General features: G+C 43.8%; 2 protein-coding genes across 3 annotated transcripts; both read right to left on the minus strand.

Annotated features, from left to right (window-relative positions):
* Positions 1 to 24,690: 24,690 nt before the first annotated feature.
* LOC121542043 (serine-rich and transmembrane domain-containing protein 1) lies at positions 24,691 to 58,190 on the minus strand. Its single transcript, XM_041851475.2, has 2 exons — positions 57,871 to 58,190; positions 24,691 to 27,957 (listed from the first exon to the last, which is right to left on the minus strand). The coding sequence occupies exon 2, from the start codon at positions 27,932 to 27,934 to the stop codon at positions 27,569 to 27,571; it is 366 nt and encodes a 121-aa protein (XP_041707409.1). The 5' UTR covers positions 27,935 to 27,957; positions 57,871 to 58,190; the 3' UTR covers positions 24,691 to 27,568.
* Positions 58,191 to 64,455: 6,265 nt separating this feature from the next.
* LOC121542044 (sterile alpha motif domain-containing protein 9-like) lies at positions 64,456 to 94,466 on the minus strand. 2 transcript variants are annotated; one of them, XM_041851476.2, is made up of 9 exons: positions 94,402 to 94,466; positions 88,352 to 91,738; positions 85,965 to 86,002; positions 70,077 to 70,144; positions 68,577 to 68,791; positions 66,613 to 66,854; positions 66,348 to 66,467; positions 66,022 to 66,163; positions 64,456 to 65,855 (listed from the first exon to the last, which is right to left on the minus strand). In XM_041851476.2, the coding sequence occupies exons 2-9, from the start codon at positions 91,272 to 91,274 to the stop codon at positions 65,557 to 65,559; spliced, it is 4,047 nt and encodes a 1,348-aa protein (XP_041707410.2). In that variant the 5' UTR covers positions 91,275 to 91,738; positions 94,402 to 94,466; the 3' UTR covers positions 64,456 to 65,556. The 2 variants fall into 2 exon arrangements, with proteins under 2 accessions (XP_041707410.2, XP_045064163.1); XM_045208228.1 differs by lacking the exons at positions 88,352 to 91,738; positions 94,402 to 94,466 and having other exon boundaries at positions 85,965 to 86,326.
* Positions 94,467 to 144,179: the final 49,713 nt, after the last annotated feature.

Genomic DNA, 144,179 nt, shown 5'->3' on the forward strand with positions numbered 1-144,179 from the left:
TGTCATGTCCTAGGTCTCTCTTTATATTGTCTTTGTTTTTTTTACCTTTAATAACTCTACCTACTTGTACACATTACCTCAATTACCTCGACTAACCGGTGCCCCCGCACATTGACTCTGTACCGGTACTCCCTGTATATAGCCTCGCTACTGTTATTATTATGATTATTATAAAAAATGTATTTACTTATCCATTTTTTACTGAACACTTATTTTTCAAAAAATTGCATTGTTGGTTAAGGGCTTGTAAGTAATCATTTCACTGTAAGGTCTACTACACCTGTTGTATTCTGTGCGCATGTGACAAATACAAATTGATTTGATTTGAACATTTTGTCAAATTTGTCAATTTTAATGCTGCATAATCAAGTTATATTTTGTCTCTAAGATTAAATCAGACAGTAGAGTGTCAGAAAGCTACAGTATATAATCCAAACTGATCCTAGACCGGACCCTTGCCCCCTACAGAAGCATTATTATTTATTTATTTATTAATTAATTTTTTATTTCACCTTTATTTAATCAGTTGAGAACAAGTTCTCATTTACAACTGCAACCTGGCCAAGATAAAGCAAAGCAGTGCGAAAAAAACAACACAGAGTTACATATGGGGTAAAACAAAATATAAAGTCAAAAATACCACAGAAAATATATATACAGTGTGTGCGAATAGGCCATAGTGCAAAATAATTACAATTAGTATTAACACTGGAATGATAGATGTGCAAGAGATGATGTGCAAATAGAGATACTGGGGTGCAAATGAGCTAAATAAATAACAATATGGGGTGGAGGTAGTTGAGTGGGCTAATTTCAGAAGGGCTGTGTACAGGTGCAGTGATCGGTAAGGTGCTCTGACAACTGATGCTTAAAGTTAGTGAGGGAGATAAGAGTCTCCAGCTTCAGAGATTTTTGCAGTTCGTTCCAGTCATTGGCAGCAGAGAACTGGAAGGAATGGCGGCCAAAGGAGGTGTTGGCTTTGGGGATGACCAGTGAGATATACCTGCTGGAGCGCATACTACGGGTGGGTGTTGGTATAGAGGTCCTGAATGGCAGGAAGCTTGGCCCCAGTGATGTACTGGGCCGTACGCACTACCCTCTGAAGTGCCTTGCGGTCAGAGGCTGAGCAGTTGCAATACCAGGAGGAGATGCAACCAGTCAGGATGCTATCGATGGTACAGCTGTAGAACTTTTTGAGGATCTGAGGACCCATGACAAATCTTTTCAGCCTCCTGAGGGGAATAGGCAATGTCGTGTCCTCTTCACGACTGTCTTGGTGTGTTTGGACCATGATAGGTCCTAAGCGATGTGGACACCAAGGAACTTGAAGCTCTCGACCCGCTCCACTACAGCCCTGTCGATGTGAATGGGGGCGTGCTTGGCCCTCCTTTTCCTGTAGTCCACGAGCAGCTCCTTTGTCTTGCTGACGTTGAGAGAGAGGTTGTTCTCCTGGCACCACACTGCCAGGTCACTGACCTCCTCCTTATAGGCTGTCGCATCGTCATCAGTGATCAGGCCAACCACCGTTGTGTCATTGGCAAATGTAATGGTATTGGAGTCGTGCGTGGCCACACAGTCGTGGGTGAACAGGGAGTACAGGAAGGGACTAAGCATGCACCTGTGAGGGGCCCCCGTGTTGAGGGTCAGCGTGGACAATTTGTTGTTGCCTACCCTTAACACCTGGGGGGCGGCCCGTCAGGATGTCCAGGACCCAGTTGCAGAGGGAGGTGTTTAGTCCCAGGGTCCTTAGCTTAGTGATGCGCTTGGAGGGCACTATGGTGTTGAACTCTGAGCTGTCATCATTGAACAGCATTCTCACATAGGTGCTCCTTTTGTCCAGGTGGGAAAGGGCAGTGTGGGTGCAATAGAGATTGCGTAATCTGTGGATCTGTTTGGGCAGAATGCACAGGCTAAGTCCAGACCTCCAGGCCTCTGGGCCTACTCTGCCCTGCCCTGCCCTGCCCTGCCTGCCCTCCCCCTTCGCCTGTCACTTCAGCTCTGTGCACCCTGGCCCTTCAGAGACCCAGCCCGACATACTTACTATTCCATCCCATTCCTCTCTCTGGAAATGAACCATGACCAAACACACACACACACACACACACACACACACACACACACACACACACACACAAGGGTGAATTTCAAAGTAATATACTTTATTTAGCCAACAGTGGATCATGGATTTATTTGTGCCTCAATCAGAGACCGGGCCCGGCTGGCGTTACGAGGCAGACTATGCGTAGCACTGTCATGAGCCCTCTCACTCCGCCGGGTTACCCCCTTAATGTGTTTCCACTATCTTCCACTCTGCTCATCTCTCTCTCTCTACTCAGCCTAACGAGCTCCACCTGTCCCTGCTCTGCTCGGCTCTAATTACTCTGCCAGCTGCGCTGCATTACCCACTAACCTCTCCCAGTATTTAAAGTCCCGTCTCTCAGCTCTCCTTTGTCAGATCGTCTGCAAAGCTCACACCCGGAACCTGTGTGCTCGCGCTTCTGGCTCACCCTTGTTTTGTGACCCCGGACCTGCCTGATTCTTGGATACTCTTCTGCCCCAGGAAAACCAGACCTGCTTTCTGCCATTACGACTCCTGACTACTCTCCGACCCCGGTAACTCTGACCAGCCTTCTGCCTTGCTACAACGTATTTGGATTTCCCTTGAACTGTACTTCTGCCTTGTTTCATCCGCCCCGTTGTGTCTGTGTTTCCTCCCCCCCCAGGACTTCTGGACCACCAACCACCGGCGTCATCGGACGCACCGCTGCCACTGGGGGGGGGCACAGACCCAGCACATTGGACGGGATAACCCCTGGAGCCTTCACTCACTCCCTACTTCCCTTCTCCCTTAAGTTTTAATAAACTTTCTGGTGTGACGCAATTGTGGTCCTCTTGTCGTCTGTCTGAACCGTGACAGTACGATCTGACCATCATGGACTCAGCGCACACTTCCCCCGACATGGAAACCGAAGAACCTGAGCAACCCACCGCCATGCTACGCCTGGAACACACTGAGAGAGAGCTAGGCCGCATGAGCGGCGACATCACCTCTCTGCTTCAGGTCGGCCACCAACAGCATCAGCAGTTCCAGCAGCACCAGCAGCAGTCCCAGCAGCAGCAACAACAACTCGCCAGGATCATTCAACTCCTCACCAACCTTACCCCAGCCAGTCTGCCCACCAGCCCTGCCTCCGAGTCACCTGCCCCGGTCATTTCAGCCGCTGCCCCGGAACCCAAGATTGGAAACCCCGAGCGGTTCAACGGCGATTCTACCCAGGTCCGGCCATTCCTGACTAGCTGCCGACTTCAGTTCTCCTTGCAGCCAAGGACCTTCGCCACGGAGGGGGCTAGGGTCGGGTATGCCATCACTCACCTGACGGGCCGAGCTCGACTCTGGGGAACAGCAGAGTTCGAACGTCAAACCCCCGCATGTGCAACCTTCGACCTGTTTGCTGAGGAGATGCTGAAGGTGTTTGACCTGGATTCACCAACCGCAGAGGCGTCTCGTGAACTGTTCAGTATTCGACAAGGCAGACGTACAGTCGCAGACCATTCCATCGACTTCCGAACCCTGGCAAGACGAAGTTCTTGGAACACACCATCGTTGGTGGACGCGTTCTTCCATAGCTTGGCTGACTATATCAAGGACGAGTTGGTCTCCCATGAACTGCCTTCCACTCTTGATGAAGCCATCGCACTGACTGTCCGGATCGACAGAAGGATACAGACCCGTCGTCGTGAGAGGGGGCGCCAAGGTCCACCAACTACCGGCATTCGGAGAGATCCGACTGGGCTCCTGTCAGCTACTGCCACTCACCCAAGTCAGCTTGATCAGTCTGAGCCTATGGAGATTGGGCGAGCCTCTCTCACTCCTGCAGAGCGCCAGCGCCGCTTCACCTCAAACCTCTGCCTCTATTGTGGAGGTGATGGACATCGTGTGGTAACCTGCCCTTTAAAAGCCGAAGCTCACCGGGCATAGGGGGAGTCCGGTTGAGCTCAATGACCATCCAGTCCTCCGACCGCAAACCCTTGCTGCAAGTTCACCTCCGCCTCTCTGACTCTACTCACACCCTGGCTGCTCTGGTGGATTCTGGCGCCGAAGCCAACATAATGGACATCAAGCTGGCACGCCAACTGGGACTGGAGAACCTCCGTTTGACACCTCCTATTCCTGCCCGGGCACTGGACGGACACTTACTCGGATCGGTCACTCATGTCACGGCCCCGGTCTTGATGGGTCTGTCCGGAAACCATCAAGAAACTATCCAGTTTCACCTGCTCCCCTCTCCAGGCCAACCCCTCATCCTGGGTTACCCATGGCTCCGCCCCGGCACAACCCTCAGCTCGACTGGGTGACCGGGGTGATCAGGGAGTGGGGAGAGGACTGCCACCGAACCTGCCTGCTTGCTGCCGCACTACCCCTCGGCCAGTACCTACTAACTCCGCCCCTGACCTCTCCCATGTCCCAGAATGCTACCATGGTCTCAGAGAAGTGTTTAACAAAGCAAGAGCCACATCTCTGCCCCCTCACCGACCGTACGACTGTGCCATCGACCTCCTCCCTGGAACAGCCCCTCCAAGGGGCCGTCTTTATTCGTTGTCTGCTCCTGAAAGAAGGTCCATGGAGGACTACATCAATGACTCTCTGTCCACAGGATTGATCCGTTCATCTTCATCTCCGGCTGGTGCTGGCTTCTTCTTTGTGGGGAAGAGGGACGGATCTCTTCGCCCCTGCATCGACTACAGGGGACTCAACGACATCACAGTGAAAAACCGTTACCCTCTCCCTCTGCTCACCTCTGCTTTTGAGTTGCTCCAGGGAGCCACTGTTTTTACCAAGTTGGATCTCAGAAACGCTTACCACCTAGTGCGGATCCGGGAGGGAGATGAATGGAAGACCGCATTCAATACACCAACAGGCCACTACGAGTATCTGGTTATGCCTTTTGGCCTCACCAATGCTCCTGCTGTGTTCCAGGCTCTAGTGAATGATGTACTGCGGGACATGTTAAACAAGTTTGTCTTCGTTTACCTGGATGACATCTTAATCTACTCCAGAAACCTGTCTGAACACACCCGCCATGTCCAGCAAGTCCTTCATCGTCTTCTGGAGAATTCCCTCTACGCCAAGGCAGAGAAGTGTGAGTTTCACGTCAAGACAGTGGCCTTCCTGGGGTACATAGTGGCAGAGGGAAGTATCCAAATGGATCCTGCCAAAGTATCAGCAGTCACGTCATGGCCAGTTCCGGAGAACAGAAAGAAGCTGCAACAGTTTCTGGGGTTTGCTAACTTCTATAGAAAGTTTATCCGGAACTACAGTACCGTTGCTGCCCCTCTCACTGCTCTAACCAGCACCAAGCAACCCTTCACCTGGACCCCAGCAGCCGACAAGGCCTTCAGTACCCTCAAGGTAAGGTTCACCTCCGCTCCCATCCTCCAGATGCCTGACGTGGACCGGCAATTCATTGTGGAGGTGGACGCCTCGGATGTGGGAGTTGGTGCTGTGATTTCTCAGTGGGCTGCGGAGGATAGGAAGCTCCATCCCTGTGCCTTTTTCTCACGTCGGTTGTCCCCCTCTGAGTGCAATTACGACATAGGGAACCGAGAGCTGCTGGCTGTGAAGCTTGCCTTGGAGGAGTGGCGTCACTGGCTGGAGGGGTCCACCATTCCATTTCTCGTTTGGACCGATCATAAGAACTTGGAGTACATCCGCACGGCCAAACGGTTGAACTCCAGGCAGTCCCGCTGGGCCCTGTTCTTCACCAGGTTTAATTTCACTCTGTCATACCGGCCTGGATCACGCAACACCAAGCCAGACGCCCTCTCCCGTCAATTCCAGAAGGATGACAACCCCTCCAAGGATCCTGTGTCGATTCTGCCAAGTCCCTGCATCGTAGCAGCTCTGACCTGGGCTGTTGAGGAACAGGTGCTGGAAGCTCTCCGTAACCAGCCCGGTCCCAGCACTTGCCCAGCTGACCGCCTTTTTGTCCCCGAAAACCTAAGGTCCCAGGTCGTTCAGTGGGGACATGACTCCCGCCTAGCTTGTCACCCTGGCTCCACCCGCACTTACAACCTGCTCGCCCAGAGGTTCTGGTGGCCCGCTCTGAGAAAGGATGTACGGGAATTCGTCCAAGCCTGCCCCATCTGCAACCAACACAAGTCGTCCTGCCAGCCCCCAGCCGGATTGCTGCAGCCCCTGCCTGTGCCCAGACGTCCCTGGTCTCACATCGCCCTTGACTTTGTCACGGGGCTGCCCCCTTCAAGGGGCAAGACCGTCATTCTCACCATAGTTGACCGATTCAGCAAGATGGCACACTTCATTCCCCTCCCCAAGCTCCCAACCGCCAAGGAGACCGCCCAGGTGGTCCTGGAACACGTCTTCCGGATCCACGGACTGCCAAAGGATGTAGTTTCTGACCGTGGTCCACAATTCTCCTCCGCTTTTTGGAAGGAGTTCTGTCACCTGCTGGGAGCCACAGTCAGTCTGACTTCCGGATTCCATCCCCAATCCAATGGGCAGTCAGAGCGGGCAAATCAGGAGCTCGAGAAGGCACTGCGATGCATGACTTCACGCAACCCCCACTCCTGGTCGCAGCAATTGACATGGGTGGAGTACGCACACAATTCTCTGACCTGCTCTGCCATCGGTATGTCCCCTTTCCAATGTGTTTATGGATACCAGCCTCCTCTATTTGCCAGTCAGGAAGGGGAGGTTACTTGCCCATCTGCACTTGCGTTTGCCCGTCGATGTCGCCGCACCTGGTCACAGGCCCGAGCCACACTTCTCAGATCCGTTGCCAGCTACACTACCGGGGCCAACCGTCGGAGAATCCCTGCTCCCACCTACCATGTTGGTCAAAGGGTGTGGTTGTCGTCAAGGAACCTGCCACTCAGGGTGGAGTCGCAGAAGTTGGCACCTCGGTTCATTGGCCCATTCCCTATCATAAGAGTGATTAGCCCAACTGCTGTCCGGCTCCAACTGCCTAATTCCATGAGGGTGCACCCCACTTTCCATGTGTCTAAGATTAAGCCCATTCATGAGAGTCCGCTGGTCCCTGCTGCGCCTTGTCCTCCTCCTCCACGGCTCGTCGATGGTGGTCTGGTTTACACCGTCCGCCGCCTGCTTCGGTCCAGACGGAGGGGTAGGGGTCTCCAGTACCTCATTGACTGGGAGGGCTATGGACCTGAGGAAAGGACCTGGGTGCCAGCTAGTCGGATTGTGGATAGGACTCTCATCACCGCCTTCCACCAACGGCATCCTGATCAACCTGCAATCCGTAGGGGCCGCCCCAGAGGGATCCCTAACCGTCCTGCCCGCTCGGCTTCCTGTCCTGTGCCTGATCCTGTCTCGGGACCTGTCCCATCTCCCGACCACGGCCCTCCGGCTTCCTCCGAGGATGAGGGCGTTCGCTCGGACCGTTCGGAGGAGTTCTAGCCCTCCTCCGGCTCCCCTCCTCCCGCCCGGCGTGGTGTTGCTCTTGGGACTTCTGGGGCCGTCCCTTGGGGGGGTTCTGTCATGAGCCCTCTCACTCCGCTCGGGTTACCACCTTAATGTGTTTCCACTATCTTCCACTCTGCTCATCTCTCTCTCTCTACTCAGCCTAACGAGCTCCACCTGTCCCTGCTCTGCTCGGCTCTAATTACTCTGCCAGCTGCGCTGCATTACCCACTAACCTCTCCCAGTATTTAAAGTCCCGTCTCTCAGCTCTCCCTTTGTCAGATCGTCTGCAAAGCTCACACCCCGAACCTGTGTGCTCGCGCTTCTGGCTCACCCTTGTTTTGTGACCCCGGACCTGCCTGATTCTTGGATACTCTTCTGCCCCAGGAAAACCAGACCTGCTTTCTGCCATTACGACTCCTGACTACTCTCCGACCCCGGTAACTCTGACCAGCCTTCTGCCTTGCTACAACGTATTTGGATTTCCCTTGAACTGTACTTCTGCCTTGTTTCATCCGCCCCGTTGTGTCTGTGTTTCCTCCCCCAGGACTTCTGGACCACCAACCACCGGCGTCATCGGACGCACCGCTGCCACTGGGGGGGGGCACAGACCCAGCACATTGGACGGGATAACCCCTGGAGCCTTCACTCACTCCCTACTTCCCTTCTCCCTTAAGTTTTAATAAACTTTCTGGTGTGACGCAATTGTGGTCCTCTTGTCGTCTGTCTGAACCGTGACAAGCACGGTGACACATGTGGTCCATTGTAGCAATGCTTCGTCGAAGTGTGCCGAACGTCACTTTACTACCAATGCCAAACTCAGCAAATATCTGGCCCACATAGTCCCCCAGATTATCGTACGTTTTGCCGCAGGACGTGAAAAAGAATTGCTCCGTGTCTGCGCTGAAGCCGCTCAGATGAGGCCTGAGCTGATGGAACTGCTTAAGCCAAGTGTCCTCCTGAATCCGACATTACAATTCTACACTCACAACACTATAGTTTGTTTTATGGCTTGCAACACACAGCTGATCACCCCCACTTGCCTGGGTTACTTCCATAAATTCCCTTTCACTGAACATGGTGACTGGGGATCGCCTCGTCCCGTTATATATATTGCTAACCAGCTGGTTATGAGAACCACAAACCTACGCCTGTCAGAGCAGGTGGCTCGGACTTCCAGTATTTTGGGAACCGAAGGAATAGCCAGCGAACTCAGCTCGACGAACCGGCCTAACTCCTCAGCGCTGAGCACCTTGTCTGTACAGCGCTTGCGATATTGTGCTATGTGCGTTGCCAGGGTCTGCCGCGACTCCCGATCCATCTTTGCCAAGCAGAGTAACACCTTCCTAATTCCATCGGCTTTGGCCCGCAGAGTCTTCGGTCGGAACTGCAGAAGCTACTGCAGAAAACGTGTAATATCGATTTTTAACGTGGATGGTGCCGAACCCTGGGCTTCACACTGGCTATACCACTCAGACACAAGCCGACCGCTCATTCTCGCCCCTCGGCAAAGTCCCAGTGCTCTCCCGGGGCTCCAGCTGCATTCCACCACCATCGTTCCACTGCATTGGCTGCTCTGGTTCGGGCTGCTGTCTGTCAGTTGAAAGCCGGCTCGCAAGCATAGCGTGCCTCCATTTGATAGTACCAGACTTAAGTTGGTGGGCGACTTTGAAATGTCAGTCTAACCGCCCGATGTTCTGCTTGGGACAAAGCCCACAGTCACGTTTTGGTCTGCTGTCCATAGTTTCTCTCTCCTGCCTGCCTGTTTGCTCCACCGAGCAACGAAGCAACCCTAACATTTAAACTAACTACCTTACCTTAACCTTAAGCCTAATCTTAAACCTTATCCTTATCCTAACCCTAAACTTAACCCTTACCCTAACCCTTATTCTAAACCTAATCCTAACCGTAACCTTAGCAAGAAGTTGCTTATCAACAGATAGTTTGTTGATAGTATGACCATCTGCAGAGCATCTACAGATGGAAAATCCGGACTATCCAAATAAAGTCTGACCGGTAATTTAATTTTGGAAAACTATGGTAACTCCCGGGGAAGGACTGCCCACTCCATGATCTCACCATCACGGTTGACAACTCCATTGTGTCCTCCTCCCAGAGTGCAAAGAACCTTGGCGTGACCCTGGACAACACCCTGTCGTTCTCCACTAACATCAAAGCGGTGCCCGATCCTGCAGGTTCATGCTCTACAACATTCGCAGAGTACGACCCTACCTTACACAGAAAGCGGCACAGGTCCTAATCCAGGCACTTGTCATCTCCCGTCTGGATTACTGCAACTCACTGTTGGCTGGGCTCCCTGTCTGTGCCATTAAACCCCTACAACTTATCCAGAATGCCGCAGCCCGCCTGGTGTTCAACCTTCCCAAGTTCTCTCATGTCACCCCGCACCTCCACACACTCCACTGGCTTCCAGTTGAGGCTCGCATCTACTACAAGACCATGGTGCTTGCCTACGTAGCTGTGAGGGGAACGGCACCTCCTTACCTTCAGGCTCTGATCAGACCCTACACCCAAACGAGTGCACTAAGTTCATCCACCTCTGGCCTGCTAGCCCCCCTACCTCTACGGAAGCACAGTTCCCGCTCAGCCCAGTCAAAGCTATTCGCTGCTCTGGCACCCCAATGGTGGAACAAGCTCCCCCACGACGCCAGGACAGCGGAGTCACTGACCACCTTCCGGAGACACTTGAAACCCTACCTCTTTAAGGAATACCTGGTAATACTAATATCCCCCCCCCCATAAAAAAAGTGGTTGTCCCACTGGCTATCATAAGTTGAATGCACCAATTTGTAAGTCGCTCTGGATAAGAGCGTCTGCTAAATGACGTAAATGTAAATGTAACTTTGGTAATTTATACTTTACATTTTTTTTATGTATTCATCTTTTTTTCATATTCTTGATATCTGTGTTCATGTCTATAATAGATAGATCATGTGGTTCAGGAGAAAATAGCCTCACTAATGAAAATAACATCTATTCAACAATGTAATAATGACATAATTTCGAATTAACTCTGCAACTCTTCCAACTATTTACGTTTTTCACAACTGCCACCAGTCCTGCCCCAAAACATTTACAACAAAGATATATTGACAATATAAATAAATAATAAGAAATGTAGGCCTAATGTCAGTAGCTGAGTGTAGATGCGGTGAGGAAATCAAGCGCAGGAAACACGGGCGTTCGTCAACAGACTTTAGTTAACAAAATGCAGCACCAAACAGGCGAACAGCCAACCCAACCGGGAGGCAAAATACAAATTACGCACAACACACACAGTGCGTAAAATGAAGATAGCGCACACAGTGCGGACTCTCGGAAAACAACAAACACGAGAGTAATACAAAAGAGCAACAGCTTGACAATAAACAATACCACATAACACCTGTCCCCACACACGAAAACTAAATAGGCAACCAAATCAAACACTAACAAGGGACAGGTGTACAAACAGACAAAACCAAACAAACATGAAACATCGAACGGTGGCAGCTAGTACTCCGGGGACGACGACCGCCGAAGCCTGCCCGAACAAGGAGGAGGAGCAGCCTCGGCCGAAACCGTGACACCTAAAGGATATTCCATGCTGAAACCCAACGGTATTCACTAAGTTGATGGGTTATATTTAGGATTATATTATTCATATTAAAAACATATTGTTTTATTATTTTATATGTTTTTAATTGTTTTGAAAACTCCCCAAAATCCAAAATTCTGGTAGTTTACTGGTAAATTTAGAAAAGTTACCGGTAATATTCCCTCCAGGGGTTGGAACCGGGAATTATTTTCCTTTCCAAATAGAACCCCTATTTATTTTGTTCTGTTCCAGTGTTCCGACTAGCATGATAAAGTTCTGAACCGGTTCAAACCCCCAAAAAAGTAACGGGTCATATAGTTACTTTTTCAAAAATAAGTTCCACATGAAATCAACATAGTTTTTACATTTATCTCGTTAATGTACTCCACCAATCAGTAGATCAGCTTGCTATGGAACAGGTAAGCTAGTTGTTTACATGTTTGATGGACAGATAAGTGCAGGTGCCAGATGCGACTGAAATTCTACAACAACCTTACTGTGGGCTAACGGTCAGTGTGGTGGTCCCAACATTTAGAATAAGTGAGGCATCACCACCTAATGCTGAACCTGACATTGGGGCAACTCAAAACGCATAGCCCACGCTATAGTATAGCGACAGTTAGCTACAGTATAGCTACAGTTAGTTACAGTATAGCGACAGTTAGCTACAGTATAGCTAGACCTATCCTACAGTATAGCTACAGTTAGCTACAGTATAGCGACAGTTAGCTACAGTATAGCTACAGTTAGTTACAGTATAGCGACAGTTAGCTAAAGTATAGCTAGACCTATCCTACCTGCATTTGAATTCGTCACCCTTACAATGATGACATTGCAGTTCTAAGGCTTTTTGATTGTGTTATCAAGAAACTCATGTTTCACATTTGTATTATTCTACATAATTGACATTAGCAGGTGTCACTGGCAGGATCTGAACCCTGGTCTCTCACAGGAGAAACCATTAATCCTCCTCTTGGGAATTTGACCTCTTTAGCCCAACTAAATTCCACTACATAGGCTCCATTACACAAGAACGAGATGGGGAGATAGAGGAGACGGTCATAGAATGGAAAGTGGCCCAGCCAGGGTTCGAACCTCCAGGGGCAATGTATGGTCCGGCACTACACAACACAAGTTGAACAATAACCATAAGTATTTGGCTCCTCTCTGTCTCTCTCTCTCTCTCTCTCTCTCTCTCTCTCTCTCTCTCTCTCTCTCTCTCTCTCTCTCTCTCTCTCTCTCTCTCTCTCTCTCTCTCTCTCTCTCTCTCTCTCTCTCTCTCTCTCTCTCTCTCTCTCTCTCTCTCTCTCTCTGGATGGATGGAATTTATTACTGTATTACTCACTTTAAAGGGCTTTATGTACAGTGAGCGTGTCTTTAACCTCGATTCACTGTTGAAAGCAGATTAGCCGTAGAGAGCGTAGAAATTGGCCCGTTGCCTGGATACAAATACCATTGTAAATACAACCTATATTTATCTGTTCATTTATGTTCCCTTCCGTACTTCAACTATTTGCATATTGTTACAACAGTTGATCGAGGTTAAAGACACACACACACACACCTACCTTCATAAAGCAGATTTACTGGTATTCCTGGAGGTTTCCAAGAAAACATACATTTAATTAAATGATGATCATTATGCCAGATCACAGACTAACCTGTTTTAATCACCAGGCATAACTGATTTTGGAATTATTCCATGGAAGTAGCCCGTGTGATGAATGATTTATGTTTTCCACTTCTACAGATCAGTGCATTCGGAAAATATTCAGACTCTTTGACATTTTCCACATTTTGTTACGTTACAGCCTTATTCTAAAATTGATTAAATCATGTTTTCCCCTCATCAATCTACACACAATACACCATAATGAAAAAGCAAAAACAGGTTATTAGAAACATTTACAAATGTATTAAAAATAGAAAAATGAAATATGATATTTACATAAGTATTCAGACCCTTTACTCAGTACTTTGTTGAAGCGCCTTTGGCAGCGATTATAGCCTTGTGTCTTCTTGGGTATGACACTACAAGCTTGGCACACCTGTATCTCAAGCTCTGTCAGGTTGGATGGGGAGAATTGCTGCACAGCTATTTCCCAGTCTCTCCAGAGAGGTTCGATCGGGTTCAAGTCCGGGCTCTGGCTGGGCCACTCAAGGACATTCAGAGACTTGTCCCAAAGCCACTCCTGCGTTGTCTTGGCTGTGTGCTTAGGGTCGTTGTCCTGCTGGAAGGTGAACCTTTGACCCAGTCTGAGGTCCTGAGCGCTCTGGAGCAGGTTTTCATCAAGGATCTCTCTGCACTTTGCTCCGTTCATCTTTCCCTCGATCCTGACTAGTCTCCCAGTCCCTGCTGCTGAAAAACATCCCCACAGCATGATGCTGCCACCACCATGCTTCACCGTAGGGATGGTGCCAGGTTTCCTCCAGATGTGACACTTGGCATTCAGGCCAAAGAGTTTAATCTTGGTTTCATCAGACCAGATAATCTTGTTTCTCATGGTGAGAGTCCTTTAGATGCCTTTTGGGAAACTCTAAGCGGGCTGTCATGTGCCTTTTACTGAAGAGTGGCTTCCATCTGGCCACTGTACCATAAAGGCCTGATTGGTGGAGTGCTGCAGAGATGGTTGTCCTTCTGGAAGTTTCTCCCATCTCCACAGAGGAACTCTGGAGCTCTGTCAGAGTGACCATCGGGTTCTTGGTCACATCCCTGACCAAGGCCCTTCTCCCCCGATTGCTGAGTTTGGCCGGGCGGCCAGCTCTTGGAAGAGTCTTGGTAGTTCCACATTTCTTCCATTTAAGAATGATGGAGGCCACTGTGTTCTTGGGGACCTTCAATGTTGCAGAAATTGTTTGGTACCCTTCCCCAGATCTGTGCCTCGACACAATCCTGTCTCGGAGCTCTACGGACAATTCCTTTGACCTCATGGCTTGGTTTTTTCTCTGATATGCACTGTCAACTGTGGGACCTTATATACACAGGTGTGTGCCTTTCCAAATCATGTCCAATCAATTTAATTGACCACAGGTGGACTCCAATCAAGTTGTAGAAACATGTCAAGAATGATCAATGGAAACAGGATGCACCTGACCTCAATTTCTTGTCTCATAGCAAAGGGACTGAATACTTATGTAAATAAGGTATTTCTGTTGTTTGCTGTTTATAATTTTGCAAAAAATGCCAAAAAAAAAAACTGTTTTTGCTTTGTCATTATGGGGTATTGTGTGTAGATTGCTGATGATTTTTTTTATTGAATCCATTTTAGAATAAGGCTGTAATGTAACAAAATGTGGAAAAAGTCAAGGGGGCTGAATACTTTCCGAATGCACTCCCAACTCCTCTCTAACTCCCAGTAACAACGCCCAGTCAGACCGTCTCTACACAGCACCTGTTCATGGTCCTCAAATCTCTCTGGGTGATCAGGATAGGACTGCTCCTCTCTACCCCATGTCACCTTTCTTTTCTCCTCAGACTGAGTCAACTTTCTGTTTGCTGTGTTTGGGTCCAGCGTGAGCTCACAGGTTCTGATGTGGAAGACCAAGACTCAATGAATTACACATTATCATAATTCACATTAGAATGTTCAGTATTGCTGACACACATGAACAAACAAACGAAACATAGAAATACACACAAACATAGAAATACACACAAAGCATAGAAATACACACAAAAACATAGAAATACACACAAACATAGAAATACACACAAACAGAAATACACACCAAAACATAGAAATACACACAAACACATAGAAATACACACAAACACGTAGAAATACACACACACACTCAGGTGCACACACGCTAGTCATGCAATCCAAATGCCCATCTAAATCCTAATCGCTCTCTCTCTATTGTCTTACATTTTTTCAGTCCTGGTTTTAGCCAGCACTCTCCACCATGGTCCACACTGTAGGATAAAGCACTCTCCACCATGGTCCACACTGTAGGATAAAGCACTCTCCACCATGGTCCACACTGTAGGATAAAGCACTCTCCACCATGGTCCACACTGTAGGATAAAGCACTCTCCACCATGGTCCACACTGTAGGATAAAGCACTCTCCACCATGGTCCACACTGTAGGATAAAGCACTCTCCACCATGGTCCACACTGTAGGTTCCCCTTGCTGCCCCCGTAGGCAAGCATCAGTGTCTTGAACTGGATGCAAGCTTCTACTGGCAGCCAGCGGAGAGTGCAAAAGAGCAAGGTGACCCTCTGCTGGAGAAAAGGGGGAATGGAAGCTATAATAAATCATCAAAACAGACAGTCCAAAAATAAATCATAAGGAATAAGGTTTTGAAATGTTTTTCCTATATCTAGGAGATACATGAAAGCTAAGGAAACATTTTAGTTTTTTGGACACATACTTAACCCCTTTCATTGTTGGCACAAAACTACCTCCATACTTTCATTAATTTCTTTAAACAGGTACCGGAGAGTCTCATCTTTCCATAGAGTGGACATATTAGTTTGTAGCCCAAACCGTTGGGACTCTACAGACGTTTTCGATATTTTCAGGATGTCTCCTGGTCTGACAAAACACCGCTGTAGCTCGGCCACCTTCCACCACAGATGCTGAAGGACGACACAGGCGGAGGCGCTATATTGAGACGCAGCCCATGCAAAAAAACTAATATCTATAGCTTAAACCGACGGATTTTGATGGGGATTTTTTTTATTATGTTACATAGATTGGACTCTTGTTACATCAATAGACTCTTAATGATTAAAAAGCGCTTATTAAACAGATCCCATTGTTTTTATTGTGAAGATTCCCTCTGAACTGTACATGTTTTGTTTGTGTGGCTGACATGATAGTCCACAATAACATATCCAGCAATCACCTGGTTAGCAAAATAGTTGTTCTACCTTTATTTTACAAGGTTGTCTGATTGACATCAACACACCTCTTTTTCAAGGGAGACCTGGATTGTTCATGTTTGAGTCGGGGCTATTGTAAAGGTTACTGGAGAGTTCCATGAACACTCAAATAAAGTATGACTGAAAACTGACCTCAGTGTCTCCAGTTGACAGTGTGGATCCTCCAGTCCAGCAGAGAGCAGCTTCACTCCTGAATCCTGCAGGTTGTTGTCACTCAGGTCCAGCTCTCTTGGGTGTGAAGAGTTTGAGCTAAGAGCCGAGGTCAAAGCGTCACAGCATTTCTCTGATAAACTGCAGTGATTCAGTCTAAGAAATATATAATAATGTCAAAACATTATATTATAACATATGTGACCCGTTTCAAGAAGCCAGGCGTATGTCGCACGTCACTACTTCACAGGAGAGTTTTTTTTTAAAATCAAAATGCGTTTTTTTTGGCAGAAATGCCTTCTGGAACATGTGAACGTTCATGTAATAACAAACTTGTATGCCATCTGTAAATAAAATTACAAGCCTAGTTGGTTTAACCACGGAAGGAGAAAGGAACCTTCCCGCTAGCCATGATTGGCTGAGATAATGGATGGGCTGGAAATGCCGAGAGATGAGTTTGGATTGGTCTGCCATGTAGCACGCTTCTGTGTATAACGTGAGCTGCTCAGTATGTGTAGATAATCCTTTCTACCACAGCTTTTTTGAACGATATAACGTTAGTGTTGCTACTGCTCTCAGCAACATTGCTGCTCTGAATTTAGAAGGCGCCATAGACTACTTTCTGCAGACGGTCAGTGTGAACCCGAGTGACTTTACACAACACGGGCCAAACAAGCTGTAGCTAAAAACAACACTGAGTTAAAGGGGTAGCGGTCTGCCGTGAAGCATTCATTCACGTGTGCGGGTAAGAGTCTAGCTACATTTTCAGATATTATACGTTTCTAATTTTGTCAGAAAGTAGTTTTCATTGCAAGTTAAAGCGTACTGTTAGGTAGCTAGCCAACGTTAGCTTGCTGGCTCGCTAGCTAATGTTACGTGTCTGATATGTGTAGTAATATTACTCCATTTGCATTGCTAGTTATAGCCTAATGTTAGATAGCTAGCTAACATTGAACCTAGTTAGTTAGCTTAATCTACCTGCAGAGTCATGCATGGTAGCTAACTATGAGAATCCGTTTGTATTGCTAGTAGTATGGGTTGGGATTATGGTTCATTGTTTAGCTAGCTACATGTCTAAACAAAAGACTCCACTTGATGATGACATGACCCATCAAATTAGCCAGGTGTGTCTGGGGGTGATTACAGCCATCTATTGTATTTCATGAACATGTGTACATGTCTAGACAATAGTGACCCATCCACTTAGCTAGATGTGGCTGGGGGGTGGTTAGAGCGTTTATTTCACATGACCCATCAATTTAGACAAGTGTGTCTGGGTAAGAATCATCTGATAATTATAACATATTTTTATCTCGACACTTTCTATTTTTTATATTGCTACTATGCAAATATGCAAGTAACCATTTCACTGTACCGTTTACATCTTATGTATCCTGTGCATGTGACAAATAAACTTTGATTTTATTTGATATAGTGTGTGTTTACCAGAGACATTAAAGTGAAGAACAACATGACCTGCACCAGAGTCAGATTAGGATATAGGCCAAGGACTAGATAGTGTATTTTTGCTACTACTTTTTGATAGTTTCACCACTTTTAGTCTTGAAATCTTTGGTTGTTTACTACACCACCTTAGTCACTCTGTTTAGCACATGGTCTCACATGTGAATCCTTAAAGGGATAGCTGCATGACAACTACAGAGGGATTATTAAAGATACTCTTTGAAGAGGTAGGGTTTCAGATGTTTTCGGAAGATGGCTAGGGACTCTGGTGTCCTAGCGTCAGGGGGAAACTGGTTCCACCATTGGGGTGTGAGGACAGAGACGAGTTTGGACTGGGCTGAGTAGTGGTGGGAGGGCCAAGAGACCAGCGGTGGCAGAACGGAGTACTCGGGTTGGGGAGTAGGGTCTGAGCATAGCCTGAAGGTAGGGAGGGACAGTTCCTCTTGCTGCTCTGTAGGAAAGTACCATGGTCTTGCAGTGTATGCGAGCTTCAACTAGAAGCCAGTAAATGTATGGAGGCGCGAGGTGACATGGGAGAACTTGGGACGGTTGAACACCAGGCAGACTGCAGCATTCTGGATAAATTGCAGGGGTTTGATGGCACAAGCGGAGAGCCCAGACAACAGAGAGTTGCAGTAGTCCAGACGGGAGATGACAAGTGCCTGGATTAGGACATGTGCCTCTTCCTGTGTGAGGTAGGGTCTTACTCTACAGATTTTGTAGAGCATGAACCTGCAGGAGCGTGTCACTGCTTTGATGTTTGCAGAGAATGACAGGGTGATGTCCAGGGTCACACCAAGGTTCTTTGCACCCTGGGAATTGGACACCGTGGAGTTGTCAACTGTGATGGAAAGGTATTCGAGCGGGCAGGCCTTCCCCGAGAGGAAGAGCAGCTCTGTCTTGTCGAGGTTGAGCTTGAGGTGGTGGGCTGATGTCCAAGCTGAGATTTCTGCCAGGCACGCAGAGATGCTTGTTGCCACCTGGGTGTCAGAATGGGGGAAAGAGAAAAGTAGTTGAGTGCCATCCGCATAGCAATGATAGGAGAGACCATGTGAGGATATGACGGAACCAAATGACTTGGTGTATCGAAAGAAGAGGAGAGGGCCTAGAACCGAGCTCTGGGGTACACCAGTAGTGAGAGTATGTGGTGCAGACATAGATCCTCTTCACATCACCTGGTATGAGCGGCCTGCCAGGTAGGATGCAATCCAAGAATGTGCAGACCCTGAGACACCCAGCCTTGAGAGGGTGGAGAGGAGGAACTGATGGTTCATTGTGTCGAAGGCAGTGCATAGATCTAGCAGGATGAGAACTGAGGAGACAGTCAGCTTTGGCAGTGCGGAGAGCCTCCGTGACACAGAGGAGAGCAGTCTTGGTTGAGTGACCCGTCTTGAAGCCTGACTGGTTAGGGTCAAGAAGAAAGAGATATCGAGAGAGTTGGTCAGAGACTGCATGCTCAAGTGTTATAGAAAGAAAAGAAAGAAGGGATACTGCTCAGTGGTTTTTTACAACAGAGGGGTCAAGTGTTTGTTTCTTGAGGAGGGCAGCGTCTTGGGCCATTTTGAAGTCAAAGGAGACACAGCCAGTGGTCATTGATGAAGGAAGTGAGGAATGGGAGAAGGTCTTCAGAGATGGTCTGGAGGAGGGGACCTTGATTTCATCTGGAGAAAGAGGGGAGAAAGAGGTCAAGGCGTAGGGTCGTTCTGTATGAGTGGGACCAGTGAACGCAATACGCTGAGTGAATGATGAGCGGATGTTGTCAACTTTCTTTTCAAAGTCATCCACAGAGAGGGAGGAGGGAAGGGGTGGAGAATTAAGGAGGGAGGAGAAGGTGGAAAAGCATTTCCTAGGGATAGAGGCAGAAGCTTCAAATTTAGAGTGATGGAAAGTGGCTTTAGCAGCAGATACAGAGGCAGAGAAGGTAGAGAGGAGGACGTGAAAGGATGATAGGTCCTCCGGAAGTTGAGTTTTTCTCCATTTTCACATAGCTGCCCACAGCCCTGTTCTGTAAGCTCGCAATGAGTCACTCAGCCACGGAGCAGGAGGGGAGGGCCGAGGTAGCCGGGAGGAAAGGGAACAGTGCAAGTCATAGGATGCGGAAAGGTAGGAGAGTAGGGTCGAAGAGGCAGAATCAGAAGACAGGATGGAGAAGGATTTAGCAGAAGGGAGAGACGATAGGATAGAAGAAGAAAGAGTAGTGGGAGACAGAGAGAGAAGATTGCAATGGTGCATGACCATCTGGGTAGGGGCTGACTGGCTAAGGTTGGAGGAGAGGGAGACAGAAAATAAAACAATGTAGTGATCAGAGACCTGGAGGGGAGTTGCAGTGAAATTAGTAAGCGAACAGCCTCTAGTAAAGATGAGGTCAAGCGTATTGCCTGCCTTGTGAGTGGGACGGGACTGGCAAAGGCTGAGGTCAAAAGAGGCAAGGAGTGGAAAGAGAGAGTTGAAATTAATCGAAGGCAGACGTCGGGAGGTTGAAGTCGCCAAGTACAAAGAGCGGTGAGCCATCGTCAGGAAATGAGCTTATCAAGGTGCCAAGATCATTTAAGAACTTTTCTAAGGGCACCTGGTGGGCGATAGATGACAACAATGTTAAGCTTGTGGACAAGTTTCAAGTTTTAATGTCACATGCACAAGTACAGTGAAATGCCTTTCTTGCTAACTCAAAACCCAACAATGCAATAATCAATAACAATGTATTACTAGAAAAAGACACGAGTAATAAGAATATGAAATATGAAATACACAATAAAGTAAGTAAGTAAGCAACTATATACAGGACATATTTACAAAGTCAGTTCCAATACCATATTTACAATGTGCAGGGATCCTTGAGTGATGGAGGTAGAAATGTATAAGGGTAAGGTGACTAGACAACAGGATATAAGATAAACAGAGTAGCAGCAGCTTGTATGTGAGTGGGTGTGTGTAGAGTCAGTATAAATGTATGTGCATATTATGTGTCAGTGAGCAGATGGCGTCTGTGAGTGTGCAGGGCCCTGTGAGTGTGCAGGGCCCTGTGAGTGTGCATAGAGACAGTGCAAAAATAAAAAAATAAAAGGTCAATAAAGATACAAGGTTAACTCAGATAGTCCATATAGCTATTTTGTTATCTCTTTATCAGTCTTATTACCATGGGGATAGAAGCTGATCAAGAGCCTGTTCGTGTCATACTTGATGCACCGGTACCGCCTGCTGTGCGGAAGCAGAGAGAATAGTCTATGGCTTGGGTGGTTGGAGTCTTTAGTGATTTTCCGGGCCTTCCTTCCACACTGCCTGATATACTGTAGATGTCCTGAGTGGCAGGGACCTCGGCCCCAGTGATGTACTGGGCTGTCCGCACCACCCTCTGTAGGGCCATGCGATCGAGGGCGGTGCTATTGCCATACCAGGCAGTGACGCAGCCAGTCAAGATGCTCTCAATGGTACAGCTGTCTAACTTTTTGAGAATTTGAGATACCATGCCAACATTTTTCAACCTCCTGAGGGGGAAGAGGCGCTGTCGCGCCTTCATCACGGCTGTACGCGTTTGGACCATTTTAAGTCTTTAGTGATTTGGACACCGAGGAATTTGAAGCTCCCCTGACTCATCGTTCGCCGGTGATCAGGCCTACCACCGTCGTGTCATCAGCAAACTTGATGATGGTGTTGGAGTCGTGCGTGGCCACGCAGTCGTGGCTGAACAGGGAGTACAGGAGGGGACTAAGCACACACCCCTGTGGGGCCATTGTGTTGAGGGTCAACGTGGCAGAGGTGTTGTTGCCTACCCTCACCACCTGGGGTCGGCCCGTCAGGAAGTCCAGGATCCAGTTGCAGAGGGAAGTGTTCAGACCCAGAGTCCTAAGCTTGGTGATGAGCTTGGAGGGGACAATGGTGTTGAACACTGAGCTGTAGGAAATGAACAGCATTCTCACATAGATATTCCTCTTATCTAGGTGAGTGAGGGCAGTGAGATTGCGTCATCTATGGATCTGTTGGGGTGGTTTGCAAATTGGAGTGGGTCTAGGGTGTCTGGGATGGTGGAGTTAATGTGTGCCATAACCAGCCTCTCAAAGCACTTAATAATTACAGAAGTGAGTGCTACAGGGCGGTAGTCATTGTGGCATGAAGCCTTAGAGTTCTTGGGGACAGGAATGATGGTGGTCATCTTAAAACGTGGGGAATACAGACTGGGACAAGGAGAGGTTGAAAATTACTGTGAATATGCCTGCCAGCTGTTCTGCGCATGCTCTGAGAACGTGCCCTGGAATACCGTCCGGCCCCACGGCCTTGTGGGTGTTGATCTGTTTAAAGATCTTTCTCACGTCGGCCTCGGAGAGCGAGATCACCCAATCTTCTGGTCGGTGATGGACCTCACACCCGGCACGATGTTGTTGTTGTCAAAGCGTGCATAAATTGCATTGAGTTCGTCTGGTAGAGCGTCATCGTTGGGCAGATCACGGTTGGGTCTTCCTTTGTAATCCATAATGGACTGTAGCCCCTGCCACAATATGATTCCATTGTATTCCTATATTGTCCTTTTGCTCGTTTGATGACTCTGCGGAGGTCATAGCTGGACTAAATGTCACTTGGCTTTTCATAGACGGGCATTTAGAGGTTGAAATAGCAGGTGTGGTAGAGAGAGAGAGAGAGTTGAAAACAGCAGAAGACATCACTGCACTCCATGTAGGGCTACCTGATCAATGCCTGAAAGGCTGAGATTGACATGAAGTCTTGCTCCTCAAGCGGGTGCTTTATGCAACGTAACACTCTAGCTTTGAGAGAGAACAAGGATCTTTCAGGTCACATCAACTGGAAGGGCATCGAGAGTGACTTCTCAGACGAAAAGGTCCCAGTCATCTGGACTTGGGTTACAAACGTAACTTGGGTTACCGGCCGTTGTTTACTTTGCGTTGTTGTAGGTATTTGTGTGGATTTTGAGAAAAAAATAAGAACGTAAAATAGCAGTACTCAATGTAATAGTATTAGCAATACTGGATGGATTACATTGATGTTGCACTCTTCACCAGGTCTCAAGTTCTTTGGATTGCTAACTAATTAATGTATTCTCTCAGGAAAGCACGTTCAAGTACTAATATAATTCACAAATTATTTATACCCGTTAATATGTATGTAGTGGAGGAAGAAATACGAAAAGTTTGCATGTACTGATGTCTTGTGTAATAATAAACTGCTCATGCCCAATTTATTGATGCAATAAGGAGTGTTGTTTATTTTATTATCAGTTGTAAAATGAATGTTGTGCAATGCATGTAATTGATATGAGTGAAATGCACTTTTAACTGTTGGCTAAGAGGCAGAAGGACAGTAGTGAGAATGTGTTTAATTGTATATTGCCATGTAGCTTTAATCAACTGCTGGAATAAATAAAAAAGGTGATAGGGGGCAACCTTGTTTAATAGGGCTGTAACGGTACACGTATTCGTGGTTCGCGTCCTCGGTTCAGTCCGCACTGTGAACCTAAAACAATACAAATAAAAACACTAGGCCTACAGGCTATGTCTACGTTGCATTGTATGCCTCTTGAGTAAATCTGAGTTGAAAAAACATTTCATGCTATTCTGTTAAAACAACTAGGGCCTATTCGCACGTTGTAATCAAAATTCTAATACTTAATTGATCAGAGCCTGAAGATAAGGAGGTGCCGTTCCCCTCACAGCGCCGTAGGCAAGCACCATGGTCTTGTAGTAGATGCGAGCCTCAACTGGAAGCCAGTGGAGTGTGCGGAGAGGAGCGGGGTGACATGAGAGAACTTGGGAAGGTTGAACACCAGACGGGCTGCAGCGTTCTGGATAAGTTGTAGGGGTTTAATGGCACAGGCAGGGAGCCCAGCCAACAGCGAGTTGCAGTAATCCAGACGGGAGATGACAAGTGCCTGGATTAGGACCTGTGCCGCTTCCTGTGTAAGGTAGGGTAGTACTCTGCGAATGTTGTAGAGCATGAACCTGCAGGATCGGGTCACCGCTTTGATGTTAGCGGAGAACGACAGGGTGTTGTCCAGGGTCACGCCAAGGTTCTTTGCACTCTGGGAGGAGGACACAATGGAGTTGTCAACCGTGATGGCGAGATCATGGAGCGGGCAGTCCTTCCCCGGGAGGAAGAGCAGCTCCGTCTTGCCGAGGTTCAGCTTGAGGTGGTGATCCGACATCCACACTGATATGTCTGCCAGACATGCAGAGATGCGATTCGCATAGATCAAGGTATAATGTAAGGCCTAATGTTCTCCTGTACCTTTTAGATCAAGGTATAATGTGGAGGTCTAATGTTCCCCTGTACCTTTAGATCAAGGTATTATATAAGGTATAATGTTCCCCTGTACCTTTAGATAAAGGTATAATATAAGGCCTAATGTTCCCCTGTACCTTTAGATCAAGGTATAATATAAGGCCTAATGTTCCCCTGTACCTTTAGATCAAGGTATAATATAAGGTCTAATGTTCCCCTGAACCTTTAGATATAGCCAGTGGACCTTTTAGAACATTTCCATAGACAAGATACTGTATTTTATCACTGTATTATTTTCATATCTGATATCAACTGAATTAGACTATTCACATTAGTAAAGTTTATAAAGCAGCAACTTTCCCTCAATATTGCCACAGCACTGTCCAGAATAAATGGTGGGATGGTGGTGCGATGGTCACACAAAACTGTGTCCAGCTCTAAATAAATTGGGCATTGGTTTCTCCCATTCCCACTTCTGCTATTACAGTCTTTGACCTTTCTGTATGATGTTTTCAAATATTTGATTTTGAGGTGACATTGGACTTTCTCTCATTTGGGACGATATCTCTTCATAAGTATCTTTATTTCTATATGCGTGATCTAATTTCGATTGGACTGTGGCATCCAACGACAGTGCCAGTAGACAGTTGGTTTCTAATGAAGACCATGATCATAATTCTGGAGGAATTGTAGAGGTATCGTTATCCATAATGAATACCTCAACTGGCCGGTGTGATTTTGTTTGAGAGGGCGGGAACACTGTGACGCTGGCAAACTGTATAGGCTTTCGTTGTCAGGATTCGTTTACACTTATAATAATATAATATGCCATTTAGCAGACGTTTTAATCCAAAGCGATTTACAGTCATGTGTGCATACATTTTTACATATGGGTGGTACCGGGGATCGAACCCACTACCCTGGCATTACAAGCACCATGCTCTACCAATTGAGCTACAGAGGACCACTTCAAGGCTATCTTCAACTACCTCCGGAGGTGTTAAGGAAGTTTAATCCCAATCAGAGCACAATCAGATTACAATGTGTTTTTTGATTGTCTACACCTGTCCATAAATGTGGGCACAATCAGAATGTGGACAACATCAGGACAATAGACGCATGTTAGAACCAGGTATAAACTGGGCTAGAGAATAGTTGATATCAGAGAGTTGATGATGAGAGAGTGGCAGACGAATGAGGACATTGATGAGAAGAAATGGGTAAGCTACACAAAGGAGAACATCAAAACATCAAAGACCTTTATAGAGGATGGCTGCCAGAAAAGACAGAGAGAGAGCTGACGTCTTCTTTGACTGATTCAAAACCCAAAGCTGAGCTGAAATGGTGGACTGACCAAAGAAACATCAGGGTCTTTTCAAGTACTCACTACGTGCAAGGTAACACTCTAACTGTCAGAGAGAATAAGAAAGTTTCAGGTCGAATCAACTGGAAGGGCATCGAGAGGAGCTCTCTGAAAGTATGGCCACTAATCCCTGGTAGAGAATACTCTGGCTTTATGGCATAAGGCCCCTGATCCCTGGGAGAGAATACTCTGGCTTTATGGCATAAGGCCCCTGATCCCTGGTAGAGAATACTCTGGCTTTATGGTGTAAGGCCCCTGATCCCTGGTAGAGAATACTCTGGCTTTATGGCATAAGGCCCCTGATCCCTGGTAGAGAATACTCTGGCTTTATGGCATAAGGCCCCTGATCCCTGGTAGAGAATACTCTGGCTTTATGGCATAAGGCCCCTGATCCCTGGGAGAGAATACTCTGGCTTTATGGCATAAGGCCACTAATCCCTGGGAGAGAATACTCTGGCTTTATGGCATAAGGCCCCTGATCCCTGGTAGAGAATACTCTGGCTTTATGGCATAAGGCCACTGATCCCTGGTAGAGAATACTCTGGCTTTATGGCATAAGGCCCCTGATCCCTGGGAGAGAATACTCTGGCTTTATGGCATAAGGCCACTGATCCCTGGGAGAGAATACTCTGGCTTTATGGCATAAGGCCCCTGATCCCTGGGAGAGAATACTCTGGCTTTATGGCATAAGGCCACAGATCCCTGGTAGAGAATACTCTGGCTTTATGGTGTAAGGCCACAGATCCTTGGGAGAGAATACTCTGGCTTTATGGCATAAGGCCCCTGATCCCTGGTAGAGAATACTCTGGCTTTATGGCATAAGGCCACAGATCCCTGGTAGAGAATACTCTGGCTTTATGGCATAAGGCCCCTGATCCCTGGGAGAGAATACTCTGGCTTTATGGCATAAGGCCCCTGATCCCTGGGAGAGAATACTCTGGCTTTATGGCATAAGGCCCCTGATCCCTGGGAGAGAATACTCTGGCTTTATGGCATAATGCCCCTGATCCCTGGGAGAGAATACTCTGGCTTTATGGCATAAGGCCACTGATCCCTGGTAGAGAATACTCTGGCTTTATGGCATAAGGCCCCTGATCCCTGGGAGAGAATACTCTGGCTTTATGGCATAAGGCCCCTGATCCCTGGGAGAGAATACTCTGGCTTTTGGCCTTTTTTACCTTTATTTCTGTTCTTATATTATGTTATTTTCCTTGTGTGGAACTTTGTCTGTAACAATGTCAGGAAATGAGACCAACAAGTTGTGGGGTCATACCTTCAAACAAAGAGTGATATGTACAGTATTACAAATGTTAATATTTTTTACTGTTGAACCTTCTCGATATCCAACCCATCACAATTCAATACTTTTAAAATAATCAAATATGAGTATGTACTTCACAGTTAAACCAGGTTAGTACAGGTTGCCCTGGAAACAGTAGAGAGATTTTGTTATTACAGAAAGAACTATGCTTTACAGTTAAACCAGGTTAGTACAGGTTGCCCTGGAAACAGTAGAGATATTTTGTTATTACAGAAAGAACTATATTTCACAGTTAAACCAGGTTAGTACAGGTTGCCCTGGAAACATAAGAGATATTTTGATATTACAGAAATAACTTTACTTCGCACTAAAACCAGGTTAGTACAGGTTGCCTTGGAAACAGTAAAGATTTTTGATATTACAGAAAGAAAACAGCAGTGGGGTCAAATCTGAAATGGCACCCTATTCCCTATAGAGAACACTACTGTTGGCCAGGACCAATTATATAGGGGGTATGGTGCCATTTTGTACATAGCCAGAGAAAGATTAACTTTGAATGAATGCAATCCTGGATTAGTTATGTTATCTGCGATAAACATATCAGTCACATATTGTTAATCCATGTGGAATTAGCAACAGAAGAGGTTGTTTCCTATTTCAAATAAAAAGAGAACGACTGACATCAATCAGATTGATATCGACCCTAGATAAGATTAGACCCCGGCCAGCTTGCCTGAGGACTTCTAAGATTCCAAAGTTTTATTCCATGGAGGCGAGGATCGAAACAGACCAGGGGTGTTTAATTAGCGAACACCGTAGCGAAACGTTTTGCAACAGAAAACGGGTCCCTCCCCCGTTTCTGCCCTTGCTTCCATTTGGGTCCTAGTAAATACACCCCCAGGTTAAAAAACAGAGTTCTCTCTCCCTCTTCCTGGTTCTGTTCTTCTCACAGTGAACTACGTTTCCCATGAGCCAAAAGGAGAGGTCACAGAGGGTTCAGAGTTCAGTTGAAAGCCTTAACACATCAGAGTAAAGTCCCATATGGTCCAACAGAAAAGCTTGTCTCATGTGGTACTCCGTGTTTCTTTGTCCTTTTACAGGAGTGTGTGTGTGTGTGTGTGTGTGTGTTTCATCTGTATCTGTGTATCCGTGTGTGTGTGTGTGTGTGTTGTCTCTCAGATGGACAGTGAGGACACGGTGGATCTCTGTGAAGATATACTACAGATCTCCATGTTGGTGAATGAGCTGCCCCCCTCACTGCTGCAGTCAGGTACAGAGGAGGAGGATGTAATGATGTTCTTCAGCCTGTGGAGGGCGATGATGATCATCGTCAGCAGGAACACCAGCAGGCTCAGGAAGATCCACACGTACACGTAAACATTCTCCTGTCTCCCCGGCGACGAGCCTGACAACGACGACCCTGTCCCTGCCGCTGCGGCTGCAGTGGAAACGGAGGTGGGGGAGAACCTCAGGAAGGTTCCGTTGTCAGGGGAGATTCCGGTTATGTTGAGCTCCTCCAATGGGAAGTCCATCCCGGACATCCTGACGATCGGAATGGACTGATCTGAGAGGAGAAAACAGTTAATTTTTATTTTTATTATTATTATTATTTATTTTTTTAGGGGGTAGATCAGCTTTAATATTGCAGATAGATTGTAACTTCCATCAATGTAATTTTCTGCATCACTTCCAATCTCCCATATGTTATTTTTTTCTCACAAATTTTTATATATATATATATATATATATATATATATATATATATATATGTACACATATACATACATACACATACATATACACATACATTTAAATACATATACAGTGAGGGAAAAAAGTATTTGATCCCCTGCTGATTTTGTACGTTTGCCCACTGACAAAGAAATGATCAGTCTATAATTTTAATGGTAGGTTTATTTGAACAGTGAGAGACAGAATAACAACAACAAAATCCAGAAAAACGCATGTCAAAAATGTTATAAATTGTTTTGCATTTTAATGAGAGAAATAAGTATTTGACCCCCTCTCAATCAGAAAGATTTCTGGCTCCCAGGTGTCTGATGGTGATGGTGCATCGCAGTGCTAACTGTGCCACTAGAGATCCTGGTTCGAATCCAGGCTCTGTCGCAGCCGGCCGCGACCGGGAGACTCGTGGGCGGCGCACAATTGGCCCAGCGTCGTCCAGGGTAGGGGAGGGAATGGCCAGCAGGGATGTAGCTCAGTTGATAGAGCATGGCGTTTACAACGGCAGGGGTGTGGGTTCGTTTCCCACGGGGGGCCAGTAAAAAAAAAAAGATATATATATATGTATTCACTAACTGTAAGTCGCTCTGGATAAGAGCGTCTGCTAAATGACTAAAATTTAAATGTAAAATGTGTCTTTTATACAGGTAACGAGCTGAGATTAGGAGCACACTTTTAAAGGGAGTGCTCCTAATCTCATTTTGTTACCTGTATAAAAGACACCTGTCCACAGAAGCAATCAATCAATCAGATTCCAAACTCTACACCATGGCCAAGACCAAAGAGCTCTCCAAGGATGTCAGGGACAAGATTGTAGACCTACACAAGGCTGGAACGGGCTACAAGACCATCGCCAAGCAGCTTGGTAAGAAGGTGACAACAGTTGGTGCGATTATTCGCAAATGGAGGAAACACAAAATAACTGTCAATCTCCCTCGGCCTGGGGCTCCATGCAAGATCTCACCTCGTGGAGTTGCAATGATCATGAGAACGATGAGGAATCAGCCCATAAACTACATGGGAGGATCTTGTCAATGATCTCAAGGCAGCTGGGACCATAGTCACCAAGAAAACAATTGGTAACACACTACGCCGTGAAGGACTGAAATCCTGCAGCGCCCGCAAGGTCCCCCTGCTCAAGAAAGCACATATACAGTGGGGGAAAAAAGTATTTAGTCAGCCACCAATTGTGCAAGTTCTCCCACTTAAAAAGATGAGAGAAGCCTGTAATTTTCATCATATGTACACGTCAACTATGACAGACAAATTGAGATTTTTTTTCCAGAAAATCACATTGTAGGATTTTTTATGAATTTATTTGCAAATTATGGTGGAAAATAATTATTTGGTCACCTACAAACAAGCAAGATTTCTGGCTCTCACAGACCTGTAACTTCTTCTTTAAGAGGCTCCTCTGTCCTCCACTCGTTACCTGTATTAATGGCACCTATTTGAACTTGTTATCAGTATAAAAGACACCTGTCCACAACCTCAAACAGTCACACTCCAAACTCCACTATGGCCAAGACCAAAGAGCTGTCAAAGGACACCAGAAACAAAATTGTAGACCTGCACCAGGCTGGGAAGACTGAATCTGCAATAGGTAAGCAGCTTGGTTTTAAGAAATCAACTGTGGGAGCAATTATTAGGAAATGGAAGACATACAAGACCACTGATAATCTCCCCTCGATCTGGGGCTCCACACAAGATCTCACCCCGTGGGGTCAAAATGATCACAAGAACGGTGAGCAAAAATCCCAGAACCACACAGGGGGACCTAGTGAATGACCTGCAGAGAGCTGGGACCAAAGTAACAAAGCCTACCATCAGTAACACACTACGCCGCCAGGGACTCAAATCCTGCAGTGCCAGACGTGTCCCCCTGCTTAAGCCAGTACATGTCCAGGCCCGTCTGAAGTTTGCTAGAGTGCATTTGGATGATCCAGAAGAGGATTGGGAGAATGTCATATGGTCAGATGAAACCAAAATATAACTTTTTGGTAAAAACTCAACTCGTCGTGTTTGGAGGACAAAGAATGTTGAGTTGCATCCAAATAACTCCATACCTACTGTGAAGCATGGGGGTGGAAACATCATGCTTTGGGGCTGTCTTTCTGCAAAGGGACCAGGACAACTGATCCGTGTAAAGGAAAGAATTAATGGGGCCATGTATCGTGAGATTTTGAGTGAAAACCTCCTTCCATCAGCAAGGCCATTTAAGATGAAACGTGGCTGGGTCTTTCAGCATGACAATGATCCCAAACACACCGCCCGGGCAACGAAGGAGTGGCTTCGTAAGAAGCATTTCAAGGTCCTGGAGTGGCCTAGCCAGTCTCCAGATCTCAACCCCATAGAAAATCTTTGGAGGGAGTTGAAAGTCCGTGTTGCCCAGCGACAGCCCCAAAACATCATTGCTCTAGAGGAGATCTGCATGGAGGAATGGGCCAAAATACCAGCAACAGTGTGTGAAAACCTTGTGAAGACTTACAGAAAACGTTTGACCTGTGTCATTGCCAACAAAGGGTATATAACAAAGTATTGAGAAACTTTTGTTATTGACCAAATACTTATTTTCCACCATAATTTGCAAATAAATTCATTAAAAATCCTACAATGTGATTTTCTGGATTTTTTTCTTCTCATTTTGTCTGTCATAGTTGACGTGTACCTATGATGTAAATTACAGGCCTCTCTCATCTTTTTAAGTGGGAGAACTTGCACAATTGGTGGCTGACTAAATACTTTTTTTCCCCACTGTACATGCCCGTCTGAAGTTTGCCAATGAACATCTGAATGATTCAGAGGAGAACTGGGTGAAAGTGTTGTGGTCAGATGAGACCAAAATGGAGCTCTTTGGCATCAACTCAACTCGCCGTGTTTGGAGGAGGAGGAATGCTGCCTAGAACACCATCCCCACCGTCAAACATGGAGGTGGAAACATTATGCTTTGGGGGTGTTTTTTTGTTAAGGGGACAGGACAACTTCACCGCATCAAAGGGACGATGGACGGGGCCATGTACCGTCAAATCTTGGGTGAGAACCTCCTTCCCTCAGCCAGGGCATTGAAAATGGGTTGTGGATGGGTATTCCAGCATGACAATGACCCAAAACACACGGCCAAGGCAACAAAGGAGTGGCACAAGAAGAAGCACATTAAGGTCCTGGAGTGGCCTAGCCAGTCTCCAGACCTTAATCCCATAGAAAATCTGTGGAGGGAGCTGAAGGTTCAAGTTGCCAAACATCAGCCTCGAAACCTTAATGACTTGGAGAAGATCTGCAAAGAGGAGTGGGACAAAATCCCTCCTGAGATGTGTGCAAACCTGGTGGCCAACTACAAGAAACGTCTGACCTCTGTGATTGCCAACAAGGGTTTTACCACCAAGTACTAAGTCATGTTTTGCAGAGGGGTCAAATACTTCTTTCCCTCATTAAAATGCAAATCAATTTATAACATTTTTAACATGAGTTTTTCTGGATTGTTTTGTTGTTATTCTGTCTCTCACTGTTCAAATAAACCTACCATTAAAATTATAGACTGATCATGTCTTTGTCAGTGGGCAAACGTACAAAATCAGCAGGGGATCAAATACTTTTTTCCCTCACTGTACATATCCTTTAAAAACATATATTTCCCTTTATTACTTTCCAACCCCACCACCCCTTCCCTAATTGGAGTAAACTAGTGAACAACAATGCTTAGGCCTCTACTCCCAGCTTATGCATACTATATACATTTTATGGACACAGTCAATTTGACAATAATTCTATTTTGTTTGTTTTTACTCCTGAACTTCCTCTACCCTCAACCTCTCCGATCATTTTCATAATGTCCATCCAGTTTGCTTCTATATGTCATATCAAAGCTTTCACATAAGCTCTCAACCTATAACCTATATACTTATTATGGACACAGTATGCTTTACATTAGTTATCTTGTTGTTATTAGGTGTTGTTAGTTGTTATTAGTCCCATCCTTCAGCTCCATTCAACACCTCCCATCTATCTCTTAACACCATCCATATTGGATTTCTATTTGCCATATATTTTTCAACTGTACTGTGATGTTTTACAGAAGTTCTGAACCCTTCGAGTCTCATTGTTTCTACAGACTGTAAATTGAAAATATTTTTTTTTGCTAAACGTATTATTATATTAATGATCGATTGACTATGACTTTTCAGATCCCCCAGTATTGCTATCTGCAGGGTTAGCTCCAGGTAAATATTACAATCCTTTAGCCATTCCTGGACCTGTGTCCAAAAACAAGCTATAAATGGACAGTACCAAAACAAATGATCTAATGATTCTGTCTCTTCGCAGCAAAATCTGAAGAGCTGGGAAGATTGTATCCCCCATACAAATAACATTCTATTGGTAGCAATAATTTTGTATAATAATTTAAATAGAAAAATTCTAAGTTTTGAATCCGGCGTCGTTTTGCGAATCAGCTCATAAACACTATGCCATGGAATCGGTATGTCAAAAATCTCTTCGCAACTATCTATATGGGACGGCTGTCAATCCTTTGGTCTTTAAATTAAACTGGTATACTTTTTTATTTATCACAATTTTCTTTAACCAATTATGTTCTTTAATGCAGGGCCGACAGACAAGTTCCTTACTTTTTCCCCCTTCCACTTTCCTCTTCCATTTTTGCGGTAATGCTGCAATTATTTGGTTGTAATTTTGGGTAGAGCAGACATTTCCATATGTTTTTGTTAGCTGCATGTGCGACATAACTCCACCAGTCCTACCTTTGATATAATTTACGAAGATTATACCTTTTTTAAACATTTTTTCTTAGAAATAATAGTTTTTTTTATCAATTAGTATATTTGAGTTTAACCACAATATTTGTTGCATTATTTGTTCTGTCGTTTCTGGAGGATTAAATTGAAATTGCCACCAACTTTCTATGGGTTGTTTTAGAAATAGTGATATCTGGGAGATGATTTCCCTTTCAAATAACTGAAAGTGAGAGGTTGTAATCTGAATAAAGGGAAAAAGGCCATTCTTGAACATTGGGTGAGACAATCTTACTAATTTGCTAGAGAACCAGTTCGGATTTAAGTATAACTTCTGTATAACTGAAGCTTTTAGTGATAGGTCTAATGCTTTAATATTTCATAATTTCTGTCCTCCGAATTCATATTCATTATATAAATTGGCCCGTTTAATTTTGTATGGCTTGCCATTCCAAATAAAATGCAATATTTTTTTTCACATATAGTTTAAAAAACTGTTCGCTAGGCGTAGGCAAGACCATAAGCAAATAGGTAAACTGGGATAATAATAAAAAGTTAATCAGGGTGATTTTTCCACTATTTACCTTTCCATGGTAGCAAGATCTTATCTATTTTTGCTAACATTCTATTAAAATGTATTGGAGTGAGATCATTTATTTCATTTGGGATATGTATTCAGAGTATACAGTGGGGAGAACAAGTATTTGATACACTGCCGATTTTGCAGGTTTTCCTACTTACAAAGCATGTAGAGGTCTGTAATTTTTATCATAGTTACACTTCAACTGTGCGAGACGGAATCTAAAACAAAAATCCAGAAAATCACACTGAATGATTTTTAAGTAATTAATTTGCATTTTATTGCATGACATAGGTATTTGATACATCAGAAAAGCAGAACTTAATATTTGGTACAGAAACCTTTGTTTGCAATTACAGAGATCATACGTTTCCTGTAGGTCTTGACCAGGTTTGCACACACTGCAGCAGGGATTTTGGCCCACTCCCCCATACAGACCTTCTCCAGATCCTTCAGGTTTCGGGGCTGTCGCTTGGCAAAACGGACTTTCAGCTCCCATCCAAAGATTTTCTATTGGGTTCAGGTCTGGAGACAGGCTAGGCCACTCCAGGACCTTGAGATGCTTCTTATGGAGCCACTCCTTAGTTGCCCTGGCTGTGTGTTTTGGGTCGTTGTCATGCTGGAAGACCCAACCACGACCCATCTTCAATGCTCTTACTGAGGGAAGGAGGTTGTTGGCCAAGATCTCGCGATCCATGGCCCCATCCATCCTCCCCTCAACACGGTGCAGTCGTCCTGTCCCCTTTGCAGAAAAGCATCCCCAAAGAATGATGTTTCCACCTCCATACTTCACGGTTGGGATGGTGTTCTTGGGGTTGTACTCATCCTTCTTCTTCCTCCAAACACGGCGAGTGGAGTTTAGACCAAAAAGCTCTATTTTTGTCTCATCAGACCACATGACCTTCTCCTATTCCTCCTCTTGATCATCCAGATGGTCATTGGCAAACTTCAGACGGGCCTGGACATGCACTCGCTTGAGCAGGGGGACCTTGCGTGCTCTGCAGGATTTTAATCCATGACGGCGTAGTGTGTTACTAATTGTTTTCTTTGAGACTGTGGTCCCAGCTCTCTTCAGATCATTGACCAGGTCCTGCCGTGTAGTTCTGGGCTGATCCCTCACCTTCCTCATGATCATTGATACCCCACGAGGTGAGATCTTGCATGGAGCCTAAAACCGAGGGTGATTGACCGTCATCTTGAACTTCTTCAATTTTCTAATAATTGCGCCAACAGTTGTTGCCTTCTCACCAAGCTGCTTGCCTATTGTCCTGTAGCCCATCCCAGCCTTGTGCAGGTCTACAATTTTATCCCTGATGTCCTTACACAGCTCTCTGGTCTTGGCCATTGTGGAGAGGTTGGAGTCTGTTTGATTGAGTGTGTCTTTTATACAGGTAACGAGTTCAAACAGGTGCAGTTAATACAGGTCATGAGTGGAGAACAGGACTGCTTCTTAAAGAAAAACTAACAGGTCTGTGAGAGCCGGAATTCTTACTGGTTGGTAGGTGATCAAATACTTATGTCATGCAATAAAATGCAAATTCATTACTTGAAAATCATACAATGTGATTTTCTGGATTTTTGTTTTAGATTCCGTCTCTCACAGTTGAAGTGTACCTATGATAAAAATTACAGACCTCTACATGCTTTGTAAGTAGGAAAACCTGCAAAATCGGCAGTGTATCAAATACTTGTTCTCCCCACTGTATCATTTAAATTTACATCATTTCGCAGACGCTCTTATCCAGAGCAACTTACAAATTGGTGCATTCAACTTATGATAGCCAGTGGGACAAGCACTTGTTTTTTTATGGGGTGGTGGAGGAATAGAGGAATATCCACATCACCATCACACCATTTTATTGGTCAACTACATGGTAATGTAAAAATTGTATTTTTTAGTGATCCAATGAGTAATATAGTACATTTATCATAATTTGGTTGTAATCCAGAGAGGTTAGAAAATGTATCTAGATCCTCTATGAGGCTGTGGAGGGATTCTAGTGTGGAGGGACACCTTTGTTTTTAAGCCCTGGATTTCTAATCCCTTGATATTATTATTTGATCTGATTTTAATAGCTAACATTTCGATGAACATAATAAATAGATATGCCGATAGTGGACAACCTTGTTTCACTCCTCTTAACAGTTTAAAACTTTCGGAGAAAAAGCCATTATTTACTATTTTACACCTAGGGTTACTATACATGATTTTAACCAATTTTTAAAGAGATTCTCCAAAATTGAAATGCTCCAGGCATATATATATATATAAACCCCATTCGTACTTTATCAAATACCTTTTCAAAGTCTGCTAGGAGAAGTAAGTTGTTACTAAGCCATATAGTGAATTCAAAGCCTAGTAACCAATGACATAAACTCATCAATTAAGTTAAATTAAGATAACATTAGGTGTGGATCCCAGATACAAGGCAGGACTCACTTGAAACAGAGATGTCAAAACCTCAATGTGACTTTCCCGGTTAAATAAAGGATCAACAAATAAATACACAATTTGTGTACAGATAATAGGATCGTTATAAAATGTGGATGTGGTTACTGAGATGGTAAACACTTCTCCAGGCATTGTGAGGCAAAATGTGCATATCTGGAGCACACCTAAAACGACAGGTACAGTATTTGACAGTGTAGTGGCCAAGATGCCCTCCCAGTGTTGTCCAGCAGAGGGGACATTAGTCTTTATAATGAACTAGAAAATGGCATTTCTTAAAAGAAAATGTGTGTGCTGCGTCAGTTGACCAAAAGTTTTTATATGGACATTGAAGAGGTTTAGAGGTTTAAATTGTTAGAGGGTAGTGTTGATAAATTGAGGCTAGTGCAGTAATAGAACTAGGCTAGTGTAGTAATAGAACTAGACTAGTGTAGTAATAGATCTAGGCTAGTGTAGTAATAGAACTAGGCTAGTGTAGTAATAGATCTAGGCTAGTGTAGTAATAGAACTAGGCTAGTGTAGTAATAGAACTAGACTAGTGTAGTAATAGAACTAGACTAGTGTAGTAATAGAACTCGGCTAGTGTAGTAATAGAACTAGGCTAGTGTAGTAATAGAATTAGTGTAGTAATAGAACTAGGCTAGTGTAGTAATAGAACTAGTGTAGTAATAGAACTAGGCTAGTGTAGTAATATAACTAGTGTAGTAATATAACTAGACTAGTGTAGTAATATAACTAGTGTAGTAATATAACTAGTATAGTAATATAACTAGTGTAGTAATAGAACTAGGCTAGTGTAGTAATAGAACTAGTGTAGTAATAGAACTAGGCTAGTGTAGTAATAGAACTAGTGTAGTAATATAACTAGACTAGTGTAGTAATATAACTAGGCTAGTGTAGTAAAATAACTAGTGTAGTAATATAACTAGGCTAGTGTAGTAATAGAACTAGTGTAGTAATAGAACTAGTGTAGTAATATAACTAGACTAGTGTAGTAATATAACTAGGCTAGTGTAGTAAAATAACTAGTGTAGTAATATATCTAGGCTAGTGTAGTAATAGAACTAGGCTAGTGTAGTAATAGAACTAGGATAGTGTAGTAATAGAACTAGGATAGTGTAGTAATAGAACTAGGCTAGTGTAGTAATATAACTAGTGTAGTAATATAACTAGTGTAGTAATATAACTAGTGTAGTAATATATCTAGGCTAGTGTAGTAATATAACTAGTGTAGTAATATAACTAGTGTAGTAATATAACTAGTGTAGTAATATAACTAGTGTAGTAATATATCTAGGCTAGTGTAGTAATAGAACTAGGCTAGTGTAGTAATAGAACTAGTGTAGTAATAGAACAAGGCTAGTGTAGTAATAGAACTAGTGTAGTAATAGAACTAGGCTAGTGTAGTAATAGAACTAGTGTAGTAACATAACTAGGCTAGTGTAGTAATATAACTAGACTAGTGTAGTAATAGAACTAGTGTAGTAATATAACTAGTGTAGTAATAGAACTAGTGTAGTAACATAACTAGGCTAGTGTAGTAATAGAACTAGGCTAGTGTAGTAACATAACTAGGCTAGTGTAGTAATAGAACTAGTGTAGTAACATAACTAGGCTAGTGTAGTAATATAACTAGACTAGTGTAGTAATAGAACTAGTGTAGTAATATAACTAGTGTAGTAATAGAACTAGTGTAGTAATAGAACTAGGCTAGTGTAGTAATAGAACTAGTGTAGTAACATAACTAGGCTAGTGTAGTAATATATCTAGGCTAGTGTAGTAATAGAACTAGGCTAGTGTAGTAATAGAACTAGGCTAGTGTAGTAATAGAACTAGGCTAGTGTAGTAATAGAACTAGGCTAGTGTAGTAATAGAACTAGGCTAGTGTAGTAATAGAACTAGGCTAGTGTAGTAACATAACTAGGCTAGTGTAGTAATAGAACTAGGCTAGTGTAGTAATAGAACTAGGCTAGTGTAGTAATAGAACTAGGCTAGTGTAGTAATAGAACTAGGCTAGTGTAGTAATAGAACTAGTGTAGTAACATAACTAGGCTAGTGTAGTAATAGAACTAGGCTAGTGTAGTAATAGAACTAGTGTAGTAATAGAACTAGGCTAGTGTAGTAATAGAACTAGTGTAGTAATAGAACTAGTGTAGTAATAGAACTAGGCTAGTGTAGTAATATAACTAGACTAGTGTAGTAATAGAACTAGGCTAGTGTAGTAACATAACTAGGCTAGTGTTGTAATAGAACTAGGTTAGTGTAGTAATAGAACTAGGATAGTGCAGTAATATAAATAGTACTCTTTAGTAATGGGTTTCTACATAACCGGGCATTGGCTTTCTCACTGTAACACTACATGTGTACTGGGTACTAGTACTGGGTTTCTACATAATGGGGCCAGACTGAAAGCCAGATTTAGTTTTTCCATAATAGGGTTGCAAAATTCCAGTAACTTCTGGTAAAATTCAATTTTTTTCTGAAATCCCGGTTGGAAGATTCCCGGATTCCATCCTGATTTCAGGAATCTTCCAACTGGAACTTCTGGAAAAACAGGGAATTTTAATTGAAGTTGCCTGAATATTGCAACCCTAATCCCAAATTAAAGAACCCTGTTTGTGAGACGAAGTAAAGCTAGAAGTTTCGAGGCAGAGAATCGAGGGCAGTTTTCTCTCTGAGCTGAGAGGAATGGAGAGAAGGATAGGGAGAACAGGTGGCAGACTTCAAAAGAAGAGTGAATTTAACATGGACAGGATGGAGGAGCGCGGGCAGCTCACCTCTCACTCTTTCAATCGCCTTGCCTCTATCCGCATTGCCTCGCTGCAGCTGCCTATTGCTATTCCTGCAGTGTGTCTGTTTGTCTCTGTTGTTCTCACTCTCTCTCTCTCTCTCTCTCTCTCTCTCTCTCTCTCTCTCTCTCTCTCTCTCTCTCTCTCTCTCTCTCTCTCTCTCTGTCTCTCTCTCTCTGTCTGTCTCTCTCTTCTCTCTCTCTCTCTCTCTCTCTCTCTCTCTCTCTCTCTCTCTCTCTCTCTCTCTCTCTCTCTCTCTCTCTCTGTGATCTCCCACTCTGTCTAGAATGGCTTGCTATAATTGGGTAGGCGTTAAGGGTTAGTAGTACACATTGTGTGGGGACGGGAGAGTGTTTTCATCATCTTTTATTGAAATGTTGTGGCTTTTCAAGTTCAATAAAATAGTCTCTCTCCATCCCCCTCTCTCTGTCTCCATCTCTCTTTCTCCATCACGCTCTCTCTGCCTCCATCCCTCTATTTCTGTCTCATCCCTCTCTCTCTGTCCCCATCCCTCTCTCTCTGCCTCCATCCCTCTATTTCTGTCTCCATCCCTCTCTCTCTGTCTCCATACCTCTCTCTCTCTGTCTCCATCCCTCTCTCTCTATCTCCATCCCTCTCTCTCTGTCTCCATCCCTCTATTTCTGTCTCCATCCCTCTCTCTCTGTCTCCATACCTCTCTCTCTCTGTCTCCATCCCTCTCTCTCTATCTCCATCCCTCTCTCTCTGTCTCCATCCCTCTCTCTCGGTCTCCATCCCTCTCTCTCTGTCCCCATCCCTCTCTCTCTGTCTCCATCCCTCTCTCTCTGTCTCCATCCCTCTCTCTCTGTCCCCATCCCTCTCTCTCTGTCCCCATCCCTCTCTCTCTGTCTCCATCCCTCTCTCTCTGTCTCCATCCCTCTCTCTCTGTCCCCATCCCTCTCTCTCTGTCTCCATCCCTCTCCCTCTGTCTCCATCCCTCTCGCTCTGTCTCATCCCTCTCTCTCTGTCTCCATCCCTCTATTTCTGTCTCCATCCCTCTCTCTCTGTCTCCATACCTCTCTCTCTGTCTCCATACCTCTCTCTCTGTCTCCATCCCTCTCTCTCTATCTCCATCCCTCTCGCTCTGTCTCATCCCTCTCTCTCTGTCCCCATCCCTCTCTCTATGTCTCCATCCCTCTCTCTCTGTCCCCATCCCTCTCTCTCGGTCTCCATCCCTCTCTCTCTGTCTCATCCCTCTCTCTCTGTCCCCATCCCTCTCTCTCGGTCTCCATCCCTCTGTCTCTGTCTCATCCCTCTCTCTCTGTCCCCATCCCTCTCTCTATGTCTCCATCCCTCTCTCTCTGTCCCCATCCCTCTCTCTCGGTCTCCATCCCTCTCTCTCTGTCTCATCCCTCTCTCTCTGTCTCCATCCCTCTCTCTCTGTCCCCATCCCTCTCTCTCTGTCTCCATCCCTCTCTCTCTGTCTCCATCCCTCTCTCTCTGTCCCCATCCCTCTGTCTCCATACCTCTCTCTCTGTCTCCATCCCTTTCACTGTCTCATCCCTCTCTCTCTGTCTCCATTCCTCTCTCATTGTCTCTCTCCATCTCTCATTGTGAGAAGTGAAATGAGCTCTGTTCCTACTAGCCCTAGGCTTGATCTTCTCTACTGAGAGATGATATGTAGGAGACATATATTCCACTCTACTGAGAAATATGATATGTAGGAGACAGATGTTGATCTACTCAACTGAGAGAGATGATATGTAGGAGACAGATGTTGGTCTACTCTACTGAGAGAGAGATGATATGTAGGAGACATATGTTCTACTCTACTAAGAGAGATGATATGTAGGAGACATATGTTCTACTCTATTGAGAGAGATGATATGTAGGATACATATGTTCTACTCTACAGAGAGAGATTATATGTAGGAGACAGATGTTGTTCTACTCTACTAAGAGAGATGATATGTAGGAGACATATGTTCTACTCAACTGAGAGAGATGATATGTAGGGGACAGATGTTGTTCTACTCTACCGAGAGAGATGATATGTAGGAGACATATGCTCTACTCTACTGAGAGAGAGATGATATGTAGGAGACATATGTTCTACTCTACTGAGAGAAATGATATGTAGGAGACAGATGTTGTTCTACTCTACTGAGAGAGATGATATGTAGGAGACATATGTTCTACTCTACTAAAGGAGATGATATGTAGGAGACAGATGTTGTTCTACTCTACTGAGAGAAAGATTATATGTAGGAGACATATGTTGTTCTACTCTACTGAGAGAGGTGATATGTAGGAGACCGATGTTCTACTCTACTGAGAGAGATGATATGTAGGAGACATATGTTTTACTCTACTGAGAGAGATGAAATGTAGGAGACATATGTTCTACTCTACTGAGAGAGATGATATGTAGGAGACAGATGTTGTTCTACTCTACTGAGAGAGATGATATGTAGGAGACATATGTTCTACTCTACTAAAGGAGATGATATGTAGGAGACAGATGTTGTTCTACTCTACTGAGAGAAAGATGATATGTAGGAGACATATGTTGTTCTACTCTACTGAGAGAGGTGATATGTAGGAGACCGATGTTCTACTCTACTGAGAGAGATGATATGTAGGAGACATATGTTCTGCTCTACTGAGAGAGATGATATGTAGGAGACATATGTTCTACTCTACTGAGAGAGATGATATGTAGGAGACATATGTTGTTCTACTCTACTAAGAGAAATGATATGTAGAAGACATATGTTCTACTCTACTGGGAGAAATGATATGTAGGAGACATATGTTCTACTCTACTGAGAGAGATGATATGTAGGAGACATATGTTCTACTCTACTGAGAGAAATGATATGTAGGAGACAGATGTTGTTCTACTCTACTGAGAGAGATGATATGTAAGAGACATATGTTCTACTCTACTAAAGGAGATGATATGTAGGAGACAGATTTTGTTCTACTCTACTGAGAGAAAGATGATATGTAGGAGACATATGTTGTTCTACTCTACTGAGAGAGGTGATATGTAGGAGACATATGTTCTACTCTAGTGAGAGAGATGATATGTAGGAGACATATGTTCTACTCTACTGAGAGAGATGATATGTAGGAGACATATGTTCTACTCTACTGAGAGAGATGATATGTAGGAGACAGATGTTGTTCTACTCTACTGAGAGAGAGATGATATGTAGGAGACAGATGTTGTTCTACTCTACTGAGAGAGATGATATGTAGGAGACATATGTTCTACTCTACTGAGAGAGATGATATGTAGGAGACATATGTTCTACTCTACTGAGAGAGATGATATGTAGGAGACATATGTTGTTCTACTCTACTAAGAGAAATTATATGTAGGAGACATATGTTCTACTCTACTGAGAGAAATGATATGTAGGAGACATATGTTCTACTCTACTGAGAGAGATGATATGTAGGAGACATATGTTCTACTCTACTGAGAGAGATGATATGTAGGAGACATATGTTCTACTCTACTGAGAGAGATGATATGTAGGAGACAGATGTTGTTCTACTCTACTGATAGAGATGATATGTAGGAGACAAATGTTGTTCTACTCTACTGAGAGAAATTATATGTAGGAGACATATGTTGTTCTACTCTACTGAGAGGAATGATATGTAGGAAACAGATGTTGTTCTACTCTATTGAGAGAGATGATATGTAAGAGACAGATGTTGTTCTACTCTACTGAGAGAGATGATATGTAGGAGACATATGTTGTTCTACTCTACTGAGAGATATGATATGTAGGAGACATATGTTCTACTCTACTGAGAGAGATGATATGTAGGAGACAGATGTTCTACTCTACTGAGAGAGATGATATGTAGGAGACATATGTTCTACTCTACTGAGAGAGATGATAAGTAGGAAACAGATGTTGTTCTACTTTATTGAGAGAGATGATATGTAGGAGACATATGTTGTTCTACTCTACTGAGAGAGATGATATGTAGGAGACATATGTTGTTCTACTCTACTGAGAGAGATGATATGTAGGAAACATATGTTTTTCTACTCTACTGAGAGAGAAATTATATGTAGGAGACAGATGTTGTTTTACTCTACTGAGAGAGATGATATGTAGGAGACATATGTTGTTCTACTCTACTGAGAGATATGATATGTAGGAGACATATGTTCTACTCTACTGAGAGAGTTGATATGTAGGAAACAGATGTTGTTCTACTCTATTGAGAGAGATGATATGTAAGAGACAGATGTTGTTCTACTCTACTGAGAGAGATGATATGTAGGATACATATGTTGTTCTACTCTACTGAGAGAGATGATATGTAGGAGATATATATTCTACTCTACTGAGAGAGATGATATGTAGGAGACATATGTTCTACTCTACTGAGAGAGATGATATGTAGGAGACAGATGTTGTTCTACTCTACTGAGAGAGATGATATGTAGGATACAGATGTTGTTCTACTCTACTGAGAGAGATGATATGTAGGAGAAAAATGTTGTTCTACTCTACTGAGAGAGATGATATGTAGGAGACATATGTTCTACTCTACTGAGAGAGATGATATGTAGGAGACATATGTTCTACTCTACTGAGAGAGATGATATGTAGGAAACAGATGTTGTTCTACTCTATTGAGAGAGATGATATGTAAGAGACAGATGTTGTTCTACTCTACTGAGAGAGATGATATGTAGGAGACATATGTTCTACTCTACTGAGTGAGATGATATGTAGGAGACATATGTTCTACTCTACTGAGAGAGATGATATGTAGGAAACAGATGTTGTTCTACTCTATTGAGAGAGATGATATGTAGGAGACATATGTTGTTCTACTCTACTGAGAGATATGATATGTAGGAGACATATGTTCTACTCTACTTAGCGAGATGATATGTAGGAGACAGATGTTCTACTCTACTGAGAGAGATAATATGTAGTAGACAGATGTTGTTCTACTCTACTGAGAGAAATGATATGTAGGAGACATATGTTCTACTCTACTGAGAGAGATGATATGTAGGAGACATATGTTCTACTCTACTGAGAGAGATGATATGTAGGAGACAGATGTTGTTCTACTCTACTGAGAGAGATGATATGTAGGAGACATATGTTCTACTCTACTGACAGAGATGATATGTAGGAGACATATGTGGTTCTACTCTACTGAGAGAAATGATATGTAGGAGACATATGTTCTACTCTACTGAGAGAGATGATATGTAGGAGATATATATTCTACTCTACTGAGAGAGATGATATGTAGGAAACAGATGTTGTTCTACTCTATTGAGAGAGATGATATGTAAGAGACAGATGTTGTTCTACTCTACTGAGAGAGATGATATGTAGGAGACATATGTTGTTCTACTCTACTGAGAGATATGATATGTAGGAGACATATGTTCTACTCTACTGAGAGAGATGATATGTAGGAGACAGATGTTCTACTCTACTGAGAGAGATGATATGTAGGAGACATATGTTCTACTCTACTGAGAGAGATGATAAGTAGGAAACAGATGTTGTTCTACTCTATTGAGAGTGATGATATGTAGGAGACATATGTTGTTCTACTCTACTGAGAGATATGATATGTAGGAGACATATGTTCTACTCTACTGAGCGAGATGATATGTAGGAGACAGATGTTCTACTCTACTGAGAGAGATGATATGTAGTAGACAGATGTTGTTCTACTCTACTGAGAGAAATGATATGTAGGAGACATATGTTGTTCTACTCTACTGAGAGAGAAATTATATGTAGGAGTCATGTTCTACTCTACTGTGATAGATGATATGTAGGAGACAGAAGTTCTACTCTACTGATAGAGATGATATGTAGGAGACAGATGTTGTTCTACTCTACTGAGAGAAATTATATGTAGGAGACAGATGTTGTTTTACTCTACTGAGAGAGATTATATGTAGGAGACATATGTTGTTCTACTCTACTGAGAGAGATGATATGTAGGAAACATATGTTTTTCTACTCTACTGAGAGAGAAATTATATGTAGGAGACAGATGTTGTTTTACTCTACTGAGAGAGATGATATGTAGGAGACATATGTTGTTCTACTCTACTGAGAGATATGATATGTAGGAGACATATGTTCTACTCTACTGAGAGAGATGATATGTAGGAAACAGATGTTGTTCTACTCTATTGAGAGAGATGATATGTAAGAGACAGATGTTGTTCTACTCTACTGAGAGAGATGATATGTAGGAGACATATGTTGTTCTACTCTACTGAGAGAGATGATATGTAGGAGATATATATTCTACTCTACTGAGAGAGATGATATGTAGGAGACATATGTTCTACTCTACTGAGAGAGATGATATGTAGGAGACAGATGTTGTTCTACTCTACTGAGAGAGATGATATGTAGGATACAGATGTTGTTCTACTCTACTGAGAGAGATGATATGTAGGAGACATATGTTGTTCTACTCTACTGAGAGAGATGATATGTAGGAGACATATGTTCTACTCTACTGAGAGAGATGATATGTAGGAGACATATGTTCTACTCTACTGAGAGAGATGATATGTAGGAAACAGATGTTGTTCTACTCTATTGAGAGAGATGATATGTAAGAGACAGATGTTGTTCTACTCTACTGAGAGAGATGATATGTAGGAGACATATGTTCTACTCTACTGAGTGAGATGATATGTAGGAGACAGATGTTCTACTCTACTGAGAGAGATGATATGTAGGAGACATATGTTCTACTCTACTGAGAGAGATGATATGTAGGAAACAGATGTTGTTCTACTCTATTGAGAGAGATGATATGTAGGAGACATATGTTGTTCTACTCTACTGAGAGATATGATATGTAGGAGACATATGTTCTACTCTACTGAGCGAGATGATATGTAGGAGACAGATGTTCTACTCTACTGAGAGAGATAATATGTAGTAGACAGATGTTGTTCTACTCTACTGAGAGAAATGATATGTAGGAGACATATGTTCTACTCTACTGAGAGAGATGATATGTAGGAGACATATGTTCTACTCTACTGAGAGAGATGATATGTAGGAGACAGATGTTGTTCTACTCTACTGAGAGAGATGATATGTAGGAGACATATGTTCTACTCTACTGACAGAGATGATATGTAGGAGAAATATGTGGTTCTACTCTACTGAGAGAAATGATATGTAGGAGACATATGTTCTACTCTACTGAGAGAGATGATATGTAGGAGATATATATTCTACTCTACTGAGAGAGATGATATGTAGGAGACATATGTTCTACTCTACTGAGAGAGATGATATGTAGGAGACAGATGTTGTTCTACTCTACTGAGAGAGATGATATGTAGGAGACATATGTTGTTCTACTCTACTGAGAGAGATGATATGTAGGAGACATATGTTCTACTCTACTGAGAGAGATGATATGTAGGAAACAGATGTTGTTCTACTCTATTGAGAGAAATGATATGTAATAGACAGATGTTGTTCTACTCTACTGAGAGAGATGATATGTAGGAGACAGATGTTGTTCTACTCTACTGAGAGATATGATATGTAGGAGACATATGTTCTACTCTACTGAGAGAGATGATATGTAGGAGACATATGTTCTACTCTACTGAGAGAGATGATATGTAGGAAACAGATGTTGTTCTACTCTATTGAGAGAGATGATATGTAAGAGACAGATGTTGTTCTACTCTACTGAGAGAGATGATATGTAGGAGACATATGTTGTTCTACTCTACTGAGAGATATGATATGTAGGAGACATACGTTCTACTCTACTGAGAGAGATGATATGTAGGAGACAGATGTTCTACTCTACTGAGAGAGATGATATGTAGGAGACATATGTTCTACTCTACTGAGAGAGATGATATGTAGGAAACAGATGTTGTTCTACTCTATTGAGAGAGATGATATGTAGGAGACATATGTTGTTCTACTCTACTGAGAGATATGATATGTAGGAGACATATGTTCTACTCTACTGTCACAAGCCGTGCTAGAACTCCGGTCTCAGATGTGGAGAGCTGGGGGTAATACCCCTTAGCCACAGAGGAGGTGTAGTAGGACCCAAATGAAACACCCAAGGCAATACTCCAGGCCAGTAGATTTAATGTAAAAACAAAGGTTCTTCGCCATTCACAAATAGTCCAACAAAAGTTCTTCTCAGAAAGAGGTATGTTAACAAAACAGGAGGCAAAACAAAATAACTCCACGAGGGGAGAAAAACAAACTAAAGATAACTTAGAAAACCTTACTTGGAAAGACACGGTGGAACAAAGCAGGAGACACATAGCCAGGACTCAATAACCAAGTGAGAAACAAGGGGAAAACACACAGCTAAAATACACAAGGGGAAACAAGGCACAGGTGACCTGGATCAAGCTAATTAGGACACACGAGGAAGAACTAAGGCAGAGGGGGAACACAGATGACCTCTAGAGGCCCGGAGACAAACAGGAGGCAGGAAGCTGACAGGACCCCCTCCTCTAGGAACGACTCCTGACGTTCCTTCCAGAACACCCCGGCCCCAGGGTGCGAAAATCTCGGATCAAACCTGGGTCCAGGATGTCCCTGGCTGGAACCCAGGAGCGCTCCTCTGGCCCGTAGCCCTCCCAGTCCACCAGATACTGCAGAGAGTTCTGGACCCTCCGGGAGTCCAGTATCCGGCGGACTGTGTAGGCTGGCTGGCCGTCAATGATCCTGGGAGGTGGCGGGGGTCTGCGTGGGGGGCAAAAGGAGAAGACAAGACAGGTTTAAGGAGTGAAACATGGAAAGTGGGGTTAACTCTAAGGGAGCGAGGCAGAACCAAACGATACGAAACAGGGTTAACCTTTCTAGCAATGCGGAAAGGGCCGATGTATCTCTGGGAAAGCTTCTTGGATTCGACCCGGAGGGGCAGGTTCTTAGTGGCCAACCAAACTCTCTGACCAGCTCGGAAACTAGGGGCCGTCCGGCGGTGTCGATTAGCCTGACTTTGGTATCTCTGGGAGGTCCGAAGGAGGATACACCTGGCCTTCTTCCAGGTCCGCCTACAGCGTTGGACAAAGCGCTGGGCCGAGGGAACACCAACTTGCGCCTCTTCCTCTGGAAATAATGGAGGGTTGTAACCGAACTGGCATTCGAAGGGGGGACAATCCGGTGGCTGAAGACTGGAGGGTGTTGTGGGCATATTCAGCCCAAATGATATAGGTGGCCCAAGACGTGGGATTACTGGCCGCCATACACCGCAGGGTGGTCTCCAGATCCTGATTAATCCGTTCCGTTTGGCCATTAGACTCTGGATGGAACCCTGACGATAGGCTGGCTGTGGCCCCAATAAGCCTGCAGAAGGCCCCCCAAAACCGGGACGAGAATTGGGGACCTCGGTCAGAGACCACGTCCAGGGGAATGCCAAATATCCGGAAGACATGGTTCATGAGGAGCTCAGCAGTCTCCTTAGCCGAGGGCATGGGCGGAATAAACCGGGCAGCCTTAGAGAACGGTCAACGATCACTAGGATGACGGTGTTGCCCTGGGATGGAGGAAGTCCCGTAACAAAGTCCAGAGAAAGGTGTGACCATGGCCTTCGAGGAATAGGTAAGGGATGGAGCAGTCCCTGGGGTCGCTGGCGCGTCGACTTTCCCTGGTTGCACACCGGGCAGGCCTCAACATAGACCTGCACGTCCCTTCTTGATGGACGGCCACCAAAACCGCCGTCGGAGGAATTCCAGTGTGCGAGCACTGCCTGGATGGCATGTCAAGGGCGACTCATGACCCCACTGCAAGACGCGGGCCCGAACAGAGAGAGGAACGTACAGGCGACCGGCAGGACCACCGCCTGGATCGGGCTCATGGACAAGGGCTTCTCGTACCCCTCTTTCTAGTTCCCACTGAAGAGGTGCGACGATCCTAGACCTCGGAATAATCGATGCCAAGGGCTTCTCTTGTACCTCGGGAGAATAGGCTCGAGACAGGGCATCCGGCTTGACGTTCTTGGTGCCAGGTCGGTAAGACAGGAGGAACTGGAATCGATTAAAGAAAAGGGACCATCGTGCTTGCCGAGGGTTCATCCGCTTAGCCTGTTGGAGATATTCCAGGTTCTTGTGGTCTGTGAGAACCTGGAACGGGTGCTGAGCCCCCTCAAGCCAATGGCGCCACTCTTCCAAGGCCAGTTTTACTGCAAGCAACTCTAGATCCCCCACGTGGTAGTTGCGCTCGGCCTCAGACAGGCGGCGAGACATGAAGGCACAAGGGTGTAATCTCCCATCCTCACCCCCTCTGTGACAGGACGGCTCCCACCCCCACCTCTGAGGCGTCCACCTCCACCACGAAAGGTCTTTCTGGGTCAGGAGTCACCAGAATCGGAGCAGACGTGAAGCGGCGCTTGAGATCCTCGAAGGCCCCTGCTGCTTCCGGACCCCAGTGAACCTTGGTCCCTCCTCCCTTGGTAAGCGTCGTCAAGGGGGCTACCACTGAGCTGAAATTCTTGATGAACTTCCGATAGAAGTTAGAAAAGCCAATGAACCGTTGAACCTCCTTGACCGTGGCAGGTGTGGGCCAGCTGCGGACCGCTTCGACCTTCTTGGGATCCATCTCTAGGTGCCCGGGAGTGACAATAAACCCGAGAAACTGAGTCTGAGAAACATGAAATTCACACTTCTCAGGTTTAACATAGAGGTGATTGTCAAGGAGCCTCTGGAGAACCCGGCTAACATGCCCCTCATGCTCCTTCAGTGACCTCGAGAAGATGAGGATATCGTCCAGGTACACGAAGACGAACAGATTAAGCATATCCCGGAGAACATCATTAATCAGGGCTTGGAATACTGCGGGGGCATTGGTGAGCCCGAACGGCATCACCCGGTATTCATAGTGCCCCATGGGCGTGTTGAACGCCGTCTTCCATTCGTCACCTTGCCGGATCCGCACGAGATGGTAAGCATTGCGGAGATCCAGTTTAGAAAAAATGGAAGCCCCTTGAAGCAGCTCAAAAGCAGTGGCCATGAGAGGAAGAGGATATCGATTCCGAACCGTGATCTTGTTGAGTCCCCGGTAATCAATACAAGGCCTAAGACCCCCGTCCTTCTTTTCAACAAAAAAGAAGCCCGCCCCAGCCGGGGAAGTAGAGGCATGGATGAGGCCGGCTGCCAAGGACTCCTTAATGTAGGTGTCCATAGCTGCGTGCTCGGGGGAGGACAAGGAAAAGATCCGACCTCTAGGAGGGCAGCACCCAGGGGAGTAGATCAATGGCACAGTCATACGTGCGATGAGGCGGTAAGGAAGTAGCCCGGGCCTTGCTGAACACAGCCTTGAACCGATGGTAAACACTGGGGACTAGGGAGACGTCAACAGACTCTTGAAACTGGGTACTAGGGGCTGAGGGACTCTGAAGCATGCAGGTGAGTTGGCAAGTGGGACCCCAGCTTAGAATGGTGCCAGTAGGCCAGTCGATCTGGGGATTATGTCTGCATAGCCAAGGGTGACCCAGGATAATAGGATATTCGGGAGAGTCAATGAGATAGAAGGTTTCCTCCCTGCTGGTGTTGAGAGATGGTAAGTCGCAGGGACTGAGTCGCCTCGGTAACCTTTCCTGGTTCCAGAGGTCTGCCATCTAAGGCTGTAACTGCCTGGGGATGAGGAAGTAGTTGGGTAGGGATCTTAAGTTCCTTAGCCAAGGTTACATCCAGGAAATCACCTGCGGCACCGGAATCGATCATAGCCTGGACCCGATGCTGGTGGCCCTCCCAGGACAGAGTGGCTGGAATAGCCAGGACAGCGTTAGTAGGAGGAGCTCTAATTCTCCCCATCACAGCCCTCCTGTAGCTGGGTGGGGACTGGCGTTTCCCGAAAGCTCGGGGCAAGTGGATCGGACGTGGCCGGCAACCCCGCAGTAGAGGCACCGACGCTCCCTCATGCGACGTTCCCTTTCATTGGGAGAAAGCCTGGAACGGCCTAACTGCATGCTCTCCGGGGAATCCTGGAACAGTTCAGGAGCCGGGGAAGCTCTGAATGACGGAGTCCAAACAGGAGAAACAGAGCTGCTCCGAGGAACTTGGGACTGAGACACCTGGCGGCGAGCCGTTCTCCGCTCTCTTAGACGATTGTCCAGGCGGATGGCCAAGGCTATGAGGGACTCGAGATCTCCAGCTGGTTCTCGGGTGGCTAACTCATCTTGAAGGGGCTCAGATAACCCTCCCTGAAAGCAGACCCTCAGCGCTTCATCATTCCATCCGCTCCTTGCTGCTATGGTCCGAAAATTAATGGCGAAATCTGCCGTGCTTCGGGAGCCCTGACGGAGAGACAGTAGGCGCTTGGAAGCCTCCCGCCCACTGACAGGATGATCGAACACCCGCTTGAACTCTTCTACAAATGCAGCGTGGGAATCACAACAGGCCTCCTGGGACTGCCACACCGCAGAGGCCCAGGCGAGCGCCTTGTCTGAAAGAAGGGTAATGATGTAGGCAATCTTGGAACGGTCTGTGGGAAAACTTGAGGATTGGAGCTCGAAGGTGAGGGAGCATTGGGTGAGGAAACCCTGGCAAGAGCTTGGATCCCCAGAAAAGGGCTTGGGAGGTGGTAGTCGGGGCTCCGCCAACCGAGAAGGCCTGTCGTCACTGGGAGGTGACCTGGGGGAAGGGAGAGGACCAAGGAGGCGTTCAAAGAGCTGGTGAAGGGAACTCATCATTTCGGCCAGGAGTTGAGAATGTCTAGCCATCAGCTCCTCTTGTCGGCTGAGAACGGCTTCATGGCGCTGGAAAGAAGCCTCATGTCGAGTGATCACCGCCAACAGGTCCTGGGAACTGAGTGTTTCTGGGTCCATGATTGACTTGGTTATTCTGTCACAAGCCGTGCTAGAACTCCGGTCTCAGATGTGGAGAGCTGGGGGTAATACCCCTTAGCCACAGAGGAGGTGTAGTAGGACCCAAATGAAACACCCAAGGCAATACTCCAGGCCAGTAGATTTAATGTAAAAACAAAGGTTCTTCGCCATTCACAAATAGTCCAACAAAAGTTCTTCTCAGAAAGAGGTATGTTAACAAAACAGGAGGCAAAACAAAATAACTCCACGAGGGGAGAAAAACAAACTAAAGATAACTTAGAAAACCTTACTTGGAAAGACACGGTGGAACAAAGCAGGAGACACATAGCCAGGACTCAATAACCAAGTGAGAAACAAGGGGAAAACACACAGCTAAAATACACAAGGGGAAACAAGGCACAGGTGACCTGGATCAAGCTAATTAGGACACACGAGGAAGAACTAAGGCAGAGGGGAACACAGATGACCTCTAGAGGCCCGGAGACAAACAGGAGGCAGGAAGCTGACATCTACTGAGCGAGATGATATGTAGGAGACAGATGTTCTACTCTACTGAGAGAGATGATATGTAGTAGACAGATGTTGTTCTACTCTACTGAGAGAAATGATATGTAGGAGACATATGTTCTACTCTACTGAGAGAGATGATATGTAGGAGACATATGTTCTACTCTACTGAGAGAGATGATATATAGGAGACAGATGTTGTTCTACTCTACTGAGAGAAATGATATGTAGGAGACATATGTTCTACTCTACTGAGAGAGATGATATGTAGGAGATATATATTCTACTCTACTGAGAGAGATGATATGTAGGAGACATATGTTATACTCTACTGAGAGAGATGATATGTAGGAGACAGATGTTGTTCTACTCTACTGAGAGAGATGATATGTAGGAGACATATGTTGTTCTACTCTACTGAGAGAGATGATATGTAGGAGACATATGTTCTACTCTACTGAGAGAGATGATATGTAGGAGACATATGTTCTACTCTACTGAGAGAGATGATATGTAGGAGACATATGTTCTACTCTACTGAGAGATATGATATGTAGGAGACATATGTTCTACTCTACTGAGAGAGATGATATGTAGGAGACAGATGTTGTTCTACTCTACTGAGAGAGATGATATGTAGGAGACAGAAGTTGTTCTACTCTACTGAGAGAGATGATATGTAGGAGACATATGTTGTTCTACTCTACTGAGAGAAATGATATGTAGGAGACAGATGTTGTACTCTACTGAGAGAGATGATATGTAGGAGACAGATGTTCTACTCTACTGAGAGAGATGATATGTAGGAGACATATGTTGTTCTACTCTACTGAGAGAGATGATATGTAGGAGACATATGTTGTTCTACTCTACTGAGAGAGATGATATGTAGGAGACATATGTTGTTCTACTCTACTGAGAGATATGATATGTAGGAGACATATGTTGTACTCTACTGAGAGAGATGATATGTAGGAGACAGATGTTCTACTCTACTGAGAGAGATGATATGTAGGAGACATATGTTCTACTCTACTGAGAGAGATGATATGTAGGAGACATATGTTGTTCTACTCTACTGAGAGAGATGATATGTAGGAGACATATGTTCTACTCTACTGAGAGAGATGATATGTAGGAGACATATGTTCTACTCTACTGAGAGAGATGATATGTAGGAGACATATGTTCTACTCTACTGAGAGATATGATATGTAGGAGACATATGTTCTACTCTACTGAGAGAGATGATATGTAGGAGACAGATGTTGTTCTACTCTACTGAGAGAGATGATATGTAGGAGACAGAAGTTGTTCTACTCTACTGAGAGAGATGATATGTAGGAGACATATATTGTTCTACTCTACTGAGAGAAATGATATGTAGGAGACAGATGTTGTACTCTACTGAGAGAGATGATATGTAGGAGACAGATGTTCTACTCTACTGAGAGAGATGATATGTAGGAGACATATGTTCTACTCTACTGAGAGAGATGATATGTAGGAGACATATGTTGTTCTACTCTACTGAGAGAGATGATATGTAGGAGACATATGTTGTTCTACTCTACTGAAAGATATGATATGTAGGAGACATATGTTGTACTCTACTGAGAGAGATGATATGTAGGAGCCAGATGTTCTACTCTACTGAGAGAGATGATATGTAGGAGACATATGTTCTACTCTACTGAGAGAGATGATATGTAGGAGACATATGTTGTTCTACTCTACTGAGAGAGATGATATGTAGGTGGCAGAGGTTGCATCACAAAAGGAACCCTATTACCTTTGTAATGTCTCACAGGGCTCTGGTCAAAAGTAGTACACTATATAGGGAATAGGGTGCCATTTGGGACTCATCCAGAGAGAGGAGCTGTCATTAAAGAACTATGCAGTCAATTCACTACCCACTCCTCTCACTTTCTCTCAATTCAATTCAATTTCAGGGGCTTTATTGGCATGGGAAACATATGTTGACATTGCCAAAGCAAGTGAAATAGATCATAAACAAAAGTGAAATCAACAATGAAAATGAACAGTAAACATTACATTACATACTCACTCAAGTTAGAAAAGAATAGAGACATTTCAAATGTCATATTATGTATATATACAGTATATACAGTGGGGAGAACAAGTATTTGATACACTGCCGATTTTGCAGGTTTTCCTACTTACAAAGCATGTTTAGGTCTGTAATTGTTATCATAGGTACACTTCAACTGTGAGAGACGGAATCTAAAACAAAAATCCAGAAAATCACATTGTATGATTTTTAAGTAATTAATTAGCATTTTATTGCATGACATAAGTATTTGATCACCTACCAACCAGTAAGAATTCCGGCTGTCACAGACCTGTTAGTTTTTCTTTAAGAAGCCCTCCTGTTCTCTACTCATTACCTGTATTAACTGCACCTGTTTAAACTCGTTACCTGTATAAAACACACCTGTCCACACACTCAATCAAACAGACTCCAACCTCTCCACAATGGCCAAGACCAGAGAGCTGTGTAAGGACATCAGGGATAAAATTGTAGACCTGCACAAGGCTGGGATGGGCTACAGGACAATAGGCAAGCAGCTTGGTGAGAAGGCAACAACTGTTGGCACAATTATTAGAAAATGGAAGAAGTTCAAGATGACGGTCAATCACCCTCAGTCTGGGGCTCCATGCAAGATCTCACCTTGTGGGACATCATTGATCATGAGGAAGGTGAGGGATCAGCCCAGAACTACACGGCAGGACCTGGTCAATGACCTGAAGAGAGCTGGGACCACAGTCTCAAAGAAAACCATTAGTAACACACTACGCCGTCATGGATTAAAATCCTGCAGCGCATGCAAGGTCCCCCTGCTCAAGCCAGCGCATATCCAGGCCCGTCTGAAGTTTGCCCATGACCACCTGGATGATCCAGAGGAGGAATGGGAGAAGGTCATGTGGTCTAATGAGACAAAAATAGAGCTTTTTGGTCTAAACTCCACTCGCCGTGTTTGGAGGAAGAAGAAGGATGAGTACAACCCCGAGAACACCATCCCAATCGTGAAGCATGGAGGTGGAAACATCATTCTTTGGGGATGCTTTTCTGCAAAGGGGACAGGACGACTGCACCGTATTGAGGGGAGGATGGATGGGGCTATGTATCGCGAGATCTTGGCCAACAACCTCCTTCCCTCAGTAAGAGCATTGAAGATGGGTCGTGGCTGGGTCTTCCAGCATGACAACGACCGGAAACACACAGCCAGGGCAACTAAGGAGTGGCTCCGTAAGAAGCATCTCAAGGTCCTGGAGTGGCCTAGCCAGTCTCCAGACCTGAACCCAATAGAAAATCTTTGGAGGGAGCTGAAAGTCCGCATTGCCCAGCGACATCCCCGAAACCTGAAGGATCTGGAGAAGTTCTGTATGGAGGAGTAGGCCAAAATCCCTTCTGCAGTGTGTGCAAACCTGGTCAAGACCTACAGGAAACGTATGATCTCTGTAATTGCAAACAAAGGTTTCTGTACCAAATATTAAGTACTGCTTTTCTGATGTATCAAATACTTATGTCATGCAATAAAATGCCAATTAATTACTTAAAAAGAATACAAAGTGATTTTCTGTTTCCTCTCTCGTTCCCTATATCAGTTTATTGGAATAGTCGAAGCTCAACCCATCAACAACTGCACCCTCTTCTCCCTCTTTCTCTCCCCCTCTTTCTCCCCTCCCTCTCCCTCCTCCCTCCCTCTCCCCCTCCCTCCCTCTCTCTCCCCCTCTCCTCCCCCTCTCTCTCCCACCCTCTCTCCCTCTCCCCCTCTCTCCCTCTTCCCCTCTCCCCCTCCCTCTCCTCCTCTCCCTCCCTCCCTCTCTCTCTCCCCTCTCTCATCCCCCCTCTCTCCCTCTCCCCCTCCCTCTCTCCCCCATCCCTCTCCCTCTCCTCCCTCTCTCTCCCCCTCTCTCTCCCCCTCTCTCTCCTCCTCTCCCTCCTACTCTCTGTTGTTCCTCTGTCTTTTGATGTATTAATTTGTTGATGTTGTTTTTGTTTTGTTATGAACCGGCTGATAAACGGTGTTTGGTATGAGCTGAAGTGGCTGATAATTGCTCTTAATTATGCTTTTTGTATCCAGGCAACGGGCTCATTACTACGCTTTCTACTCCTAATCTGATTTCAGAGGCAAGAACAGTCCACCAGGGCTAAAGACACACACACACACACACACACTTCACAGTGTGAGAGGAGGCCATTCTGTTGTTTACTCTGCTGTGGTATTAACAGGCCATGAATAATGGATCAGGTCCCATTTGGGTGTCTAAATGTCATGACATTCTGGCCTCAGCCCTGACCACGGGACTGTGTCTGTGTCTCCTTCTCTCCTAGTGTGTGTGTGTGTGTGTGTGTGTGTGTGTGTGTGTGTGTGTGTGTGTGTGTGTGTGTGTGTGTGTGTGTGTGTGTGTGTGTGTGTGTGTGTGTGTGTGTGTGTGTCCATCACGTCAGTTAGTGGTCATGTCTCATTCTTTTTATGTCCATTTCCTATTTCCTTTGAATTCCTGGGTACAATCGCTCCTTTCTCCCTCTCATCCCCCCCCATTCTCTCTGCCAGAGGGGAAACACTCATTCAAGTGTTTTTTTGTCCATTTTTTATGAATGAATCAATTCTTGACCTTGTTAACTGAACTACATTTCATTCATTTAGGATGAATTAACCTGACACAGGAAGAGTTGTGAACAGTTGCTTACTCTATTGACTCCTTGACACGTGAGCACACACACACACACACACCGCACACACACACACACACACACCGCACACACACACACACACCGCACACACACACACACACCGCACACACACACACACACCGCACACACAGACACACACACACACACACCGCACACACACACACCGCACGTCATATGGCGTCAGAAAGGTGGCATGTTGAGTTTGACCTATATGACGCATTTTCTGCCTCTCAATCTCTATGCCTCTTTGAGAGAGAGAGAGAGACAGAGAGACACACAGAGACAGAGAGAGACAGAGAGATATATAGATAGAGAGAGAGAGAGAGAGAGAGAGAGAGAGAGAGAGAGAGAGAGAGAGAGAGAGAGAGAGAGAGAGAGAGAGAGAGAGAGAGAGAGAGAGACTGTGTGTGTGTGTAATGGATTGATTGGAATGCTACAGAAGATGTGAATAAAGAAGAAAGGAAGGAGAGAGAGAGAGAAGGAGAAGAGGAGGTCATAGGGTGATTCCATACGGAGGATTTCATAAAGAGTGTTAAAGAAAGCTCTAGTAATGGGAGGGAGGGAGGGAGGGAGGGAGGGAGGGAAATTAGAGCAGAAAGAGATAGGGATCTGAGGGAGTCATTAGGATGCTACATAGAGGATAGGAATGAAAGTCAGAAAGAGAGAAAGGAGGGAAAGAGGGAGGATTGCGATCGATTGTCCAGCTTTCTCCCATCATTGTTTTGCATCAATCACTTCAGTACTTTGATCAATTGTACATTAACTGTTCAACAATACCATACACACACACACACACACACACACACACACACACACACACACACACACACACACACACACACACACACACACACACACACACACACACACACACACACACATACACACACACACACACACACTAACCTCAACCCAAACCCCTAACCCTAAAACTAAACCTAACCCTAACTCCTAACCCTAATTCTAACCCTAAACCTAACCCCTAAGCCTAAAATAACCTTTTCCTTTTTGGCACCGGCAAAATGTCCCCAATTGTCCCAATTGTCCTTGTTTTACTATCCATGTGAGGACTTCTGGTAAAACCACACAACACACACACACACACACACACACACACAGTGAGTTCCTGACCTGTTATTGCTTGAAGAAGTCCTCTCTGTCACATCCCTCAATCTGTTCCGTTTGATTGTTCAGTCAGACACTCCAGAAATCTCCCTCTCCCTCTCTGTCTTTCTCACACACTCCGAGACAGTGTATTCCTCTCCGACACGAGCACAGCTGTCAGGTTTTGAGTTCTTCTCTAAAATATAATTGTGTGTGATCTTCTCCTCAGAACACACTGCAGGAAAGAGGGAATAATCCAACAGTTTGAATGGAACCAGTGAAGTAGAAAGAAGGGAAGAGTGAAGGAGGACGGGAGCAGAGAAGAGAAGAGAGGAGAGAGAGTTCTTCACTCTGTTCTCCTCCACCGCCCTCCCTCTCTCTCTTTCATCCCTCCCTCTCTCTCTTTCATCCCTCCCTCTCTCTCTTTCATCCCTCCCTCTCTCTCTCTCTTTCATCCCTCCCTCTCTCTCTTTCATCCTTCCCTCTCTCTCTTTCATCCTTCCCTCTCTCTCTCTTTCATCCTTCCCTCTCTCTCTTTCATCCTTCCCTCTCTCTCTTTCATCCTTCCCTCTCTCTCTTTCATCCCTCCCCTCATTCTTGCACACCTCCCCCACTCTCTCACACTCTGTCATTCATCGCTCTCTAACAATTAACACACTATCACACTCTCTCTCTCTCTCTCTCTCTCTCCTTCTCTCTGTCTCTCTATTACTCTCCTGGCTCTCCCTGTGTGTTTGTGTGTGTGTGTGTGTGTGTGTGTGTGTGTGTGTGTGTGTGTGTGTGTGTGTGTGTGTGTGTGTGTGTGTGTGTGTGTGTGTGTGTGTGTGTGTGTGTGTGTGTGTGTGTGTGTGTGTGTGTGTGTGTGTGTGTGTGTGTGTGTGTGTGTGTGTGTGTGTGTGGACGTGTTTAACTATACTTGTGGGTCCCCACAAGAATAGTAAACCAAGAAAGATTTGACCAACTGGGGATATTTTATTGGTCCCCACAAGGTCAAATGCTATTTGTAGGGGGTTTAGGGTTAAGTTTAGAATTAGTGTTAGCAAAAGAAATCTGGACCTCTTCACAAAATACTTTTTACTAACCTTCTTCTTCTTCTTCTTCTTCTTCCTTTTCTTCTTCTTCTTCTTCTTCTTCTTCTTCTTCTTCTTCTTCTTCTTCTTCTTCTTCTTCTTCTTCTTCTTCTTCTTCTTCTTCTTCTTCTTCTTCTTCTTCTTCTTCTTCTTCTTCTTCTTCTTCTTCTTCTTCTTCTTCTTCTTCTTCTTCTTCTTCAGTCCGTTTTATATGGCGACGCTGTATATATGGGAAATGGAATAGCGCCAAACCAACACAGAACCAACCAGTGGCCAAAAGTATATTACATCCGGAATGAATGGAAAAATACCAGATGTATCCTGGATATATGATATCCCAACAAATCTCAACCCAGAAAGAAAGTATTTTTTTATTCATATATACTATTGTCTGTAACTACTACATGTGCCCATCTCATTGATATCAAATTATTAGAGATACACAAATAGTTTTTGTACCCACCATACGTCAGGTCATGTGAGGTGAAATTACTATATTTTGGGATGTGAGCACTCAGATTGTATGTTTGACCTGACGAAGAAACGTTGTCAATAAAGCAGTGAATTGGGAGCTTTAACAGTGTGCAGGCCTTCCTGTTTTATACTAGTCTTCTCTCTTTCTAACCCATCTTTCTCTCAACTCAACTCAATTCAAAGTGGCTTTATTGGCATGGGAAACTGCCGCTGTGTACTCTCTCTCTCTCTCTCTCTCTCTCTCTCTCTCTCTCTCTCTCTCTCTCTCTCTCTCTCTCTCTCTCTCTCTCTCTCTCTCTCTCTCTCTCTCTCTCTCTCTCTCTCTCTCTCTCTCTCTCTGCTTTATTGGCATGACGTAACAATTAACATATTGCCAAAGCTTACTTTGGATATTTACAATGTGAACATAATTAAAATAATAATAATCAATATTGTCAACAGGACAACAGTAACAACAATAACCAAGTGTCAAAATAACCATTGAACAATAACAATATAGAGAACATGTGCAGGTTGGTTGGTCTGTCAGACACTGTTCCTCATCTTATGGCAGGCAGCAATGTAGTGCGTTGCCAACCCACAGCTCTCTGCGTCCTCCCCGGACATTGGCCTAATTCTGCCCTGCATGCATTGTTTGTAGTTTTCCTCTGGACATGTAGGAGAATCTTACAGAACTCTGCATGCAGTGTTTCAATGGGGTGTTTGTCCCATTTGATAAAATCTTGTTTTGCAAGTGGACCCCACACCTAGCTGCCATATAGTGCAATTGGTTCAATGACACATTCAATTAGTTTTAGCCACATTTTTATAGGTATTTCAATTTGAATTGGTTTTTTAATGGCGTAGAATTCCCTGCGTGCTTTCTCTCTCAGTTCATTCACTGCATCATTAAGGTGTCCAGTTTAGCTTATTTTTAAGCCTAAGTAATTGTAGTGTGTGCAGTACTCTATATATTTTGTACCAATTGAGAACTTTGGTCTAATTCCCTGAGATCTGGATCTTTGGGGTTTACTGCCAGGGCCCAGGTCTGGCAGTACTGCTCTAGCAGGTCCAGGCTCTGCTGTAGGCCATGTGCTGTGGGTGACAGCAGGCACAGGTCATTTGCAAAAAGAAGGCATTTAACCTCTGAATTGTGGAGACTAGCACCAGGGGCTGAGGATTTTTCTAGAATAGTGGCCAATTCGTTGATGTAAATATTGAAGAGTGCAGGGCTCAGATTGCAACCCTGGCGAAGGCCCCACCCCTGATAAAAAAAGTATGTTATTTTCTTGCCAATTTTGATACTGCACGTTTTGCCAGTATACATTAATTTAATTATGTCATATGTTTTACCCCCTACACCACTTTCAATATCTTTGTAGAACAGTCCTGTATGCCAAATGGAATCAAATGCTTTTTGGAAGTCGATAAAGCAAGCATACATTTTTGTATTATTTTGGTGGACATGTTTATCGATCAGGGTGTGTAGGGTGTAAATATGATCGGTCGTGCGATGTTTTGGTATAAATCCAATTTGGCTTTTACTCAAGACATTGTGCTTATTAAGGAAGTTTAGAACTCTTACATTTATAATACTACAGAAAACCTTCCCCTGGTTACTGTTCACACAAATTCCTCTGTAATTGTTAGGGTCAAATTTGTCTCCGTTCTTAAAGATTGGGGTTATGAGTCCTTGATTCCAGATGTCAGGGAAATAACCTACACTCAGGATCAAATTAAACCGTTTTAATATATCCAATTTGACATTTTGCACTAGTGAATTTGAGCATCTCATTTAGGATGCCATCAGGTCCGCATGCTTTTTTAAATTTGAGTGCCTGAAGTTTCTTATAGAGCTCCTGGTCAGTAATTGGGGAGTCCAATGGATTTCGATTGTCCTTTATAGCTTTTTCTAATCCATTGAACTTCTCATGAATTTGGCATTGTTCTGCGTTTGTGTCAATTTGTTTTGATTTTTTAGGTTTTTCCAATTTTGCCAGAAGTTGTTTGTGTTTATGGATCCTCAATCAGTGTCAGCTGCTTGCTGTTGTACTGTGCTTTATTGGTTCTGAGTCTACGTTTATAGAGTTTTAAAGTCTCACAGTAATGAAGGAGTAATTCACCATTATTTGGGTCTCTCTCTCTCTCTCTCTCTCTCTCTCTCTCTCTCTCTCTCTCTCTCTCTCTCTCTCTCTCTCTCTCTCTCTCTCTCTCTCTCTCTCTCTCTCTCTCTCTCTCTCTCTCTCTCTCTCTCTCTCTCTCTCTCTCTCTCTCTCTCTCTCTCTCTCCCTCTCTCTCTCTCTCTCTCTCCTCCTCTGTGTTTCGCTATTGCTCTCTCTCTCAGTAGGGATTAGACAGTCCAGAGCAGTAGGGGGTGGAGGTAATGGTCAGAGTCTGGACCCCCTATTGTGACTCTCCTCTCCTCTCCTCTCCTCTCCTCTCCTCTCCTCTCCTCTCCTCTCCTCTCCTCTCCTCTCCTCTCCTCTCCTCTCCTCTCCTCTCCTCCATTTTTTCTTATCTCTCCTCTATTCTCCTCTCCACACTTCACTTTTATATTCCTCTCCTCTATTCTCACTCCAATCATCTACTCTTGATTCAACTAATCAAGGTCATTATGATGAGAAATGAGCTGAATTACGTGTTTGCTACAGTAAGATAGAACGAAAGCATCTTGGCTGAATCTCAACCCCTAAGTCCTTTATCGAGTGGCCACTTGCTAATGTGTTCGATAGTGATCACTCGAGTGCAGGTGTTTTGGCCAAAATGAGCATTGAGATTATCTATACTTGACATCCTAAACTGTCACTTATCAATATTCCAAAATTCTAAATCCATTCGTGAGCTTCCGCGAGCCGTCCCACGTAACAACAACATTCTGTTCTCGAGAGCAACAAATCACCTCACTCTTTTCACACAGCATGAACGAACAAGCCATCTCAGATTGTGCCTATTTCTATTTACATAGCTTGCTAATTTTTATCACTTATTTTTGTAGTTTTTATAGTTTCGTTTTAATTTATTTTTTAAATAATTTTGTTTGATCAATATGATCACACCGGAGGTAGCGTCTTGATCCTGTTCCAGGTGATCCAAGCATAACGCAGGATGATCCCTGACCTGGATCACAGAAATCTTTGCGGAGGTTTTCCCCTTCAAGCTGTTGCCCTTCTGAAGAACAGGAATGTAAGTAGCTAGTCCAGCTATACCGACAAACCGGTTAGCTAATATGTCGTTGAAATAGTAACTCATTTGTTATATAGCTGTGATATAACAGGTATTAGAAACGTTTAGGTGTTGCTGTTGCCAGAACTGCTGGCTAATAATTTGCTATCTAGGTGAGCTAGCCACCTGTGTATCAGCTGCACTAGTTGAGCTAGCCACCTGTGTATCAGCTGCACTAGTTGAGCTAGCCACCTGTGTATCAGCTGCACTAGTTGAGCTAGCCACCTGTGTATCAGCTGCACTAGTTGAGCTAGCCACCTGTGTATCAGCTCCCCTAGGTAAGCTAGCCACCTGTGTAGTATTTACCTTTCATCATATAAGTAGAAAATAGAAGGACTGTAGTGTCTCAATTTAAAATCATTTTAATAAAAGCACAACTTTGGTCTGTAATGTAGAGTGAGGAGTCTATTACATTCACTACCCAAAATATAAGTAGCCTACATTTATTATTTCTAATTCATAATTGTAATTAATTCCATTTTGTTTCTAGATTATTAATCTGTTAAAATGAGTATGTGTGCGTTAAGTCAGCTATTCTGTCAATGAAATGTTTTTTCCCCCTCTTTATTTATTTTTTCTTATTTCAGGCAGTTCGTATGTCAGCGTTCCGATCCTGAGGTTCTACGGTGACGCAGAGCGGTACTGTACCTCAGGCCGGAGTTTCGCCTCACGAGGCAGTCCATGATGGGGCTCATGAGACTGCTTTAACAGGAAAAAGACTGTGGGGACAGCACCTTGAGGTCTTGATCTTTGTATACTGGTTATAGGGTAGTAGCCAGCACCTTCAGCGTCCCGAAAACCAACCGTATGCAGAACAGTTCACAAGATTGGGCAAAAGATCAGGAACAGTCTGAAGAAGGTCATCGACTTCCCTGCTCCAGAAGATGTGGAGGACATCGGGCTGGGATTTGGAAGGTTGGCGAGGAGCGATGTGTTCAGAAAAGACAGTCGGGGCCATCGATGGTTGCCACATACGCATCAAGCCACCAGCACTGGACAAGCAGGACTACTTTAATTACAAGCAGTTCTCTCCCTCTCTCCTTTCTCTCCCTCCCTCTCCCTCCCTCTTCATAAATAGCTGTCTTTAAAAAAGTATCCGTTTTTATGTGTAATCTCTTCTACCTATTTAGATGATCCGTTCGTTGTTATTTATTTTATTACCACCAATCAGTTCCTTGTCATTTTATCACCTGGGTGTTTATCACCAATCAGTTCCTTGTCATTTTCTCACCTGAGTGTTTATCACCAATCAGTTCCTTGTCATTTTATCACCTGAGTGTTTATCACCAATCAGTTCCTTGTCATTTTCTCACCTGAGTGTTTATCACCAATCAGTTCCTTGTCATTTTATCACCTGGGTGTTTATCACCAATCAGTTCCTTGTCATTTTATCACCTGGGTGTTTATCACCAATAGTTTGTGCAATACTTGATAAGTAAGTCTTATGTTCTTGTGTGTTGATATCACTTGTTCTCATCTCTCAAAAATATAAAAATAAATCTCTCAATTTGCCCATCAGCTGCTCTGTCCCTGTTTTCCTCTTCACTGTCTCCTTATATCTCTCCTCCTCCCTCCCTTCCTTAAAATAATCAAATAGCCCATTGCTGCTCTGCCTCTTTCTTGGCCCTGCTCTACCCTGGCTGGCCCCCTGGCTGGTTCCCTGGCCGGGTCCCTGGCTGGTCCCCTGGCTGGTTCCCTCACTGGTCCCCTGGCTGGTCCCCTGGCTGGTCCCCTGGCTGGTTCCCTCACTGGTCCCCTGGCTGGTTCCCTCACTGATTTGATTGATTTATTTGTCCAGTGTCTTGCACTCAGTCATGTCCAGCCCACATGATACTAAGACAATATCTTTAATTTTTATTCACAGCATGTGAGAGAACATTCATAAACGTACTATATCAAACACTAAAAACTAGGATCTATTGTAAGAAGATAAAACAACATTTTCATGCAGGCCTCCAATTCACAATTTTTTTAAATTCAATATCAATATTAATATAATAACAATAAAACAATTTTTCCTTTAAAATGTGGTTCATTTAGGTTGGCTGGAATAGAACAATGTACAAAATGGCCGCCAGACAGAATCGCGTGTTGAGTCCATGTTGAAACTCTCATTTTTCAAGTTTCTCTAGCGTTAGCATGCACTGGCTCGCATGGAGTTGGTAAACAGCTAATGACCAACTGTTCATTTTGACAACTTCCATGTTGATTGTTTACAATTTGTACATTTTGTTAAACACTTCCAACAATGCAACAGTTCCAACTTTTTTTTTTTTTTGTATACTTTAACCATTTAGCAGGCGTTCTTACATGTTTACATGTTAGTCATTTAGCAGACGCTCTTATCAGCGACTTACAGTTAGTGAGTGCATACATTTTCATACTGGCCCCCCCAGTGGGAAAGGAACCCACAACCCTGGCGTTGCAAGCGCCATGCTCTACCAACTGAGCTTCAGGGGACTGTTCTTAAACATGATCCAAAGGAACATTGTTAACAGAGCTTTGTCTCAGTACAGTGTTGAATGTGAAGTGATATTCTGCGAGTCAGGGTGATGATATCTCTGTGTACAGATGTAGGATCTTAATTTGAGCCAGTCTCCTATAGCAGGAAAATAATCCGGCAGCAACAGGAAATGTGAAATATTATGTGGACATATTATATTAATGGACAATTAATGGACATTTTTGTATTGGTTAATGCATTTTTCATGAGGTAAAATCAAGTCTGAAATTTGGAAATTACAAACTTTAGAAGCCTTTCTAAACATCAAATACACTTCAAGAAAGTTCTGCAACAGGGTGATCAAATTAAGATCTTACATCTATAGCTGTTTGCCTAGACTCATGCCGGGGCATGGGTATACTCAATAGGGTGATCAGATTAAGATCTTACATCTGTAGCTGTTTGCCTAGACTCATGCCGGGCCATTGGTCTACTCAACAGGGTGTCTCATACTCCAACAATGTTCTATCTCAAACCCAGTTCTGAGCATAAGTATTGGTCTAATTCACACAGAAGTGTTTTCATAGTCAAACATGCATTGGGTCCTTTATGCAGCACCATGTCGATGATGTCACGTGCCTTGTCTGCCCTCTCAGCTGTCACCTTTACTGAGTCTTTTTCGTAATCATTGATCACTTTCTTATGCAGGAGCCCGTCCAGGAGACCTTTAATAGTAGGCTCTGACACTTTTTCCACAAACTTACACCGCACGGAACGCAGCTGCTCCACAGCACGGACCTCCAGCCCACCGACCAACACAGTATCTGGGAGGCAGGGAAAAGTAAGAGATACATTTTGCCAAACATGTATTTGTGATGGAAGATCCGTTCTACATTTACGCGTAGATGATCCACACTATAGATACACGTATTACAGCCACAGAGTAAGTTACGTAATAAGGTGACTGGATGGGTTTGAATAGCAACTTACCTCTTAGTGGCACTTGACGTGTCCATACCTCCTCATCCCCTCTTTTCAGAAGTCTAATCTCCACATCCTCTGTGCTTGCCTCCAGGAACACCTGGAAGGTGGGGTGGTAGTTGGGGCCGTACTCACGGCGAAACTTTTCCACCTGAAACACATGTAAAGTCAACCTCATTTCTCCACCAGCTGGCATTCAGTACACGCATCAGCACAGCTCACGTTTCAAAAATCACACACCATTTTTATTTGGCAACTTGGTGTGACAATGTCACATTCACATGATCCAGAACACGTCTGCTAAAAAAAACGTGGAAAAATATGATTTATTTTACCAATGGTTGTATCTTATTTTTCTCAGCAGAATCACAGCAGAGTTTGTATGTTTCCCCACATGTGAGCGGGCAGTTGGAGGGGATCTGAATGTATTTGCAGTCCCGCTGTTCCCTCTCCACCTGCAACAGAATAAGAGCTGATCATCAATAAGGCTCCTTCGATTATCAGAGGAGAGCCAACTGACAAATTTTACCGCCTAAAGTGATTTTCAGATTCATTTTAGCAACAAAAGTGTCCTTATACTGAATGTAAGGTTTTTTGCACCTCAGTGACGGGCACATTCACTGGAAGTAAATGTACGTTCAGAGTTGGCTTCCGGAGTTGTGGTTTGTGGAACAGCAGCACTTGCCCTTCCACCGAGGATGAAAAGTAGGAGGAGACCAGGCCCCATAAGGAGAGGTCTGTGATGTCCACCACCGCATGTGAGTAAGTCACCCTCACTGGCTGCAAAACTTCCACACTGTCACCAGTAACATGGGCCACAGATAAGGAATCAAAGCCTTTCCCTGCAATAGAGAAAACCTTCATTGGTGTACTGTGCTGATTGTGTAACAGGGTGAAGATTGCCCTGTTACTAGGTAGCCATTTTGAGTGTCACCATTGTGCGCTGGGATTTATGTGTTTCCAATGACTTCAAGGCTAATGAGGTGATTAAGCACACCTGTGCCCCTCCCTTTAAGCATTTGATGACGTGTCAAATGTTTTCAGAGGGATGGACATGAGTGATAACCCTTATCAGATATCCTTAACATGAAAAAGGTGAACCTTTTTCGCATTTATTGCAACGGTTGATAAACAGCACTACAGGAGTGGATAAGACCTCGGGAAGGATCGCTATCATCCTAGCTGCAGCTGAACCATTCTTGGGAGTGAGGGATGTAACAGGTGAAGGGCTGCATGAAGTACTGGCAGGAGCAATCGGATCCTCTCAGCTCCACAGATCTGTGTAGGGCTCCGAGTAAAGTTGATTGATTGAGGATAATGTTTTTATTTTGTATGTAGTTTTTTCGGGCGTTAGAGGACGTTAAAAGTTTGAGTTTTTCCCATTTCTGTTTTGAATTTCCCCCTTTTTGTTTTCTGAGTACATAAATACAGGTACAACTTTTCAGAATGTAGCCCTAAAACCCCACCAATGAAGAAGATGAAGCGTCTCTGGGTGCTTGAATCCAGCCAGATCAGGGAGAGGAGAGGTAGACTGCTGGACTCCAAGCTGCCACGCTGTCAAGGTGTTTTAGAGTATTGTTTGTGTAAAGCTTATTAAAGTAAAGTGGTGTTTGTTTCTGGTTGTAGCATCTTGGATCCCAACGAGGTAAAGTGCAACCCTATTTATTGAACTGTTTGTATTTTATTCTGTTTTTAAGGGGTAGGTTTAAACACAGAATTGCCTGAATCCTCAGTCAATTTGTAGCCCCACTTTGTAGCTTGTGTGGCTTCTCACTGTGTGCTGTGCTGTTTGCTGTACCTTGACTGCTACCTACTGAACTAAGTCCTAGATCCAATCAGATCAAGCGTTAACCGGGCGATAGCGGATGTTTTGGAGGTGCCAGGAGGTGGAACTGCATTGGAGCTGACAAATCGTGAGCACTTGGGTTAGAAGTTCAGAACAAAATAATTAGGATTTCTATCAGCTTAATCAAGGTGTAGATTACATCGCACATTCCAGTGTTAGAACTTGTAAACAAGGCTGCTTGGGATTTCTCTTAATGCGACTCCGTGCAGCCAATGGCAATGCTCGCTTTAGGTACTGTATAATGCCGGGAGCCACTTGTGGATTTGACAGCTGTAAAGCAGCTCCACCTCCGACACCGTTAAAACATCAGCTATGTGGAGCGGATCTGATCTAAGCGGATCTGATCTAAGCGGATCTGTTTGAACAGGGCCCTAAATTGTGTGCTACGATGTTCCTATTTAATCCGTGTGTACTTAAACCGTACAACTTAAACAACTTTAAGAATGCTGTTTGATGGACTTCTGTAGTAGTCAAGTCGTTTGTTTCAATTAGAGCTTTCATATTTACCCCTTTCTTGACGCAACTGTAACACCTTAATTACTTAGTAATTAACAATATTTTTTTGTAATTCTGTCTAGCGTGACCTGTTTCCTTACCATGTACCCAGTTGAAGTCTTTAATGACTCTGCCCTATCCCAAGAATATGTGGGTGTTACAATTGTCTATTTGGACGGATGTTGGCATTATAACTTTGATGAAGAAGTAGTGTAAAACTCACCAGAGGTGATCTCACAGTGTGGGAGGTGTAACTGACGGACAGCTCCCTGAAGACACTCAATGCTGAACAGGGGTCCGGCAGGAGTCCGGCCCGTGGAGTGCAGGAGACTGTCGTCCCATTGGACAGTCCTGTAAAGCACCTCCCCCTCCCCCTCCATCAGAAACACCAGCCCTGTCAACCTGCACTGGAACAGGCCTGCATGGGGGCACTGGAGCCTGGGGGCCACAGAACAGTAGTGGCACTCATTTAATGAACATGATAGATGGTTCCTCACCCAGAAAGTAGTCTATGGGCCAGGGGAAACTGTAATCCATTGTTCGGTTTTCTTTCTCTTTAAATTAAATTATGTCGCTTTGACTCTGGCGACATAATAAATATGAACGCTGTTCATTTGAAGGCACAGAGACACACCGTGACGAGATCCTGAGGCCCATTGTCGTGCCATTCATCCGCCAGCCATTACCTCATGTTTCAGCATGATAATAAACGGCCCCATGTGGCAAGGATCTGTACACAATTCCTGGAAACTGAAAATGTCCCAATGTCCATGGCCTGCATACTCACCAGACATGTCACCCATTGAGCATGTTTGGGATGCTCTGGTGTGACCAACAGATGCATATCTTTATTCCCAGTTGTGGAATCCATAGACTAGGGCCAAATACATTTAAATTGACTGATTTCCTTATATGAACTGTAACTCAGTAAAATATTAGAAATTGTTGCATTTTGCGTTTATATTTTTGTCCAGTGTACTTTAATACACATATAAGTGTATTTGTCCTAATACTAATACAAAAAGTGCTGTAATTTCTGACAGTCTGCACTTGAACCTCATAGTCATTGTATCATTTCAAATCCTAAGCGCTGGAGTACAGAGCCGAAACAACAACAACAAAATTCACTGTCCCAAAACTTTTGGAGCTCGCAGTTTTTTTAAATTATTTTTTTATGATACTGCCTTTATTGTTGTAGTTGTAGAATTAATTCCTTGTTATGTGTTCCCTGCTGCATTTTTTTTGTGTGAAGCAGGGCTCCCTTGCAAAAGAGACATGGTCTCAATGGGAAAAGGTTAAATAAAGTATGAAAAAAAAGTAAAAAATGTATGCACTCACGAGCGTCTGCTAAAATGACTAAAATGTAAAAATGTAAATAAAATAGCTACTACAGACATCAGCTAAGTTCAACCACCAGCTAACAATCAATGATAGTAACAAATAGCGGTGTGGATGTTTTTTTAATGGTCAAACCACCTTAATTAACATCAAACCAAATATGGAGTTGATTTGAGTTGATTTGGCCATGACATTTTGAACATTTGCGCACATGCCATATCACTCCAATTGAGTGGCTGTTTAGACAAAACTGAACCATGGATTACAGTTTCTCCTGGCTTATAGACTTCTGTCAGGGTGAGGAACCGTCTAACGTCAGGTTGTAAAATTCTAACCTTCCCCTTTAAGTATGTGAAAAATGTATTCATGGATAATAAATAGTAACCTGTAATGGGTTTTGGTCCATTGTGGATAGATTGTTTTCCATTCAGGTTCTGTCAAAAGAGTTGGGGTCTGGAATAGAAAAAGGACACATATCAGCCAACATTTTAAGGCCTAAATTCTCTCTACTAAGCAGTGATGATGTTGTCAACAACAGGCTGCACTACCTACATTACTTACCTCTGTTTGTACTCCTGAGTGGCGCAGTGGTCTAAGGCAGTGCTAACTGTGCCACTAGAGATCCTGGTTCGAATCCAGGCTCTGTCGCCCATGAGCCTCCCAGGCGCTGTGACCGGGAGGCTCATGGGCAGTGCACAATTGGCCCAGCATTGTCCAAGGGAGGGGATGTAGCTCTGTTGATAGAGCATGGTGTTTGCAACGCCAGGGTTGTGGGTACGATTCCCACGGGGGGCCAGTATATATAAAAAAAATATGTATTCACTAACTGTAAGTTGCTCTGGATAAGAGTGTCGACGTAAATGTTTAGAATAAGAGACTTTCCACACCTGTGTTTTAGACTGTCATTGTATCCATGGTTGGATACAATACAACTTTTATTAATCAAACTCTTATACAATTTATACAAAACACAACGACGCAGAGTCAGCCATTGGATAGAGAGCAGTTTGATTGTCTTTAAGACCAACTATAAGGCCATGGTGTTCATGCTGTATTATTGGTCCCTACTTGGGTCTGGTTACTCTGCAGGGCTCTCCAACCCTGTTCCTGGAGAGCTACCATCCTGTAGGTTTTCACTCCAACCCTGTTCCTGGAGAGGTACCGTCCTGTAGGTTTTCGCTCCAACCCTGTTCCTGGAGAGCTACCCTCCTGTAGGTTTTCACTCCAACCCTGTTCCTGGAGAGCTACCCTCCTGTAGGTTTTCACTCCAACCCTGTTCCTGGAGAGGTACCGTCCTGTAGGTTTTCGCTCCAACCCTGTTCCTGGAGAGCTACCGTCCTGTAGGTTTTCGGTCCAACCCTGTTCTGGAGAGCTACCCTCCTGTAGGTTTTCGCTCCAACCCCGGTTGTAACTGACCTGATTCAGCTTATCAACAAGCAAATTATTAGAATCAGGTGTGCTAGATTAGGGTTGGAGTGAAAACCTACAGGATGGTAGCTCTCCAGGAACAGGGTTGGAGCGAAAACCTACAGGATGGTAGCTCTCCAGGAACAGGGTTGGAGCGAAAACCTACAGGATGGTAACTCTCCAGAACAGGGTTGGAGAGCCCTGCTCTAAGGGCTCTATTCAATCCGTATGGTGGAAGTTATGCGTTATAGTGTGACTGAAATTTAACGGTAATTTCTGATTGAGCCAACGTATGCAGCGTGTACTGTGAATGCAGTCTCCGACAATGCGAGAACATTGACTTTAACGGATTGAATTGAGCCCTAAAGGTTTGCTAAAGGCCTTCCTCTGACAAACAAATTGTTTATAGCGTATGTGTCAATGGCTTGATCTCCCTGGAGTTTAGGCTTAGATTTTGTAAAGCACTTTGAGAAAAAAATAACTTGATAAAAAATGTATTGTTTGATTGATTGTAGAGTGCAGCACGGGTGGTCTATTCCATTTCAATTCAGTCAATTCAGGAAGTAAATGAACATTAAATGAACATTTTTCAACGCAATAGGCCTAATACTATTTACAAATGTTAGCTCCTCCCACATCCTGTTCCACTTGATATGTGCGGTTTGACTTCCGGTCAGTGTTTCGCTAAATATTGATCAAATTTGTTAAAGGTCCCGCACAGTCAAAATCATGTTTTTTAATTAAATGTGATGATATTTGGATGAAACCAGGTAAAAGTAGGATTTTATACCAAAGTATAAAAAATAACTGTTGCTTCTAGATTGATAACCTATGATCATGAAGTTACTGGCCCCATGTCAAAAACATGGATTCAGGAGGCAGGATTATAAGGGCTCTATTTGACATCACATATAGCCTCTTATTTCAATACACCAATGGTAACGTCTCATTCTCTTACCTCATTTAAACAAGTACCACCTTGTAACCAACATGGCAGAAAGCGTGTTCGCAGAGGAGGCGTGTTTTACATAGCTAGGTAGCTAGTCTACTGGTGTCGGGTGACACTGCAGGGTGTCAGCAAATATAATTACAGGTTTCTCCTATTCATTTATGGCAAAGATACTTATAGGTTTCCCCTTTCATCTGTGTCTGGTGTTAGCTAGTTGCTAGCTAGCTAGGTCTTCAGCCCACATGGAACGGAAGGGGTGGAAGCGTCGCTCGAAACTCAGAAGCAGTTATGTCAACACATCTGTCAGTACTGCTGCAAACTGCAATGGGAGATCTTGACATCATTGATAGTCATGATTTATGAACATGATCTGAAAAAAATATTAGGAACACCTGCTCTTTCCATGACATAGACTGACCAGGTGAATCCAGGTGAAAGCTATGATCCGTTATTGATGTCACTTGTTAAATCCACTTCAATCAGTGCAAATGAAGGGGAGGAGACAGGTTAAAGAAGGACTTTTAAGCCTTGAGACAATTGAGACATGGATTGTGTATGTGTGCCATTCAGGGGGTGAATGGGCAAGACGGAAGTTTGAATTGCCTTTGAACGGGGTATGATAGTACCGGTTTGAGTGTGTCAAGAACTGCAACGCTACTGGGTTTTTCACGGTCAACAGTTTCCCCATGTGTATCAAGAATGGTCCACCTCCCAAAGGATATCCAGTCAACTTGACACAACTGTGGCATTGGAGTCAACATGGACCAGCATCCCTGTGGAACGCTTTCGGCACCTTGTAGAGTCCATGCCCCGACGAATTGAGGCTGTTCTGAGGGCAAACGGGGGTGCCTGTCAATATTAGGAGGGTGTTCCTAATGTTTTGTTCACTCAGTGTGTATCATTTGAGGTGTACCGAGACCTCACCCTGTCCAGTTTCAACTGAAATTGTCCAAGATGAAGTAGCTAGCTAGCTTCATGATCTCAGTACATCACCGCTCACTGTGTCCAAGTTGTTTGACAAAGGCATTTCAAAGAGCTGTCAGTCAAGGTGAGTTCATGAATATAAGCTCCCCGCCCACTCAGTCTGTTCTTTCAGCTTCCTGATAGTTAGATTCTGAGCATTTTAATCGCATTCAAATATTATGGGTGATGTTTTGTGTGATGTTTTGGTCACTCAAAGGCGATTTTTACTTGGGAAATAGGATGACATTCACAGAATCGGATACAGCAAGGCATTGGTGAGAAAAATTAAGGAAAAATTGTAATGATTGTTTCCACATAGCATAACCGCTACAAAACTGATGCTAGCTAGCTAGCCTCTCTTTCATTGAGATAACATGGCTGGTTAAAAGAAAAAACTCTGCATTGTTGGTTAAAGGCTTGTAAGTAAGCATTTAACTGTGGTATTCGGCGCATGTGAAAAATACATTTTATTGAATTTTATTTGAAATGTTATTTTATTTGTGGTATTTTTGTATATTTTTTATACAAAATCTACAATGAAATCAAGGAGTTGCATTATAGTCAACAAGATAACAGCATAATCCCAGAAACCCTAGACCCACTCCAATTTGCATACCGCCCCAACAGATCCACAGATGATGCAATCTCTATCGCACTCCACACTGCCCTTTCCCACCTGGACAAGAGGAACACCTACGTGAGAATGCTATTCATTGACTACAGCTCAGCATTCAACACCATAGTGCCCTCTAAGCTCATCACTAAGCTAAGGATCCTGGGACTAAACACCTCCCTCTGCAACTGGATCCTGGACTTCCTGACGGGCCGCAGCCCGGGTGGTAAGGGTAGGTAACAACACATCTGCCACACTGATCCTCAACACGGGGGCCCCTCAGGGGTGCGTGCTCAGTCCCCTCCTGTACTCTCTGTTCACCCATGACTGCATGGCCAGGCACGACTCCAACACCATCATTAAGTTTGCCGACGACACAACAGTGGTAGGCCTGATCACCGACAACGATGAGACAGCCTATAGGGAGGAGGTCAGAGATCTGGCCGTGTGGTGCCAGGACAACAACCTCTCCCTCAACGTGACCAAGACAAAGGAGATGATTGTGGACTACAGGGAAAAAAAAAGAGGACTGAGCACGCCCCCATTCTCATCGACGGGGCTGTAGTGGAACAGGTTGAGAGCTTCAAGTTCCTTGGTGTCCACCTCACCAACGAACTATCATGGTCCAAACACACCAAGACAGTCGTGAAGAGGGCACGACAAAGCCTATTCCCCCTCAGGAGACTAAAAAGATTTGGCATGGGTCCTGAGATCCTCAAAAAATTCTACAGCTGCACCATCGAGAGCATCCTGACTGGTAGCATCACCGCCTGGTATGGCAACTGCTTGGCCTCCGACCGCAAGGCACTACAGAGGGTAGTGCGTACGGCCCAGTACATCACTGGGGCAAAGCTCCCTGCCATCCAGGACCTCTATACCAGGCGGTGTCAGAGGAAGGCCCTCAAAATTGTCAAAGACTCCAGCCACCCTAGTCATAGACTGTTCTCTCTGCTACCGCACGGCAAGCGGTACCGGAGTGCCAAGTCTAGGTCCAAAAGACTTCTCAACAGCTTCTACCCCCAAGCCATAAGACTCCTGAACAGCTAATCATGGCTACCCGGACTATTTGCACTGCCCCCCACCCCATCCTTTTTACGCTGCTGCTACTCTGTTAAGTATTTATGCATAGTCACTTTAACTCTACCCACATGTACATATTACCTCAACTACCTCAACTAGCCGGTGCCCCCGCACATTGACTCTGCAACGGTACCCCCCTGTATATATAGCCTCCCTACTGTCACTTTATTTTACTTCTGCTCTTTTTTTCTCAACACTTTTTTTGTTGTTGTTTTATTCTTACTTTTTTTGTTTAAAATAAATGCACTGTTGGTTAAGGGCTGTAAGTAAGCATTTCACTGTAATGTCTGCACCTGTTGTATTCGGCGCATGTGACCAATAAAATTTGATTTGATTTGATTTGAAGAAGACCTAGGGACCCACGATTCTCCCCTGGCTGTGACCGTCATGCTGCTCCATCCCTGTGACCGTGATTCTGCCTCCCACCACTCGATGCTACCAAAATAAGATGCTTCAGCTCCCATGCTGACTTCCTGACTTTGCTTCAGTAACATTCTGGCTTCCTGATTTACAGTGGCTTGCGAAAGTATTCACCCCCCTTGGCATTTTTCCAAATATGTTGCCTTACAACCTGAAATTTTAAAAAAAATGTTTGTATCATTTGATTTACACAACATGCCTACCACTTTGAAGATGCAAAATATTTTTTCTTGTGAAACAAAAAAAATAAAAAAATAAAATAAACTTGAGCGTGCATAACTATTCACCCCCTAAAGTCAATACTTTGTAGAGCCACCTTTTGCAGCAATTACAGCTGCAAGTCTCTTGGGGTATGTCTCTATAAGCTTGGCACATCTAGACACTGGGATTTTTGGCCATTGTTCAAGGCAAAACTGCTCCAGCTCCTTCAAGTTGGATGGGTTCTGCTGGTGTACAGCAATCTTTAGGTCATACCACAGATTCTCAATTGGATTGAGGTCTGGGCTTTGACTAGGCCATTCCAAGACATTTAAATGTTTCCCCTTAAACCACTTGAGTGTTGCTTTAGCAGTATGCTTAGGGTCATTGTCCTGCTGGAAGGTGAACCTCTGTCCCAGTCTCAAATCTTTGGAAGACTGAAACAGGTTTCCCTCAAGAATTTCCCTGTATTTAGCGCCATCTATCATTCCTTCAATTCTGACCAGTTTCCCAGTCCCTGTCAATGAAAACATCCCCACAGCATGATGCTGCCACCACCATGCTTTACTCTGGGGATAGTTATCCAGCAATTGGAAATGTAGTTTAAGAAAGTTCAATCAGAAAGGCTGGTCTGAATGCTTGTTTAACTTCATCCAGTAAGCATAACATAATTCACTCTGTTTCCTATTCTAGGGGCATTGTGGGAATGAATACAGATGTGTCATCGTCATCATAGAGTCTTGTTGCTTCTCCTCTGTCCTGTTAGCCGTAATGTTATTTACCTATTTACCTCATAGCCTATAAGCATGGCACAATGAAGCACATTCCTCCTGCTTCCTGTTCAACCTATGGGCTCACTCTTGCAATTATCACCTTCCTCTCTCTCAACCAATGGGCGTACATTTTGGGAGCTATTTACAAATGTACAGGGCCGTGAAAAAGTATTAGCCCCCTTTTTGATTTTCTCTAAATATTTGCAAAATGTTGATACTGAATGTTATCAGATCTTCAACCAAAACCTATTATTAGATAAAGGGAACCTGAGTTTACAAATAGCAACAAAAATGTATAATTATTTTATTTATTTAATTTGCAAAGATATGCAACACTCAATTTCCCTGTGTGAAAAAGTAATTGCCCCCTTACACTCAATAACTGGTTGTGCCACCTTTAGCTGCAATGACTGCAACCAAATGCTTCCTGTAGTTGTTGATCAGTCTCTCACATCGCTGTGGAGGTATTTTGGCCCACTCTTGCATGCAGAACTGCTTTAGCTCAGCGACATTTGTGGGTTTTCAAGCATAAACTGCTTGTTTCAAGTCCTGCCACAACATCTCAATTGCGAGTAGGTCTGGACTTTGACTAGGCCATTCCAAAACTTCAAATTTGATGCTTTTTAACCATTTTCATGTAGACTTGACTGTGTGTTTTGGATCATTGTCTTGACCCAGCTGTGCTTCAGATTCAGCTTCAGCTTCAGCTCATAGACAGATGGCCTGACATTCTACTTTAGAATTCTCTTATACAGAGCAGAATTCATGGTTCCTTCTATTAAGGCAAGTCATTCAGGTCCTGAGGCAGCAAAGCATCCCCAAAGTATCCCACTACCTCCACCATGCTTGACCGTTGGTATGAGGTTCTTACTGTGGAATGCAGTGTTTGGTTTTCACCAGACATAGTGGAACCCATCTTGTCCAAGATGGGTCCCATCAGATATAGGACAGACACTTCAAAACATACTTCCTTTTGTTTTTCCATATATGATTGTGTTATTCAATGTGTTTCTATGGGCGAATAGCAAAATCAATGTTTCATAAAATAATTTTTATCATATTTTATTTTGATACCTACAGGGGTCCTAAAATTCAAAATAAAATAGCTAAATGATCCTTATTATGACCATCTTAAAACAATTCCATATGTTAGTGTAACCGGTGTGAAATGGCTAGCTAGTTAGCAGTGCGCGCTAGTAGCGTTTCAATCAGTGCCGTTACTCGCTCTGAGACCTTGAAGTAGTTGTTTCCCCTTGCTTGCAAAGGCTGTGGCTTTTGTGGAGCGACGGGTAACGGTGCTTCAAGGGTGACTGTTGTCGATGTGTGCAGAGGGTCCCTGGTTCAAGCCCAGGTAGGGGCGAGGAGAGGGATGGAAGCAAAACTGTTAGCTTAGCTTAGTAGAAATCCAGCCCCGGGCCCTTAGACTTTACATTTCCTAAAAGTTCAAACATGGTTACATTTAATTTACATTTTGGTCATGTTCAACGAACGTTCTCCAACTGGTCTGACATTGGGAATGTTCTCAAATAGTTCCGAGAACATTAAGAAACAACATTATTCTATGGGGATTTCAGTACTTCAGCATTACGTTTTCCTCATGGTTCTATTTAAAGTCATGTTCTCAGCCTTTGGAACCAAAGTTCCAAAGGCTGGGCCTAATATTGTGTATAAGAGGTCATACAATAAGTTTTGTAGTGATTCCTATGTTGTTGATGTAAAGAAAGCCAGAGTGTCTATGTATGCGGATGACTCAACACTATACATGTCAGCTACTACAGTGACTAAAATGACTGCAGCACTTAACAAAGAGTTGCAGTTAGTTTCAGAGTGGGTGGCAAGGAATAAGTTAGTCCTAAATATTTCTAAAACTAAAAGCATTGTGTTTGGGACAAATCATTCACTAAACCCTAAATCTCAACTAAATCTTGTAATAAATAATGTGGAAATTCAACAAGGCAGGTCCTACAGGCCCTAGTTTTGTCACACCTGGACTACTGTTCAGTCGTGTGGTCAGGTGCCACAAAAAAGGACTTAGGAAAATTGCAATTTGCTCAGAACAGGGCAGCAAGGCTGGCCCTTGGATGAAAACAGAGAGCTAATATTAATAATATGCATGTCGATCTCTCCTGGCTCAAAGTGAAGGAGAGATTGACTTCATCACTACTTGTGTTTATGAGAGGTATTGACATGTTGGGTGCGCCAAGCTATCTGTTTGAGCTACTGGCGCACAGCTCGGTCACCCATGCATACCCCACAAGACATACCACCAAAGGTCTCTTCACAGTCCCCAAGTCCAGAACAGACTATGGGAGGCGCACAGTACTACATAGAGCCATGACTACATGGAACTCTATTCCACATCAAGTAACTGATGCAAGTAGTAAAATTTAGATTTAAAAAAACAGATGAAAAAACACCTTATGGAACAGCGGGGACTGTGAAGCAACACAAACATAGGCGCAGACACATGCATACACACACACACACACACACACGATAACATACACACTATACACACATGTACACATGGATTTTTGTACTGTAGATATGTGGTAGTGGTGGAGTGGTGGAGTGACGCCGTTTTTCAAACAAAGTCAACACAGCAGCCATTGCTAGCTAGCCAACACTACCAGCTGGCTGTACTGTGGTAGCTAAATACAATATCTTTGTGCTAGCTAGCCAACGTTTAATCATTGCTGCGTTATGAAAGAACTAGACACGGACACGAATTATCTGTTTAGTGTGTTAACACACTATTGGTAGTCCGTTGTAACCAAGTATTGGTGCTAAACTGTGTGTTGTTGGATGCTAGCATGCTAGTTAGCTATGGCGTCATAGTTAGCTAGCTGAATAAAGTAAGTTGAGTCTAGTCCTTGAAACATTGAACCGTTGTAGTTTACAACAATTCTAACTTCTAAAGTGGAAGTTGGGAGAGTTTTATTCGGGTGGTTCAGTGAAACAATTATAGTTTCAGAGGTGGAAGTTGGGAGAGTTATATTTTTTGGGTGAGGGAGGCCTTGCTCTCTCCTTTCCCAGATGTTTAGTTCATTTCATTCCGATCTCCTCTGCATTATTGTAGCCATCTGCTACAGCCTGTCAACTATGCCTCTGCCTATCCCTGTTCTCTCCTCTCCGCACAGGCTACACAAACGCCTCACACCGCGTGGCTGCTGCCTCTCTAACCTGGTGGTCCCTGCACGCACCACACACCTGGAGTTCCAGGTCTCAGGCAGCCTCTGGAACTGCCGTTCTGCTGCCAACAAGGCTGACTTCATCCCAGCCTATGCTACCCTCCAGTCCCTCGACTTCCTGGCGCTGACGGAAACATGGATTACCACTGAAAACACTGCTACTCCTACTGCTCTCTCCTCGTCTGACCATGTGTTCTCGCATACCCCGAGAGCATCTGGTCAGAGGGGTGGTGGCACAGGAATCCTCATCTCTCCCAAGTGGTCATTCTCAATTTTTCCCCTAACCCATCTGTCTATCTCCTCATTTGAATTCCATGCTGTCACAGTCACTAGCCCATTTAAGCTTAATATCCTTGTCATCTATCGCCCTCCAGGTTCCCTTGGAGAGTTCATCAATGAGCTTGATGCCTTGATAAGTTCCTTTCCTGAGGATGGCTCACCCTTCACAGTTCTCCCTGCCGACCTGGCATCTTTTCACTCCCTCCTCTCTACATTTTCTTCATCTGTTTCTGCTGCTAAGGCCACTTTCTACCACTCTAAATTCCAAGCATCTGCCTCTAACCCTAGGAAGCTCTTTGCCACATTCTCCTCACTGCTGAATCCCCCCTCCCTCTCTGTGGATGACTTCGTCAACCACTTTGAAAAGAAGGTTGACGACATCCGATCCTCGTTTGTTAAGTCTAATGTCACCGCTGGTCCTGCTCACACCCTATGCTTTGACCTCTTTCTCCCCCCTCTCTCCAGATAATATCTTGCGACTAGTGACTGCAGGCCGCCCAACAACCTGCCCGCTTGACCCCATCCCCTCCTCTCTTCTCCAGACCATCTCCGGTGACCTTCTCCCCTACCTCACCTCGCTGATCAACTCATCCTTGACCGCTGGCTATGTCCCTTCCGTCTTCAAGAGAGCGAGAGTTGCACCCCTTCTCAAAAAACCAACACTCGATCCCACTGATGTCAACAACTACAGACCAGTATCCCTTCTTTCTTTTCTTTCCAAAACTATTGAGCGTGCCGTCTTTAGCCAACTCTCTTGCTATCTCTCTCAGAATGACCTTCTTGATCCAAACCAGTCAGGTTTCAGGACTGGTCATTCAACTGAGACTGCTCTTCTCTGTGTCACGGAGGCTCTCCGCACTGCTAAAGCTAACTCTCTCTCCTCTGCTCTTGTCCTTCTAGACCTGTCTGCTGCCTTTGATACTGTGAACCATCAGATCCTCCTCTCCACCCTCTCCGAGCTGGGCATCTCCGGCGCGGCTCACTCCTGGATTGCGTCCTACCTGACCGGTCGCTCCTACCAGGTGGCGTGGCGAGAAGCTGTCTCCGCACCATGTGCTCTCACCACTGGTGTCCCTCAGGGCTCAGTTCTAGGCCCTCTCCTTTTCTCCCTATACACCAAGTCACTTGGCTCTGTCATATCCTCACATGGCCTCTCCTATCATTGCTACGCTGACGATACACAACTAATCTTCTCCTTTCCCCCTTCTGATAACCAGGTGGCGAATCGCATCTCTGCATGTCTGGCAGACATATCAGTATGGATGACGGATCACCACCTCAAGCTGAACCCTGGCAAGACGGAGCTGCTCTTCCTCCCGGGGAAGGACTGCCCGTTCCATGATCTCGCCATCACGGTTGACAACTCCGTTGTGTCCTCCTCCCAGAGTGCGAAGAGCCTTGGCGTGACCCTGGACAACACCCTGTCGTTCTCCGCTAACATGAAGGCGGTGACCCGATCCTGCAGGTTCATGCTCTACAACATTCGGAGAGTACGACCCTGCCTTACACAGGAAGCGGCACAGGTCCTAATCCAGGCACTTGTCATCTCCCCGTCTGGATTACTGCAACTCGCTGTTGGCTGGGCTCCCTGCCTGTGCCATTAAACCCCTACAACTCATCCAGAATGCCGCAGCCCGTCTGGTGTTCAACCTTCCCAAGTTCTCTCACGTCACCCCGCTCCTCCGCACACTCCACTGGCTTCCAGTTGAAGCTCGCATCCGTTACAAGACCATGGTGCTTGCCTATGGAGCAGTGAGGGGAACGGCACCTCCGTACCTTCAGGCTCTGATCAGTCCCTACACCCAAACGAGGGCATTGCGTTCATCCACCTCTGGCCTGCTGGCTCCCCTTCCTCTGCGGAAGCATAGTTCCCGCTCAGCCCAGTCAAAACTGTTCGCTGCTCTGGCACCCCAATGGTGGAACAAGCTCCCTCACGACGCCAGGACAGCGGAGTCACTCACCACCTTTCGGAGACATTTGAAACCCCACCTCTTTAAGGAATACCTGGGATAGGATAAAGTAATCCTTCTACCCCCCCAAAAAAAAAAAAAAAATTTGGAAAGTGGTTATCCCACTGGCTATAGGGTGAATGCACCAATTTGTAAGTCGCTCTGGATAAGAGCGTCTGCTAAATGACGTAAATGTGCCCTTGAGCAAGGCACTTAACCCTAATTGCTCCTGTAAGTCGCTCTGGATAAGAGCGTCTGCTAAATGACTAAAATGTAAATGATGTAAAAATGAGTAGGGGCCTGAGGGCACACAGTGTGTTGTGAAATCGGTGAATGTATTGTAATGTTTTGAAAATTGTATGAACTGCCTTAATTTTGCTGGACCAAGGCAGCAGCTAATGGGGATCCATAATAAAAACAAATACAAATACAAACGTTAAGAAACAACGTGCTTCTGTGGGAATTTCAGTACTTGTGGTTATTTTTAATGTCATATTTTTACTACATTCTGGGAAAGTAAAAAAAAAATGGTATGACTTGAGGGATGTTCTCAGAACGTTCAGATAATGTATGGATCTCTTTTATGTCAGTTCTTGGCAATATTCTGGGAATGTTGAAAATAATTGAATTGTACACATTAACATCAATAAGCTCTAAATTCCGTTCTCAGAACATTAAGAAAACTTTCCATAAAAACCACAAGAAAGCTTTAGTAACTGCCACGCCTACTCCCGCTCCCCCGCTCCGGTGCTCGACGTCGCCGGTTTACTAACCACTGGTCCTGGCAACCCATCATGATGCACACCTGGCAACCCTCATTACGCACACCTGCGCCTCATGAGGCACACCTGGACTTCATCACTATCCTGATTACCTCCCCTTTATCTAGCACTCCCTAGCATCACTCTTCAGGCAGTATTGGTTCAGTTTTCATGTCTAGAAGCGTCTCTTGTTTTGTAACTCGCCATGTTCATTATTATTAAACTCACCATCTGCTTCCTGCCCTGCGTCTACGTTACAGAGAATTTTCTACGGATGTTATTTAAAAACATATACATTCCGTTCTTAGCGTCAATAAAACTCTCTCTATCCCCTATGTTGTTAAGTGCGTTCAGGTGTGTCTGCCGCGCCCACTAATTGGCTACACCTGATCTTAACTTATTTATGATGGCTGTGATGTTTGTGATGTTCTAATGTAATGTACTTGTTATTGTATCTTGTTATATTTATTGTCTCAGGGTACCATTGAAAATGAGACTGATTAAATAAAAGTTAATTAAAAAAAGAATAGTGCTTGTTTCCTTTGAAATGGGGTCTGTTTTAATAGACTAAAATGAACAGCTTTGTATGCAAAACAAAACATGACATGCTAGCTCCATCCTGGTGGTGCAGTGGACTAATTTCATGGCTAGAGAACAGAAGATCATAGGTTTGAATCTCACTGCTGCCGTGTCACAATAAAAAAGAAATGTGTTCGCACGATTAATGCCTCAGGAAATACATTTCCATGTGTCATATCTGTGCTTGGAGTTCAAAAAAGTTAACCCAAAATAATCTAGCAGTGTTATTAAAAGTCTTATTGAAACATTCAGTGAAAGTTTGAAGGAAGTTACCGTAAAACTTCAATTAAACGCTGAGTCTCAAATAGCTGCCGGTCCCTTTTAATAGCCAGCCAATAAACGCCTGTTTCAAATAAACACTGGGTCTAAATGATTTAGTTTACGAGGTTACCATGAATTACCATGAATAGTTTACGAGGTTACCATGAATTACCATGAATAGTTTACGAGGTTACCATGAATTACTATGAATAGTTTACGAGGTTACCATGATTTACCATGAATAGTTTACGAGGTTACCATGAATTACCATGAATAGTTTACGAGGTTACCATGAATTACCATGAATAGTTTACGAGGTTACCATGAATTACCATGAATAGTTTACGAGGTTACCATGAATTACCATGAATAGTTTACGAGGTTACCATGAATTACCATGAATTGTTTACGAGGTTACCATGAATTACCATGAATAGTTTACGAGGTTACCATGAATTACCATGAATTGTTTACGAGGTTACCGTGAATTACCATGAATAGTTTACGAGGTTACCATGAATTACCATGAATAGTTTACGAGGTTACCATGAATTACCATGAATAGTTTACGAGGTTACCATGAATTACCATGAATTGTTTATGAGGTTTAATATTTGATTTGTTACATTAAATAATTCATGAATGACTTGAAACAATTATGGAAATCATCCATTTTTATTGCCAGGAAGAAACTTCTGAAAATTGGCGGCTAACAGCTAAGAACTGCTAGCTAATTGGCAAACACAAAAACAGTCAACAACTTCGGGAGTACAGACCCCTAGAAATCGGCTGATTTAAGAACTGCCGAAAATGCACAGTCAAAGTAGAGGCAATAGAGGCATACTAAGACAAAAGAAACATGACACAGTGTGTAAATGATAACACATTAGCGTAGAAAATGAAGAAATTTATTAAAATGCTGGAATTAAACAATTAACTGTGCAAAGGAGCAAAAGCTGTGTGCATTAAGGAAATATATGCCTGGCTTAAATATAAGCCTGTCTCTAATAAGTGCCTATTGTGTTCAGTGATTTAAGCAAATAAAGGCCTAGGCTATTAATTGAAGTTTTACAATATTCAAACACCATCAAATAACCTATAATTTCTGTTCTCAGTGTTAATAAAACCTCCCAGGATAACTTTTAAGGAACCAGAGTAAAACGTTCTCAGAACCAAGACCTCAGAAAAAAAATGGTAGACCTCCACAAGTCTGGTTCATCCTTGGGAGCAATTTCCAAACGCCTGAAGGTACCACGTTCATCTGTACAAACAATAGTACGCAAGTATAAACACCATGGGACCACGTAGCCGTCATACTGCTCAGGAAGGAGACGCGTTCTGTCTCCTAGAGATGAACATACTTTGGTACGAAAAGTGCAAATCAAATCCCAGAACAACAGCAAAGGACCTTGTGAAGATGCTGGAGGAAACAGGTACAAAAGTATCTATATCCACAGTAAAACGAGTACTATATCGACATAACATGAAAGGCCGCTCAGCAAGGAAGAAGCCACTGCTCCAAAACTGCCATAAAAAAGCCAGACTATGGTTTGCAACTGCACATGGGGACAAAGATTGTACTTTTTGGAGAAATGTCCTCTGGTCTGATGAAACAAAAATATAACTGTTTGGCCATAATGACCATCGTTATGTTTGGAGGAAAAAGGGGGTTGCTTGCAAGCCGAAGAACACCATCCCAACTGTGAAGGACGGGGGTGGCAGCATCATGCTGTGGGGGTGCTTTGCTGCAGGAGGGACTGGTGCACTTCACAAAATAGATGGCATCATGAGGAAGGAAAATTATGTGGATATATTGAAGCAACATCTCAAGACATCAGTCAGGAAGTTAAAGCTTGGTCGCAAATGGGTCTTCCAAATGGACAATGACCCCAAGCATACTTCCAAAGTTGTGGCAAAATGGCTTAAGGACGACAAAGTCAAGGTATTGGAGTGGCCACAAAAGCCCTGACCTCAATCCTATAGAAGATTTGTGGGCAGAACTGAAAAGGCGTGTGCGAGCAAGGAGGCCTACAAACCTGACTCAGTTACACCAGCTCTGTCAGGAGGAATGGTCCAAAACTCACCCAACTTATTGTGGGAAGCTTGTGGAAAGCTACCTGAAACGTTTGACTCAAGTTAAACAATTTAAAGGCAATGCTACCAAATACTAATTGAGTGTATGTAAACTTCTGACCCACTGGGAATGTGATGAACGAAATAAAAGCTGAAATAAATCATTCTCTCTACTATTATTCTGACATTTCACATTCTTAAAATAAAGTGGTGATCCTAACTGACCTAAGACAGGGAATTTTGACTAGGATTAAATGTCAGGAATTGTGAAAAACTGAGTTTAAATGTATTTGGCTAAGGTGTATGTAAACCTCCGACTTCAACTGTATTTCTCTGTTAAACAACGGAAGATGCAGTCTGATGTTAGCCAGAAGGCATTGATGCTAGCTAGCTAACCAGCTATGTTAAGTGTATGGAAGAGGCTAGCTAGCTAGCATCAGCTTTGTAGTGGTTATGCGATGTGGAAACACTCGTTTTAAAATGTTCCTCCATTTGTCTCATTGTTGTCGCTTTTCAAATACTGTTAATGTCATTTAGTAATTTTAACAAATTTGATCCATGTTTAACGACATCACCTTCCTGATGGCAATGCCTGGCGACGTATCCGAAACTGTTTTGCCGACAAGAAGAGGGCGTGAAGTGTTCATGCGTGGAATGTGTATTGAGAGTATTGGAGTTGGAATTTCAGTTTACCTCCTGAATTAACTGAATTAAAAGGGAATTGAACCCAACCCTGCAGTGCAGTCAGTATACCAAAGTTTAGATGATCTTACTTACATGAAAGTGGCTAGAAGTCTTAAAGCCCATTGGAATACCTGAAATAAGAATCAATGGTCAACATTATCTCACTTGTTTTGGATTTGGAGCCATCTGGTACTGTATCTCAGAAAACAAACCCATGGATACAGTATACACACCATTGTATATTTGAATTAAACCAAATGAATAACTGTCTAGCATAAATATAAATTGAGATATTCACTCCACATAATAAGATTAACATCCATCTGTATGTTAATTTTTTAGTAAGTCACTTATTTTTCCCCCAATGTCTAGGTAATTCAACATGAACAAGTTGGAGTCACGCATTACCAGGTAAACATTTACTTCATCAAGTTTTACAGTCATTACTAACATTTAAACGGGACCCCATCATGTGGAAAAGATCTACAGTGCCTCCCTTGGAGTTTTTCCAATATTGTTGTGTTTCAACCTGCAATTTATATGGATTTTTATTTGGATTTCATGTAATGGACATACACAAAATAGTCCAAATTGGTGTACTGAAATGAAAAAAACAACTTGTTTCTAAATATTCTAAAAAAGAAATAACGGAAAAGTGGTGCGTGCATATGTATTCAACCGCTTTGCTATGAAGCCCCTAAATAAGATCTGGTGCAACCAATTACCTTCAGAAGTCCACCTGTGTGCAATTTAAGTGTCACATGATCTCAGTATATATACACCTGTTCTGAAAGGCCCCAGAGTCTGCAACACCACTAAGCAAGGGGCACCACTAAGCAAGCGGTACCATGAAGACCAAGGATCTCTCCAAACAGGTCAGGGACAAAGTTGTGGAAAAGTACAGATCAGGGTTGGGTTATAAAAAAATATCAGAAACTTTGAACATCCCACGGAGCACCATTAAATCCATTATTAAAAAATGGAAAGAATATGGCACCACAACAAACCTGCCAAGAGAAGGCCGCCCAACAAAACTCACGGACCAGGCAAGGAGGGCATTAATCAGAGAGGCAACAAAGAGACCAAAGTTAACCCTGAAGGAGCTGCAAAGCTCCACAGCGGAGATTGGACTATCTGTCCATAGGACCACTTTAAGCCGTACACTCCACAGAGCTGGGCTTTACGGAAGAGCGGGCAGAAAAAAGCCATTGCTTAAAGAATAAAATATGCAAACACATTTGGTGTTCACCAAAAGGCATATGGAAGAAGGTACTCTGGTCAGATGAGACTAAAATTGAGCTTTTTGGCCATCAAGGAAAATGCTATGTCTGGCGCAAACCCAACACCTCTCATCACCCCGAGAACACCATCCATGGTGGTGGCAGCATCATGCTGGGGGGATGTTTAACCTCCGGAGTGGCGCAGTGGTCTAAGGCACTGCATCGCAGTGCTAGCTGTGCCACTAGAGATCCTGGTTCGAATCCAGGCTCTGCTGTAGCCGGCTGCAACCGGGAGACCAATGGGGCGGCGCACAATTGGCCCAGCGTCGTCCAGGGTAGGGGAGGGAATGGCCGGCAGGGAGGTAGCTCAGTTGGTAGAGCATGGCGTTTGCAACGCCAGGGTTGTGGGTTCGATTCCCACGGGGGGCCAGTATGAAAAAAAAAGAATAATGTATGCACTAACTGTAAATTGCTCTGGATTAGAGCGTCTGCTAAATAATATAAAATGTAGAAAAAATGTAAAAACGTTTTTCATTGGCAGGGTCTGGGAAACTGGTCAGAATTGAAGGAATGATGGATGGCGCTAAAAACAGGGAAATTCTTAAGGGAAAACTGTTTCAGTCTTCCAGAGATTTGAGACTGGGACAGAGGTTTACCTTCCAGCAGGACAATGACCCTAAGCATACTGCTAAAGCAACACTTGAGTGGTTTAAGGGGAAACATTTAAATGTCTTGGAATGGCCTAATAAAAGCCCAGACCTCAATCCAATTGAGAATCTGTGGTATGACTTAAAGATTGCTGTACACCAGCGGAACCCATCCAACTTGAAGGAGCTGGAGCAGTTTTGCCTTGAAGAATGGGCAAAAATCCCAGCTTATAGAGACATACCCCAAGAGACTTGCAGCTGTAATTGCTGCAAAAGGTGGCTCTACAAAGTATTGACTTTGGGGGGGTGAATAGTTATGCACGCTCAAGTTTTCTGTGTTTTTGTCTTATTTCTTGTTTGTTTCACAAGAAAAAATATTTTACATCTTCAAAGTGGTAGGCATGTTGTGTAAATCAAATGATAACCCCCCCAAAAAAAAAAATCCATTGTAATTCCAGGTAGTAAGGCAACAAAATAGGAAAAATGCCAAAGGGGGTGAATACTTAAAATATATATATATGTATGGATAAGAGCGTCTGCTAAATTACTAAAATGTAAAAATGTAAAATGTACTTTCGCAAGCCACTGTAATACAAGTCAAGGTATGACTTACCTCGATTGAATGTTTTTGATTCTTCCATTATGGTTCCCTCTGATCCAATGGCATCATCCATTTGTTTCTGAACATTTGCTCCAGATCCCACTGTGTATATTGTGTACTTTATGTCAAAAGCCACAGGGCCACTGATATTGAAGCCAAGGTAAAATGAGATGTAACCATCCTTCCACACACTGGCCTGTTTCTGAGGACAAATCTCAATCTCTTTGTCTGCCATACGGGCAAATGCCTTATGCACTCTGACCACTCCTTTGACACGAAGAAGGTGATCCTGAATGCAGGTGTCCCTGATCTCTGCACTGCCTCTTGTTTTATTGGCTGTCCTTGATTTCCTTTTCAGACGCTCACAGATGTTGTCTATGCTTGATTTGTGAACAAGTCTTTTTAACCCAGCACCTTTACCCAGGTAAAACAAGGGCACAAGTTCCCTAGATTGTAGGTACTTCTTGTATTTGTTGTCAAAGGCCTGCTTCATGCGCTCAACATACTTGTTAAGATCAATGTCATTGATGACATCCCCCTCTCTTGCCTCCTCGGGCCAAAACAGTAGGAGGACAAGGAGGTAAAACTCTGGGGTCCGAAGTTTTGTCTTTTCTTCCTCCATGAACTTCTGAAGAATGGTTCTAAGTTGTGGTAGAGTTGCGGGTTCTGGAGATGCCACTGGCCCATTGGTCTGGATGATGTTGGCCAGGATGTAATTACAGGCAGTGTTAACATCATCAGGGTTTTCTTTATTGATTATTTTCCACAGTTCTGTGATTTTACTCAAGTTGGACTCACTGGCATTTTGATTGAGAGAGGAGAGGCCAGGAAAGGTAGAGGCCATTTTCTCTTTGAGTGTCTTTAATGGTAGGTCCTCTTTTGTACTGGGGGCACTTGTATACTTGCAAAAACAATCAACAATGTCTTGCTGAAAGTATGTTGTCTGATCCTTCCAGTTCCTGGGCTCAGAGTAAGTGAGGTAACTCTCAAAAAAATTGTAAAATTTATTTTCAACCGCAACTCTGAGGCTGGTGATGAAAGTCTGGTACTTCATGAGCTTTATGTCCTCAAACAGTACCGAGAGATGTACAGCTGATATTTCCTGGGTAAGGATTTTCCTCCATTTTGGGTTGAGATTTGTGAGGGAATTATAAACAATGTTAGCAACCTGTAGATAACCAAAGATTCCCCTGTTGTTGAAGGTGTGATACATTTTTGTTGGACTGTCATCCTCCATGTGATTCACTGTTTCCTTTTCAGCTAACTCCTCCTCTTGTTTGAAAGAAATGATGGCTTTCTCTGCCCAAAACAAAATGTCTCTGGCCCCTGATTTTTCACCTGATTTTCCATTGACTTGTTTATACAAATGGTTCTTGTGAACTTGTCCCAGTGTATCAGCAATGAATGAGTTGGTGGGCACTCTCTCTTTAGCTTTTTCAGCCCAAATCTCAGCTCTTGTAAAATCAGACATTTTGATGTAAAAACGTGCAAGAGATTGAGGGTAGAATGGGTCATGCTTGAATGTTTCTGAAGCGGTTTTCAACACATTTACACATTCAGGAATGCCTTCATGTTTCTCAATATCTAGAATTAACCTGGAAAACATCTCCTGGCCATTTGAGGTTGTTTCTCTCTTAGTTAACATGTCTTTGAAGAACAGTAACAAGGATGGCTGAATTTGTTGTCTGGTTAAGTACTGCAGAAAGTCCAGTGTTGCTGAGCTCCTAGCTATACCAGCATCTGCCAGCAACTGAACACATTGATGTGCAAGAACTGGGTGTGCTATGCGGACTCTCTTGTCTTCTCCTCCATGTCTTGAGAATGTGACTATGAGATCACTGAAAGGTTGCATGCGTTTCTGAAATGACAGGTTCACACCATAGGGGTCTTGATGGCTGAGGAATGCCTCACACTGTGACTGTAAGAGGTAGGAGCCAGGAACATAGGAGTTCACCAGAGCTAAAAATGCAAAGAGTTTGGTGTTGCGGGATGCTTTGTTTTGCTGAAGATATTTGGTGATTTCTTTTCCCTCGTCTGAACAAAATGTTTTTCTCATGTATTCTTCATTGAAATCATGTTGCATTATGTTAAAGCTGTGAAACTTTCCCATCTCGTCTCTGTGGTGCCTCTGTATTTGTTTTTCTATGCTAACAAGGCTTGTTTTCTCTTTGTCAGAAAGACTTGATTTCAGGAGTAAATCTGCCTCAGTTCTACTCTCATCCTCCTCATCGTCTATGATATAGGCCGAGCGTATGCATTGTAGAATGATGACCACAGGGCATTTAGCACTGATTTTTTGCTCTGTTATTTCTCTGATGAGAAAGTCCTGTAAGGGGTCCCTCAGGTGTTCATTGTCCTGCAAAAGAAGCACTGTATTCTGGTTTTCTGGATCACCGGTTGCAAAAAGTTTGACCACCTGTTTGGCAATAGTCCTGGTGTCAGACAGCGGGTCTTTCTGGACTTGTTTGCCTATATCTTTCTTGTCAGAAGAAGGGTCGACCAGAACAGCACACCTGAGCTCTTTCCTCAGGTCCCAGAGTATCTGCATGGCCAGGGTGGTTCCTCCACTGCCTGGCTGGTGCGACAGCTTAATACTGTTTACACTCCAACTGCCCTGTCTCTGAACCTTGATGAGTTCCCTCAGCTTTTCATAACCATCTCTTCTGATCAATCCAATGTCATTTTCTTCTCCTGTAGGCGTGGCACTGCTATCAGAGGCCCTCTCATCAGCCAGGTAAAAGTTCATCCATTTAGGTGGGGTTCCCTTGTAAAAATCTGACTCAGTCTCCAAAGCAACTGCTGGGTCGATTTGCTCTCCTTCAAACTCATTTGCACTCAAGACATCTAGAAATGAGAGTGAGTCCATGAGTTCACTGTCCATGAGAATTCCCCCCCCTCCAGCATTGGGCAGGGTTGGTATTACTTTGCCTGCCATGACAGGTAGCTATGTTGGTACACTCTCACAGCGGACGGAAAACAGATTTGCATCTGCGTCATCTGATGATGCCTGCAAAGGCTGAGAATTCCTGTGGCAAGTAGGGGGTAACCTTTCCCCTAGACTATTACTAAGCACAGCGCAGATAAGCCTGGAATATCAACGACTCTAACTATTGTATTGCCAATATTTTATCTTAGCAAATCACATGACAGCGAGGCATGGCCAGGAATCAGAGACTGTGCTTGGAGGCTGTGTTCAGAGGGCGTTTCAGAAAGAGTTCATTGATTAGAGAGAAAGCCAATGGTTGTGGGTCAGGACTTTGTTCCTTGGTTTCTATTGGGTTTAACGAAGACCAAGTTTGAATTTAGCTTTGTTAAACAAAGACAATGTTATTTTTAAGTGCCGCTGTCGTTTGTTCCAGTTGGCCTTGGTTATTTTCACCATGTTTTGTCATGTCCAATCTACAGGGAGAATGTTCAGGAAACAAACAACATTTCAGTCAAAAGAAGATTAAGTGTGATGAATGAGAACCAGGGATTGGTAAAAATGACGAAATACAATTACAAAATACAAAAAAACATAAAGATCAAGGGACAATTTCAGCTTGATCTGAGACAGTTAAAACACTGCTGAATTACGCATTTTACAAACAAAATACCATACTGTTTTTTGTATTTTAAAGTACAAAAAGACATTTGCAAGTAGCTGGCCTGAACAGCAACAACATTCTCAGTAACGGTTACAAAAACGTTTTACTTGCTATGACTTTGATATGTTGTCGTTTATCTACCTTAGTTGAGCAAGTCACTCTGGATAAGAGTGTCTGCTAAATGACCAAAATCGAAATGTATAAGTGAAAATGAACACACCAAAAATGAACTGCAAAGCACACTGGGTATTATTTAGGGCATTGTTTCGGGGGCGGAGCTCATTAGAATAATACTCAGCATGCTTTGCAATTCTTCACTTTTTACATATACATTTATATTTGTCTTGTAGCTGAAGTTCTTATTACACCATAGTGCTATTAGAATCATGATACCAATGCAGGGTGAAAGGAGGGCCCCAAAATGTAAACCACTATAAAAAAAAAGGTAAATAAACATATTTCGCATTTTGAAAATACAAATGACAGTATTTTGAAAATACCAAATATCAAATACATTGGAGTGTAGTTCAGCCCAGTGTAATTCAAATGACAACATACTCTGAAGTAATTAAAATACGTATTTCTCTGATGAAAACAAGTATATGTTGTTTTTATCAATGGGGACAATTTCAGCTCGATCTGATACAGTTAAAACACTGCTGAATTACGCATCTTACAAACTAAATACCATACATATACTGTAAAAGCATACACTTACAAAGTTATTTCCTGGTGAATGGGATAGAAGGCATTTTGAAACCCTTTGCCCTGAATCCTCACCTATTGTATATAGCTACTGTAAGCTGTCTGTATTTGTTGGTCTGTTGCCATAGAAGCCAGGAAAGCCAGCAAATATGACCCCATGTGGGTATTCGGTGGGAAAGGTGGGCACTGGCCATCCCACATCAAGCCCAACTAGCCCAACACAGGCTAGCCCACACCAAGCCCACACCAGCCCAACACAGGTCATCCCACACCAAGACAACACAAAGCCCACACCAGCTCAACACAGGCTAGCCCACACCAAGCCCACACCAGCCCAACACAGATTATCCCACACCAAGACAACACCAAGCCCACACCAGCTCAACACAGGCTAGCCCACATCAAGTCTACACTAGCCCAGCACGGGCTAGCCTACACCAGCCCAACACAGGCTAGCTATCACCAAGCCCACATTAGCCTTACACGGGCCAGCCGAGACCAGCCCAACACAGGCTTAGCCCACACCAAACCCACATCAGCCCAACACATGCTAGCCCACAAAAAGCCCACACCAGCCGAGCACAGGCTAACCAGCACGGGCTATCACACCCCACATGAAACATTTGCAAAAACACTACAGTGAATACTGTAGTATTTACTGTAGTATTTACAGTTAACTATAGTATAAATACTGTAATAAAATAAAACTGTAGTATATACTATAGTAATTAATGTAGTGTTTTTGCAGATTGTAGTATTTATTGTAGTGTTTTTGAGGACTGTAGTATACTGTAGTATTTACTATAGTGTTTTAGCAGACATTATTGTAGTATTTACTGTAGTGCTTTTGCGGACTGTAATATAATGTAGTATTTACTAATGTGTTTTTGTTTTATTATCTTTGACATAGAATTGGAGGCGTTCTCATTTGCTCTTTTAGTATTACTGGAGAAATACTAAAAGAGCAAGTTTTCCATAACCTGTAGGTAGGTAGGACTTTGGTCTGAACAGATTGTTCAGCGCTTCTGCTCTTTTCTATGACCTGATTGGACCAAATTGGGATATGGGGAGTGGAATGGGCAGGGTATATGCTAATTAAATACTGTAGTATTTACTATAGTTTTAAAAAGTGTAGTGGTTTTGCAGACTGTAGTGTTTTTGCAGACATTACTGTAGTATTACTATAATATTCTACAGTATACTACAACATTCTATAGTAAGTACTACACATGAGGGATACTACGGTGTGTAGTGTATTATTCTACAGTACAGTCGCATCGGTTCAATGTGGGCAGCCTACATGGGGCCAATATTTTAACCCGCATTGGGGCCCACATTGTGCCCAGTGTGGACATGTTTGCTGGGACGCCTACTCCCATGGAACAGTATGCAGGAGGTGGATCCCACACTCTACACTGTTTGTTCATTTCCATCAACTCTGTTCAAAGAGGGCAGGTTCACAGTGATAAAACTCAGTGCCATTCTCAGTCATTAAAACTCACAGGGAACTGATTATTCATGTAATTGCCATTGTATGTGTGCATGTGGTCGTCAGAATGTATTCAGTATTCCATTCGCCACTAAAAAAAACTTTTATTAAAACTGGTCTAAACTCCACCAACCGTGTTAACATTCACTTCCTCTCTAAACCTTGCCAGTGCCAGTGACTTAGTTCAACCATATTTCAATGAACTTCTCTTTAACACTCTTTACTCTAGATAATCACTCTATCTGCTCTGTCCTTTCTCTATTTTAATTCTGGATACTTACTTTGCCATCTCCTCTCTCCGGAATAGAGATTATCTTCTGCTCTGTCGTCTCCAAACGGATCCTGCTGCACAGAGACATATTTACTTTAGTCTTTGCTTGAACCACTCCTACATTTAGAAAAACAGGATGCAGTAGGCGGATCCTACACTCTACATTAGAGATTCGTACCAAATGGCACCCTATTCCCTATATAGGGTACTACTTCATTGGGCTCTGGTCGAATGTTGTACACTATATAGGGAATAAGGTGTCATTTAGGACACCCACTGGGTGTGTTACTTCCTCAGGGAAGTTCACTCAAAATAGTACGTGCGAAATAGCTTTCTCCGAAACACAGAAACCTGTGATTTAGCGTCTAAGCAGATGGGTGTTAGACCTGTTGCGCCTCAATATGGGGAATGCAAACCTTTCACTGACACCATGTAATGGAACTATACATCCCCAGTCTCACAACACCATGTAATGTAACTATACATCCCCAGTCTCACAACACCATGTAACGGAGCTATACAACCCCAGTCTCACAACACCATGTAACGGAGCTATACAACCCCAGTCTCACAACACCATGTAATGGAACTATACAACCCCAGTCTCACAACACCATGTAATGGAACTATACAACCCCAGTCTCACAACACCATGTAACGGAACTATACAACCCCAGTCTCACAACACCATGTAATGGAACTATACAACCCCAGTCTCACAACACCATGTAATGGAACTATACATCCCCAGTCTCACAACACCATGTAATGTAACTATACATCCCCAGTCTCACAACACCATGTAATGGAACTATACAACCCCAGTCTCACAACACCATGTAATGTAACTATACAACCCCAGTCTCACAACACCATGTAACGGAACTATACAACCCCAGTCTCACAACACCATGTAATGGAACTATACAACCCCAGTCTCACAACACCATGTAACGGAACTATACAACCCCAGTCTCACAACACCATGTAATGGAACTATACAACCCCAGTCTCACAACACCATGTAACGGAGCTATACAACCCCAGTCTCACAACACCATGTAATGTAACTATACAACCCCAGTCTCACAACACCATGTAATGTAACTATACAACCCCAGTCTCACAACACCATGTAATGGAACTATACAACCCCAGTCTCACAACACCATGTAATGGAACTATACAACCCCAGTCTCACAACACCATGTAATGTAACTATACAACCCCAGTCTCACAACACCATGTAATGTAACTATACAACCCCAGTCTCACAACACCATGTAATGTAACTATACAACCCCAGTCTCACAACACCATGTAATGTAACTATACAACCCCAGTCTCACAACACCATGTAATGGAACTATACAACCCCAGTCTCACAACACCATGTAATGGAACTATACAACCCCAGTCTCACAACACCATGTAATGTAACTATACAACCCCAGTCTCACAACACCATGTAATGGAACTATACAACCCCAGTCTCACAACACCATGTGACGGTGTGATGTAAAACCACAGATACAATAACTGCAATTAATGTCTTTCATTCTTCTTTATTAGAAAATTACACTATAACCTCTTGCTTCTCTCCCTCTCCCGTGTGTGTGTGTGTGTGTGTGTGTGTGTGTGTGTGTGTGTGTGTGTGTGTGTGTGTGTGTGTGTGTGTGTGTGACAGAACCCAACGTTAACAGTCCTCCATAGCCAATGTGGGCATGTTTTCTGGGAACACCGCAGATTGAAGGTTTTGCTTTTCTCCGAGGCTATCGAGAGGCTATTGGGTGCAAACGATATAGCTCTGTCAAAAATATCTTACATTTATGAGTTGTAACAATTATAAATATGTTATTTTAGAGGCAATAATAAACGTACCTTCAGTCTGGTCTATCCATACACACACTGGACTTTGGAGAAACCTTGACTATTCATTCCAACACACCAACTACAGCTTCTTTTTGTGTATCAAACGGAGATACTTGTCCAGGCATGATTACAAAACAGCAGTGACTACGGGCCAACTACTACACACACCTTATTTAGCTTTGATTTCCTGTAAAGGGAAGGACACAGAGAACAGGTAAAACAGGTCATACCATCACCCTGCCCAATGTTCCTGTGTCCTGCCCATAATTGGATTTCCTCGCAATCTTGCCAGTGGGTTAGTGTTATGATTAACCAATACCTCTGTAGCTCAGCTGGTAGAGCACGGCGCTTGTAACGCCAGGGTAGTGGGCTCGATTCCCGCGACCACCCATACACAAAAATGTATGCACGCATGACTGTAAGTCGCTTTGGATAAAAGCGTCTGCTAAATGGCATATTATTATTATTAAGCACAACCGGCTGTGTTATGTAAGTGTAGTCTACATTCCCTCCTCCCTGACACCTACTCTGTCCTTCTCCGTGTAGCTCAGTTGGTAGAGCATGGTGCTTGCAACGCCAGGGTTGTGGGTTCGAATTCCCACAGGAGGCCAGTATGAAAGAACAAAAATGTATGCACTCACTAACTGTAAGTCGCTCTGGATAAGAGCGTCTGCTAAAATGACTTTAAATGTAATGCCTCTCTGCTCCAGGTATTCAACTACAGATCTAGGTTAAGGGGTTGCTTACAAATCTATGGAAGCTCATTTGAGCCCTAGGACAGAGTTTTTCAAAACCTCTCCTCAGGGGACCCCCAGACGTTTCACAATTTTGTTGTAGCCCTGATCTAGCATACCCGATTCACCTAGTTAAGGGCTTGATTACTTTTTGACAAGTTGAATAAGGGGTGCTAGTTCTGGAATAGTTCAAAACATGGAATGGCTCGGGGGGTCCATGAGGAGAAGTTTGAAAAAGCCCTAGGACATCCATTCCAAACCACCAGTAATAATAATGCGAAGGACCTAGGCCTATGTAACAAGTAATTTCAATGTTATATAATTCCAAAGTAGTTATTGTCTATGTTTCATATTAGTTCACTGTTTGCTGTTCTAAGTTTTATCCTTGTTACTTTTGAGAGGCAACTAAACTCTCGTGGCCATTGTTTATTTGTGGTTCTCACCTCTGCCTTTGTCTCAGTGTTACTGTTTGCATTGTAATATAATAATAATATGCCATTTAGCAGACGCTTTTATCCAAAGTGACTTACAGTCATGCGTGCATACATTTTTTTGGGTGTATGGGTGGTCCTGGGGATCGAACCCACTACCTTGGCGTTACAAGCGCCGTGCTCTACCAGCTGAGCTACAGAGGACCACCATTGTGTGTGTACTTCACACCTTCTATGTGAGTCACTGTACAGATAAAGTTTAGGCTTGGTGTTTTTACTTTACAGTAATGTCGTTTTGTACATTTAGTCAACTGTAATTCTGTGTGTGTCTTACAACAATATAGCCCTTTATTTTATTCACCACAGAGTGGAGGATGCAGAGGATTTGGATGATGACGTTTGAGAGCCACTCCTCCCCAGCAAGCGCCCCCGCCGGTCAAGGTCTTCACCCCCCTCTGCTATGTCAATCACCCCGTCTGATGGTTCTACATCCACTTTTCATAGAACTCTTCAAAAAGAAAATAGGGGCTTGTGACACCATTCGTCTTAACAGAATGGGTTTCCCCAAGACCAAGGGAAACGACATGACAAAGACAGTGGAGAGGGGGACCATACGTTGGATCAGGACTAACAAACTGCCTTTTCTGAAATGGAAGGACACTAGGGAAGTAACCATGCTCACCACACAGCATAAGGCATTCAATAACAGCCATGTCTCAAGGAGGGTGAAAAAGGAAGAATGTCCCCATTCCTGTTTCTGTGAAGGACTAAAATGCCAGACTTTTTTTTTACCACTTTGTGGACATTGCTACAGTAAATGCTTTCATTCTCCACAAGCAGATGGCCAAAACAAAAGGTCAAACCCCTCTCTCCCAGTTGGCCTTCTGAGAGCAGCTGGTGTTGGAAATGGCTGAATTGGGGTCCCCCCCAAGGTGAGCGCCACTATCCAACACACATGCCAAAAGACAAAAGATAGAACTGCAAGCATTGCACAAAACACAGGGGGGGGAAAAAGGGTGAAATGCCAGATCTTCTGTCCGAGATGCCAGTTCGCTTTTTGTTTCCTTGCAGAGAGGGACTGCTTCAAAGACTATCACGACATGCACAAGCTACGGTGAAAGTGAAATCTAATAATTTACACCTGGGATGTAAAACTAACACAAATGCCATTTGTAAATAGTTCAGCTTATTTCTATTTTTGCACCTTTTCTAGTGAAGAACACGTGTGTAACCAAGTTTGTGTTTGATAAGACATTTAAATATATTTTTTTATGTACATCTGTTGCTTTTTATATTGTTTTTGTAAACAGTTCATTTGTATGTGGGACCAATACATTGGATATGCCCTGGGCTAAACATTCAGGCACTTTGGAGAGGTTGAAAAAACGCTTGGATATCCCCTGTATGTCCCCCGACATCACCACAATGTTTGAGAGAGGTTGGTATGGTAGAAATTGTGTTTTTATACTGAACAAAAAGCATTTAGGGATTGCAAATATGTATTAGCACTGGAATTATCTAATTTACAGACATATGCCACTTTGGAGAGGTTTAGGGACACTTGGAAACGTCCCGTGACCACACCTGACACCACTTTCTAAAACATCTGCCCATTTCTAGTTGTTAGGTCTGTCAATCCCATTTTTTTGCTGATATTGGTCACATGTTGTGGAAGCCATCTGATGTGTTTCCAGCTCTGGGAATCAATAATTCACTTATAGCTTGTCAATGAAAGATGACTTTCAAAAAAAAAAAACGGTTATTTTGTGTGTGCTTGATCTTGTGTATATATATTTTTATTTTTTTATTTTTTAGTGATCCAATTGACATTTTAGTCATTTAGCAGACGCTCTTATCCAGAGCGACTTACAATTAGTGAGTGCATACATTTTTCATACTGGCCCCCCGTGTAATCTGAACTATGTAACTCCTATCTATCTTCTGATCATTTCCTCATAATCTCCCAAATGTCTTCTGTTGTAGAAACATTTGACTAGATAATCAACTCAAAAATATCTCTCAAGACATCAGAGCCTGTGAATTTAAGAATTTAGACTTTATTTAAAAAACAAAGCCGAGCCTTTTTCCAAAGAGACAAAGACTGTCCCTTTTTCGCCAAGAGCTCAATTTTATAGCCACATGTACAAACATTCCTAACTTTTTTTAGTTCGTACCACCCTCTCATTCGATCATTCTATTGGCTGCGTGCCTAGGCCCCTTCTCAAAAGCCCCTTCTTAAAAAACTAATGTAAATGCAAACCAGATGTCTAGAACCCCATGGCCTCAGTTTAAAAACCCCTGTAAAATAACACATCATATACTTAATGTATATATTCATTATTTAAACATATATCTGGATTATAAAATATCAAACATGTTCATTCTGTTTCACCATTATCATTTCATAACACATTATAAAACATTTATCATTCATCACCCTTTCCAGCACTGAGATTATGTGCATGTGGCCATGTGTCAGGTCATAAGGTCATAAGCATAAAGAAATGCTAACACTAGTTCCATTGTTACTTCTATCTCCACACAGCCATCACGTCATTGACACTCCCTAAACCAGCTGCAGGGAGTTTGAAAAACACATAATTATCTCTGCTCTGAATTCAACTGGCTCTCAATCCATAAACACTCCAAGGCATATAGATTTTCAATTTTACAACATATCCATGCTTATTACTAATATTATTATTTTACCTTTGACCTTTCCCTATATTTGCCTTCATGATACATAAAATAATACCACATATCCCCCCTTTGGGACATTATAATATTGTCCCATCAATACAAAGATTAATCACTCATATCACAAGTATTATAACAATCAAAATAATCAATATCCATATCTAATCAAGTAATTGCCATGTCAACATCACTAAGCATTAATATTATAAGTTATTCAGATCAGTCAGTCCACTTATAATTTATAATCATAATCAAATGAATTACCCAAAACACTTTAAAATGACAATTCTTAATTAGTCACCTTTGTTCCATCATTCAAAGTTAAAACTCTCACCTTGGCACATATTGACACTAGCCGAATGTATATTTATATTATAATAATTCTAGCATTAACTTCCTCATAACAAGAATTACAACAGATCCGTACCCTAATGCATTGTCCAAATTACTATAAATTTAGTAGTGTATAATACCTCCTTAATCAACATACTACCTCAACTAACACTCCCTCCTCTACCGGCACTCAATCTTCTGGCGTCTTCATTATTCTTCATAGTTCATCATAATTCATCTTGGATTACCCATAACAATGTCCCAATTCCAATGTCACACCTGAACCACCACACCTCCACCATCATCCTGTTTTGTCCATGTGCAACCCAGTATATTGCTTTGATTTGATGCAGAAGTGGGTCGGACAGGAACATCTTCAACGCCTTTGTTGTTTCCTCTTCAGCCAAGTAGAGGATTTTTGGTTTTTATTGAGGTTTACACCGTTCTGAGCCAATTGATCTCTGCAATGCATTACGACACCATCCGTTGTAACCTCAGGAAAGGACAGATCATAACAGTTCAGTTGAGTTAATTTCCAATCCAAAACATCCCTAGTAACATCATCTACATGACAAATCATTATGTTTCACATTCTCCCTTGAATTCTTCCCAAATTATATAACCCAATTGTTTTATTGTAACATTCCTATATTTTTCTCATACTCTATTTGACATTAAGTTTCCCTTTCCTTCTTCCTATTCTAACACTTGCTTATACTTCTCTCTTCTAATAACACTTTCCCCTGGAAATCTAACACCAAATACTACATCAATTTGTTTATCTAAGTCTTGGACTGTTCTCCTTATGTCTATGATTCACCTGTCTCTTTCTTTCATTGTCTTAAGGTCACCCTACCCCATGTGACTTCCCCATACTCTTTGTGCTGGTTTCTCACACACCAATACTATTTAACCCTAGTATTTTAATAGTGATCCCTTCCTGTATTTTTAGTTATGGTTCCTGCCTGTGCAAGAATCTACATTCTACTCCTGTCTATATCCCTTCTATGTCTTGTTCTTCTGCTCTTTATTATTATTATCAGTACTCCATTCCCCTTATTATCAGGTAACTAGTCAAGTACATAGAAATCAATGATAAGGATATCTGGTGCGTCTTGGAGATCTGGAATCTCTCAATCATCAGTTCCCTCACTCTGGTACAATGGTTAAGATGATACCCAATACTCCCCTCTATCAGTACCATCGTCGGTATAACCTGTATAACAATATGTAGGTCACTTCTGTTGTTAACCTTCCCCCGTCACTAGGGTCTCCGGATCAGCCAAAGTCCCTCTCAATCTATCGACATCGGTCTGTGAAAAGTGTCCTTCTATCAGCCTTCCCATAGGGAAGCTCAGAGTTACTGCTGCAAAGACACAAGCACAGACACACACAAAAAACAACAATACTACCCAATGGCTGAGGTTGGAACACTCCTATAGTGGAAAACATGAATCTAAGTATCTGTCTCCACCACTTTTACCATCATTAAGGTAGCCAACCACACCTGGTACAGGCCCCTCCACATAGAATCTTTCCAGCTCTTTCTTCTGTAGTCTTTTGCCATCACATAGTCTCCAGGGCACAGAAAATACTCAGATTATCCTACTCAGTTGGACATAGCTATCTTCACCCATGAAAAGAAAATCTTAAGAACATTGTTAGGTTAGGTGAGACACAGTATGCTACTCATGTCCTCTCATCCGTCAAGAGAAGCCTTGAGATTATGAAGCACACCTGCTTCCAGCTTGTTGTAGTCCACCTCTACACCATGCCTCCTATCACAAAAACAAAAATGATTTAACCTAACCCATAACACATTATTACTACTTTCACATCCTTAATACACCTTGCATATTTCCCCACAAAACCATAATAAACCATTAAAACCTCTGTAATCCCAACTTCCCCCCTTGGACACATACATCACATCGTGATTCATGTGTACAAAAAACAAAACAAAACAATATTGCCTATCAAACCTAACATAATAACTAACCTTAAAATGACAACCCTTGAGCATATCTTTACTTAACTGTATTCCATAACACTATTCAAGGAATACTTCTCCTTCAGGACTAACTCTCTCACTTCATCCTTGTCCTGTTTAGACTAATTTATATATAGGATTTTTTCCAAATTATAAACTTCTTCACAATTATCCTTATTTTATCTAACCCCTTAATTCAGCATGCCTCTAGAATTCATAGTGCGGGTGATCAGGTCACACTATAAAGCCAGGACAGATTTCAGAGGTCATTGAAATCATTCAATGAATTGTTTCATCCTATAGTATACTACTTCTAACAACCATCAAAACCTTTCATAAATGTTGTAATTCCTTATTACAGCTCTTTTCAAACTAAATCACACATATTTACTTATCCCTCAGTAAATAAAACCCACATTACATGTGTATGCCCCTTTAAGATATTTCACTTCCATGCTGTCAAAAAACAACCAAATAGAAATAAAAATCCTATACAACTAACATTTCATACTAAGTAGTTTGTTTGTGGTTATTCAAACACCATATAGTAAAACAATAAACAAACAAAAATGGCCAGGCCTTATTTATTTTTGTAGCTCCCTATGACAACCTAAAAATAAAACGACTTAATTTTACTAACTAGTTCCACCCTAGCCTACAGATTTTTTTAACCTCCCAATAAAGAAATCCCCATGTTCCTGGAAGAGAAAGTATACATGTTGTTAACATACAATCAACAATCCAAAGATAGTAATTACACACAAAACATCATAGATATATCCCCAGTCCTATCTCATCAACAATCTTTAACCCCAGCATCGATTTTAAAATTGTTTGATACGTCGTCTCCTACTTTACCCCTAACCTAATATTATAGGAGACTCTCATCAATTCTTAAAAGAAAACTCCCATTTAGAAGACACTATATAATAACCCATTTTATTAAGTTAACTCCACCTTCCACTATAAACCTATAAACCCTTTTTAGTAATTTAAACGTCGCAAACCGTTGCATTGATGTTTGTTTTTTCCCCAAATATAAACTTATTGTTTCATAATCCAAAACCCATATAAAATGTCTACTTACTCCATCAAGTCAACAGCAACAACTACCTCCCAAGGTTCAACGTACTATAAACAATTCATCGTTATCTGAAGTAATAAAACATCATCATAACTCACTGCTGTTTAAACAAACAATATAATGTCATAATAAAATGATCAATTATCAAATATCGTTCCTTATTCAACTATCGAGACATGTTCTTCATTAGTTAATCGTCTCCACAAAGCAATACTACCTAATAACATATTCTCATTCTCCTAAATATAAATCAATAAAACATCCAATTCACCAATATGCTATTTCAATTACTATGTTATCCTATCCGACATGGATTGGTAGGACATCTTCCCTATAATGTTATCAACGAAACCAGTAATTCACATCAACAACATCAATGTAAAATACTTGCTTTCTGTCCTCTACTGGATTCGAACCAGGGACCCTCTGAACACATTGACCACATTCACCATCGAAGCAGCGTTACCCGTCGATCCACCAGTGCCACACAAAGCATCTACTTCCAGTTCATAGAGCAAGTGACGTCACCCAACGAAAATCACTCTAGCTCTCACCGCTAACTAGCTAGCATCTCCTGCCGATAACAATAATAATAATAATATGCCATTCAGCAGACGCCTTTATTCAAAGCGACCCACAGTCATAATATTCAATCTCCTATGACTTCCTACAAAATACGCAATCCTTGTACACTTAACGTAACCCATAATATCCCTTTTAGCGCTCTCACGTTTCAGCAAGTTTAACCTCCACAGAGAAAAAATGGAAATTCTTCAACTTTTCCTAGCAGACGAAATAAACCACTTTCAAACAGCGTTCTGCATTTACCTCTATCATAGGGTTTAAAAACGAACTTAACAACATTAACCAACCTAAATTGCTGTAGTAAAGTCATGTTTGGTTCAGTTGCTCTATTACCATGAAAGACATTCACTTCTCCATGCGTCGTAAACTATATCCTATTTCTCCTGTAATCAACTAAAATCATAGCCACGCAATTAAACCATCACTCCGCCATTATCAGAATGAATTAACTATCCTTGCTATGTAAGCTACAAGTAACACCATACACTTGCTATAGTTTACCATCATATATTTAAATAATCAATTTATCACAATCCAATGTATCTATAGACATATCCCACTATTGTCATTTGTTTAATCTAGCAAAACCTTATCCAATGACTACCACGTACTCTCCTCTCCATACCCATTAACATTTTAGCAGATGCTCTTTTTCCTAACGACACTCAATTCGTGAGCTCATACATTTCTTTACTTATACTAGCCCCCCTTGGGAATCGAACACCCAACCCTGGCTTTGTAAGCACCGTGCTCTACCAACTGAGCTACCCAGCCACAGATGAGCGTATAGTGCCCTCCGCTCATAATATTATAATTGTAGCCTATTGCATTACTTTTGTTTAAAATATACGTTTGTTTAGTCAACAAATCTAGAACCCACTATAAATGGGTGCTTATTCACTCAGCATAATAGCCAAAGCTCCTTGCATCCCCTAGTTCACGTAATGAAAATACATTATCATTCTACAATTCACCAAATATTCGCATACACCACTGGTGACGCAAACCATAGAATAAAATAATAACAATTAGAATTTTGTCAAATAGATGTTTTCCATCCAACTATTCAAACTTTCTTTAAATAACTATTTCAGCTCGATACAGTCAAACAAGTATGACTCTCTTTTTACCGGAAACTAATTCATGCTTTTAGTAAAATCTATTCACATCCCAACAATAACCAATAATATATGTATATTAATATTATTAAAATACCTTACTTTCATTCCAGTCTACCTAAACAATTCAAATTATGGCCAAATCTCTTATCCAAATTGCCAGTCCGCTATTCAAATGTAACTGTCCTTTCTGATTTAGACTATAGACACTCCTCCTTCCCCGTTGAATAAGTGAGTCCTTCAGTCTGAAAAGACGCAGGCTACTAGATTTTCCAATCTTATCCTGACTGTTCCTTCAATCTAAACAACCCCCAACTATAGTTAAACTATACGTAGAAAACCTAGACTCTGTTCAGCGATGCAGAACCCATGCTTTATCGAAATGACAAGTTAATCCTCTTTTATTCCAATGATAATAGACAGTAGTATTAGTATCTGGAACATACCACACTTTATCAGAAAATAGTTCTGAAGGACACAGTTCTCACACGCTCAACGTAATCAACTTAGCAGTCAACAAGTCAAACCCCACATTCATTGATTTGAAAACAGATCTAACAACCTAACCAAATGAATTATATATCTGCTTCTGAAATAATAGATCGTTTATTATTATGCTTAATTCTACCACATGTCCTATGTACTCTCTCCCATTTCCACATCCGCCTACGTGTTTGAACAAGTCAACACCTATAATTTTATTATTTTACGTAGTCAATTTATCATAATACTGCATTACCTCTAAAGTTTCTAAATATATCGTCCGAAACATACCCTAACAGATGTATCAAAATACAATGCATAGACGTCATATGACCACACCAATAAACGTGACCTGTTCCTCCAACAGGATTTATTCTACCCCTCCTGGTAACGTGAATTTTCTACACTCAGTTGGTCAATGAATATCCACGCACCATTTATTCTTCTCTTTCCTAAGTGAGATTGGGCACACCCTTTCTCCATCAGACAGAAGTTTCAAACAACCTCAAATATATTTCCTTTCCTTACGGAAAGGCTATTTACTTGCAGGATTTCTCATTATTCTCACTCACACAGATGAGCAGCCCTACTCTTATTTAACACTTTCTCTATATTCTGAAGCCCTTGTAGCTATTTAACCCGTTCACCTACTCAGGATGACCTAACGTTTTTACCTGATAGACCCTACATAATATTGACATCATCACAACACAGGATGATTCACTACTTACCCGTACAGACCTCTAACAAAGAATTTATCATCAGAGCGGTATCCGTAAGTAATCTTGTCTGTTCAGGCCAATGGAATGCTAATTATAGCCCTCCAAAGCGGTATCCACAAGATTTCTATTTATACTACGCTTTCCTAAGCGACCTGTCAATTCTGCCCTAATTTTTCTGTTACACTTCCTCAACACAGAAAAAGAAGCGGTATTACCCAGGATTTCTGCCTACCTATGCAGTCCTCAAGACGATTAACATCTAAAGCGGTATCTGCAGGACTTAACATGTTATTGTCTGATCGCTCAACCAGCCGTACAACCACCCGTGTCGAAATGACCCAGACATAGCAATCAGCAAGATGAATCAACTGAATCAAATGAATCAAATCAATTGAACAGACGGTTCAGACAAACAACAGCGACATGTATTCTTAAATTCAAAAGCTCATAGTGTCTAACTTTCTGGTTCTTAAATTTGGAGAGACCTACTTGGTATTTCTTTAGATGTTGCCGAGTCCCGGATCGGACCACACAAACTTTATACTATTTTAGTAAGAACTTCTTACCTTTTTAAAAGCGGCCGCTTTTGTTTGTATGGTCTGTCCAAGCCGTTTCACAACTGCAAATACATACCGTCACTGATCCCTATCAAGTCCCTTCGTGGTCGCCAATATGTTGTAGAAACATTTGACTAGATAATCAACTCAAAAATATCTCTCAAGACATCAGAGCCTGTGAATTTAAGAATTTAGACTTTATTTAAAAAACAAAGCCGAGCCTTTTTCCAAAGAGACAAAGACTGTCCCTTTTTCGCCAAGAGCTCAATTTTATAGCCACATGTACAAACATTCCTAACTTTTTTTTAGTTCGTACCACCCTCTCATTCGATCATTCTATTGGCTGCGTGCCTAGGCCCCTTCTCAAAGCCCCTTCTTAAAAAACTAATGTAAATGCAAACCAGATGTCTAGAACCCCATGGCCTCAGTTTAAAAAACCCCTGTAAAATAACACATCATATACTTAATGTATATATTCATTATTTAAACATATATCTGGATTATAAAATATCAAACATGTTCATTCTGTTTCACCATTATCATTTCATAACACATTATAAAACATTTATCATTCATCACCCTTTCCAGCACTGAGATTATGTGCATGTGGCCATGTGTCAGGTCATAAGGTCATAAGCATAAAGAAATGCTAACACTAGTTCCATTGTTACTTCTATCTCCACACAGCCATCACGTCATTGACACTCCCTAAACCAGCTGCAGGGAGTTTGAAAAACACATAATTATCTCTGCTCTGAATTCAACTGGCTCTCAATCCATAAACACTCCAAGGCATATAGATTTTCAATTTTACAACATATCCATGCTTATTACTAATATTATTATTTTACCTTTGACCTTTCCCTATATTTGCCTTCATGATACATAAAATAATACCACACTTCTTTCCAAAAATACCAAGTTTTCGCATGTGAGAATCATGCAATTACACATGAATAGCAGTTACTTTTGGGTATGTATTTTTAGACGGAAATCAAAATTTTGCCATTACATTTAGGACTTTAATGATTCTTTCATTGGCAAGATTAGCAAATTTAGGCATGACATGCCAGCAACAAACGCTGACACTACACATCCAAGTATTATTAATATATTTTTTAATTGTTTTTTTATCCCCTTTACTCCCCAATTTTGTCATATCCAATTGGATTACAGTCTTGTCCCATCCCTGCAGCTCCCGTACGGACTCGGGAGAGGTGAAGGTCAAGAGCCGTGTGTCCTCCGCCTCAGGAGTCGCTACAGCGCGATGGGACAAGGACGGCCGGCCAAACCCTCCCCTAACCCGGACGACGCTGGGCCAAACCCTCCCCTAACCCGGACGACGCTGGGCCAAACCCTCCCCTAACCCGGACGACGCTGGGCCAAACCCTCCCCTAACCCGGACGACGCTGGGCCAAACCCTCCCCTACCCCGGACGACGCTGGGCCAAACCCTCCCCTAACCCGGACGACGCTGGGCCAAACCCTCCCCTAACCCGGACGACGCTGGGCCAAACCCTCCCCTAACCCGGACGACGCTGGGCCAAACCCTCCCCTAACCCGGACGACGCTGGGCCAAACCCTCCCCTAACCCGGACGACGCTGGGCCAAACCCTCCCCTAACCCGGACGACGCTGGGCCAATTGTGCGTCGTCTCATGGGTCTCCCGGTCGCGACACAGCCCGGTATCGAACCAGGATCTGTAGTAATGCAGCTTGCAGTGCGTTGCAGTGCTTAGACCCTGCGCCACTCGGGAGGCCCCACATCTAATTATGAAAGACAAGCATTGTCATTTTTTCTTCCGTAAAGTGAGTGTGGAAGAAGTGAAAAAAAGATTGTCTTTCCACAATGACAAGCCACCGGGGTCTGACAACTTGGATGGAAAATTACTGAGGATAATAGCGGATGACATTGCCTTTCCTATTTGCCATATTTTCAATCTAAGCCTACTAGAAAGTGTGTGCCCTCAGGCCTGGAGAGAATAAACAGCAATTCCACTACCCAAGAATAGTAAACCTCCCTTTACTGGCTCCAATAGCCGACCAATCAGCCTGTTACCAACCCTTAGTAAACCTTTGGAAAAAATAGTGTTTGACCAGATACAATGCTATTTTACAGTAAACAAATTGACAACAAACTTTCAGCACACTTATAGGGAAGGACATTCAACAAGCACAGCACTTACACAAATGACTGATGATTGGCTGAGAGAAAATGATGATAAAAAAGATTGTGGGGGCTGTTTTGTTAGAATTCAGTACAGCTTTTGACATTATCGATCATCGTCTGCTGCTGGAAAAACGTATGTGTTATGGCTTTACTCCACCTGCTATATTGTGGATAAAGAGTTACCTGTCTAACAGAACACAGAGAGTGTTATTTAATGGAAGCTTCTCCAACAAAATCCAGGTATAATCAGGAATTCCACAGGGCAATGTCTAGGCTCCTTACTTTTTTAAATCAAATCAAAATCAAATCACGTTTTATTTGTCACATGTGCCGAATACAACCTTACCGTGAAATCCTTACTTACAAGCCCTTAACCAACAATGCAGTTCAATAAATAGAGTGAAGAAAATATTTACTAAATAAACTAAAGTAAAAAATAAAATAAAAAGTAACACAATAAAATAACAATACTGAGGCCATTATACAGGGGGTAGCGGTACCGAGTCAATGTTTACTAATGATATGCCACTGGCCTTGACTAAAGTCAGTTTGGCTATGTATACAGATGACTCAACACTTCAGCTACTACAGCGAGTGAAATCACTGCAACACTTAACAAAGAGCTGCAGTTAGTTTCAGAGTGGGTGGCAAGGACTAATTCTGTCCTAAATATTTCAAAAACTAAAAGCATTGTATTTGGAACAAAATAAACTGAGCAAGTTAAGGTGACTAAACTGCTTGGAGTAACCCTGGATCGTAAACTCATGGTCAAAACATATTGATACAACAGTAGCTAAGACGGGGAGAAGTCTGTCTATAATGAAGAGCAGCTCTGCCTTTTTAACAACACTATCAACAAGGCAGGTCCGACAGGCTCTAGTTTTGTCGCACCTGGACTTCTGTTCAGTCGTGTGGTCAGGTGCCACAAAGATGGACCTCGGAAAATTACAATTGGCTCAGAACAGGGCAGAACCGCTGGCCCTTAAATGTACACAGAGAGCTAACATTAATAATATGCATGTAAATCTCTCATGGCTCAAAGTGGAGGAGAGATTGACTTCATCATTACTTGTTTTTGTAAGAATGTTGACGTGCTGAATGCACCGAGGTGTCTGTTTAAACTACTAGCACACAGCTCGGACACCCATGCATACCCCACAAGCCATGCCACCAGAGGTCTCTTCACAGTCCCCAAGTCAAGAACAGACTACGGGAGGCGCACAGTACTACATAGAGCCATGGCTACATGGAACTCTATTCCACATCAGGTAACTGATGCAAGCATTAGAATCAGATTTAAAAAAAACACATAAAAATACATCTTATGGAACAGCGGGGACTGTGAAGAGACACACACAGGCACAGACACACATACACATGTTAAGACACGCACTCTACACACACGCACACATGTATTTTGATGTGTTTTTTATTGTGTACGTGTGTGTATTGTAAATATGTGGTAGTAGAGTAGAGGCCTGAGGGAACACACTGAAGGTGTTGGGTAAGGTGTTATGAAATGTAATGTCAGGTAGTATTTTAAACAGTATGTAACTGTCTTATGTTGCTGACCCCAGGAAGAGTAGCTGCTGCTTTGGTAGGAACTAATGGGGATCCATAATAAACTCCAGGAAGAGTAGCTGCTGCCTTGGCAGGAACTAATGGGGATCCATAATAAACTCCAGGAAGAGTAGCTGCTGCCTTGGCAGGAACTAATGGGGATCCATAATAAACCCCAGGAAGAGTAGCTGCTGCCTTGGCAGGAACTAATGGGGATCCTTAATAAACCCCAGGAAGAGTAGCTGCTGCCTTGGCAGGAACTAATGGGGATCCATAATAAACCCCAGGAAGAGTAGCTGCTGCCTTTGCAGGAACTAATGGGGATCCATAATAAACCCCAGGAAGAGTAGCTGCTGCCTTGGCAGGAACTAATGGGGATCCATAATAAACCCCAGGAAGAGTAGCTGCTGCCTTGGCAGGAACTAATGGGGATCCATAATAAACCCCAGGAAGAGTAGCTGCTGCCTTTGCAGGAACTAATGGGGATCCATAATAAATTCATCATAAATACAAATACCTAGCCAACTATACACTTGTAGAAAAAATGGTTCCCAAAGGGTTCTTTTGCCATCCTCATAGGATAACCCTTTTTGGTTCTAGGTAGAACCCTTTATGGTTCCAGGTAGAACCATTTTGGGTTCCATGTAGAACCCACTGTGGAAAGGGTTGTTTTCGCTTTGTGAGGAGATTGATGAGAAAAACGTTGTTTCACTAATAGAGTCAGTCAAACAGGCCTGTGTGTGTGTGTGTGTGTGTGTGTGTGATGTTGGGCTGAAGCTACTGACCTGGAAGCTTGGCTATCTCACTCCTCCCGGGCTTTTGGGACGGAGGGTAGACAATGAGTCATTCGGATGTCTCCATGCTCTCTGGCAGCTTTCACAGCCGTGATAAGTTCTTTCGACCTCTGGCGCACAGCTCGTAGAGGAATATATTGGTTATTCTTGGCTCTCTCCAGAACTGCCATCTTGTCCTTGAACCGTAGGAAATTGACTCCTATTGCCCTGGGTCTGTCACCTGGGCTCATTAAAGGTTTTCCAGACCTGTGGGCGCGCTCCACCTCAATCTTCCTATGATCCATCTGCAGCTTTTCTGTGATCATTTTTCTCACTTTCTCCTCAGACTCCATCCAGGTCTCATGTGGACTCTGGTATGCCATCTACAACAATGTTATTCCTCCTGGATTGTCTCTCTAGACAGTTTTTCCAGTCACCTGTAATAATCATTCACAATAGTGCTGATGCCATCTCGCGTGGACTTAGTTTCTTGTCATCTTGCTGCAAGTCTCTTTCAGGACATCCACCTCTTCTGCTGTTCTTTACAAATGCTGTTTTGAATTAAAGAAAATTGTACCTTCATACTGAAGTAGGCTGTAAAGCCGAAAGGTCTGTGTACGCTATCCCTGAGGCTTCTGGGAGAGAGCCATGGTTTTACTCACCAGCCAGGCTTCTGGTAGAGAGCCATGGTTTTACTCACCAGCCAGGCTTCTGGGAGAGAGCCATGGTTTTACTCACCAGCCAGGCTTCTGGGAGAGAGCCATGGTTTTACTCACCAGCCAGGCTTCTGGGAGAGAGCCATGGTTTTATGCACCAGCCAGGCTTCTGGGGGAGAGCCATGGTTTTACTCACCAGCCAGGCTTCTGGGGGAGAGCCATGGTTTTACGCACCAGCCAGGCTTCTGGGAGAGAGCCATGGTTTTACGCACCAGCCAGGCTTCTGGGAGAGAGCCATGGTTTTACGCACCAGCCAGGCTTCTGGGAGAGAGCCATGGTTTTACGCACCAGCCAGGCTTCTGGGAGAGAGCCATGGTTTTACTCACCAGCCAGGCTTCTGGGAGAGAGCCATGGTTTTACGCACCAGCCAGGCTTCTGGGAGAGCGCCATGGTTTTACGCACCAGCCAGGCTTCTGGGAGAGAGCCATGGTTTTACGCACCAGCCAGGCTTCTGGGAGAGCGCCATGGTTTTACGCACCAGCCAGGCTTCTGGGAGAGAGCCATGGTTTTACTCACCAGCCAGGCTTCTGGGAGAGAGCCATGGTTTTACTCACCAGCCAGGCTTCTGGGAGAGAGCCATGGTTTTACTCACCAGCCAGGCTTCTGGGAGAGAGCCATGGTTTTACGCACCAGCCAGGCTTCTGGAAGAGAGCCATGGTTTTACGCACCAGCCAGGCTTCTGGGAGAGAGCCATGGTTTTACTCACCAGCCAGGCTTCTGGGAGAGAGCCATGGTTTTACTCACCAGCCACGCTTCTGGGAGAGAGCCATGGTTTTACGCACCAGCCAGGCTTCTGGGAGAGAGTCATGGTTTTACGCACCAGCCAGGCTTCTGGGAGAGAGCCATGGTTTTACGCACCAGCCAGGCTTCTGGGAGAGAGCCATGGTTTTACGCACCAGCCAGGCTTCTGGGAGAGAGCCATGGTTTTACGCACCAGCCAGGCTTCTGGGAGAGAGCCATGGTTTTACGCACCAGCCAAGCTTCTGGGAGAGAGCCAAAGGTTTTACTCACCAGCCAGGCTTCAGGGAGAGCGTCATGGTTTTACTCACCAGCCAGGCTTCTGGGAGAGAGACATGGTTTTACTCACCAGCCAGGCTTCTGGGAGAGAGCCATGGTGTCACGATCGTCATACACAGAGGACCAAGGCGCACCGTGGAATGCGAACATACTTTTAATTTGAATGATCACACGAACAAAACAACAAACGATACGAAACGTGAAGTCCTACGGTTACACAAACCAAACGGAACAAGATCCCACAAAACACTGTGGAAAACAGGCTGCCTAAGTATGGTTCCCAATCAGAGACAACAAGCAACAGCTGATTCACGTTGCCTCTGATTGAGAACCACACCGGCCAACATAGAACCAAATGAACTAGATACTCAACCTAGCACACAAAAACCCACTGAAACAACACACCCTGGCTCAACAGAACAGAGTCCCAGAGGCAGGGCGTGACAGTACCCCCCGGGTGGGCATTCCTCCTCGGAGGCGGTTCCGGCTCCGGGCATGACCCCCACTCCCTCTCTAACCCCCCAAAGCGCCACTGGTCCGGTCTGGCCCTGCTGGCCGGAGCTGGACTGAACACTGGTGGAGCGGATTGCTCTAGCTCCGGAGTGGAGCAGCTGACGGCACCGGTGGAACAGGCACGGGCTGTGCCGGACTGACGACGCGGGGAGCAGGGACGGGCCGAACCGGGCTGACGAAGCGCACCACTGGCTTGGTGCGGGGAGCAGGAACAGGCCGGACCGGGCTGACGACGCGCACCATTGGCTTGGTGCGGGGAGCAGGGACGGGCCGAACCGGGCTGACGAGCGCACCACTGCCTTGGTGCGGGGAGCAGGAACAGGCCGGACCGGGCTAACGACGCACACCACAGGCTTGGTGCGGGGAGCAGGGACGGGCTGAACCGGGCTGACAACGCGCACCACTGGCTTGGTGCGGAAAGCAGGAACGGGCCGAACCGGGCTGACGACGCGCACCACTGGCTTGGTGCGGGAAGCAGGAACGGGCCGGACTGGGCTGGCGACGCGCACCACTGGCTTGGTGCGGGAAGCAGGAACGGGCCGGACCGGGCTGGCGACGCGCACCACTGGCTTGGTGCGAGGGGCAGGAACAGGCCGGACCGGGCTGGCGACGCGCACCACAGGCTTGGTGCGAGGGGCAGGAACATGCTGGACCGGGCTGGCGACGCACACCACAGGCTCGGTGCGAGGGACAGGAACAAGCCGGACCGTACTGGGGACACACACCACTGGCCCTACGCGGGGATCAGGAACGGGCCGGACCGGACTGGCAACACACCCCAGTACCTCTCGCCGTACCTTTACATCCTCCTTCCCCCTGGTGACCAGTGACTCCCGTAACCTGGCGGCCTCCTGCTGCCCCGTCGTCCACGGCGTGAGCCCCCCCCCTAAAATTTTTCTGGGTGTCTCTCCTCCCCGTGGGCCAGGCCTCCATGGCTCTCGCCAGACTCTCGCTCCTCTGCTCCCAAGTCCAGCCTCTCTCCTCCTCCCGCGGCTTGACCCAGTCGAGGTGGATATCCGCTAGATTCACCTCTGGCGTTGGCTCCTGGACACGCTGCTTGGTCCTGTTATGGTGGGATCTTCTGTCACGATCGTCATACACAGAGGACCAAGGCGCAGCGTGGAATGCGAACATACTTTTAATTTGAATGATCACACGAACAAAACAACAAACGATACGAAACGTGAAGTCCTACGGTTACACAAACCAAACGGAACAAGATCCCACAAAACACTGTGGAAAACAGGCTGCCTAAGTATGGTTCCCAATCAGAGACAACAAGCAACAGCTGATTCACGTTGCCTCTGATTGAGAACCACACCGGCCAACATAGAACCAAATGAACTAGATACTCAACCTAGCACACAAAAACCCACTGAAATAATACACCCTGGCTCAACATAACAGAGTCCCAGAGCCAGGGCGTGACACATGGTTTTATGCACCAGCCAGGCTTCTGGGAGAGAGCCAATGGTTTTACTCACCAGCCAGGCTTCTGGGAGAGCGTCATGGTTTTACTCACCAGCCAGGCTTCTGGGAGAGAGCCATGGTTTTACTCACCAGCCAGGCTTCTGGGAGAGAGCCATGGTTTTACGCACCAGCCAGGCTTCTGGGAGAGAGCCATGGTTGGGGCCTCTGTCCACCCAGGCCCATCCATGTCTATGCCCCTGATGGAAACAGCACATTATGAGAATTACGCATCAGAAATAGCCTACTAACCAACACTTTGGACTAAACTTTTTCAATACCTGGTTTGCATACCCATTGTTGCCTTAGTTAGCATTTACTGGTAGATATCGTAAATTGAAACGTCATTCCTACCCCTACCGGCTACCAATGTCAATCTTCTATGAGCTGCTCCATGCGAAAACCAGTTGAGAGCTGCACACTCTTGCTGACTGCAGATTCCTTTGAAACCAGGCTGTGTGTGCGGCCTAGTTTCAAAGGAAATATATTTCACGTGCTTTGCGATTGTGTATGCTACTTTGTGCATGATTTCTCTATTGTACTACATACTTGATAAGTCGTATACCTCCACTACACTACTTTGATACGCATCAGTAGGGATTCAGAAGTGAGTATACACAATGCCCACTGAAAAAAAACTGGTTATACGGTTTATACCTGCATATAGCCTCCACTACACCACTGGCCCTTTGTGTTTTACAAAAAGTGCACTCTCCTACATGAGTGCGCTGATATTACGGTTGCTGTCCTTTCAGAATCACCAACCTGTCACACATTGAAGGCCTATAGGGTCGCCACTGCGCAAACATGTCTATAACAGATATAAAGGCTGTTAAGATATTAATGTATCAAGAAAGGAGTGTATAAATTTGGCCTGGAGAAGCGGTTTTATACGCTGACTGAATGGAAGCTGATAACTGAGTTTTTTTACTACGCTGGTTTCGGGAAGAAATTAGGAGTCCTCACTGTCCGAGACCGAGTCAAGACCGAGTACAAATGTATCTGACACCCAAGACAAGACCGAGACTCTCAACATGTGGTCTCGAGACCGGTCTCAAGTACTACAACACTGCTGATCACCGACTACGATGAGGCAGCCTATAGGGAGGAGGTCAGAGACCTGGCAGTGTGGTGCCAGGACAACAACTCCTTCCTCAACGTCAGCAAGACAAACGAGCTGATCGTTGACTACAGGAAACTGACGGAGTGGGTTGAAAGCTTCAAGTTCCTCAGTGTCCACATCACTAATGAATTAACATGAATGAATATGGCCCACACAGGTGAAGAGGTTGAAAAGATTTGGGCCATCAGATCCTCAAAAAGTTCTACAGCTTTTCCACTGAGAGCATCTTGACTGGCTGCAAGGCACCTGACCGCAAGGTGCTCCAAAGGGTGGTGAGTATGGCTCAGTACATCACTGGGGCGGAGCTCCCTGCCATCCAGGACCTGTATACAAGGTGGTGTCAGAGAAAGGCCATAAAAAAATGTCAGACTCCAGCCAGCCAAGACTGTCCTCTCTGCTACCTTCAGGCAAGCGGTACCGCTGGACCAAGTCTGACACCAACAGGACCCTGAACAGCTTCTACCCCAAAGCCATAAAACTGCTAAATTGTTTGTTAAATAGTTAACCAAATAGCTAACTGGACTATCTGCATTGACCCTTTTTGCATCTTTTTTTGACTCACCACATATGCTGCTGTTACTGTTAGTGCCCCAAGTCTGAAACAAACAGGAACCTGAACGGCTTCTACACCCAAGCCATAAGACTGCTAAACAAGACTGCTAAATAGCTCATCAAATGGCTAACCAGACTAGTTGCTTTTTTGCATTGACCCCTTTCTTGCACTGACTCTATGCACACACACTGGACTCTACCCACACACTCACACATACTTACACTGACACCCCAACACACACACACACACACACACACATGTTTCACACTCACCACATATGCTGCTGCTACTGTCTATTATCTATCCTGTTGTCTAGTCACTTTACCCCTACCTACAGTATACTGCTGCTACTGTCTATTATCTATCCTGTTGACTAGTCACTTTACCCCTACCTACAGTATACTGCTGCTACTGTCTATTATCTATCCTGTTGTCTAGTTACTTTACCCCTACCTACAGTATACTGCTGCTACTGTCTATTATCTATCCTGTTGACTAGTCACTTTACCCCTACCTACAGTATACTGCTGCTACTGTCTATTATCTATCCTGTTGTCTAGTCACTTTACCCCTACCTACAGTATACTGCTGCTACTGTCTATTATCTATCCTGATGTCTAGTCACTTTACCCCTACCTACAGTATACTGCTGCTACTGTCTATTATCTATCCTGTTGACTAGTTACTTTACCCCTACCTACAGTATACTGCTGCTACTGTCTATTATCTATCCTGTTGTCTAGTCACTTTACCCCTACCTACAGTATACTGCTGCTACTGTCTATTATCTATCCTGTTGACTAGTCACTTTACCCCTACCTACAGTATACTGCTGCTACTGTCTATTATCTATCCTGTTGTCAAGTCACTTTACCCCTACCTACAGTATACTGCTGCTACTGTCTATTATCTATCCTGTTGTCTAGTCACTTTACCCCTACCTACAGTATACTGCTGCTACTGTCTATTATCTATCCTGTTGTCTAGTCACTTTACCCCTACCTACAGTATACTGCTGCTACTGTCTATTATCTATCCTGTTGACTAGTCACTTTACCCCTACCTACAGTATACTGCTGCTACTGTCTATTATCTATCCTGTTGTCTAGTCACTTTACCCCTACCTACATGTACATACAGTATCTACCTCAATTACCTCGTTATTACCTGGTACTTCCTGTATATAGCCATGTTATTACCTGGTACTTCCTGTATATAGCCATGTTATTACCTGGTACTTCCTGTATATAGCCATGTTATTACCTGGTACTTCCTGTATATAGCCATGTTATTACCTGGTACTCCCTGTATATAGCCATGTTATTACCTGGTACTTCCTGTATATAGCCATGTTATTACCTGGTACTTCCTGTATATAGCCATGTTATTACCTGGTACTCCCTGTATATAGCCATGTTATTACCTGGTACTTCCTGTATATAGCCATGTTATTACCTGGTACTTCCTGTATATAGCGACGTTATTACCTGGTACTTCCTGTATATAGCGACGTTATTACCTGGTACTTCCTGTATATAGCGACGTTATTACCTGTTACTTCCTGTATATAGCCATGTTATTACCTGGTACTTCCTGTATATAGCCATGTTATTACCTGGTACTTCCTGTATATAGCCATGTTATTACCTGGTACTTCCTGTATATAGCGACGTTATTACCTGGTACTTCCTGTATATAGCGACGTTATTACCTTGTACTTCCTGTATATAGCCACGTTATTACCTGGTACTTCCTGTATATAGCCATGTTATTACCTGGTACTCCCTGTATATAGCCATGTTATTACCTGGTACTTCCTGTATATAGCGACGTTATTACCTGGTACTTCCTGTATATAGCGACGTTATTACCTGGTACTTCCTGTATATAGCGACGTTATTACCTGGTACTTCCTGTATATAGCCATGTTATTACCTGGTACTTCCTGTATATAGCCATGTTATTACCTGTTACTCCCTGTATATAGCCATGTTATTACCTGGTACTCCCTGTATATAGCGACGTTATTACCTGATACTTCCTGTATATAGCCATGTTATTACCTGGTACTCCCTGTATATAGCCTTGTTATTACCTGGTAATCCCTGTATATAGCGATGTTATTACCTGGTACTTCCTGTATATAGCCATGTTATTACCTGGTACTCCCTGTATATAGCCATGTTATTACCTTGTACTCCCTGTATATAGCCATGTTATTACCTGGTACTCCCTGTATATAGCGACGTTATTACCTGGTACTTCCTGTATATAGCCATGTTATTACCTGGTACTTCCTGTATATAGCCATGTTATTACCTGGTACTCCCTGTATATAGCCATGTTATTACCTGGTACTCCCTGTATATAGCCATGTTATTACCTGGTACTCCCTGTATATAGCGACGTTATTACCTGATACTTCCTGTATATAGCCATGTTATTACCTGGTACTTCCTGTATATAGCGACGTTATTACCTGGTACTTCCTGTATATAGCGACGTTATTACCTGGTACTTCCTGTATATAGCCATGTTATTACCTGGTACTCCCTGTATATAGCCTTGTTATTACCTGGTACTCCCTGTATATAGCGATGTTATTACCTGGTACTTCCTGTATATAGCCATGTTATTACCTGGTACTCCCTGTATATAGCCATGTTATTACCTGGTACTCCCTGTATATAGCGACGTTATTACCTGGTACTTCATGTATATAGCCATGTTATTACCTGGTACTTCCTGTATATAGCCATGTTATTACCTGGTACTCCCTGTATATAGCCATGTTATTACCTGGTACTCCCTGTATATAGCCATGTTATTACCTGGTACTCCCTGTATATAGCGACATTATTACCTGATACTTCCTGTATATAGCCATGTTATTACCTGGTACTCCCTGTATATAGCCTTGTTATTACCTGGTACTCCCTGTATATAGCGATGTTATTACCTGGTACTTCCTGTATATAGCCATGTTATTACCTGGTACTCCCTGTATATAGCCATGTTATTACCTGGTACTCCCTGTATATAGCGACGTTATTACCTGGTACTTCCTGTATATAGCCATGTTATTACCTGGTACTTCCTGTATATAGCCATGTTATTACCTGGTACTCCCTGTATATAGCCATGTTATTACCTGGTACTCCCTGTATATAGCCATGTTATTACCTGGTACTCCCTGTATATAGCGACGTTATTACCTGGTACTTCCTGTATATAGCCATGTTATTACCTGGTACTTCCTGTGTATAGCCATGTTATTACCTGGTACTCCCTGTATATAGCCATGTTATTACCTGGTACTTCCTGTATATAGCGACGTTATTACCTGGTACTCCCTGTATATAGCCATGTTATTACCTGGTACTCCCTGTATATAGCCATGTTATTACCTGTTACTCCCTGTATATAGCCATGTTATTACCTGGTACTTCCTGTATATAGCGACGTTATTACCTGGTACTTCCTGTATATAGCCATGTTATTACCTGGTACTTCCTGTATATTGCGACGTTATTACCTGGTACTCCCTGGATATAGCCATGTTATTACCTGGTACTTCCTGTATATAGCCATGTTATTACCTGGTACTCCCTGTATATAGCCATGTTATTACCTGGTACTCCCTGTATATAGCCATGTTATTACCTGTTACTCCCTGTATATAGCCATGTTATTACCTGGTACTTCCTGTATATAGCGACGTTATTACCTGGTACTCCCTGTATATAGCCATGTTATTACCTGGTACTCCCTGTATATAGCCATGTTATTACCTGTTACTCCCTGTATATAGCCATGTTATTACCTGGTACTTCCTGTATATAGCGACGTTATTACCTGGTACTTCCTGTATATAGCCATGTTATTACCTGGTACTTCCTGTATATAGCGACGTTATTACCTGGTACTCCCTGGATATAGCCATGTTATTACCTTGTACTTCCTGTATATAGCCATGTTATTACCTGGTACTTCCTGTATATAGCCATGTTATTACCTGGTACTCCCTGTATATAGCCATGTTATTACCTGGTACTTCCTGTATATAGCGACGTTATTACCTGGTACTCCCTGTATATAGCCATGTTATTACCTGGTACTCCCTGTATATAGCCATGTTATTACCTGTTACTCCCTGTATATAGCCATGTTATTACCTGGTACTTCCTATATATAGCAACGTTATTACCTGGTACTTCCTGTATATAGCCATGTTATTACCTGGTACTTCCTGTATATAGCGACGTTATTACCTGGTACTCCCTGGATATAGCCATGTTATTACCTGGTACTTCCTGTATATAGCCATGTTATTACCTGGTACTCCCTGGATATAGCCATGTTATTACCTGGTACTCCCTGTATATAGCCATGTTATTACCTGTTACTCCCTGTATATAGCCATGTTATTACCTGGTAATCCCTGTATATAGCGATGTTATTACCTGGTACTTCCTGTATATAGCCATGTTATTACCTGGTACTTCCTGTATATAGCGACGTTATTACCTGGTACTCCCTGGATATAGCCATGTTATTACCTGGTACTCCCTGTATATAGCCATGTTATTACCTGTTACTTCCTGTATATAGCCATGTTATTACCTGGTACTTCCTGTATATAGCCATGTTATTACCTGGTACTTCCTGTATATAGCCATGTTATTTTTACTCGTTATTGTTATTCACTGTGTATTTATTCCTCGTGTCACTATTTCCATTTAAAACAAATCTTTATCTCTAACTCTGCATTGTTGGAAAAGGACCCGTAAGTAAGCATTTGACTGCATTCACCTGTTGTTTACGAATCATGTGACACATACAATTTTATTGATTGATTGAGCATACACAACAGTGTCATCTGCATACAGTTGAAAGTTGCAATTTTTTACAAACCAATATTGTTAAGGTAAATAGTAAAAAGTACCGGACCAAGATTGGATCCCTGTGGGACACCTTTTGTTATGTCCAGAAAACCTGATTTAACACCAGCAGTAAATACACGATGTGTCACTTTAAATAATGTTCCAACCAGCTACAGCAGACTGGTCCAGACCAATTGATGAAAGCCTCTGAATAAGTAATGAATGATCCACAGTGTTGAAGGCTTTAGACAGGTCAATAAAAAGGGCTGCACAGTGATTCTTCTTATCCAAACTATTAAGAACATAATTTAAAACCAAAGAAGTAGCAGAGATGGTGCTATGACCAGTTCTGAAACCTGACTGATTATCATTTAAGAATACATTTCCTAGTTAAAAAGGATCTTAGTTGAGTATTTACCAAGGATTCTAAGATTTTAACAAAGCAAGAGAGTTTGGAAATGGGGCGATACTTATTTAGGTCACCCGGGTCACCACCTTTGTGAAGGGGGGAGTATATGGGCCACCTTCCAGACCCTGGGGATGGAACCAGAAACCACCGTCAGGTAAAAAAATGTGTTTCTGCTGTCAGGGGAACAGCAAGCTGTAGCAAGAAAGGATCAAGTAAATCCAGTGGATTATTATTATTTTTTACATCAATTTTAGGGCTCTATTCAATTCGTATCGCGGAAGTTCAGCTTTATAGCGTGATTGAAATTTAAAGGCAATGTTCCCGCTTTAGCAGAGATTGCATTCACAGTAAACGCTGCATACCTCGTACATTGGCTCAATTGGAAATTACCTTTACAATTTCTATTGCGGAATCTGTAATGCTTCAGCATTACAGATTGAAAAGAGGCCTTAAGCAAGGCATCTAGCACATCACAAGTACAAAATTGTTTAAATGAAAACAAAGATTGACTGATGTTCCATCGAGCCAACTAGAGGCTGGGAGAGGGAAGAGCATTCGACTGGCTGACCAGGGTCAATTAAACCACCATTTATTTCAAATAAAAAGCCTGCTGTGACAAAATGCTGATTTAAAAGCATCACTTATCAAATTTTTCTCAGTAATGATGCCAGAGTCTGACTCAATTTGCTTAGGCAGGGAAGGTTGAGTTGAATAGTTGAGGTCTGTCTCTGGTTGTCTCTCTCAGGAAGAACCCAAAGGCAAGAGTCTGGGGAGAGGACATGTCATAACACTGTTTGACCAATCACAGCCGAGCATGCCATCCTTAGGGGCTGCTTGGTAATTCCCATGATTCCTTTGGAGGCTAAGCTGGTCCTGTGGGCCACTGGATGAGTGTGTGTGTGCGTCTATGCGAGGACTGAACGACTGAAGCATGGAGATAAGAGCGTTGGCCTCGGCCGGCTTTTGCCACTAATCCCTACGCACGCACGCACGTACACACACACACACACACACACACACACACACACACACAGGCCGGCTGTTGTCGCTAATCCCGGAAGACGAGGGAAGTGGTTGAAGATGCTGATTCCATGTTGCTCCCTGATATCCTAGTCTGCTCTAATTCCAGGCTGTGTGTGTGTGTGTGTGTGTGTGTGTGTGTGTGTGTGTGTGTGTGTGTGTGTGTGTGTGTGTCTGTGTGTGTGTGTGTCTGTGTGTCGCGCCTTTGTGAAGACTTGAGTCAATGCTGTCCATGTTAAGAAGGGGAAAGAACACATGCATCTGGTGACAAATGTACACTGACCGAAAAGAGGTTACTTGCAAAACAGTGTAAGCTCACCTGAGCCCTAGGACAGCCTTTTTCAAACCTCTCCTCGGACGTTTCACCATTTAGCTGTGGCCCCTGAACTGGTTGCCTGGCTACCCAGACTCCTTCCTCCTGCCAAATGCTACGCCACGCCCACGGATGTTAGTTTCTTCTCCGCAATGAGTCTGGATCTGAGTACCTCTCCGACCCTTCAGCGAACACATTCAGGGCCGTCTGGTCCAGGAACCGATGGGTTGGCTCAGAGCCAGATCACACGTGGGGAAAAGCGGCGGTTTGAAAATGTCGTCATTGGCTTCGATACTCTTGATTGGTTAGAGACGATCCAATCGCTGATTACTTTGTTTTGTACAACACCCCTCGTGTCCCTCGTCACCACAAACGACTTCCAAGATGGAAGTCTAAGACAAAAGTATGTAGCGAACGACAGAGCAGCGGAAGAATTTAGTGTGAGTCGTCAGGCTAGTGAACTAGCACACCTGATTCTACACGTCAAGCTCTTTAGTGATTAGTTGACAAGTTGAATCAGGTATGCTAGCTCTGGAATAGTTCAAACACATGGAACGGCTGGGGGTCCACGAGGAGAGGTTTGAAAAAGGCTGCCGTAGGACATCCATTAACGTATGGTATACGAGACAGGAGGCAATGCATATTTCATACATAATAGAACAAAGGCTAAGCCAACTATGGGAGCAATGCCGTGCTAATTGAAATAACATAAAAAACATAACCACACACAGGGGAGAAACACCTCATCTCCTCTAATACTTTGATATTCTCCTCTCTCTCTACTCTGTCTGCTCTCTTGGCTTCTACCTGTCTATCTTCTCTTTTTCTAGTTCGTCCCTCTACCTTGTCCCCTCACTGGCTTAATCCACCTTCTCTCTCTCTCTCTGCCTCTCTCTCTCTCTGCCTCTCTCTCTCTCTGCCTCTCTCTCTCTGCCTCTCTCTCTCTGCCTCTCTCTCTCTGTCTCACTCTCTCTGCCTCTCTCTCTCTGCCTCTCTCTCTCTGCTCTCTCTCTCTCTCTGCCTCTCTCTCTCTGCCTCTCTCTCTCTCTCTGCCTCTCTCTCTCTGCCTCTCTCTCTCTCTCTCTCTGCCTTTCTCTCTCTGCCTCTCTCTCTCTGCCTCTCTGCGCCACTGAAGCGGTTTAGCAGGATATATCTTTCCAAAATTCCAATGAGATATGAATCACAGATACTCTCAAGCGTACACACACACACCACCACTACGTTGAACCAGTGAGGAAGAGGTGAAGCGAGAGGTTTTACTCCACCCAAAATCTGTCCATGAAAATAAGCTCACGAAGTGAGCAATTTTTGTGTGGAGGTCAATGAGTGTTGAATTTGGTCAACAAAAAATGGAATTGCTCATTTGCTACGTGAGGCTTATTTGATCAAATATACATTTTGTAATGATTATGTTGTTACGAATGCACTGATATAAATGGACGCACGTGGCATTTCGGCAACTTTAATGTTATATCAGCGTTGTGCCTGTTGTCATAGAGATAGATAGAGGATTCATCATAGATAAACCCGTTTTAGCATGGACATTGCTATTGAGGGCTTGCGTCAACTGGGTGGGATCCTATGAGTTGGGAGCAATCAGCCAATGAAGAAGAAGAAGAAAATTGACAACTTTAAAATGGAGATAGCCTCAATGGCTCTGCCCATGCTGTCACAGACAATGTAGTGGTACAGATACAAAGATGACACCTCTATCTATCTCTATGACATGTTGTTCACACAGAACTCTGCCCTCTCATTGGCTAGAATGGTCCCACTTGATCTCGCCTCCTTCCGCCTGCCTTTCATCTTTGAGGACATGTATTTCCATTGTTAGAGTGGTCCATAGAATTAGGAATTAGAATAATAGAATGGACATTAACCTTCTTGTGATGGGAAAAAGGTCAGCCATTTTGGTCAAGGAGTTGGTCAACCATGGTTTGCTAGTGCTGCGATAAGATATTGTGTAAAATAATGAATTTGAAGAATTTATCTGCACTGTATGTTTGTTAGCTAGCTAGCCAGACAGTTTTTGAGGAATGATTCCATACATTTTTCAAATTAACTGCCAATATGCCAACATTCCATTCAAACAATGCAGGCTGAAATCAGTTGATGATAGGCCTTAAAGAAGTTGTAAATGCAACAAGTACTGATATTGTATCATACTGTACAGCACTCTCAGCTTTCCAATATTTTTTTTGTTGTTGAGACATTTATGGTCTGTTTACATATATTTTAGAGGCTATATATACAGAAAAATAGCATAAAACCCATAAACTGTATTTATAAACTGTAATATTTTAGGTTGGCAACAATTCTATTACACAATTTCTTATACATCACATTTATTTTCCTGCATCTACTGCCATTCATTCCAATTAGACTGGTTTGGATTTCTCCCAGAACAATATGACTGCCATTTTCACCCCATTCTGGAACTTCGAGGGTTTATGACACAACCCCTCTAGTAATTTAATAGGATCTCTATGGAGCGGTCACTCTAATCTCTTGTCAATATAATGGACAATCTTTGGTTGAACCCAATCAGTTCAATTATCTATTATTATTATTATTATTATTATTATTATTGTCTGTTATTAGTTCTAAATGTGAATAAATTAAAAACCACACCGCACTTCACCACACTACATTACTACACTACAGTACTACACCACACTACTACACTACAGTACTACACCACACTACTACACTACACTACTACAGTACTACAGTACTACACCACACTACTACACTACTACAGTACTACACCACACTACTACACTACTACACTACAGTACTACACCACACTACTACAGTACTACAGTACTACACCACACTACTACACTACACTACTACAGTACTACAGTACTACACCACACTACTACACTACTACAGTACTACACCACACTACTACACTACTACACTACAGTACTACACCACACTACTACAGTACTACAGTACTGCACCACACTACTACACTACAGTACTACACCACACTACTACAGTACTACAGTACTACACCACACTACTACAGTACTACAGTACTACACCACACTACTACAGTACACTACTACAGTACTACAGTACTACACCACACTTCTACACTACTACAGTACTACACCACACTACTACACTACAGTACTACACCACACTACTACAATACTACAGTACTACACCACACTACTATAGTACTACAGTACTACACCACACTACTACAGTACACTACTACAGTACTACAGTACTACACCACACTTCTACAGTACTACAGTACTACACTACACTACAGTACTACACTACACTACAGTACTACACCACACTTCTACAGTACTACAGTACTACACCACACTACTACACTACACCACTACACTACACTACATTACTACACTACACTACAGTACTACACTACACTACAGTACTACACTACACTACTGCAGTACTACACCACACTACTACAGTACACTACTACAGTACTACAGTACTACACTACACTACTACACCACTACACTACTGCACTACACTACTACACTACAGTACTACACTACACTACTACAGTACTACACCACACTACTACAGTACACTACTTCTGCACTACAGTACTACACTACACTACTACACTACAGTACTACACTAAATTACTACACTACACTACAGTACTACACTGCACGATTACACTACACTACACTACTACACTACTACACTACACTAAACTACTACACTACACTACACTACATTACTACATTACTACACTACTACACTACAGTACACTACTACAGTACTACTAAACTACACTACACCACACCACACTACACTACACCAATCTCTCCTCCAAACCCAGTGATTTCTGATCCCATCTGAACCCGTGACCATCTGAACCCAGATCCTCTGGTAGGCCCCGTGACCATCTGAACCCAGATCCTCTGGTAGGCCCCGTGACCATCTGAACCCAGATCCTCTGGTAGGCCCCGTGACCATCTGAACCCAGATCCTCTGGTAGGCCCTGTGACCATCTGAACCCAGATCCTCTGGTAGGCCCTGTGACCATCTGAACCCAGATCCTCTGGTAGGCCCTGTGACCATCTGAACCCAGATCCTCTGGTAGGCCCTGTGACCATCTGAACCCAGATCCTCTGGTAGGCCCCGTGACCATCTGAACCCAGATCCTCTGGTAGGCCTCGTGACCATCTGAACCCAGATCCTCTGGTAGGCCTCGTGACCATCTGAACCCAGATCCTCTGGTAGGCCCCGTGACCATCTGAACCCGTGACCATCTGAACCCAGATCCTCTGGTAGGCCCCGTGACCATCTGAACCCAGATCCTCTGGTAGGCCCCGTGACCATCTGAACCCAGATCCTCTGGTAGGCCCTGTGACCATCTGAACCCAGATCCTCTGGTAGGCCCCGTGACAATCTGAACCCATATCCTCTGGTAGGCCCCGTGACCATCTGAACCCAGATCCTCTGGTAGGCCCCGTGACCATCTGAACCCAGATCCTCTGGTAGGCCCCGTGACCATCTGAACCCAGATCCTCTGGTAGGCCCTGTGACCATCTGAACCCAGATCCTCTGGTAGGCCCCGTGACCATCTGAACCCAGATCCTCTGGTAGGCCCCGTGACCATTTCATTTGAGAAAGGGAAGAAATAAATATATAAGGAAAAGAAGAAAGGAAATAAATGTGTCCTCCAAAGTCTGGACTTATTTGAATGAATGAATAATTTAAAGGGGAGAGGATTCCGGGCTGCATAAATTGCCAAACCCTTACTCTTGATACATTCATTATTCATAGAGCCATTACACACTGGCATGTTGGGTTAGGGGCTAGAGATGTTCAGAGGGGTGACACACACAAACACACACACGCACACGCACATGCACGCACACACACACACGCACACATACACACACGCATACACAAACTAATGGACAAACTCAAACACAAATGCACACACGTACACTCACAATGACATGGATACAATTGCACATGGACACAAACACACACACACGTAGGACAGTCGTCAGACAGACCGACAGAAAGACAGACAGAGACGTGTAGGTCCTTCTCCCTAGATACAGTATCATTTGAATATTTAAAAAAAAATACCTTTTGTAAAAAGTTAAAGTTTCATCAAAGGTTGTCTCAACATTATGGTTAGAGCCATAATAATGTGTATGATATCTTAAAGAAGGATATCTTCAGGGACTATGATTAAATTTGTGCCTAAAATGACCCAAATCTAACTGCCTGTAGCTCAGGACCTGAAGCAAGGATATGTATATTCTTGATACCATTTGAAAGGAAACACTTTGAAGTTTGTGGAAATGTGAAATTAATGTAGGAGAATATAACAAATTAGATCTGGTAAAAGATAATACAAACAGAAAAACATGCGTTTTCTACTTATTTCTTTGTTCCATCATCTTTGAAATGCAAGAAAAAGGCCACAATATAATATTGCAGTTTAGGCGCAATTTAGATGGCAGTAGTGTGTGTGTGCAAAGTTTCAGATTGATCCAGTGAAGCGTTGCAATACTGGACTATTTTGTATCAAGTCTGCCCAAATGTGCCGAATTGGTCAATTGATACATTTTCAAGTACATAACTATAGAGAACATACAAAAATGATATGGTAATACAAAATGTACATTTACACACTCCCAGGAATGTCATACATGATGGATCATTAGCTTATACACTAACTTTCACACATCTAGATGGCCGTGCGGGGTGGGTGTGGAGCCAGAGACAGCAGGGGTTCAAACTGTAGAACCCAGTTCCTACATTTGAATATAAAAATGGATTTTATCAAACAAAACTATGCTACATTTTATCTCTGGGACCCTTAGGATGACAAATCAGAGCAAGATTACTGAATGTAAGTACATTATTTCCTTCAGAGGTGAATGTATCAAATCAGTTGCCGTGATAAGTTTTTTGTTGTTGAGAACTCTCCTCAAACAATGGAATGGTATTTTTTCACTGTACTAGCAACTGTAAATTGGGCAGTGCAGTTACATTAACAAGAATTTAAGCATGTCCTGGAAAGTTTGCTGTTACTTCAAAACAGTCATGCTAATCACATTAGCGCACGTTAGCTCAACAGTCCCGTATACGGGACACTGATCCCGTAGAGGTTAAATTGGGCCACCCTCTCTCTTCTCCCTCGCTCTCTCTCTCTCTCCTCTCCTCGCCACATCTCCACTCCTATCTCTCTCTCTCTCTCTCTCTCTCTCTCTCTCCTCACCACATCTCCACTCCTCCCTCTCTCTCTCTCGCTCTCTCTCTCTCTCTCTCTCTCTCTCTCTCTCTCTCTCTCTCTCTCCTCGCCATGTCTCCACTCCTCTCTCTCTCTCTCTCTCTCTCTCTCTCTCTCTCGTCACCACATCTCCACTCCTATCTCTCTCGCTCTCTCTCCTCTCCTCGCCACATCTCCACTACTCTCTCTCTCTCTCTCTCTCTCCTCGCCACATCTCCACTCCTCCCTCTCTCTCTCTCTCCTCGCCACATCTCCACTCCTCTCTCTCTCTCTCTCTCTCGTCACCACATCTCCACTCCTATCTCTCTCGCTCTCTCTTATTGGCATGGCAAACGTATGTTAACATTGCAAAATATTAACAGTCAACATTACATTCAGAAGTTCCAAAAGAATAAAGACATTTCAAATGTCATATTATGTATATACAGTTGAAGTCGGAAGTTTACATACACTTAGGTTGGAGTCATTAAAACTTGTTTTTCAACCACTACACACATTTCTTGTTAACAAACTATAGTTTTGGCAAGTCGGTTAGGACATCTACTTTGTGCATGACACAAGTAATTTTTCCAATTGTTTACAGACAGATTATTTCACTTATAATTCACTGTATCACAATTCCAGTGGGTCAGAAGTTTACATACACTAAGTTGACTGTGCCTTTAAACAGCTTGGAAAATTCCAGAAAATGATGTCATGGCTTTAGAAGCTTCCGATAGGCTAATTTACATCATTTGAGTCAATTGGAGGTGTACCTGTGGATGTATTTCAAGGCCTACCTTCAAGCTCAGTGCCTCTTCGCTTGACATCATGGGAAAATCAAAAGAAATAAGCCAAGACCTCAGAAAAAGATGGTAGACCTCCACAAGTCTGGTTCATTCTTGGGAGCAATTTCCAAATGCCTGAAGGTACTACGTTCATCTGTACAAACAATAGTACGCAAGTATAAACACCATGGGACCACGCAGCCGTCATACCGCTCAGGAAGGAGACACATTCTGTCTCCTAGAGATTAACGTACTTTGGTGGGAAAATCAATCCCAGAACAACAGCAAAGGACCTTGTGAAGATGCTGGAGGAAACAGGTACAAAAGTATCTATATCCACAGTAAAACTAGTCCTATATCGATATAACCTGAAAGGCCGCTCAGCAAGGAAGAAGCCACTGCTCCAAAACTGCCATAAAAAGCCAGGCTACAGTTTGCAACTGCACGTGGGGACAAAGATTGTACTTTTTGGAGAAATGTCCTGTCGTATCGGGTGAATGCTGGCAATTATTGCTGTCAACAAAGAGTCCGCTTAGGCTGCACTATGATTAGAGGCTTTTATTAATATCACAAGGTTACAGCATAAGTTACAGACCAGCGGTGTCTGGAGGAGCACCGTCCCAAAATCATCTGAATGCTCCTGACTTGTCCTTTGTCTAACCCATACTTATAAACAATGTCAGTAAATGGGTTGCTCCCTTTTTCGTCCAATCACCGGTCTCCCCTGGGGCGTCACCCTCCAACTGCTACATTCAAACCAAGATAAACAGTTCTTCTTTGTCCCTCAAGACTAGTCATAATCTTCATACACGACATATCCCCCCTTCGAGACTAAACAGTCTCGAAAACAAACAGAATAGGATTATGACAAGTGACAATTTATCTTATTGAGTATCTTTAACATTAAACCAAAAACATTCTTCTCTAGAGTGTAAATACCTTTCTATGAAATAAGAACAAATCTTTATGAAGTGTGAATACATTACTATGAAATCTTTATGGAGTGTAAGAGCGAAAAACTGTCCGGCAACCTTCGTTCCAAATCCATCCATCAATCAAGACAGTAAAATTCTCTCACGGTCCCTCTGCCCCAGGCAACCACCTCGGTACTCCAGATAAACTCATAAACAATGTAAATGCATTTGAAACTATGATGCAATTAAATACCCATGTAAGCCCCTGCAAACAAAATCCTATCCAAAAAATATCCACTCTAAGGCTGGTCAACCCATTGGACCCTATAGTGGACCTCTCCCTGCCTAGACTCCCTGTCCCTAAGCATTCACGAAATAAACAAAAACATCTAAGATCCTCACATGTATTCAAAAACATCAAATATCATTCTACAAAAAGTAATACCTAAGAATATGACACAAATTATGTATTTACACATGCAAATATGTCTATATTTCATTGCAGACACTGGAATGTAGTCCACTACACTTCATCTCCTCCGTAGTCTCCTCTTCTAATGCATTGTTGATGATGGAATCGGCCTCTTTCCACACCTTCTCCTCCAGTCATTGTCCTTTCACATTGTCCCTTCATATTGTCCTTGTTTGAGTATTTCAATCTCTACATGTTCCCCCAAATGCTTCTGAAAGAAAAGAAAAGACCAAACAGTATCTTTTGCAAAACAACACTTTCAAATTAAACATCAATATCAACTAAGAATATAAAAATGATATATAAATGATGTATGAATCACATTAACCATTTCCCCCCTTTGATTCATAAAATCATACTAAAATCACCCTAATTTAAAAAAAAAAAAAATTTGAAAAATGATCAAATTATCAAAAATGATATTTATCCATTCAGTTCCACTTGTCCATCTTCATCCAGATCAGGAACAGTCAACACCGGCATCTGAGTGTTGTCTCCAGGCATCACTCTCCAACCTATCTCAATATCATAGCTTTCTCAAGGGTCAGTAACAAATTACAAACCTCACACACAGTGCTATCAAAGCTGCAACTAAAATCTGAACCATCACTGCCCCTACTGGGCCTACCTGATCTTGCAACCAAGTCTTCGCTGACTTCCGCTCCTTCAGATCTACCAAATGCATCCCTTATATTCTTCAATGCATCTATAACCCCAGTGATATTATCTGAACTATCTGGAATCAAAGTATAACTAATATTATCAATATGATCTTCCCAAATGTTACACCATACCATGGAAAAACTCCCCCCTTCTCCCTTAGGTTTATCCTTCAATGATAGGCTTGAAGCCTATGACATGTCGCCATGTATCTTTTCATCCTATTTCCAACCCTAGATTTATTTGTGTTCGGTGCTACCCCTCTTTTAATGGTAAAACCTCATATGGAAGCTTCAACGTTGACATGTAACAACATCCTGTCCATCAATAGGGTAAGAATATATACGCTTTTTCACCACAAACCCTCCAAATATCTCTAAAATTCCCCATAGTCACATTGTCAGGCAAAAGTTAATCTTTTAACCATCAAAGTCCTGCTTTTCTTACTAACTGGTACATAAAAAGTTACATTATATTTGTCATCTCTAATCTTATGTTCATGCTTATCCAGTCATCATATAATCATCACAATCTGATATTCCCATGAACATACCCTTTACATCATCTGTTTTATTAGAACCAAACAACTTTTAGCCCTCACTGGTTTCACCTCAAATGCTTCAGGGTTTGCTGTTACCTGATTTTACTTCCCATCTAACAAATTCCCATAGGGTAATTCATTTAACCAAGAACACCTAAACCTAGGCTTAAACAACTGTTTTGACAACGACATTATTTTATCTGTTACTGATTGTTGTTGCTGATACAACAGCCATGACAACGCATAAGATTGACCAATACTTGATAGAGGTCGAGCGACCGTCTCTAACATGTTTGTCTGGAATTCTCAACAGACATGGACCCTCAAGATTCCTCACTGATCTTACAGAATGAGCTGCTGGAACCTGCCCATCTATCTGTAATTTTCACAACAGAAGAATCAAACCACTCCATTTAGTTTCTCTCTTCCCTAACGAGCGGTACTGATCACATACCTCTCCCTGTCTGTCATTAAAATCAAAGACCTCATCCTGTCCTCCATGATAGTATCCTTCACTATTTCAGATGAATCTATATTGACAGCACTCTCTATCCGTATCATAAACCCCTGAGTCTCTCTTGCTGCCTCCTTTAATTTCAGAAAAGTTGTTGTCGGTGTCATACTTCCTACATTTGCTATTGCCATCGTATCATTAATCCCTTCCAAAGTTACCATTAAAGTTGATGTATTACCACCTTTAATTACTTCTAGTGGGAAAGTTACCCATATACTCTGTGTATTAGTTACTGTTGGAGTGACTACTGTAACATATTCTTCCTGACCTCCTTTGATTAGGTGCAACAGCTTCTACTCCTGGTCCTGATAACAATACTTATTCTCCATAATTATCTCTCCATGTGGGAGGAACGTCCCCATCCTAACCCTAATAAGTCTTTTTCCCCCTAAAATTGGTGCTGGAGCTATTGGTTCCCTTATAATCAAATGCGATATATTTATGGCTTTAATAACTATCAATGTTGAAAGAGTTAAATTGCTTCTCACTGTTGTTTTAATAGACTGAAGTGTTAATGTCCCTAGTTACTTCATCCATTTTCCCCAAAGCTTTGAACTCTTTGCTTGTACTTCCATCTATCACCACTAGTGTCAAATGACGTAAATGTAACTTACATTCACTCTCTCTTCCTACTCTAAACCCTGACTTTCAAACTTTTGATTATAAAAATACCCCTACAATTACCTTGATCTCCCTGCTGGGAACTGTAACTATAGATACTCAATCACCCTCAATCTTCTCTTATCATTCAGCAACACATACTTTCTCAATGTATCTGCTCCTAACAGATCTAAACTCCTACCATATCTTCCCACTAAACTCTAAAATGTCCTTCACCACTGTTCTCTCTCTCTTACTACTAACTTTGAAACTTAGCTTACTGTCTTAGAGTTCCTTCAACCTAGTTCTCCTAACTTTTTAATCTAATCTTTTCTCCTAACCTTTAAAAACCTTTTCCACTGATTTATTCACAAAATCCCTTCACCACCAATTTTTAGGATATGTGATTGGGAAAGTCCCCACCTGCTTCTGACTTCTTTACACACAGACTTGGCAAACGACCAAACACCTTTTAGCCTAGCCTGAAATCTCTTAGTGTAAGAATTGTAACGATCCCGGCTGTCTGAGTCGGGTCCTGCCTGGTGACTAGTTTTTCCTGTTCGTAATCTCCAGGTTCCCGAGGGTTCGGGAACGCTCCGGGGAGCGCTCTGGTTTTCCGCACCTGCATCCCATCAGCAATCTGCACACCTGGTCCTGATCATCACCCTTCTTAGGCTCTGGCCGAACATCCAGTTCCTGCCGGATCGTTAGCTATGAACAGTATGTTTGTCAGCGTGTCAGCCTCTGAGCCCTTAGTTAGTTTTGTTGTTTTGCACCTTGTTACTTGCTGTGTACTGACCTCCGTTTTTGTTCTGTCTGCAGTCTCTCACCCGGAACCTTCACCCAACCTCTGCCTGATGGTCGGCGGCTGCCGAGCCAGTACCGGACCAACCACTGCACCCTCAACAACCCATCCACGCCACCCGCTCTGTTCCCTGGATTATTCAGCCTCACTCGGAATCTACTAAATAAACACTCACCTTTCCCTCAACGTACCTTGTCCTTGTCTGCTTCTGGGTTCTGGCATAGTAAACCGTGACAGAACGATCCGGCCAGTAATGAACCCAGCGGACCTGGACTCCGTTCGCCATGCTATTACCCAGCAGGAGAAGATGTTGGGCCATCATAGCACGGTACTACAGGAGATCGCGTTGTCAGTTCGGAACCTTTCTACCGGTCTGGCGGAGGTCCAGAACCAACGTAAGTGTCCGGTGGAGGATCCACTACCGGTTTCACCCATCTCGCCTGCCGCTTCTGAAGCTGTGTCCATCCGTGAGCCCAAGGTTCCGACGCCGGATAAATATGAGGGGGAGCTGGGAAGATGCCGTTCCTTCCTTATGCAGTGTGGATTAGTGTTCGATCTACAGCCCTACTCTTATGCCACAGACAAGGCTAGGATAGCCTTTGTGATTGAGTTGCTGCGTGGTCGAGCGCTGGAGTGGGCTTCAGCCGTTTGGGAACGACAGGATCCCTGCATGGCTTCATACCAGGGGTTCACGGCCGAGATGAGGAAGCTCTTCGACCATTCCGTCCGAGGGAGGGACGCAGCTAGGCGCCTGTTTTCGCTTCGCCAAGGAACTCGCAGCGTGGCCGACTTCGTGATCGAGTTCAAGACGTTGGCTGTGGAGAGTGGGTGGAACGAGGAGTCGCTGCAAGCGGCCTTTTACCAGGGTCTGTCGGAGCAACTCAAGGATGAGTTGATCTCCTATCCGGAGCCTAGTGACCTGGACAGCTTGGTAGCCTTGTCTATTCGGGTGGATAATCGAGTCCGAGAGCGAAGGAGGGAGAAGCAATGGGGTCCGTCCAATCGATCAGCTTCTCAGTTCCCAGTCGGGTCGGGTGGTGGACCAGAACACGTCGATCATTCTCCACCACAATGGATTAGTGGAGAGGTCCTCTCCCGATTCTGAACCCATGCAAGTGGGGCGGCACGGGTTAACCAAGGAGGAGCGTCAACATAGACGTAAGACCAACTGCTGCCTCTACTGTGGTAGCTCGGGACATTACATCTCCACTTGTTCCCGGCGGTCGTCAAACTGCCCGGCTCGCTAAAGTTGGGAGGACTGTTAGCGAGCCAGTTTCAACCTCTCAGTACCTCTGTCAGACCCCATTTCCCGGCTACCCTTGTGAACAGGAATCAGAGCTTAGCGCTTAACGCTTTTATCGATTCAGGTGCCGATGGAAGCTTTCTTGATGCCGAGTTGGTGGAACAGCTGGGGCTTTCCAAGGAGCAATTGCCGGAAGCCATTGAAGCGACCACTCTGAACGGCAGTAGTCTGGCACGTATCACGATGAGGACTGAACCGGTTAAGATGCGGTTGTCGGGGAATCATTCTGAGATGATTTCATTCTTCATTCTGCCGTCTTTCCATGTTCCTCTGGTCCTTGGATACCCCTGGCTGAAGGAACACAATCCCACGTTCGATTGGGTGACGGGCAAGGTAACGAGTTGGAGCCTTGATTGTCATGCTAACTGTCTCAAGACTGCCTGCCCCCATTCGGGTTCCCAGTCAGGTGATTGAGGCTAAACCCCCAGATTTGTCCCTGGTTCCCGAGACATATCACGATTTGGGGGAAGTTTTCAGTAAGCAGAAGGCTCTGTCACTCCCTCCCCACCGACCATATGATTGTGCCATCAACCTGGTCCCTGGAGCTGTCTACCCCAAGGGAAGGTTATACAGTATCTCCCGACCTGAACGTGAGGCGTTGGAGACCTACATCAAGGAGTCCCTAGCTGCTGGTCTCGTTCGTCCCTCGTCATCACCCCTGGGGGGCAGGATTCTTCTTTGTGGGTAAGAAGGATGGCTCTCTTCGACCGTGTATTGATTATCGGGGGGTTGAATGACATCACGGTCAAGAACAAGTATCCCCTGCCCTTGATGAGTTCTGCCTTCGACTCCTTACAGGGTGCTACGGTGTTCACCAAGCTAGACCTACGCAATGCGTATCACCTGGTCCGGATCAGAGAGGGGGGACGAGTGGTTGACGGGTTTCAATACACCGATGGGTCACTTCGAGTATCAGGTGATGCCGTTTGGACTGACCAATGCTCCAGCGGTATTCCAGAGTATGGTGAACGACGTCCTGAGAGATATGATCGGTCTCTTTGTGTTTGTTTACCTGGATGACATTCTGATCTTCTCGAAGGAACCTTCCGACCACGTCCAGCATGTCCGGCAGGTTCTGCAGCGATTGTTGGAGAATCGCCTGTTCGTGAAGGCCGAGAAGTGCGAGTTTCACGCCCACACGACATCCTTTCTCGGGTACATCATCTCCAGGGGAGAGATTAGGATGGACCAGGAGAAGGTTAGAGCGGTTCTGGAATGGGCCCAGCCCGGCACGAGATTGCAACTCCAGAGATTTTTGGGGTTTGCGAATTTCTACCGCAGATTCATCCGGGATTACAGCCGTGTGGCCGCTCCGTTAACTGCCTTGACTTCCAGTATCAGGACCTTCAAGTGGAATCCGGAGGCGGATCGAGCGTTTCTGGATTTGAAGAGGCGATTCACCAACGCACCGATTCTCTCTCAACCGGACACGGCCCGTCAGTTCGTCGTTGAAGTGGACGCGTCTGATGTGGGAGTTGGCGCCATCCTGTCGCAGCGATGCTCCACGGACAGTAAACTCCATCCCTGCGCCTACTACTCTCGTCGCCTTTCGCCTGCGGAGAGGAATTACGATGTGGGTAACCGGGAGCTTCTCGCGGTGAAACTTGCCTTGGAGGAGTGGCGCCACTGGTTGGAGGGGGCGGAGCAACCGTTTATTGTCTGGACTGACCACAAGAATCTTGCTTACGTGCAATCGGCTAAACGTCTCAACTCCCGTCCAGGCCAGGTGGGCGTTGTTTTTCGGACGATTCAAGTTTGCCCTGACGTTCCGACCTGGATCTAAGAACGGCAAGGCGGACGCCTTGTCCCGGATGTTCTCCAAGACGGAGGAGAGTGGGTCCAAGACCGAGACGATTCTCCCCCGGAACTGCGTCGTGGGAGCAGTTATGTGGAAGATTGAGGAGGAGGTGCTGGCGGCCCTTCGGACTCAGCCCGGTCCGGTAACGGTCCACCCGGTCGGTTGTTTGTGCCTGAGTCGGTTCGTCCGGCTGTCCTCAAATGGTCCCACGCCAGCAAGATGGCTTGTCACCCTGGCGTGGCTCGGACAATGGCGTTTCTTCGCAGACGCTTTTTGGTGGCCTGCCATGGCCGAGGATACTCGGGGGTTTGTTGCTGCCTGTCCAGTGTGTGCGCAGAATAAGAGTACCAATCGGCCCAGCTCTGGACTACTTCACCCCCTTCCTATTCCCCGCGACCATGGTCGCATCTGGCCCTGGACTTCGTCACTGGGTTGCCCGCTTCTGAGGGGAACACGGTCGTTCTGACTATCGTGGACAGATTCAGCAAGTTCGCCCACTTTGTGCCAATTGCCAAGCTTCCCTCTGCCTCGGAGACGTCCGAGATCCTGGTTAGGGAGGTTTTCAGGGTCCACGGTTTGCCCAGTGATCTCGTTTCCGACCGTGGCCCTCAGTTTACCTCTGCTGTCTGGAAGTCCTTCTGTTTGGCCATTGGAGCTACAGTCAGTCTCACATCTGGTTTTCACCCCCAATCCAATGGTCAGGCGGAGAGAGCCAACCAGAAGATGGAATCCACGCTACGCTGTCTGGTCTCTTCCAACCCCACCTCCTGGGTCTCTCAGTTGCCTTGGGTTGAGTATGCCCACAATACTCTTCCTACATCTGCCACTGGGATGTCTCCCTTCCAGTGCCTGTATGGCTACCAACCTCCCCTGTTTCCTTCTCAGGAGAAGGAGCTCTCAGTGCCTTCTGTTCAGGCCCATATTCGTCGTTGCCACCGGACCTGGCATCGGGCCAGAAAGGCACTCCTTAGAGTTTCGGACCGGTATCAGCTCCAGGCGAATCGTCGCCGGATCCCCGCTCCCACCTATACCATCGGAGATAGGGTTTGGTTGGCCACACGGGATCTTCCGTTACGGACTGAGTCTAGGAAGTTGTTACCGAAGTTCATTGGTCCGTTTGTGGTGGAGAAGGTGATCAATCCAGTGGCAGTTCGACTCAAACTACCGAGGACGCTCAGAGTCCATCCCACCTTTCATGTCTCCTGCCTCAAGCCTGTCTTCCTCAGTCCTCTGTTGCCTCCTCCGCCTCCTCCTCCTCCTCCTCGGATGATCGGAGGTGGTCCTGCCTACACGGTGCGTCGCATCATGGATTCCAGACGGCGGGGCCGGGGTTTCCAGTATCTCGTGGACTGGGAGGGGTATGGCCCTGAGGAGAGGAGTTGGATTCGCGGCGACAGGTCCTTGATGCGGACCTCATCAGTGACTTCTACCGCCTCCATCCTGGCGCTCCGGGAGTCCGCCCGGTGGCGTTCGTCGGAGGGGGGGTACTGTAACGATCCCGGCTGTCTGAGTCGGGTCCTGCCTGGTGACTAGTTTTTCCTGTTCGTAATCTCCAGGTTCCCGAGGGTTCGGGAACGCTCCGGGGAGCGCTCTGGTTTTCCGCACCTGCATCCCATCAGCAATCTGCACACCTGGTCCTGATCATCACCCTTCTTAGGCTCTGGCCGAACATCCAGTTCCTGCCGGATCGTTAGCTATGAACAGTATGTTTGTCAGCGTGTCAGCCTCTGAGCCCTTAGTTAGTTTTGTTGTTTTGCACCTTGTTACTTGCTGTGTACTGACCTCCGTTTTTGTTCTGTCTGCAGTCTCTCACCCGGAACCTTCACCCAACCTCTGCCTGATGGTCGGCGGCTGCCGAGCCAGTACCGGACCAACCACTGCACCCTCAACAACCCATCCACGCCACCCGCTCTGTTCCCTGGATTATTCAGCCTCACTCGGAATCTACTAAATAAACACTCACCTTTCCCTCAACGTACCTTGTCCTTGTCTGCTTCTGGGTTCTGGCATAGTAAACCGTGACAAGAATGTAACCCAGAATAACAGTCACCCCTTTTAACTTTATTTTTCAGACAGATTGTCTAATAGGCAGTCTAATAGATTATCATCCTTCCTATGATATTATCTTTTTAAGCCAATATGATTCCCAAAAACCCTACTTTTTTAACATCTTCTACCAGACAGCCGTTTAGTGTACATCCTATTGTACAGTTCAATTTACACCATGCATCTCTTCCCAACACTGCAATAGGTATATGTTATAATATTAGTATGTCTATTTTAATTTCTCCTTGATTTTTTATAGCATAGCTCAATTGGTTCCCTAAGAGTAATTAGCTGTTTTACTACCTCAAATCCCTATCCTAATTAGTTAATTTTACATAGTGAGATGTTTAACCTCTTTAGGCTGAACACAGATAAGTTTTTCCACTATTCACTATCACTTCTCATAGTCCTGTTTTTACTTCAATTTTTGGATATTTTCTCTTCTTCTCTAATCGATGCTATCAGCTGACACCCCCCTTTCGGATCTTCTAGGCACTCTAGAATCCTTAGGGTTCACCTGGAGAACAGGTGATCTTGACTGGCCCCTGTATCTTCCTTAAAAATGTTCTCTGTTGTTTCCTCCTGACTTATTGCACTCACAGGTAAAGTGACCAACCTGTCCATAATTATAACAGTCTTCTGAAAGTTGCTGGAAGTGTAGCTGAAATCTTCCTCCTCCTTCTATTTCTTCTCGTCCTCTTCCTCTCCAATTCTGTGTCTGTCCAGAAACTGTCTGTGGGTAGGAAACACCTGGTACCCCCCTTGGCTGGTACAATTGCATTTGATATTGTTCAGTTGACGCTGTAGCAGTGATTGTTGACTTGGTTCACTCTGATTCTTCATAACCAAAGCTTCTCTTCTCCACCAGTTGTATGATTGAGTTTTCTGAGAGTTTCTTGATCCTGTTCTTTCTTGCTGTTGACATATCAGGATTCTTCAAAAGCTTATATTCTAAGTTCTGTCCTCGAAATATCATCTTCCATCATCTTCTTACTCTTCTTCTGTGCCAGTCCTTGTAGGATAAACTCCTTTTGAATACACAGCACCTTTAGTCTCCTCTTTATCGCTGTCTTCATCTGAACTCGAATCTCTTGTATCCTTCTTCCTTCAACTTCCATCAGAGATCAAATCTCTAGTATCCTTCTTCTTTCCTCTCTTGCCAACTTCCTTCTGATCACAGAGTCATATCCACCCATGATCTCTTCTCAATCACTCTGATCTTCATCTTCATCATCTTCTTCAAGTTCCATCTTCCTTAACCTCACTCTTCTCTTTCAGACATCTCATTTTCTTCCTTCTGGAGTTTTGGATTCATCTTCATTGTCGTTTCTGCTTGTCCTCTATCTATTATTCATCTTCATCTCTGATGCAACAATCACCCTCCTGGATGATCACTGGAAGCTGAGGATAAACATCCCTAAGCTCTACTTCCCTTAGCCTTATCTCTATAGCTTTGTTTATCTTATCGCTGGAATCTTTTATCAGTTTTTGTTTGAGAATGAAGGGCAACTTTTGTTTCACTTGCCGGATAACCTCGCAATACTTTAGTTAAAGGATTACCATTTTGCACTATATCAACCGGTGTAATCACTTTCATAGCCTTGCTGTCCTTTCTCCCCATTGTAACTACTCTTTTATATTCCTTTATTATGAATTATCTTATTTTAGACTATATAGCCTATGGCTTCCCCCCTTTAATTATTAATATAACCTAAACAACCCCAAAAAAAAAAAAAAAAAAAAAAAACTTCAAAGCAATCCCAAAAACAAAGCCTTCTAACCTTACAACACTACAATTCCCATAAACTCCATTGTTTAATATGCACCCAAGTATCTTAATTCCAGAATACTGTCAGTACCTGATTTCCAACCGAACTGTAATCCAGCCCAGTGATGCACAGAGACTCCAAAATGCAAATTTTATTCAAATCAGTATTTGCCAAGCCTATGTGAAATTGTCATAACATCACATATCCTGTTAGGGGAAGATTTTGTGAACTAGCCTGATATCTGATCCTCTGTCGCGTCACATGATGTCACGTCAGCACTTCCTGTATCTCCTCTCTCTCTCCTCTCGCTTATCGTTCCTCTCATATGACAGAAGAACAAAGACACAGAATAACATTTTAGTAGTTAATGCAATTACTGAGTATTTCCAACCATTCAATATTCGTTCGTTCTACATTTGCTCTAAGAATTAACTGAGGAATAATTATCGATCGCTCAAAAACATTTTATTTAATTTTAATCGTCTTCTAATTCAATTTATTATAATCCGTCAATATATCTCTCTCATTTATCAATTCAATAGGTCACAAAACAAGTTTCATCTTTAACCAACCGCCGCTTTACAACTAGAAGACTCGTGTCCAAATATCTTTTTGTCTGTGTGTTTCTCTGTCTTCCTGCAGCCCCCAACAGAAATATGACCCATTAGCAAAAACGTGTTGTAGTTTAGTACCGTCACACGCATGCGCATTACATTCAGAAATACAATTTCACCGTGGACGGGCGATTTTCTACTCTCTCCCCAAACCTAAACAGTTAACAGTCCTGCTGTACCTCCGTTTTCCCCTCATAGTCAAACAACATTTAACAGCGCTCACAAAACATATAACCTGAATTACACACACACAGACAAGTTTAAGAGGCTTATCCCATCGCAATGGCCCTCTAAGGATATCCGTTAGCATGTAGCACGCAACACAATTAGCATTTTAGCATTTAGCATTTAGCCTTAGCCTTTGCGTACAATGTAGCCTGAAACACAACCCAGCATTTAGCATTAGCATTAGCATTAGCATTTAGCCAACCTGTGGCTTGCACCACGCAACAGACATCCTGCACTGCCCTTTTTATTTTGACATATTTTCCTACCGTTTTGTGCTACCGTGGATTAATGACCATTTCACCGAGAAATTAGACCCAATCAAACCCCCCGTCGGATGAAAGTCGAGCCATAATCACAATCAGATAAACCCCATCAACCCGAGTTTTCTTTAAAACCCACCGACTGCACATTCTATCGTGCCAGCGGATTTGTCGACCCATCATTTTCTAAATGGCCCCCCCGGGGTCTTAAGCGGTACAGTGCCCTAATGAATGCGCATATCTGCCTTAATTGTACACCTTAAACATACACGACAGTCCTCTCGTCTGATGAAACAAAAACAACTGTTTGGCCATAATTACCATCGTTATGTTTGGAGGAAAAAGGGGGTACTTGCAAGCCGAAGAACACCATCCCAACCGTGAAGCACGGGAGTGGCAGCATCATGCTGTGTGGGTGCTTTGCTGCAGGAGGGACTGGTGCCCTTCACAAAATAGATGAAATCATGAGGAAGGAAAATTATGTGGATATATTGAAGCAACATCTCAAGACATCAGTCAGGAAGTTAAAGCTTGGTCGCAAATGGGTCTTCCAAATGGACAATGACCCCAAGCATTCTTCCAAAGTTGTGGCAAAATGGTTTAAGGACAACAAAGTCAAGGTATTGGAGTGGCCATGACAAAGCCCTGACCTCAATCCTATAGAAAATGTGTGGGCAGAACTTAAAAAGCGTGTGCGAGCAAGGAGGCCTACAAACCTGACTCAGTTACACCAGCTCTGTCAGGAGGAATGGGCCAAAATTCCCCCAACTTATTGTGGGAAGCTTGTGGAAGGCTATCCAAAACGTTTCACCTAAGTTAAACAATTTAAAGGCAATGCTACCAAATACTAATTGAGTGTATGTAAACTTCTGACCCACTGGGAATGTGATGAAATAAATAAAAGCTGAACTATTATTCTGACATTTCACAATCTTAAAATAAAGTGGTGATCCTAACTGACTTAAGACAGGGAATGTTTACTAGGATTAAATGTCAGGAATTGTAAAAAACTGAGTTTAAATGTATTTGGCTAAGGTGTATGTAAACTTCTGACAAACTGTATACAGTGTTGTAACAATGTGCAAATAGTTAAAGTACAAATGGGAAAATAAATAAACATAAA

This window comes from Coregonus clupeaformis, chromosome 27, assembly GCF_020615455.1.
Source record: "Coregonus clupeaformis isolate EN_2021a chromosome 27, ASM2061545v1, whole genome shotgun sequence".
Classification (NCBI taxonomy): domain Eukaryota; kingdom Metazoa; phylum Chordata; class Actinopteri; order Salmoniformes; family Salmonidae; genus Coregonus; species Coregonus clupeaformis.

Coding starts and splice junctions, on each gene's coding strand:
- LOC121542043 (XM_041851475.2), bottom strand. CDS start 27,934: ATGTCCGGGATGGACTTCCCATTGGAGGAGCTCAACATAACCGGAATC.
- LOC121542044 (XM_041851476.2), bottom strand. CDS start 91,274: ATGGCAGGCAAAGTAATACCAACCCTGCCCAATGCTGGAGGGGGGGGA. Junction 86,003..88,351: donor ATCAAAAACATTCAATCGAG/GTAAGTCATACC, acceptor TTCTTATTTCAG/GTATTCCAATGGGCTTTAAG. Junction 66,468..66,612: donor TGAATGTGCCCGTCACTGAG/GTGCAAAAAACC, acceptor ATTCTGTTGCAG/GTGGAGAGGGAACAGCGGGA.